General features: G+C 44.9%; 1 protein-coding gene and 1 long non-coding RNA gene across 3 annotated transcripts; one reads left to right on the forward strand and one right to left on the reverse strand.

Annotated features, from left to right (window-relative positions):
- Positions 1–29,235: 29,235 nt before the first annotated feature.
- On the reverse strand, positions 29,236–37,358 carry LOC117360636. Its single transcript, XR_004539472.1, has 4 exons — positions 37,178–37,358; positions 32,810–32,983; positions 31,495–31,545; positions 29,236–29,620 (listed from the first exon to the last, which is right to left on the reverse strand). It is a non-coding gene; the product is annotated as an uncharacterized LOC117360636 (long non-coding RNA).
- Positions 35,868–96,216, forward strand: NFE2L2 (nuclear factor, erythroid 2 like 2). Of its 2 annotated transcripts, none has more exons than XM_033944713.1 (5): positions 35,868–36,102; positions 81,123–81,392; positions 82,725–82,820; positions 92,599–92,772; positions 94,759–96,216. In XM_033944713.1, the coding sequence occupies exons 1-5, from the start codon at positions 36,061–36,063 to the stop codon at positions 95,950–95,952; spliced, it is 1,776 nt and encodes a 591-aa protein (XP_033800604.1). In that variant the 5' UTR covers positions 35,868–36,060; the 3' UTR covers positions 95,953–96,216. The 2 variants fall into 2 exon arrangements, with proteins under 2 accessions (XP_033800604.1, XP_033800605.1); XM_033944714.1 differs by having other exon boundaries at positions 92,641–92,772.
- Positions 96,217–144,179: the final 47,963 nt, after the last annotated feature.

Here is a 144,179-nt window from a genome sequence, read left to right on the forward strand (position 1 = left end):
GTTGAATATGCTGCACTTCTAACAGATGGGGGAGGGGGATAAGGGGGCTTTGGGGTAGGTGAAGGCCATACTCTATTTTGTTGATTATTATTTTGTATATAATGTTTGTTCCTTTATTGTCTTGGAATTTATGGAAAAATTACACAAAAATTATTTTCAATAAAAATGCATTGATAAAAAAAATTAACCATGTTGCAGCATCTTCTGTCTCCTTCAAATATCTCTTCTGCTCTCTTCTTCCACTCCCTTGACATGACCCAGTTTCCCCCCTCCTCCCCCCCCCCCCCCACACACATATATTTCAACATCATCAAATTTAAACAAGAAGAAGAACTGCAGGAAACCACTTGGCCAATCCCCTGCCCATTTTTTTATGGCACGCCTCCTCTCTCTTCTGATGTGCAAGACCTAAGAGGATCTACTCATGCAAAGGTACTGGACAAAATTACTTTTCAATATACCTCCTTATCAGATTCTTCTTCCTTTCTAGACTCAGTTTAATTGAAAGATGTTGACACTGCAAATCTTAAAACAGACAAAAATCTGAAAGATAATCTTCAATTTAGTAAATTTTCAGAGGAAGTTGTTGAATCATAAAATGGTCATGATGTTAGACTTTTAAAGGTTGAAAAAGATCTGGAGAAGTCAATGCTAATTTACAACTATGCCAATGCAGTAGCTGCGGCTTCCAAGGATAGCTTATTGACTCATCTCAAGTTGGAGAATCAGAAAAATGCTAAGAGACCAGGTAATTTGTATTTCCGTAACTTCCCTGTTACTAATTATTTATCACCTCTTGAATTCAAAATGGATGTGAAGAATGTATAGTGTACAGTTCGGTACAGTGGGGTTTTGGTAGATTTTGGAGGGCTCACCATACAATATAAGGGGGCTATGTGAGATGTGTATGTGGAAATAGCAAGAAGAGGCACTGGAGACGTCACAACCAGCATGGGAAGTCAAGTCTTTTATTGAAGCAAAATAATTAAACACAAATGAAATCCCTTTAGATGTGTATGTGGGACATTTCATGTGAAGTTCACTACAGTGTCTCCTAGGATGTTTGTGTGTCCAATCTATTAAGAATGCTGGCCCCTCCTACATCCCAATGACTTGTTCTGAGTTTTTGTTTTGGATATGTTTTATTTCAAGTATGGTTCAAAAAGATAGATGCACTAAGCACAAACACATCTATTTTCAAAAGTCTTGCAATTTTGAAAATGGGCATTTTTGTAACTGGAGTTTTGTGTGTGTTCTGCAAAACGTCTAAACTCAGATTTAGATGTCATATTGTAAATGCCTATTTGACTCCTAATGAGATGGGGATAAATTTGTCCCCATCCCCGCGAGATCTATCTCCATCCCCGTCCCATCCCCATAAGTTCTACTGAGGCTTGTGCAGATGAGAACAGAGCTTGCAGGGATGGGACAGGGACAAAACGGGCAGGGATGGGATGCGGATGGAGATAAATTTGTCCCCGTGTCATTCTCTATACTCTAACTATCTACAAAATTGATATTGGTAAGTGCTCATGGGGTAATTTTTATTAATAATCACCCGCTAATGGTAGCTTTAGCTCATGGCCTTTAATAAATAAAAAAAATGTAAAATCAGCCATTTTAAAGCTGCTGCAAAAATGACCCTAGTGCATGGGAAAAACCCACACAAGGTTACACTAAGGCCATTTTTTTTTTTTTACCACAGCTTAGTAAAAGAGTTCTATGGAAATAGCTTTAAAAAGGGTTTTATTTATGTATATGCTAGTATCCACACAAAATGCCACTTATAAAATTACTCCCACATAAAAGTATATGCAAGGACAAGAGTGTGCACACTTTTACCAGACTTATGTGCACTTATGTTCAGGGGTAGACTTTAGGTTTACAGACTGAGTCATAATCTGTGTACCGTATTTTTCGCTCCATAAGACACACCTGACCATAAGCCGCACCCACCTGTAGAGGAGGAAAAACCAAGAAAAAAAATTCTAAACCAAATGGTGTGCCCTGTACCCTATCCCCCCTCTGGAGGTCTGGGACAGGGTACAGGGCATGTCTAATGGTGGGCACGTCTAATGGTAAGCACATGTAGTGGCTGCCAGCCAGCTCCCAGCCCCCAGCCAGTCCTAAGGGACGAGAACTGACAGGCAGCCATTCAGAGTGCAGCCTGGGACCAAGCAGGCACGTAAAAAGCATGCGCCTGCCTCGTACACCGCTGTGCCACTGCTGGAAGAGAGCAGGGGAACCGAGGCAGGAGTGCAGAAAGTATGCTGGATCACCGTGATGGAAAAAAAAGGTACAGGGGTTTTTTTGGGGGGGTTTACATTCGCTCCTTAAAACACACCCTTGTTTCCACCCCCTTTTTGGGTGTGTAAAAGTGTGTCTTATGGAGCAAAAAATACGGGTATATTGTTTATAAAATATGCACTTCCTGAGCAGGTACAGGTGTCTGTGGATTAATTTTAGCTATGAATTCTGTAGGATTTAGGATTGCATTTTATAATGACATGTACGGTAAGGGGCTCATAATCGAAAGAGAAATACGCCCAAAAACCGGCCTAAGTCGGCACTTGGACGAATATTTCTCAAATACGTCTAAGTGCCGATACTAAAAATAGGTTTTGGACGTATTTCTGAACAACCTAGGTCTTCATAGTGCCGCTGAACGACCAAAGCTAAACAGGGCGTTTCGGGAGGAGTGTCGAGGGCGGGAGTTGGGTGGGACATGGCCTGGCATAGACTTAGTTGTACAGCATGTATAAAAGTTATACAGCTCACGATCGACAGAACTTGTTTGTTGTGACTTAGACCATGTAAAACATGGTGTAAGTCACAAAAACCCACCTAAACTCACCAGATAAGCACTGAAAACACATAATATAGACCCCTACACACTACCCCAGTGATCACCGACCCCATCCACCCCATACAAATATTAATCACATCTTTACAATTCAGCCTCCAGACCATCATCACCTGGCCGCCTGGCATAGGAAAGCCTAGTCATCCAGCACAGAGGCAGCTTAAGTCTTCTTGGGGGTGGGTTAAGGTCCCATAGAGAGGAGGACCCATGCCCATAAGCCCCTGTAATCACTGCATTGATACTTAAACATGTGCACTCCCCTATACACCCACAAAACCCTTTTTTACTGGCATATAAGTGGCTCCTACAGTCATAAGGACTATTGGGGTGGTAGATAAGTGGGTCTAGGGGATTCTGGAGGTGATTTGGGGGGCTCACCGTAACCTAAAAGGGAGCTGTAGGGAGGAGAAGACATGGCACCCTTTTTGTGAAGTTCATAGCAGTGCCCTGTAAGGTACCCCACTATTTAGGTGGCATATCTGGGTGTGCAGTCCATCACTTTGCAGACCCCTCCCACTTCCAACAGGGCTTGTTCTAGATGTTTTGGACTTGGACGGAAAGTTGGATGAAAATGTGGTATAAAGATGGATGATTTAGTGGCTTGGACGATCAGATCGGCGGAACATATAATTAGACGATTTTCGAAACGAAAAAAAGTTGGACGTATTTTTCGAAAATGTGTCTTAAGCTGTTTTTTACTTTGGACGACTTGCGAGATGGACGTAAACGGACTTAGACGTCTCTTTCGATTATGCCCCTCTAAGTGTTTACTTATCCTCTTCACCTAGACTACCTGTTATACTATTACCCTCATTTTGTCAAAGCATTATTAGAATATTCTATTTTGGTGCTTTATGTAAGTTACTTGTTTCATGATGTCTGGCTCAGAAACAGCACAGTAGGGGGTAAAAGGTCATAGATTTGATATATGTACTGCCTTTCTGTGCAGCAACCAAAACAGTGTACATACGCAGTAACGTACTAAGGGAGGGCGGGGGGCGGTCCGCCCCGGGTACCAGCCCTGAGGGGGTGTTCCCGGCCTTGCCGTTCAGTCCCCCCCACCCCCGAAGGACCGCTTGCCCCCCTGGCCTCCCTGCACCACCTATGAAGCAGCCCGCAGCGGGATCGCGATGTCAGCAATCCCTGAGTTACTTCGGCGCTGCTTCCTGCGCCGCGGTCCCGCCCCTCCTCTGATGTCAGAGGAAGGGCGGGACCGCGGCGGAGGAAGCAGCTCCGAAGCAGCGCAGGGATCGCTGACATCGCAATCCCGCTGCAAGCTTCTTCATAGGTGGTGCAGGGAGGCCAGGGGGCGAGCGGTCCTTTGGGGTGGGGCGGGCAGGCAGGCAGGCCTTCAAGGGGGAGGGGGGAGTGACAGACAGGCAGGCAGGCCTTCAAGGGGGGGGACAGGCAGGCCTTCAAAGGGGAGACAGGCAGGCAGGCCTTCAAAGGGGGGACAGGCCTTCAAGGGGGGACAGACAGGCAGGCAGGCTTTCAAGGGAGGGACAGGCCTTCAAGGGGGGGGGACAGGCCTTCAAGGGGGGGATAGGCCTTCAAGGGGATCAGGCAGGCCTTCAAGGGGGGGACAGGCAGGCAGGCCTTCAAGGTGGGGTGTTCAGGCCTTCAGGGGTGGGATGCAGACCTATAAGGGGGGGGACAGGCCTTCAGGGAGGGGGGCCCTGGTGTAGAAATACACGGAGGGAATGGGGGGGCTCAAAGAGACGCGCATATGCCAGACTTTGGGTGGGAAGAAGTAATGGGTCTGAAAATAGAGAAGAGGGAGAGAGATGATGGACCATGGTTTTTAGAGAGGGAAGGAACAGAAAGGGAGAGAAGTTGGACACAAGGGATGGTGTGGAGGGGGGATAGAGATACTGGATAGGAGGGTAGTTGGGAAAAGAAAGGGAGAGATGGTGGACCCTGGGGTGGTGGGGAAGGAGGGAGAGATGCTGGATGAAAAGGTAGTTAAGAAAAGATGGATCTGTGGAGGCAGACGAAAAAAGGATAGATGCCAGACCTCCTGGGGAGGGAAGGGAAACGGAGGACAGAGATGGCAGATGGATGGTTAGCATGCAGAAAGAAGGAAGAAGGAGACCCTGGCAAGCAAGTTATCAGAAGACAACCAGAGCCTTGGACCAACAAGATTTGAAAAATAACCAGAAAACAAAAGGTAGAAAAACTAATTTTATTTTCTGTTTTGTGATTACAATATGTCAGATTTGAAATGTGTATCCTGCCAGAGCTGGTGTTAGACCGCAAACGTGAGCTAGGATTTAACAGAGAGGAAAAGTCCTTTTTGTTTCTTTATTTTATTTACACCACAGTGCCAGTGTGGTTAGGAGAAGCCAAAGGGGGGTAAAAAAGCTATAAAATAAACCCACAATGATGTTTGAAAAAAAACAAACAAACACCCAATTGGGCAGGAAAGTTGAATCGAAAAACCAATTCAATAGGCTGAATTGAATCGAAATTTTTTTTTTTCTTGAATCGGGCAGCACTAGCTTGCGCTACTCTCTTAGACTTTAGGACCTGGGATTGGAGAGAGATGGCATCCTCAGTACTTTATAATGCAAGTGAAACGAAGATTTGGTCAGACTTTTGAAGGGTCTGCAGAAGAAAAATAATGTATAGGCCGGGGACATGAGACAGCAGGAAAAGGGAACTTTTCTTCCTTCTATTTTTGTGAATGGCAAGGCTGAGGATGTCAGAGAGTTCAGTTCAAATATGTGCTTTATAAGAAAATATAATAATGTGTTTTATAAAGTTTATAAGCATTGCTGGCCTACCTGGTGAGGTGTTCCTAATGGTGGTGGTGGTGGTGGTGGTGGCGGCAGCGTGTCAATGTGTTGAGAGGAAGAGGTGGTCTGGGAAATCCTGCTGAGCAAACTCCGAGCCCATTTCCACCCCCCAGTTAGTCCACTCCACTCAACTGGTTCACACGCTGAGTGGGTCTTTGGGTGTTGTGCCTGGGTAGTTGTTTTGGGATCTCTTCCAGTGGTTTGTCAGTATCTCCTTGTGGTCCAAGGAAGGAAATTTTGTTAACCTTAGCATTGACCTTCAGAATATGTTTGTAACAGCGCTGCTTGTGTGGCATTAGGCTATGTAGTGCACTATATGGTGGTTGTATGAGGAGATTTCCTGCACAGCTAAGTCCTTGTAAAGTTACCTTGTTCTTTCTGTATTTGACATCTAGCAAGGTCTCTGTTTGGAAGGAAAGATCTAAGCTTAAAAATGAAGTGGCCAGAAATTATGGTAAAAGCAGATAGCATTGCTGATTTTAAGAAAGGTTTGGACAAATTCCTGGAGGAAAAGTCCATAGTCTGTTATTAAGACATGGGGGAAGTGTCTGCTTGCCCTGGATTGGTGGCATGGAATGTTGCTACTCTTTGGGTTTTGACCAGGTACTAGTGACCTGGATTGGTTACCATGAGAATGGGCTACTGGGCATGATGGATCATTGGTCTGACCCAGTTAGGCTATTCTTATGTTATGTTCTCATCTGTAGGGGCCTTTGTTTTCACTTCTTATTTTAATGTATTTTTTATCTGGGAACTTATCAGTGTTTTTTAGAATGGAAACAAAAATGGAAGAGAATTAATGTGTGTGGAATGGGAGGGGGGTTTACTAATTTCTTCAGCTAAATAATTAAATCCACTTCAACCAGACATAGGAGAACTCATGCACTATTCACACACCTTCCAACCAAAATCGTCAAAAGAAAAAAAACTGTTCGACAGCCTCCTAACACTCGACCCCCAACTCTACAACCTATTGGCCTCGACCGCAAACTACAAAACCTTCAAAAAAGAAACAAAAACCCTTCTATTCAAAAAACACATAAAACCGAACTAACACAATCAGAACTGTCCCAAGCATCACCTGCAACTACTCTATATGTACTTCTGATGTCATGACAATTCAGACATAATTTATGTTATGTTTGGATTAATGGTTACATATATGAGGTTCAATAAAAGAAAATTTTCAGTGCCTGTTTCTGTTATGACCATTTATTTTTCATGATTATTACAAAAAATATTTTTTTACATGGGGGGGGGGGTCAAAAAATGATGGTCCCCGGGTGCCACATACCCTAGGTACGCCACTGTACATACGTAAGGAAGTTCTTCACCCAGAGAGTGGTGGAAAACTGGAAAGCTCTTCCAGAGGATGTTATAGGGGAAAACATCTTCCAGGGATTCAAGACAAGGTTAGACAACTTCCTGCTGAACCAGAACGTACACAGGTAAGACTAGACTCAGGGCACTGGTTTTTGACCTAAGGGCCGCCACATGAGAGAACTGCTGGGCACAATGAACCACTGCTCTGACCCAGCAGCGGCAATTCTTATATTCTTATGTTCTTATATTTAGGTACTCTTTCTGTCCCTAATGGGCTCTCAATTTAAGTTTTTGTACCTGGGGCCAGTGACATAATGAGGAAAGCTTGCACCTGGGGTCGGGGGCACCCAGCACCCTCTAGCAGTGGAGAGTGTCTCTTAGATGTAATCTCTCCCCCCTCCGTACCTCATCAAGTCTTCTTTTTTATCACCAGCAGCGAGCAAGGTCTCCTACCTGCTATTTGCGTTGGCTGAGAATGCCCTCTGATGTAATTTCCTGGCCCCATGAATAGGAAGCAATGTCAGAGGGAGGGCAGGGGTCATCATGAGCAGTGAGCATGAAGTCCTGCTTACTTCCAGCGAAGACGAAGAGGAATTGGAAGGGGGAGTGTATTTAAGAGACCCCCAATTGCTCTAGGAAGACATATACCAGGGTCCCCTCTTTATTACACTCCTTACTGCCTGGGACAACAGATAAGTGATTTGTCTAGTCACAAGGAGCCGTAGTGGGAATCAAACTTAATTCCCTGGGTTTTCAGCTCACTGCACTATTAAGCAACACAATGAGAAACACCTATAGCAAAAAAAAATAACTATTTGGCAATGTATCTTTTTATGAGAAAGAACGTGAAATCAGTCTTTACCTGCTTATTTCCTTTCTTGGCAGGCATATGAGTACAACATGGATTCCAGCTTAGCTGTCATCGATAGGCCATACAGGGTGTAGATCCCTGAACAAAGAGCAGTAATCAGACAAGATATAATCAAGCCTGAGCTGTGTACAAAGATTTGCACGTTTGTCGCTGATATTTTGGAAATATATTTAGTAGGCTGCCTTGTTTCTCTGGCATGGTTCTACCTCTGTCCTCTGTAGAACCTTGGCACTGATTTGCACTGTAGTGAATGCCTTTGTTTGGAGGAGGCATAAACATGCAAGCTGAGCAAATGAAATTCTGTGTGAAAAATGAAATTTTTTCAGCCTCTGGGAATGCTTAAGACTTTAATTGCTGAAAAATGACTGCAATGCATATCAACAAAAAATTGTTTTAGAACAGAGCATTAGAACAATTGAGGAGACAAGTTATAAAAGGCCATCACATGTATAGTTATTTCTCAAACTACAGTTGGCTGGTCGGGAAACAAGGTCAAAAATAGGCCTACCAACTATATCAATATTTTAAAAAATGAGGTGAGATGATCAGTATGCCTACTTGCATTTCAACAAAAACACGTGCAGGGTAGAACCAAAACAGAGAAAATCAGAACATTAGAAGCATATGGGGAAAAGCTAGAACCTACCTCAGTCTGCGTTCTCTTAACACAATCACGAAACATGCCAAGAATGTTGACTAAAAACATTAAACAGATTGCCAAAATATAGCACAGAGAGAGAAGTAAAACAGCATGTTGCTATGCTTCTTCATAGCTGAAGCATGGACCTGGTTTTTCCTTACAAATATGCAGGGCCCGGCTTAATCTATAGACCAGGTGAGGCTCTGGTCCAGGGCGCTGACACTTAAGGGTGCCAAATGCCCAGGCCCATGACATCACAGGTCCATAGGATAGTGGAACTAGAGGTTAAATTTTTTTCTAACCTCAGGAGGGAGTCTGGGGTGATGTAGAAGGCATTGGAGGTCTCCAAAAGTGTCTGCAGTCGGGAGCCATGTGATTCGCAGTCCCAACACTTCAGATGTGGGTGCTAGCAATCCCGGGACAGGAAGCTCTGGTTCTGAGCCAAAAGAGGCTCATTTAGGCTGGGGAGCTGCTGGCAGGAAAGGCCCCATCTCTATTTGAGCTCAGGGCCGGGGCCGGGAGATGTCCATGCATGCTCGGCTGGTGATATCACTGCCACGCAAATGCGAAGATGTCACGCGCATGCATGAATATCTCCTGGCCCCGAGCTCAGATCCAGGGCTTTTACTGCCAGCAGCTCCCCAGACTAACTGAGCCTCCCTCAGCTCGGATCCAGAGCTTCCTGTCCCGGATCGCCAGCACCCGCGTTGCAAAGCATCAGAACTGTGAATCACGCTAGATAATGACATGGGGAAAAATTTGTCCCCGTCACTGCAACCACTGTCCATGTCACCGCCCAGTCCCCGTGACCACTGTCCTCACCCCGTCCTCATCCCTGCACCCACTGTCCCCGCCCCATCCCCACGACCACTGCCCTCGCCCCGTCCCCACGACTACTCCCCGCAGCATTCATACAAGCCTCAGTACTGCAATATTTAGCTTATTCCTTCCTTATAAATCAAAGTTCAGGTTGCTGAACTAGAGAAAGAGATGTTCAGCTGGCAGGGCTTTGTTTATAAATTTTTATCAACACAACTAATATACTACTTTATCCTAAAGCAAATAAAATAAATAGAAATTTTTTTTCTACCTTTGTTGTCTGGTTTCTGCTTTCCTCATCTTCTATTGAATTCCTTCCATCCACTATCTGTCTTCTCTCTGTATCTTCCATTTGCTCTTACTGTGCCTCTCCCTTCACCCCCACCCCAATTAGCCTGGCACCCATCTTCTTACTTCCGCTCCCCCCATAGTCTGGCATCTCTGTCTTCTTCCCTTCCAGCATCTTCTCCCCACTCTGTCTTCCCCGTTTCCCTTCAGCATCTTCTCCCCACTCTTTCTTCCCCATTTCCCTTCAGCATCTTCTCCCCACTCTGTCTTCTCCATTTCCCTTCAGCGTCTTCTCCCCACTCTCTCTTCTCCATTTCCCTTCAGCGTCTTCTCCCCACTCTCTGTTCCCCATTTCCTTTCAGCGTCCGTTCCTCTCCACCCCCCTTCAGCATCTGTTCCTTTTCTTTCTACCACCACCCTTCCCTCTCACCACCTTACCGCCCTTCATAACCTCTCACATGGTCTGAGCATCTCCCTCCCCCTTACCTTTGCGGCGCATTTTGTATAGAGAGCAACTTGCTCAAGTCACCGGAGTCTGCCTGCAGTCGCGTGCATCTGTGTGTGGAAGTTTCTCTGATGCAACTTCTGACTATCTGTGGGTAACAGCCACCGTGTCATTCTCTAAATCATGCTGATCCAAACTGTGATCACAAAGCTCAGAGGGGGAGAGTGTGGCACAGAGATTAAAGCTACAGTCTCAGCACCCTATGGGTTCAAAACCACAGCGCTCCTTGTGACCCTGGTCAAGTCACTTAATCCCCCCATTACCCCAGGTACATTAGATAGATTGTGAACCCGCTGGGATAGAAAGGGATAAATGCTTGAGCACCTGAATAAATTCATGTGAACTGGTCTAAACTCCCCTGGGAGAATGGTGTCGAAAAATTGAATGAATAAATAAAATGGCACATTTCTTCCTGACTCCTCTCTCCTCAAATGACATAGTCTTGATGAGGTTTTGATTCTTGAAGGGAATGGGCCTATGATGGAAGCCTTACTGGAACAGGCCAACAATAGGTGCTTAGAGCACCTTGGAATCCCCACTGGCCCTCCCTTCCTGGAAGGAACCTCATGCCAGGTGCAAGGCATTGCTTTACCATCTGCCATGGTCTCTTCTTTTTAGAAGTTTCCAAGTGCTTTCAATCAGTTCTTAATCCAGAATAGGATATTGCTTCCTGTGCTATGCTGAATTTTAAAGATAAATTACAAATTCATACTAACAATAGCTCTGCAAGTTCATTTGTCAATTCAATCAGCATTCTGGGATGTATACCATCTGGTCCAGGTGATTTGCTACTGTTCAGTTTGTCAAATTGACCTCTTCCTGTGTTACAGAGATTAGTTTCAGTTTTTCTGGCTCATCAGCTTTACAAACTATCCTGATTGAATTTTTTGTTGGGTGACCGGAGAACTGGATCGAGGACATATGCTAGATGTTGTTTACTTAGATTTCAGCAAAGCCTTTGACATGGTTCCTCATAGGAGGCTCTTGAACAAACTTGAAGGGCTGAAGTTAGGACCCAAAGTGGTGAAATGGATTAGAAACTGGTTGTCGGACAGATGCCAGAGGGTGGTGGTTAATGGAAGTCGCTCGGAGGAAGGAAAGGTGAGTAGTGGAGACCCTCAGGATTCGGTGCTGGGGCCAATTCTGTTCAATATATTTGTGAGTGGCATTGCTGAAGGGATAGAAGATAAGGTTTGCCTTTTTGCGGATGATACCAAGATTTGTAACAGAGTAGACACCGTGGAGGGAGTGGAAAACATGAAAAAGGATCTGCAAAAGTTATAGGAATGGTCTAATATCTGGCAACTAAAATTCAATGCAAAGAAATACAGAGTAATGCATTTAGGGATTAATAATCAGAAGGAACCGTATATGCTGAGAGGTGAGAGGCTGATATACACGGAGGGGGATAGGGACCTTGGGGTGATAGTGTCCGAAGATCTAAAGGTGAAAACACAGTGCGACAAGGTGGTGGCTGCTGCCAGAAGGTTGCTGGGCTGCATAAAGAGAGGCATAACCAGTAGAAGAAAGAAGGTGTTGTTGCCCCTGTACAGGTCATTGGTGAGGCCCCACTTGGAGTATTGTGTTCAGTTTTGGAGACCGTATCTGGTGAAGGACATAAAAAGATTTGAAGCAGTCCAGAGGGCAACAAAAATGATAGGATGTTTGTACCAAAAGACGTATGAGGAGAGACTGGAAGCCTTGAATATGTATACCTTAGAGCAGGGATCTCAAAGTCCTTGAGGGCCGCAATCCAGTCATGTTTTCAGGATTTCCCCAATGAATATGCATTGAAAGCAGTGCATGCACATAGATCTCATGCATATTCATTGGGGAAATCTTGAAAACACGACTGGATTGAGACCCCTGCCCTAGAGGAAAGGAGGGACAGGGGAGATATGATTCAGACGTTTAAGTATTTGAAAGGTATTAATGTAGAACAAAATTTTTTAAAGAGAAAGGAAAATGATAAAACCAGAGGGCATAATTTGAGGCTGAGGGGTGGGAGACTCAAGAGCAATGTAAGGAAATTCTTCTTTACGTAGAGGGTAGTGGATGCCTGGAATGTGCTCCCAAGAGAGGTGATAGAGAGAAAAATGTAGACAGAGAGTTCAAAAAAGCGTGGGATGAACACAGAGGATCTAGAATCAGAAAATAATAGTAAATATTGAAGAACTAAGGCCAGTACTTGCACAGTCTGTGTCTGTATATGGCCGTTTGGTTGAGGATGGGCTGGGGAGGGCTTCAATGGCTGGGAGGGTGTAGATGGGTTGGAGTGAGCTTTGACAGAGACTTCAGTAGTTGAACCTAAGCACAGTAACGGGCAGAGCTTTGGATCCTTGCCCGGATATAGCTAAGAAGAAGAAAAAAAATTATATTGAATCAGGTTGGGCAGACTGAATGGACCATTCAGTGCATCATCTGCCATCATCTACTATGTTACCGCTATAGAACTAATAATTAGTAGTAGCATTTTTTAATAACATCTGCGCCTGATGTAAATTTTTGACCTTTGTAGCTGCTCATCTAAATTTCTATTTTTACAATTCTCCTCATGTTATCCTCACTATCCTTTCAAAGTTAAATGCTATTGGATTGGATTTCCTGTGTGAACTTACTCCAGGGATTATATCAAATTTGATAATGTTATGATCACTGTTATCATGTGGCCCCAGCACCATTATCTCCTGTATCAATTCATGCACTCCACTATAGGTCTAGAGCAGGGGTGTCCAATGTCGGTCCTCGAGGGCCGCAGTCCAGTCAGGTTTTCAGGATTTCCCTAATGAATATGCATTGAAAGCAGTGCATGCACATAGATCTCATGCATATTCATTGGGGAAATCCTGAAAACCCGACTGGATTGCGGCCCTCGAGGACCGACATTGGACACCCCTGGTCTAGAGTTACTTTGCCTCATGGTTCCTGAACTAGCTGCTCCATAGAGCAGTCTTTGATTTCAAGTAATTTTATCTCCCTAGCATGCACTGATGTTACATTTATTCAGTCAATATTGGGGTAGTTGAAATCAGTCAATCAAAAGAACACTACTCCCTTCTAAAGACACAGGAATAGCACTGTTGCACAATGCTATAAAGATTGAATTGAACTGAACTGATTTGAATTGTTTGAACTTGCTGGGATTTACGCCAGGGACTTGGCAAAGCACGGGACACCCCTCTTGTTTTTGAACAGTTTTTGCCTCCCTTGTTTGAGGAAAACACCAACTGTGGGGTTATACAATCTGTTAGATTATTGAACTATTCCCATGTAAATGGATGTTATTGAGATTTGATTTTGCACCAGGATTATTAATTCCAAAAGTTTATGGGGATGGACTGTTGACAAAATTGGTGATGTGTGGAATTTTTTTCTGACCTGTGATTAGTGTGTGCCCTCTTGACTAATTGGCTGTTGCCTGAATTGAGGGATGTACTCTGTGCACTGAGGTCTTTTTTCTCCACATTATTAAGGTTGTGCAACAGTGCTATTACTGTGTTTTTTGAAGAGAATATTGCTCTTTTGATTGATTGCCTACTCTTGCCCCTTGGTGATTTTTCTAGTAGTTGAAATCACCCATTATTGTTGTGTTACCCAGTTTGTTAGTATCCCTAATTTCTGATAACATTTCAGCATCTGTCTGTTCATCCTGGTCAGGGAGATGGTAGTACACTCCTATCACTATCCTTTTCCCCTTTACGCATGAAATTTCTAGCCATAGGGATTCCAAGATGTTTTGGTTCCTGAAGTCGATTTGATTCAAGGTCCTCCTTAACATATAATGCTATGCCTACACCCATTCGATCTAACCTATCACCGCCTAGAACTGAAAGGTATTTGCGGGACATAAAACAGTAATGTAATGTAATATATTTTGTACCCTGGTATGGCATTGTCCCATTGGTTATCTTCCTTCCACCAGGTCTCAGAGATGCTTATTATATCTAACTTTTCATTTAGTGCAATATATTCTCTCTCTGCCATCTTGTTTCTTAGGCTTCTGGCATTTGCATCTAGACATTTCAAACAATGTTTGTCATATCTGCAGTATAAAATCAGACTGCTCTGTTATTACAGAAACCTGGTCTACCATGGCCTTTATTGTAACCTCACTATTGGGATGCTCTATCTTCCCTTTTAAAGACACTTTGTTCTGAACCAAGCTCTTTTGAGCGACTGTTGGTATTCCAGCCAGAAGTGGAGTCAAAAATTGCCTGGTTACCTGCCAGGTTGAGAACCATGGAAACTAGGATTCAAACCCCACTGATGCTCCTTGTGATCTTGGGCAGGTCAGTTTGCCCTTTTTGCCTTAAATTCATACTTGTGCTCTTATTTATTAACCTTCAATTAAACAGTCCACCCAGTATTCAAAATGATTCAATTCAAAATGATTCAAAATGAGAGACTCCTGACCACTTAGTTGTGGTCTAGTGCTGCTGATTATCAGCTCCGACCGGCCATTTAAAAAATGGGAAGGTCATAGGCAGAGTTGGGTATAGCTATTCTGTTGAATTTAGAACTGCTCAAAAGCTGTCCTAAATTAGGCCAATTAACTGTGCAGGTGCTGGTACTGAATATTGACCAGAACTTGTATAAGGATTGAAGTGCTTCTAAGCCTCTCCAATCTGCCTCCCCCTCCAAAGCAGCCTCCCTTCATTCAACCCCCCTCCTATCTTCCTGTGAAGCAACCCTCTCTTTCCAATTTTCCTCCCAACTCCCAATGCAGCCCCCCCCTCTTTCAAATTCCCCTCATCTTTCTGATGCTCTGACAAGATGCCCCTCCACACCCTCCACACCACACAGGACAGGTGAGTGGGCTTTACTGCTGCCTCCATTGCTCTCACTGGAGCACCAGGGATTTCCAGTAGGGCTGAGGGGTCCTATCTTGAGTAGCAGGGGGTAGTGGAAGGGTTGACTCATCAGGGGGTTGGAATGGGGGGTATAGCTCTTGTTGGGGGGGGAAGCAGATCAGAAGAAGAAGACTGCTTTGGGGGGTAGTTGTGGCTGAGGAGTATTTTCACCCTTATGTAGGTTCCAGCTGTTATTCAGCCAGGGTCTGAATAAGCTCTAGTGGCCAGCACAAGAATAGTTAGCCCCAGATATTCAATGCCAGTGCTCAAACAGGGTCTGGCACTGAATATCCAGAACTAATTTAGCCAGCGATGGTCAGTGCTTCAAAAGAATGCTGACCACCATTGGCTGAATATAGCTCAGATGGGTTTGCATGCTAATTTACCCTGGGTAGTTTGCTACTGACACCTAGTGGCAGTACCATAAGACTACTGCTAAGGGTTTTTCTGTGCTATTTAATTATGAAGAGGGCACCATTGGGGCAGAAGTAACCAGATATCACTCCATCCTCCAGGAATATCCTTGTAGTTGCTGTGGTTGGTGAGTCTGGGAGGGAAAAATCTTGAATGTGAAAAGGGATTAAGGACTGAAGGTGAGTTGGGAGAAATAATTCTTGAATTTGAAAAAGAATTGGTGGATGGGTTTAGGAGGATGTACATCTACTATGTCACAAGCCCGACATTGAGACCAGCCTTGTGCCAGTTAAAACATGCAGAAGCACTTCCATTAAGTTGATTAGGGCTGACCAATGTAACTCTGAAGGGTAAAAGCAAGAATATAGTAATCATGCTGAGCCCAGACAAAACTCATTACACAGAACACTGCCTTCACTGCATTCCAAACACAACAAGGAAAACAGGGCTCTGTCCCTTTAAGCTCTTCCATTTTGAAATTGCTGGCTAAACAGGCAGAAAGGCAGTCATAGCAAAGCTGTGACCATCCCCCGTGCAGGCCTGGGCATGGCTCCAGAGCTCTGGAAGATTTGGATGGCTGGAAGCCTCAGCTGAGAAGGCAGCCCAGAGAAACACATAGCCAGGAGGAGGCTCTCCTGCTCTCAGAGCCATAGGCCGTTGAAATGGTATTGCACTCAAACTGTATTAGAACACTTCAAGCACCCATCTGGTACAACACAGACATTAAGATAGGAAACAAGATCGTATCATGGTCCCATTGGAATAAATAAAGGTATATGGTCCTTGAATCAAATTATCAATAATACTGTTATAATTCTTTTTTCGGATCTACAACACACCTTCCAACTCCATTCCTCTGAATTTTACATGTGGATACAATTAAATTACTGCATTATCAAACTTAAATGGCCTCTTGACCCATTCACCCTAGTATCTTCTAAAACCACTTTAGCATACCAGATAGCACAAAACCCAGGGTCATATCACCTACAAAGTCTTTAGAGATCATTATTTTCCCCTACTCCAAAAATCTAGAAAGATTTGGTCAGACTTCTCCCCATGGAATGGTACAGACGCCCATTGGTTTGTTCTGTTTATGAATACTTTTAAAACCAATGGGAGAAAATTTTTTTCCATTCAGAGAATAGTTAAGCTCTGGAACGCATTCCCAGAGGTTGTGGTAAAAGCAGCTGGTATTAAGAAAGGTTTGGACAAGTTTCTTGAGGAAAAGTCCATAGTCTGTTATTGAGAAAAACATGGGGAAGCCATTGCTTGCCCTGTATCAGTAGCATGGAATATTGCTACTCCTTGGGTTTTGGCCAGGTACTAGTGACCTGGATTGGCCACTGTGAGAACAGGCTACTGGGCTTGATGGACCATTGGCCTGACCCAGTAAGGCTATTCTTATATTCAAACTGAGGAAGTACAGTTTTCAGACAACCATTTTATTTATTTAAAATGTATATACTATCTACAAATTAGGTGGTTTACAAAAATACATAATAGAAATAAACATCAACTACATTAGTTTTCAGGAATGGTAAAGATTAACAAACACACATGTTAATCTGTAGGACTGTGCATTTTTGTATTGTTTCATAACAGCACATACTATATCATTTATTGAGCATAAATATGTGCTCTATTACAAAATGATGCAGAATTAAAAACAATACAGTATGTTAAAATCTTAATGGAATACATTTTCATCCATACCCCGTTTAATGTGAATTAAAAAGCTAAATTATAACTAATCAAGTTCTACAGATCCAAGTGAATCATTAAAAGACAAATAAAGCCTTATCAATCTACTGTGCTTTGGCTCCAGCCCTCTGCCATAGTGTCAGATTTCAGCCAGTGTAACCTTAGTCAACCCTAAGGATTAGATTTCAATAATGCTACAAGTCTTGTACCCCTAATTTCTGCTTCCTCTGTTTTGTTGTCCATAATTAACTCAAGAACTTTAACAAGCTCCTAGGCTCTTGGAAACAACTCCTCTGCAAGAAAAGGCTATGAAGACCCAGAGCATAAAAACTTGGATTTTCTAAAGCATTTTCTAATCCTGCATTCACTCTCGGTGCAGTAAAAGGCAGAGTCTGCAGGACCTGTTCTGCCCCCCTCCCCCCCAATCACTTCCCTCCTCTCTCAAAGGGCCTACCATTAGTTTCCTTTGATGGTCTAGTGGTCTTTGGGCAATCCCCAGTCACTCCTTCCCTAGCCATTGCCATCTCCAAAATGGCATCCCTAGCGGTAGCCTCTCACAACTACTGCTAGATATCTGTAAGAAACATAATCCCTAGTGGTAGTAGTTTGAGACTACTGCCATTTTGGAGATAGCTCCAGCCAGGGCAGGTGCAACTGGGGATCAGTCCTGCCCAAAGACCATCTGACTACCAGAGAAATGAATGGTAAGACCCTTTTGGGGGTGGGGCTTCATTGGGTAGGGGAAGTGATGGGCACTGCAGGCTCCAGTCCAGGAATATCAGGCCATGGCTTTGAGGTCTGACACTTCTGGTATAGTCTCAACTTTTAGCTGAGATTATTTTACTGAGATTTTATGCATATAATTTTTACATATTAATGAGTTGCTTTACATGCAATTTGTACATTTTACATCTCATTTAAATGTAATCTGTGGTGACCTAAATATCACCATGGTAGAGAAAGACAAGCTATGTTAGAGCCTTTAGGTTGTGTTAAGAGGCAAATGATATAACTTAAAAGTCATAATGTATCTTGATAACTTCCCCTCTTAGTATGCTTAGTTTCTCATTTTATTTTAGACATGAATATTTTGTAAAATTACTGCTAAACCTTTTCCCGAGACTCAGTGGCGTACCAAGGGGGGGGGGGGGTGCAGTCCACCCTGGGTGCATGGCCCAAGGGTGTGTACAGCTGGCCACTCACCGGGGAATAGGCTGCCACCGGGGAAAGGCTGCCATTGCCGTCATCAGGAACAAGCCGGCGCCGAGTTCTCCCTCCCTGCATCTCTTCCCCGTGAGCCGACCAACTCTAGCCATCTGACGTCAATTCTGACGTCGGAGAGGACGTTCTGGGCCAGCCAATCGCTGCCTGGCTGGCCCGGAATGTCCTCTCCGACGTTAGAATTGATGTTGGGCAGCGAGAGTTGGTCGGCCCGCAGGGAAGAGAAGCAGGGAGGGCGAATTCGGCGCCGGCCTGTTTCCGATGGCGAGTGGCAGCCTTTCCCCGGCGGTGGTGGCAACAGCATGTTTCCCAATGGCGGTGGCATGGGGGAGGGCAGGGAGAAAGAAAGAAAGGGGGGGGTTGACAGGGAGCCAGAAAGAAAGAAAGGGGGCAGGGTGAAACAAAGAAAGAAATAAAAAATGGGGCATGGGGAGAGAGAGAGAAAGACAGACATAGAGAAAGAAAAGAGGCATGGAGAGAGAAAGAAAGAAGGGGGCAGGGTGAAAGAAAGAAAGAAATGGGGCATGGAGAGAGAGAGAAAGACAGACAGAGAAAGAAAGAGGGCATGGAGAGAGAAAGAAGGGGCAGGGTGAAAGAAAAAAAATGGGGCACGGAGAGAGAGAGAGAAAGACAAACATAGAGAAAGAAAGGGGGCATGGGGAGAGAGAAAGAAAGAAGGGGGCAGGGTGATAGAAAGAAATGGGGCACGGAGAGAGAGAGAGAAAGACAGACAAACATACAGAAAGAAAGGGGGCATGGAGAGAGAAAGAAAGAAGGGGACAGGATGAAACAAAGAAAAAGTTGGGGGAGGGAATGAGGTCTGGAGGAGAGGAAGTATACAGGAGGCTGAAAGAAGGGAAGAAATATTGGATGCACAGTCAGAAGAATAAAGTGCAACGAGAGACTGATGAAATTACCAAACAAAGGTAGAAAAAATGATTTTATTTTCAATTTAGTGATCAAAATGTGTCCGTTTTGAGAATTTAGATATGCTGTCTATATTTTGCACTATGGCCCCGTTTTACTAAACCGCAATAGCAGTTTTTAGCGCAGGGAGCCTATGAGCGTCGAGAGCAGCGTGGGGCATTCAGCGCAGCTCCCTGTGCTAAAAAAACGGTATCGCGGTTTAGTAAAAAGGGAGGGGGTATATTTGTCTATTTATGTATAGTTGTTACTGAGGTGACATTGCATAAAGTCATCTGCCTTGACCTCTTTGAAAACCCGTGGAATATAAATGATAATTACCATTTTCTTTGCGTACAGTGTGCTTTGTGTTTTTAAAATTTTATTGTTGGTAGATCATTTTGACTTGGCCACGAAGGTAAGGGGGAGGGAGGGAGGGGAGCTTCTGAAAGACATCTAGTAATCCTTGCAGGCTTGACTGTGTAGGGAATTATTTTTGTAAAATCATGTTTTGTTATGTGACTGGCATTATTTAGACTTTAATTTCTATGAATGAATAGAATGAAAATTATATAAAATTACTTGTGCTTGCGCTGAAGGAAAGTGGAGAGAGAGTGGGCTGAGGACGCTGAAGGGAAATGGGGAAGAGAGAGTGGGGAGAAGACACTGATTTATAAATTGACAATTGTACCAAATATTATTTCTTTTTATACTTTAATATAATAAGTTCAATATAAAACAATTCAAGGCTTGTGTGGATGGAATCAGGTGGTTTGTGGGGATGAGGACCGAGCTTACGGGGATTAGTCCAATAAAATGGTATTTTCTTATTTCTCATTATTTGTTTTATTTTTATTTGTTAATTTGTAAAGTGGTGATTGTTATGTATCAGTTTTTTCAAATTTACATCTACTGTCTTTATATTTTGCACAGTATTAGAGGACATGTATTACTGTTTTTGTGGTGTTGTAGTGTTGCATTGTATGCAGAGTCTGGTTTCTTGGCAGTTCAGTTTAACTTTTGTCTACATATTTCTATTTTTAGTTTGTGATTATTCCATATTGGGCGAGGGTGTATCTGTCTGTGTGTATGAAAGGGACATGGCTTTCTGATAGCATCAACTGTACAGGATCAATTGACTGTGCAGGATCTGGTTTGTTTCGTTTTACAATGTATGTGTTGGTGTTCTAGTGCTCACTGCAGTGTTTAAGATGCTGTCTTTTCCTAGGTACACTCTTGTTGTGCGATATGTAGATTGTTACTAAAAATCATATTTTTCATATAGATGGGGGGGTGTCAAAAAAATGATGGGCCCCAGGTGTCACATATGCTAGGTACGCCACTGCCGAGACTTTCTCCACACAGGTTGGATACACTGTGTATGCAGGCTGTTCCCATATATTTAGGTACATATTGTCTGGACTATTTTATAAAAGGCTATTTCAGAACTTAAAACACTATTTTCACTTGCAGAAATGTCTTAAGGCAGAATCCCACAATGACTCTATCCAGACCTGTGTTTTACAATTTTGCTCACAAGGGACTGAAGTATCCAATATTATCAAAAAATATTGGACAGTTGTTCAATCTAACCCAATTTTTGAGGTAAGTGACTTAAGAATATCATTTTCAAGGCAGCAGAATTTGAAAGACCTGTTGAGTCCGTCATCACCGAGAACATCAATAAGAACTCACCCCAATGCTGTATGTGGACATTTTAAATGCCTCTCCTGCAGTATCTGTGACCAAACTTTGAAAATCAAATCATTTATAAATCCAGTAGACGGCAAAGAATACCATTTAAGCCAGTTTACCAATTGCAAGATGACTTTTATTGTATATGTCATTCAATACCTATGCTCCAAACTATACATTAGCAAAACCACTCGATGCCTCCGTACAAGAATGATTGAGCACAAGTCAAATCACAAACTGGAAAAACTTTCAGAACCTTTAGTTTCCCATTGTGCTGACAGGGGACATAAATTTGCTGAATTAAAATGTTTTTGTGTAGATACTGAACCTTGTAAGGCGAGGGGAGGAAACAGAGAACAATGTCTCTTACAGAGGGAGTCTAAGTCGATCTTTAGATTGGGCAGTCTACATCCACAAAGCCTGAACAATACCCTGAATTGGAGCAGTTTCTTTTGATTTTGGGGGCATTTCCAGTTTTGAAAAACCAGGTTGCTGGTCAGCAGTTTGAATATTTTAGATTTAAATGTGCACGCGCCAGCATATTTTCAATCGCACAGATCTTACATCTAGAGAGTGTGCACGCCAGCGTCTCTGTGAGTTAAATTCCACACAGTAAGTCCAAAAGTACTTCTTTACAGTTTGCAGAGTGCATGTTATTAATGTGGGCTGTTGTACTTAGGTTTGTTTTCTCATTTGCAGATGTCCCCCGCTGAATAAATTTGACCCTTGAAAAAGCCCTTGTAAGGTGAAACGGCTCCTATTGGGGATTTAGGGCTAGATTCAGAAAGCAAACTGATCGTGTACCGATTGGTTTGCGACCCCTTTACTATCAAATTTCCCTCTGGCCTGATTTACTTACCTCTCCTGCAATCCGCTTCGAATCCATGTATGCAAATGAGGTAAAACGCATGCAAAGTAGGCTGGGACGTGATTCACAACACCAAATTTCAGATCCGACTGGGCTGGCTGATCACCTGAAGAAGCGAATGCTGGGGACCAGTCAAAAACGTCTTTCCAACTGGAAGCCCTGCTCTCTGCCCTGCAATCTCTCCTGACTGCTCGCCCCGAATGCCGCCCTGCTCTGCCTCAATACGAGATGTCACCGCCAGTCTGGATAGACTACTCATACCCCGAGACCACTTTCCTATGCTTCTTGTCCACATAGGAACCAACGACACTGCCAGGAACACACCGGAGACCATCACCAGAGACTTTGGAGCACTGGGTGAGAGGCTGAAGCAGACAGGAGCGCAGGTGGTTTTCTCATCGATCCTCCCAGTTAGAGGCAAGGGAAGAGCCAGAGATGAACGTATCCTGAGGACGAACGAGTGGCTACAGGGATGGTGCCGGGATATGAACTTCGGATTCCTAAACCATGGGGAAGGCTACAAGGACTTCAGGGACCAGACGGACTCCATCTGACCAGTAGGGGTAAGAACGTCTTCGGACACCGACTAGCCCGCCTGCTTCACAGGGCTTTAAACTAGGTAAGTCGAGGGAGGGTACCCATTCACATATTAGTGCAGAAAGGAATTATCCTGATGAGGTGAGTCGAAACTCCGCTTCCATGTCCAAGGTAAGTACCCACATTGCAAACAGTTCTTTGGGAGTCACACCGACTCGGGTAGGATACGCCTCACAGGGACTTAGCAAACACAAGATATGGAGAGCCATGTATTTCAATGCACACAGTTTAGGTAACAAAATTCTAGAATTGGAGGCTGAAATAAGGAATGCCGACCTAGATGTGGTGGCAATATCTGAAACTTGGTTCACGGACTCACATGGGTGGGATATGGCTATACCGGGCTACAATCTACTTCGTCAGGACAGAGAGGGCAGGTTAGGAGGGGGGGTAGCTCTATACATTAAAGAGGACATCAAAACCACCAGGATCACAGATGTCAAGTACACCGGGGAGTCCCTCTGGGTAAACCTGGCAAGAGGCAGAGAAAAATGCCTGTATCTAGGTGTGGTTTACAGACCCCCAAGACAAATGGAAGACATGGACGCAGAATTAATTGAAGACATAGAGAATATCACTCTACGAGGAGAAGCTGTACTGCTAGGGGACTTCAATATGCCTGATGCAGACTGGAACTCATTTTAAGCGACAACCAGCGGTAGCAGGAGGCTCTTAACCTCCATAAAGGGAGCACGTCTCAAACAAATGGTAATGGAGCCCACTAGGGCCCAGGCGATCCTCGACCTGGTACTCACCAACGGGAAAAGCGTTTCAGAGGTCTCAGTAGGAGATACGCTAGCCTCCAGCGACCACAATATAGTATGGTTCAACCTTAGGAAAGGCTTCCCTAGATCAAACACGAAAACAAAGGTACTCAATTTCCGGGGCACAGACTTCGCACACATGGGAGATTTCGTCCATCAGACGCTGCAGGACCAAGCGGAGGCCGATGATGTAGAAGCTAAGTGGTTAACACTGAAATCAACCATACATGAAGCAACTAGCCGCTTCATAAAATCAGTAAATAAACGACAAAGAAACAATAAACCCCAATGGTTCACCGCGGAGATCTCGCACCTCATTAAGGAGAAGAAAAAAGCATTTCTCTCCTACAAGCGCACGGAGAAAAGAGAGGCAAAAGTAGAATATAGGACCAGGTCTACAGCGGTCAAAATGGCAGTTAGGGAGGCAAAACTTTGAGTGGAAGAAATTCTGGCAAAAAACATTAAAAAGGGGGACAAATCCTTCTTCAGGTATATTAGTGACAGAAAAAGGAACACAGGCGGGATAGTACGCCTTAGAAGACTGGACGGAAGTTACGTGGAAGCAGATTCCGATAAAGCCGAACTACTGAATGAATACTTCTGCTCAGTCTTCACCTGTGAGGCACCGGGACACGGTCCCCAGTTGAAGGCAACACAAAGCACAGAAGACCCGTTTCAGAATTTTGAGTTCACACCAGGTGAAGTTTACAGTGAACTGGCAAGACTCAAGGTGAACAAAGCCATGGGACCAGACAATTTGCACCCAAGAATGCTCAGAGAATTGAGCGATGTCCTGGCGAAACCGTTGGCTGAGCTATTCAATCTCTCCCTAAGTAAGGGGAAAGTTCCCCTGGACTGGAAATTAGCTAATGTCGTTCCTCTGCATAAAAAGGGTTGCAGGGCAGAGGCTGCGAATTATAGACCGGTGAGTCTCACATCAATAGTGTGCAAACTCATGGAAACACTAATTAAAAGCAAATTGGACACGATCTTGAATGAAGGGAATCTTCGGGATCCCAGTCAGCATGGATTCACCAAGGGTAGGTCCTGCCAATCCAATCTCATCAGCTTCTTTGACTGGGTAACAAGAAAGTTGGACTTGGGAGAGTCTTTGGACGTCGTGTACCTGGACTTCAGGAAAGCTTTTGACAGTGTCCCACACCACAGGCTGCTAAGCAAGATGGAATCGATGGGGTTAGGAGAGACACTAACTGCATGGGTCAATGATTGGCTGAGTGGCAGACTTCAGAGGGTGGTGGTTAATGGTACCCTCTCTAAAACATCGGAGGTGACCAGTGGAGTGCCGCAGGGCTCGGTCCTGGGTCCACTCCTTTTCAACATATTCATAGGGGATCTGACTCAAGGGCTTCAAGATAAAATAACACTATTCGCCGATGACGCCAAACTATGTAATATAGTAAGTGAATGCAGTTTACAGAATTATATGGCGCAGGACCTGCTTACATTGGAAAGTTGGTCCTCAACCTGGCAGCTAGGCTTCAATGCTAAGAAATGTAAGGTCATGCACCTCGGAAGCGGAAATCCATGCAGGACGTACTTCTTGAACGGAGAAACTTTAACTAGGACTTCAGCAGAACGAGATTTAGGAGTAATCATCAGTGCAGACATGAAAACTGCCAATCAAGTGGAGAAGGCTTCATCTAAGGCAAGGCAGATATTGGGTTGTATCAATAGAAGTTTCGTCAGCCGAAAGCCTGAAGTCATAATGCCGTTGTACAGGGCCATGGTGAGACCTCATCTGGAGTACTGTGTGCAATTCTGGAGGCCACATTACAGTAAAGATGTGCGCAGAATTGAATCGGTTCAACGGACGGCCACCAGGATGATCTCGGGGCTCAAGGGTCTCTCATACGAAGAGAGACTGAACAAATTGCAGCTCTACACTCTTGAGGAACGTAGGAAGAGGGGAGACATGATCGAAACATTTAAGTACCTCACGGGACGTGTCGAAGTGGAAGATGATATTTTCTTTCTCAAGGGACCCTCGGCCACAAGAGGGCACCCGCTCAAACTCAGGGGCGGAAAATTTCATGGCGACACCAGAAAGTATTTCTTCACAGAGAGAGTGGTTGATCATTGGAACAAGCTTCCAGTGCAGGTGATCGAGGCAGACAGCGTGCCAGACTTTAAGAATAAATGGGATACCCATGTGGGATCCCTACGAGGGTCAAGATAAGGAAATTGGGTCATTAGGGCATAGACAGGGGGTGGGTAAGCAGAGTGGGCAGACTTGATGGGCTGTAGCCCTTTTCTGCCGTCATCTTCTATGTTTCTATGATCTTCCCTGAATCTCTCCTGTCGCATCGCCATTCTCCTGCCCTTCCCCGAATCTCTCCTGCCGCATCGCCGTTCTGCCCTTCCCTGAAGCTCTCCTGCCCTTCCCTGCCTTGCGAGCCCGTGGCTTTAACCTGCAGGTTTAAAGCAGGTTAAAATCATGGGCTCGCAGGGCTAAAAACTAACAAAAAAAGTTTTAAATTTAAAAAAAAAAAAAAAAAAGGCCACTTCTCAGACGGGCATGCGCAGACCATCTACATATGGTCTGCGCATGCGCGCGGATCACACAATAGCGATCCATGCAGGCAGATGGGTGCATTCCTCCGATCGCCCCCATCTGCATATTTTTCGTTCCTGAATTCATCGGACCTGCCCTGATCAGGCCCCAATCCAACAGGTTAGTGAACCTGGGCTTAAGTGAACTTTTATTTGGTTCACTAAGCTGTGAGAATTGGCTGCACTATACTCCTAAGATAAATCTATTTGAATTTGCTGCTCATGTTATGAGTTTTCATTGAGATTACAGTTGATTGATAAATTTCAGAAATTTGTAAAACAATTGATATATTTAAAAAATATAAAATAATTAAAAATAATCAAAAAATTGGAAAGTGAGAGGTGATGGATCAATGAAAGACACTGGAACCCAGTTACACAGACTTGTTTATCCATAATGGAGTGTCTGTGGGGTTGCTGTAACTCATCCCTCTCTGATACATTGGTACTTTTGGAATGTTTATATGAGATCATATCATTATATGTTATTCACTGTGCCAGCCCATGGGTCAACGGATTTGAGCATTCTTTGCAGGGGTGGAGGCATTCAACATATCGGTATTGGCACTGCATAGGGCCCTGACTCTGCTTGAGAATGGTAAAAATCTCCGACATGTGAAATGGGAATAGAAAAAGGAACTTGACCATTGGAAAATTTTAACTAACTTAAAGAGGCTACCCAAGCTTATTGTTGGTGCGGTACTGCAGGAGTACTATGCTTGGGTATTGTATAGAGCTTATTTCACTCAGGTGCAGTTGCTTTAAATAGGCGGTACTGATTCTCCCCTTTGTCTCAAATGTGATAGGGGGGAATCCAATATATTTGCTCATGCTTTCTGGGATTGTTGGTGGATCCAGAGAATCTGATCCACAATTGTACATTATTTGCTGCAACTATTAGGGCCTAACCTAGTGGAGCAGTTGGTGCTGGATGTGCTGGGAGCTTTTCGGGGATTATCCAAGAGAGGGATCATGATGGGTCATAAGGTGTGTCTTCTGGCCCGCAAATGCACATTGCAGACCTGGATCTCTTCGAACCCCCTATCTTTTTGACAGTGGCAGGCCCAACTTCATACTGTTATCACTTGGGAAGCACCTGGGAGGCTTACTTAACTTCTTTGCCTACCCATAGTAGAAGCCTCCTTCTGAATGACCTTAGCTAGCGAGATTTGTATGTGGAGCAGAGTTACCTTGTGGAGTTTAGCGTGGGAATTGCTAGTTGGGGGGGGGCAAAGATGGGTGTTGAGTTCTGGTGACTATAAGAGTCTAAGTCCCTGGGAGAATTATTAACTTGGTCTTAGTATAGGGCTTCCTTTCTCTGTTTCCTCAATAGGAGTTCTGGGCAGGGAGTTGGGAGGGAGGGGATATGGGATAATTCTTAGATACATAACATGTTGGGGGACACTGTTTTTATTGCTGGGAATTTGCCTTTTGTAATATTATCAGTGTTATATTGTTGCTGTTAATTGGTTACTTCTGATCATTGCTTGCCATCAATAAAAATTGATTACTGGTATACATAAATCTGTCTGTTCTTTATTTAGACACGTGGTCTAATATAGCAACCTCACTATCAGGGTGCACTTTTGATCAACTGTCGGGGGTCACGGCCAATTCAGCACAGCTGATTAATTGCTGAATAGGCCATAAAGAATCAACCGACCTCTTAGGGGGGGATATGTCCCCCCAAAGTACAAGTGCCCCACCACCCAAGAAGGAATGCCCCCCCTGCAACTCCCAAGGAAGGAGTGCCCCCCTAGCCCACATATCTGTTGAAAAATTTGATGGCTTAAACAGCATCTTTGACCCCCTGCTTGCACCGGCTTCATCTGCCCTCTCACATCACGTCCTGATCCCACAAATAGGATGTGACATCATAAAGGAGCCAAGGCCGGCTGAGCAAGGGGTGGAAGATGCGCTGGCAAACTTTTGAATAGATATGTGGTTGGGGGGGACAGAGGAGGGGCTGAGAGAAGAAGGGGGGCCAAGAGGAGAACAGGCATCTACAGGAAGTTAGGAACAGAGAATGAGACGGTAACCCACCGGAACGGGGGAGGGGGGGTGAAATCAACTGGTTGTCGTAAGTACAGGGACAAGACCATTCATCACCCTGTGGAGCAGTGAATGTCCTTGTTCCTGCAGTAAACGATCTACCACAAGTTGCCTCCCTTCCCTCTCCCTCAGGGCCCCTCCGCCAAAGCTGACCCAGAAGGCTTCCCTCCAATATCAGAGCTGACGTTGGAGGGAAGCTTTCCGGGTCAGCAGGGGATCCCAGTTACCTTAACAGTCCTCCTTCCATCTGGCCTGCTCCTTCCTTCCTGCCTTCAGTGGCACTTGTTTGCAGGGACATGTGCAGTGGCTCTTGAACGCTGCATCTGGTTGACCCAGAAGCTGTACCATGCCAACCAGCTCCTCCCCAGCACTGTCTAAAATCTCACTAGGTAACACATGAGATCTGCCTCCTTTGTACCAGGCAGGCAAGTGACCAAGTGGTCCTCATGTCCATCAGCCACCCAGCTATCTATTGTACATACCTAATGATTAAAACTCCAATTAAAACTGCGGTCCTAACCCTTCCTTCCTTCTTGATCAGAAGCCCATGAAAACACATCCTTAGTGTGAGAGGATACTACATCCCTTAAAGGACAGGTCCTGGCTACAGGATCACTTCTTGCCTCTCCATGGTGATGCTTTCCCTTCAGGTGACCTTTCTCCTCCATGGTGGCACAGAGTTTGCCAGACTGGAGATGGAACTTTTCTACAATGTGCCTATAGGTCTCCTCTAGAAATCTCTCTGTCTACCTCAGCACCTTCAAGTCTGCTACTCTAGCCTCCAGAGATTGGAACTGTTCCCCGAGTGTTAGGAGCTCTTTGCATCAAGTATATATATAAGACTAGTTTTACCAGATGTCCAGGAAAATCCAGACATGTCTCTTTTTAGATGGGTGCCTGGACGGACTTTCCAAAACCTGGTAGTTTGTCCAGGTTTTGGAAAGCCCCAACCTCCCGGCTGTGTCTGGAGGGCCTCTGAGCATCTGTGCATGCTTGGAGACTCTCCAGATGCAGCCCGGAGGATGAGGCTTTGTGGGGGTCAGGGCTGGAGGTGGAATGGGTCAGGGCTAGGGGTGGGGCCATGTGTCCAGATTGCTCCGGACAAAAATCTGGTAACCCTACATATAACCTTTCACCAAATGGGAGATAATCAAACATGTGACACTCAATGCACAAGACTAGATTGGTCCTCATCTCACTGTTGTCTGTAAATTATTGGAGAATTCTTAATTAAGTTTCTAATGGCGTAGGAGAATATAAAGTGAAGTCCCATTAGATTGCTAATTATAAGATAGGATCGTCTAATATTTAGTTTTTATTATTGTTATTATTATTCAGTCCTTCCAGATCTTTCACACCAAATCTCTAATCCTCTGTATCCTTATCCAGCAGTCTCATACTATCCATCCCATGTAACACACTCTTGCTGATGCCTTTCACCCAATTGCCTTATCTTTGGGTACCTGCTCCTTCTCCTAATCCTTGCTCTCCCAATCTAATCCCGAAGTCTGTCTGTCTTCCATTCTCTCACCTAATCCTATCCACTCTCCTGAGCACTCACCTAATCCCCAAGTCCCCCATGAAAAGGAATTGTTACTTTGCATAAATTATGACCTTTTTTATGACACTTTCTGGCCTAAATGGCCTTTAGATTTATTCACTATAGTCTGAAGAAGCCAGCTAGTAATTATAGCAAGACAGGGCAGAGCAGATGGTGATGCAAGTAAACAGAGGCAGTCAGTGATTATAACTCATCTTTCTTCTTGCAGCTGGAGATGATGCTCCCTGATCAGTTCAATATGCATACTCAGTCCTCCAGATTGCTCAAACACCAAATCATGCAGCACTAGGAGGATGACTCTGAAGCAAAGGTACAGCTGCAGACAAAAAGATAAAAGGGGTTAGAAGAGCAGTACGAGATAAAAGGAGTGAAAGTGGTCACACTCAGGGGTCTGATACCTTATACACAGCTCTAGCTATGTATTTCACCTTCCCATTCTTCCGTAGCCCAGCATCTTTCTCCTTTCCTACCTCTGCCCTGATTCCCCCCTCCCCCCAAATAATTTCCTGTACCTTTCTCCTTTCCTACTTAATCCCCCATTGTCCCATGTACATTAGACAGATTGTGAGCCCGACAGGACAGACAGGGAAAAATGCTTCAGTACCTGAATAAACTCATGTAAACCGTTCAGAGCTCTCCTGGGAGAACGATATAGAAAATTGAATGAATGAGTAAATACCTCTCCACCTGTTGTGTCCAATATCTCATTCCTTCTTTATTGCTCCCCTTTGTAGGATCCAGTGTTTCTCTTCTTCCTCCCCCTTCCCCCCCCCCCCAATGTTCAGCAGCTTCCATTGCCTTCCTTTTTCTACCTGAGATTCAGCGTCTCTCCTGGATCCCCACAAGTCGTTTATCTCTCTTCCCTACCCCCTCCAAGGTGGCACTGAAATGGCAGTCATAAAGGGCTCATTATAACTAGCAAAGGACCTTGTGGATCCACACATTATCTAGGCTTGCTGGCTCCACCTTTCGAGCTTTTGATTTTGGAGGGGTGGATGCTGGCAGGCCTTGATCATGTGCAGATGTTCAAGGCTGCATGCTATCTGTGCTGAGCCTATTCTAGACACTGTAATTGCTTTTCAGTGCATCCCCTACCACCCTCAATTATGCCCCTCTAGTTGTCAAAATGGCCCAGAGCATGGGTGGCAAAAGTATGGCATACTATTCTTTGGAGTGACACTTGCCACTCCTTGCTCCCCTGTAAGTTAGGCCGGGGATCAAAAAGATGTCACTTACAACTCATTTGATAACTTATTTTTACTTATTTATCCTAACTACAAGTTTTCAAGATTCTTATATACCATACTTCTGCCACCTCCAAGGCACAACCATAGAAAGAGAAATCCCCTTAGACCAGTGCCCAGGAGGTGGCAGTAAGCAGGCATCAATGCACCTTCCAATGAAGAGGGAGAGGGAACTCCCCCTCCCTTTTCTGGAGATGGATAATGGTTGCTGGGCTCTAGGATACCTTAGCAAAAGGAAGGTAAAGGGTGTGGTCAGATCTTTAGGAGGAGGTGTGATAGGTTGAGATTAAAAATACAGGCTGATTGAAACTACACTTTTCTGTTTTGGATGAAAACAAATCTGCGGCCAAAATTTGCTTGCCTATGTCAGCTGAAATTGAAGCCAAAACCATCATTTTGCATTGGTGCCCCCTCCCTCAATGCCATCTCTCTCCCCCCCTCCAACTATGACCCATTTTTTCCTCTTCTCTCTGAAGTCTCCCTCCTTCTGGACCAGGTGACGCACTGGCTCAAGGCTCTGGTAATAAAGGGCATCAAAATCCCAGTCTGGCATCTATCCCTCTAGAAGTTTTAAGGTAGACTGGACTGGGATTTTGGTACCCTTTATCACTAGGACTTCATCTGGTCCATAGGTTGAACCAGCCCTAGGGACAGACATACCTGAAACGAGGCTATATATAGATTTTGGGCCAGTTTTGGTGCCACAACCAAAATGTGGCAAGCTGGGTGCCTCAACCTCTTTCCCATTCCCCTCCCCCTCTGCAGATGTGCATGAGAACTAGGAAAGAGAAGCAAATAGGTTGCATCTTTAGGAAGACTGACACCAAGGTAGTAGCTCTACCCCAGGAAAAAATTAGGTAGGATAAATAGAGGGTAACAAAGAAAAGTGGTAAGACAAGTGCTGCTGGAGGCATAATGGGGAAGGTGCAGCCAGCTCTGTGGATACCTGTGCCAATCATTGCATCAGCTGAGCTGGCTCTGGACAGCAGGCTGAGAACTGGAAAAGAAAATTGAGGAAATGAACTGTGACTGGTTCAGGTTACAATGTAACTATATATTAAATAAAGCTGCAATTTTGTACACCAGCGATTAAGGTGTTTATTTTAGAAGTGCTAGTCACATTTAGACATGAATAAACCAATATTTAGACAAGTATATTAAATATATGACTAAATCTCAAACTTTAGAAAACTGAGATATACATGTTTGAAACTCAAACATGTATATGGTGAAGGGGTGTGATCTGGGCATGCTTTGGGAAGGACTAGGGCAGACTGAAAAAGTACATGTACTTTCCCATTTCAGAAAGGGAATGTATATTTATATCCACCGATGAGCTATTGAAGCAGAAGCCTTATTCAGAAGGTACTTTTTGTACTGAATGTTTGCTATATTTTTTTTATTAGTTTCTTTTTTTTTAAATTCTTCATTTTTTATATTCTATAGCATTTTCCCTGATGAAACAGTTTGCAAAACAGGGCCTTGTTGGGAACTCTATGAAGTGAGTCGGTATCTGGGAGCGAGCGAGCAGTGAAAAATATTATGAAGACTTAAAGACAGTGCTAAAGTGTGGCGCAGTGGTTAAAGCAACAGCCTCAGAACCCTGAGATTGTGGGTTCAAAACCACACTGATCCTTGTGACCCTGGGCAAGTCACTTAATCCCCCCATTGCCCCAGGTACATTAGATAGATTGTAAGCCCGCCGGGACAGACAGGGAAAAATACTTGAGTACCTAAATAAATTAATGTACATAAACTATTCTGAGCTCCCCTCGGAGAACGGTATAGAAAATTGAATAAATAAATAAAGTCCCCGAACTTGAATTTCTGCTATTCTCATATTTTGCGGCTGAGGAAATTAGACTATTTGCAGATAAATGACTGGTTATTTTTTCTTTTTGGTATATTTGAGTTGAAGAATTTTAAGAACTGATCTGATTTAAAGAATACAACTTGTAATGGAGTTTTTTTGACCTAGGATATGTTCTCTGCTTCAATTCAATTGTGAAGCAGGAGAGTCCTTCATTCTATATCCCTGGGGACACTGAGGTCTTTTTCTCCATTTACCTAGTCTGTCACTTAATTAAGTCATATTTATACATTGGGTCCTTTCTCGGGCACTCATTTTTTTGGATGAATGATTTTTGGTGATTGAGTTTATTTATATCCACCGACATGAATGTCAGAATTTACACCTGCTCCTAAGGATATTTAGGGCCCAATATTCAAAGTGGTTTAACAAGGCAAGAGAGGCTCTATACCTTTTGCCGGTGTCTTTTCTGGTACACAAGAGAGCCAGGCAAATCGAACAGCTGATATGAGCTGTGACCTGGGTGGGTAGAAGAGGTACTTGTAGAAGGAAAGGCAGATAGAGAAGCACTGGACCCACTACCCCATCAGTTGCATTGTCCTGCTGTCATCTGGAATTGGACTACCTTGGGAGGAAAAGAATAACAAAAGGTGATGTATGTTGGAGGGGCACTGGAGACCCACATTACACCACTGCAAAAATCCAAAGACATCAGGGACGTATTATCCAAAGCTGAAAGGGAAAATCAAAGACATCCCACAAAAGAACTGAATATTTCATGGGGTGTCCTAATTTTTGCATATGACTGTATATAAGGGCATCTGTAACTAAATTTAGGCACAGACATTTGCACCATGTTTTCATTGGTATAAATGATCATGCCGAAAGTTAATGCTTATGCATGGGAACTGCATCTATTCTATAAACTGTGCATAATTTTAAGTGGAGTTTATAGAATAACACTTATCTATGCCAATTTTCTAGGTCCTATATAGAGAATTTATCTGAGGGCAATTTTATAATAGACACCTTCATTTAGGTGTCCTGATGCCACACAGTGAGAGCCTATTCCATAACAGAAATGGGGCACCCAAAATCCATGATAAAATACTAGCATAATCCAGTATCAGCATGCCTTACATTTATGAGCTTGCCGTTACACCAGCCACAGACTCGGCATATGCATGGCTGTGTAAATGCAACAGTGACACATATAACTTGCAGAATTCAGTAAGTGGAAGCTCTACCCATGTCCCACCCCTGCTCTGCCCATTTACACCTCTTTGCAATTATGTGCTACGTCACATATGTGCGCCTTAACAGACTAGCTCTTAGATGCCTTATGCATGCAAGGTGTATACAAATGTGGGTGAAGTTACAGAATTTCCCTTCTTGAGATTGAATACTGATGGATAATTTTTGGTCTGCCCTCACCCCATCCTTGATTTGGCCCACTTTATTTAGATAGTTTTGAATATATTAGTGATATAAACTGCTCAATATTATCTATATAATTTTTTTTTTAATACACCAATAAATGAATGTGTTTATTAGCTGCCTGCAAATGGATAACGGACTTTGAACAGTGGCTCGACAGTCCTCATCCTTCATACGGTAACATTCCATAAATATAAAGTATTATACAACAGTCTAAAACTCTCTTGAGGACTGTATCCTACAAATTTCTAAGCCAGATCTCAAGAAACAGTTTCTTCACGCTCATTGCAAGATTATACCGACTTCACAAAAAAAGTCTATTAAAACATGAGTTATAAATTACATTGAACTTAGCACACCTTATTATGTCAACCTGTAGGCAAGTTAATATCACATTTTCCCTGGTTTGATCTCAATTGTGTAACTTTGATTCTGTCACACACTTTTTATCTATTCCAGTTTTATTGTTTTCACTCTTTGGCTCTTTACCAATCTAGGGAGATAAGCATGCACTTACCCTCCCCCATAAATGCATGCTCTTTGAGCCAAATTCTATAAACGGCATCCCAATTGTAGGCGGCGGTAAGCGTCCTACCACTGTCTAATCAGGCAATCTGGATGCACATTATAAAAACCCACCCTGAGGCAGGCCGCCTACAGAGTAGGCATCTGTCGCAGTTGAAGGAAATACGTGGGAACGCTTAAGCTCGGCCAGAGCTGGGAGTAGGCATGATTTCAACCAGAAGTGGTCTTGGGCGAGCTTATGCAAGCCTAGGCTTCTCCCTAGGGCTGTGATAGGCACCTGAAATGTAGGCTTTTGAAATGTTGACTCAGATTTCAATTAGACGCGGCCACTAAACTGATTGCGGCAAGGAAATCTCCTTGCTGTGATCAGCTGAGCAGCCGCGGCAGGGAACACACCTGTGAAGTTGGCTGGCAGGAGGGATGTGCAGTCCCTCCTGCTGCCATCCCCCAAAGCATCGCATCCCCTCAAAGCATCCCCCAGCAGGAGTGCCCAATTCCTAATGCCGCCACCCCCCCCCCCCCAGCATCATCCCCCTGAAGCATCCCTTGGCAGGACTGCCCAATTCCTCCTGTCTCCCCTGAAGCATTCCCCGGCCACCTGATTCCCCCCCTTTCTGGAGACCCCACCCAGCATCCCCCTAACGGGAAGATCACCCCCACCTTTTAAAATGAAGTTCTGGCTGGAGGGAGGTTATGTTGGCTGGCAGGCCCTTCCTTCCTGGTGCATTCTGGGATGCATCTGGGAGGAGCCTAAGGCCCTGACTGGTTCAAATGTGTAAGGGTCCTCCTATAATGGGGACTTAGGCAACTGGGCCAACCAGAGTCTTAGGCCTCAGTAGCAGCTCCTTGGATTTTACCCTGAAGTTTTGAGAATCTTACCCTCAGTGACTCTCCAAAGAATCTAGTGGCTCCTGCTCTGTAGGCAAAGGCATTCTTGGGGAAGGGGGATCACATTTCTATTGGATTAACAATAAATTATGCTTCCTTCATCAGATCAAAACAAAATGGGCAGGTTGAGATAAATTTGACCCTATGATGGCAGGGTAACTGCCCAAAAACTAATCAACGAAGAATACTGTATATTAAGTTTATGTGATAATTTTATTTTAGGCATTTAGATGGACTAGCACTGTAACTATAAGAAGGGCGCTGATGTGAAGCTAAAGGCTCTGAGTAAAAAAAAAAGGTTGCTTCCTCTGGATTCATCAAATTCAACTCCGGGCGTTTGCTTCTTGGCGGCTGGGGTGCACTAGATTACTTGTCGATGCATATTTTGTGTACATTTTGTTCAACAACTCTCCTTAATCACCGTCCAGACATGGAAATAAGGTCTTGGGCTTATCTACGAGAACCATCCCAAACACACATTCTGAGCCGTAAAACATCCTCCAAACTCTTCACTTGTTTGCCGTCTCTAGACACGCCCCCGCCAAAGCCGACCGAACTCTTTTGTCGTCATTTGAGAGTGCGAAGACAGTAAGCGCAGAGAAGCATGTGATTGGCTGCTCTGGCTCTGCTGGGCAAGGCTGGAGGAATGACCTTTTGGGGTTGGTTTTTTTTTTTCTCTCCAATTTCCTTTACCAGAAGACAGAGCCGGGAAGTGTGTTAGAAACCGGAGGTGGTGATTCAGCGGAGTATTTACAGGCACCTTGGACACAAAACTGATACATAGCTATTGGGGGGTTTGCTATCTGGATTTACGGGTTGTGCGGGGAGACGACGATCACACCGGGGTCCAACATGATGGAGATCGAGTTGCCTCCAGTACAGCAGACGCAACAGGTGACTGGGAAAGAGAGATAAAAGGGAATATTTTTTAGGGTGAAGGGGAGGCTGGAAATACGTCCGTAGCGGGTCCGGGAAATCATCATGTTCTTCTTCTCCACGGAACTATTGATTGTCACTTTTGTGTGTCTTTTTAAACCTGTGAATTGGGGAAGGGAAGCTGCTGATTCTCGGAGAGAACGGAATTAAGACAGAGTCTTCCTCATCTTCTTCACCCCCCCTCCCTCCTTCCTACATCTCACGGGATCCGTTGGCGAGGGCGCTTCAGCTCTCACCCCACTCGCAGCTACGGTCCCGCCTCTCCTTCTTTCCCCATCTATCCGCCCCTCATCCTGTGAGATCGCTGGGGTTCTCCGAGGGGGGCTCGGGCCGGCCCGATTTATGGATTAGGAGCGTCGCTTTAGATTTTTGCGGGTGTGGGTAAAGATCGGTATGTCTGCGGGGATTCCCCTTCTTTCTCTCCTGCCGGGGCAGCAAGTAATGTTAAAAAAAGGCCGGTTGTCAGTATTGCCTTTGGCGGAGCCCCTTAGCTGCGGTGGCGTGCGTGCGTGCGTGCATGCGTGCGAGCTGAAAGCTGCTTGCGCCATCCCAACCGGCTCTATGTGCCAGTGCCTTAGGTAAAATAAAGCGCTGGGAACGGAATAATCCCTCTTAACAGTCAGAACGACAGCTTTCTTTTTGCTGAAGATCATTGTGGCTTTTGGCCAGGAATGTAATTGTGTACATTTAAAAGTGGGCAAACATTACTCGCTTTCCTAGTTATGTAACTGTTTCTCCTTTTCACGCCTCCTCCCCGAAACTTTTGTTTTTCAAGGACAAATCTATTAGGCGATGGTTTGAACTGTAGGGAGGAAAAATAAAGATTTTAACTTGTGTGTGCATGCATGCGTTCTCTGAACATTTTATTGTTATAATAGATTTGATAAGGGTTGACCTGACGCACTAAGTGAACCTTTAGCATTGGGCCCCTTAGCAAGGGATGGTTCCGGGCTTCTCCCTTACTATATGCACGATCTCCCTTTCCCTACTTTTCTGTAGTTCAGCCTACCCCTTTCCTTGTCGAGCATCTTACCGGCAAAAGGTGTTCTGTGGCATCCCTTCCCAGTCCTCGTCAGAGATTTACTTCATGGTACTAAACCTTGTGGCACCTTTCTGAGACTAAGTTGCTGCTGTTGTCAGCTTGTTAAGTGGCCTTTGCTTGAGCTTGATAATCGCGCCTGCTCTAGGCCTGTCGGATCCTGCTTCATCCTGTGTGTAGAAGCTCAAGACCGCATTCAGGCTGTGATGGGTCTTCTTTACTACTATTTATTATTTGTAAAGACAAGTTGATAGTTACCTGGGTACTAGCCTGAAACTAACTATTTGTTCAGACAGGTGCCCAATAGTTAGTCTAGTGCAGTGGTCTTCCCTAATTTTTAAGTGAGGACCGTTTTGGGGCCAAATGGTTGAAAGAGAGCTGAGAAATATTAAGTTCGTTCCTACTTTGGGTCATGTAACCAATAATGCTTCTTAACATTCATTCCTACCAGAACACCCGGCCTTGATCACACATGCAGAACACAGATAAACCATATAGGCCTAGATTCTCAAAAAAGCTCTGTCGCAGCCATTCTGGTAGTGAATTTAAAAAGAGCTTGTCATTCTCCCAAAAACACTCATGTAGATGAGGTTGGCGGAGGATTATGAAGACTCGCTAAATTTGCATGTGTGATGGCGATGGGCACATTTGCAGAGTAAATATAAAGAGAAAACCCAAACCAAAAGCACAACAGCGGGAGAGATGTTCAATCTCTCCCACTGCCAACCAATGCCCCCCCCCCAGCAGCAGCAGGAGAGATGCCCATTCTCTCCTGCTGCCACACAGCACCACCCTGCCTCCGACCCCTCTCCCCCGTATCTTGAATTAGATGGCTGATTGGAGAGATGCCTACTGCCTCCAGCCAGCTGGCCTGCCTCTTCAAAATGGGCCTTCCCTTTCCCTATAATCGCCGAGTGATTCTCTAACCTCATTGTGCCACATTTGCGGTCAAAATTTGCCGACAGGTCTGAGCTGCTGTTGACTTACTTTCTGAGCAATGCCTGAGCACTGATCGGCTCAGGCATTGACAGGAAAGTAAGGTTTGACAGCTCAGACCTCCCTTTCCAAGCAAATTAAAATAATGAAAAAAACCACCCCAAATTTAAGATCAGCAGGAGATATGCCTTAATATAAGCCCTACCCCAAAAGTAAGCCCGAGTCCCCGGAAGCCTAACCAGAATGTCCCTAGATTCACCGGCAGCAGCGCTTCCCCCCCGCTGTGCAGCTGATCCTCCGCTGACTCTCATCTTTCCATCTCCCTCCCATCTGAATCCTGCCGACCCTCTGACTGCAAGACCTACAAAGAGCAGTATCAGCAGCATTCTAAACAGGCTGCTTCGCGGCCTTCTCCTGCCAGGGCATTGCCTCTGCTGCATCACTGATGATGTCATCAGTAACGCGGTGCACGGAAGGCCCTGGCAGGAGAAGGCCGCTAAGCAGCCTGTTTAGAGTGCTGCCGATGCTGCTCTGTGTAGGTATGTAGGTCTCACGGTCGGCGGGGTTCAGATGGGAGGGATGGAAGGAAGCGAGGGTCAGCGGGGTTCTGCTGTGCGGCAGGGGCGGGGGCTGCTCAAGGGTTCTGCTGCACATTGGATGGGAGGGAGGGATAGAAGCTATGCAAGGGTTCTGCTGCACAAGGGATTAGGGAGGGATAGAAAGATGCTGCACATGTGAGGAAAAGAAGAAGAATTAGGGTGAAGGAGAAGAAGGGAGAGATGATCATGTAAGTGAAAAAAATAAGACCTACCCTGAAAATAAGCCCTAGTGCATTTTTTGGGCCCAAAGTTAATATAAGACACTGTCTTATTTTTGGGGAAACATGGTAGGTGAACTACTAGTTGGTTGTATTGATCCTGCTTTGAACCTCTTCTTACATCTCTATTGTTCTGTTTTTATTTTTAATATGTTTGTATCTCTGACTGAAATGTGGTTATGGCCTAGTTGCTTTTTTCAAAACAGATTGCAAGCTTAATGTGCTGCCCACAACCACAAAAGCAATCAAATGCAATAAACACGGGCAGAACACAAAAATGTCTAAGCAAAATTAGACGTTTTGGTTATTGAAGCATGAGGAAAAGTACTTCAAACACCCAAACTGTGGGTCAAACCCTGAGTCTTACTGGGGTTGTGGATATTATCACTGGTCCTAAAAAACCTCGGGTAACAATTTTTTACTTTTATTATTTCAATAACTTTTTTGTTAAATTTTTAAAATAGAATTTTGTAATTAAGAAAGTAAATGAAATGGCAGAAACACTTACAGTATCTTCTTATTTTTAAAAATCTGTTTTTCTCTCTCGAGACTATGATGGGAGCAAGGCAGCAATTTCCTATGGGTGATCTACACGAGGCAGGAGCGTGGGAAGATTGCTCCTGCCCCGAAAACCCGCTAGACCATCAGATAAGGCTTAAGGGGGGGGGGGCTTACAGGGCTTAAAATAGCTGGGGGTAGTGGGGGTTAGGGACAGAACCAGCCTGAATATTATTTGTGTTTTTTTAATATTCGCGGGCCGGCTCTGTCCCTAACCCCCGTGGATACCGAGGGAGAACAATTTTTTATTTTTTTTTTAAACCTATCCTCTTTCCTACTGAGGTAGATAAATTATTGAATGCCCCTCATATATGGTCATTTAGACAGATTCTACAATCTTCATTTCTTGAGGAATTTCTGCAGAGAGTTTGAGGGTACCCCCAGTTTGGAAATCACTGCAATAACCTACTGAATATGTTCCTATTTGATATGACTTCTACTTTCGGTTTCGCCAAGCAAAGCACTGTTTTACACAGTTCCCTTTTTTTTTTTTTTTATCTCCAACGCTCAGTTTGGTTTGGAAAATACCAACAATCGAGTGTCCCCTGATGAAGGCATCATATATACCAAAACTTGGATCTTTGTTGGGACTTTTAATACAATAAAGTTCATATTTTGGTTGTTAAGGACATCTGTCTTGTCTTTTCCTTGGTTTTGGTCCTGTCTGGCTTCTACTTTACAATGTTCATGAGGTCAGTAACTAGCTGAATACTTGGATATATTCAGCCTGTGATAACTTTTTTCCTCTTTGTGCTCTGCATCCAGACATAAGGTGATGCATAACTTTGCATACCACTGAGCATGCAGCCTAGAAGCCTCTGAACATAAAATAGACAAACATCAACCTTGCCTGTTTCTGGCAGGAATCCAGTTCAGCAGCTTTTCTTCACCTTTACCCAAGACCTTTATACTAAACTAAACTAAACCTTGGGTTTATAAACCGCACCATCTCCGTAGACGCAGAGCTCGGCAAGGTTTACAGGGAATAGGATGAGAGAGGAACTCCAGTGGAGGGTTTAAAGATTAAGTGTAAAAGGGTGAGGATGGTGGGAGAGGCCTAAGAGGGGGGGAAGTGTTACAGTTTTGAGAATAGCCAGGTTTTTAGGTGTTTGCATGGCTGTTCACAGGAATGCCTATGCAGTGATGGAATAGCTTCAGTGAGTTAAACTTAGTAGTAAGAAAATAGTAGTTTGACATGGTATAATTTTTGTGATTTACGGTAACTGATCTAGTGACATGTAACAAAGAAGCGGTACCGTTTATGGACTTGAGACAAGATAGTAGAGATTTAGATTTATTATATATTTGTAAATCTGCCTTTATCCAAGGCAGATAACAGAACCTACATAATTAAAACAAAAGACACACGATAACAATATCGGAAATCTTAAACATAAACAAGTGCAAGATAAAAATGAAAGGAGTCCTTCCACATCTGTTTGGTTGTAAATATCTTGTTGTGAATCTTTTTGCTGAAATATTTTCCTTTTAGAATGATTTGTGAATCAAATCATTTTCCAGGCAAAGTTTGAGTTGATTTTTGCATTTTTTTTTTAAAGTTTCATTTTATTTTGAAATATAATTTTTAGGATTTGACATATATGTTTTAGATTGTTAAATAGTCAAACTCCTTGTGTAATGCAGCATTTTCTGTTCACGTCTCTAAATGAATGAAGGCCCTAGGATGAGAATGTAAGAAGGGTAGACTTGAGCGTAATGTAGGAAAATGGTTTTCAACTCAGTCCTTGGAGCATAGCCAGCCAATTGGGTTTTCAGGCTGGAATCGGTCCAGAGAATGGCCACCCGGATGGTCTCAGGACTGAAGGATCTCCCTTACGAAGAACGGTTAGATAAATTACAGCTATACTCGCTCGAGGAGCGCAGAGAGAGGGGAGACATGATCGAGACGTTCAAGTATCTCACGGGCCGCATCGATGCAGAGGAGGATATCTTCTTTTTCAAGGGTCCCACAGCAACAAGAGGACACCCGTGGAAAATCAGAGGCGGGAAACTGCACGGTGACACCAGGAAATTCTTTTTCACCGAAAGGGTGGTAGATCGCTGGAATGGTCTTCCACTTCAGGTGATTGAGGCCAGCAGCGTGCCTGATTTTAAGGCCAAATGGGATCGACATGTGGGTTCTATTCGCAAAGTAAAGGCAGGAGAGGGTCATTAGGGTGGGCAGACTGGATGGGCCATGGCCCTTATCTGCTGTCAATTTCTATGTTTCTATATTTCTAATATGCATGAAAGGGATTTTCATGTGCTGTCTCCATTGTATACATCTCATACATATTTATTGTGGGAATCCTTAAAAGCTGACTGGATAGGTGTATCACGGGTCTGGGGAAATATTTCCTTATGGAGATACCAGTGGAGATGGTGGAGATAAGAATGGTATCTAAAGGAGTGAAAGTAATTGATATAAAGGGAAAGCAGTGTAGAGCTTAGTAGTTGGTATATTGGAGATAGGCAGACTAGATAAGCTACATTTGGTCTTTACTATCATTTATTCTATGAGACAGTAATAGTTATAATTTCTGAATAGTTTGTACAGGCATAAGTTGAATTGACTCCCTTTTGCTTAGGTTCATTCTAATTAACATTTAATATCATGTTTCCTTTGCAGAATTCTTTTGGCATATGCTGTGAGGTTTTACCTATCTTCTGTGAGATAAAATTATGCAAACATGCATGGATAGGAATACTTTGAGCAATAGGGAGGAGTATAGTAGTGGGGATTTACTATTGTTTACCCAAGTAGATTAATGAAATATTGTGAAACAGTAACAGATCACATGGCTTGCTAAATAGGAGAGATAGAAATTGTTTAACAGTATCTTGGATGCTTATATAAAATGTATTTCACAAATTTTAAAAGGCAACATGATATGAAAGACTATTGCGTCCCAAAGTCATTTTTAAAAATGAAAAGCAAAACCTGGTGAGAAATAGGTAGGTGAATGAGCAGTGGAAAACTAGTTATAAAATACTGTATTAATAAAGCAGGCTAGGGGAGAATCTTATCAGAGAGGCAAAACCCAACTTTATCCCAATATATTTGTAAACAAACATAGAAACATAGAAACAGACGGCAGATAAGGGCCATGGCCCATCTAGTCTGCCCAACCTAATGAACCTCCCCTACCTTTTTCTGTGAATAGATCCCACGTGTCTATCCCATTTGGCACGCTGCTGGCCTCAATAACCTGAAGTGGAAGACTATTCCAGCGATCAACTACCCTTTCAGTGAAAAAGAATTTCCTGGTGTCCCCGTGCAGTTTCCTGCCCCTGATTTTCCACGGATGCCCCCTTGTTGCCGCGGGACCCTTGAAAAAGAAGATATCTTCTTCCACTTCGATGCGGCCTGTGAGATACTTGAATGTCTTGATCATGTCACCCCTCTCTCTGCGTTCCTCGAGTGAGTACAGCTGCAACTTATCCAGCCGTTCCTCGTACGGGAGATCCTTGAGTCCCGAGACATCCGGGTGGCCATTCTCTGGACCAACTCCAGTCTCAGCACATCCTTACGGTAATGCGGCCTCCAGAATTGCACACAAGGTCTATATCAGTCTGGGCTATTAGATGATTGGAGAGGTAAGGGAGATAAAAGGGCTCAGAGGATAAAGCCATATTTAACTACTGTATATGTCAAAAGATAGGGTTATAGGAGAACTTAAAACTGCAGCAATGCATACTAATAACAGTTCTCTCTAGAATTAGAAACATAAAATATTTGGATATCTAAAAAAAATGGAAGGAAAAAGCCTCAAAGAGAGCTCCAAGCTAATATTAGCCTAAAAAGCTAAAGTACTCTTTCATAATTGGCATAAAAAACTTCCAAGATACAAACATGTTACAGTGTTAAAAAAAACTGCAAAAAATATTCATGTAACTGACACTCTGTGGAATGTAGTCCCACAACATCAATCCTATTTTCTTTTCTTTTACATTCCAATATTTCAATGGTTGCTAAATAGTCAGCAGCCCACAGCCAACAATAGAAGCCTTGTGATAGCGGAGGATCCTTAAAGCAGTAAATTTTTTAAAAATATTTTTTTAAAGTTTATTATTTTATATTTTACAGATGAATTGATACAAGTAATAACACTTGGGGCTTTTTTTACTAAGGTGTGCTAGCGTTTTTAGCGCACGCAAGAAATTACCGTGCGCTTGCGCTTCTAGAACTAACGTCAGCTCAATGCTGGCGTTAAGGACTAGCGCGCGGGGCAATGTAGCGCACGCTGTTCCGCGCGTTAAAGCCCTAACGCAGCTTAGTAAAATGAGCCCTTGATGTAGAAACACAGACCATCATATTTTTCCCAAGAAATTAAATAATAAGAATTAGTAAACCTTCCTTAGACCACAGTGTTCAGAGGTGCATCTAACTAAGGGAGAATACAGAAGAAATATTTAATTAAAAGAGAAAAGGCTATCAATTGACAAACATTCTAATTATACTTAAACTTTCAATTCCGGAGAGATTTTTAAGGTCCCAAAAGGATCTCAGTTGATCTGGTAAGAAAACCATATATTTGTTGCTAATAAGAAAGTACCCCTCAATTTCTTTACTTAGGGCTCCTTTTACTAAGCTGCACCAGCATTTTTAATACACGCAGGATATTACCGCGTGCTACACGGCTAGAACTAACGCCAGCTCAATTCTGGCGTTAAGGTCTAGCGCGCGCTATTCTGCGCGTTAATGCCCTAACACACCTTAGTAAAAGGAGCCCTTAATCTCTCTTTATAAGAAATTCTTTTCTCCTATCCCAGGGGTAGGGAACTCCGGTCCTCGAGAGCCGTATTCCAGTCGGGTTTTCAGGATTTCCCCAATGAATATACATGAGATCTATTTGCATGCACTGTTTTCAATGCATATTCATTGGGGAAATCCTGAAAACCCCTACTGGAATACGGCTCTCAAGGACCGGAGTTCCCTACCCCTGTCCTATCCTGTGTCACCTTAGCAACATCAGGAAATATTCAAATTTTTTGACCACAACAATGTTTCTGAGAATTTTGAAAAAAATAATTTCATTACTGCATTCAAGTCTTGCGCAAATACAAAGGAAACTATCAAAGCTGCTCCTTCTGCCACTTCTGTAAGTGAAGTCTCTAATATGTGGGACACAAACATCCTCTTGAGCTTTTTCTTGATGTCGAACTAGATCACTGCTCAAATCCTGTCCAGCATTATTCACTCGTAATAGATGGAATAGCCTGAACAGGCATAGACAAGATTTCTATTAAATATTTTTAAAGAAATTCAAAGGGGAAAGAAGGACGAATTTGGGGAAATTCAACAATCTCAGGTTAAGCCTTCTGTTGTAATTTTCAAATTGTTCCATTTTCTGATGCATCACACTTTTATCCTTAACAATCTCAAACATAGTCTCTTTAAAACTTTTTTCACTTCAAACTGGACTTCTGTGACTTGAGTTAAAGATTCAGATTTTACCAATTCCAATTTACTGGATAAATTTAACAGCGGAACCTGAAATGGCCCGCTCCCCCCCCCCAAAAAAAAATCATCTCACCTGACCCCTCCTATACCTCAATAACACACTCCACTCCGTTGTTGGTGAAACCTGGCCGCAGCCCTGTTTATTGAAATAAACATATATAACTTAAATATATTATAACCTTATTTATAAACAATCATTATATAACAACAAACATCTTGATCCTGAACTACTTATAACAGTTAATTGGCCCCGACCCAGCTGTGCTAGCACATGCCCCATTGTCCAGGGTCATCTGACTCACCAGGCATGGCTCCCTGCTGGCCCACTGCTCATCCCTTGATGAGCCCAGCAGCTGGTAGCTTGGGATACCGCCCCTCTCTACCCCCCCCCCCCCCCCCGGAACTGTAATGCGGGCGGGTGGATGGGAAAGCTGTCTCGGAGGACCCAGTACCCATTTGGTCCTCCTAGCTCCATGTTAAAATTGCCCATCGAGACGGGCTCTCGGGTTTTCTGTTCAAAGTTCCCAGACAACTGTGATATCTCTTGCATAGATTTTTCAATCATACCTTCTAATTTATGGAGAACCTACCAAATCCCTTCCAGTGTAACCACCAGAGAAGGAGTTGGAAATCCAACAGCTTCTTTACTCACAGCATCAAAGATAGATTCCTCAGGCCTTTCCTCCTCTTTGCTCTCTGCTCTTGCATTGAACTCAGGGTGACCCCTATACTTGTGCTGGACACGGCGGCATGAAAGTTACCTGCAGGGGCAGAGAAACATTGTGTCCCAAAGAAGAGACTGGTTCTCCCTCACTGGTCTCAACAGCAGAACCCCTCTGGCTCGGTGTTTGCGGAGCGGGTCCAACGGCAAAATGATCGAGAGTGAGTTGGAGAGGAGTTGATGTACGGGCCAGAGATGGCACAGCCTGAACAGTTCCTTTTCTTTCCGTATGCAGCATCAACAGCATCAAAGAAAAGAGGCAAATAGCAAATAATTTCCAGCTCAAAACGCTCAGCGTCCAACACCATCAGCAGTCAATCTGTCTCCCCCCTTAAAACAGTAAATTTAACAGCAGTTTTTGTCCATCGGCCCTGAAAAAGTGAAGCGAAACGCTGGCCAATGTTAACTGTGGTCTGCTGACTGTTTGGCAATGATTGAAATTTTGGAATGTAAAAGAAAAAGTAGAATTGATTTGGGACTACGTTCCACAGAATGTCGGTTAACTGAATATTTTTTTGAACTTTTTTTTTGCACTGTAACATGATTTTGTATTTTGGAAGGATTTTTATGCCAACGATGAGTTTACTTTAGGGCTCCTTTTTACAAAGGTGCGCTAACCACGCGCTAAATGCTAACGTGTGCATGTTAATCTATGAACGCGTTAGCGGTTAGCATGCGTAGATTTAGCGCACGCTAAAACGCATAGCGCATCTTAGTAAAACAGGGGGTCAGTTTTTAAGGCTAATATTAGCTTGGAGCTCTTTGAGACTTTTTCCTTCCATTTTTTTTTTATTTTTGGATATCTGAATATTGAAAAGCGACTGCTTATGTTTCTAATTCTAGAGTGAATTATTAACTACAGTACATGACTAGTGATTTTGTTCTTAAAATTAGCTCTCAAGCATCTACTTCAAGCTCCCTGATCTATAGTTATTTGAGTTATCCCTGGTGTCCTGTTTGAAAACACTGCACAACAAAGTTTTTGCTTCCTGAACACTGCTGGGTGTTTCTTATAGAATTTTGGGTGCTGATCATGAATATTACATCAAAAATTACCCATCACGTACCATTTCAGAGAAATCTTCAATTTTGTCGTGATTTTTTCTTATATTTGGATGCAAACAATTTTTTCTCCCATAAGTGTCTTATCAACAACGGTTTGTGCCGCCTGGGTATGTCCATGCATAAAATCTAGCCAGGTTGGAAGCTGTTTTATGGAAGATGACATCCTGGGCATGTCTGGGCAGGTCTGAACGAGCTTGCGCTGTCTCACCATGCTATAATGGTGGCTTCCATACACCGATCCTGCTCATTTGGTTAATATAGATAGTCCGTGTGTGTATATAGTATCAGTATAGTAAAGTATAGTAGTATAGTAGCTGTAGCAATATAACAGTAAGTAAGCTTGATGCTATAGACGTTTTGGTGTCGGGCAATATGTCTCGTCGGTGTCGTAACAGCCGCGACACATTCTGCTATATCTGTGGGGAATATACACTTACGCCTCAGAGACGTTCGATGACTGCCCTTGTAAAGAAAGCCTATCATCTGTATTTTGGCTGCAAAATAGGTGATCAAGACAAGCAATGGGCGCCTCACATTTGCTGTGCGACATGTGCTGTTAGTCTGAGAGCCTGGCTCAGAGGTACTCGAAAGACGATGCCATTTGCTGTTCCGATGATATGGCGAGAACAGAAAGACCATGTGACGGACTGTTATTTCTGTTTGACTAATGTGTCTGGTTTCTCTGCCAAAAACAAGAAGTCAATTGAATATCCTAATCTGCCTTCAGCAATGAGACCCATGCCACATGATGACAGTCTTCCAGTTCCGAAACCACCAGAGGATTGGACCTTAGACGAACCAGATGAAGAAACTGCAGTGCAGGGTTCTAACAGTGACATTGACCCGGATTTTGAACCATCCTCATCAGGCGATCCACATCTGATAACACAGTCCGAATTGAACGATTTGGTCAGAGATTTGGGTCTGTCAAAAGCAAAAGCTGAGCTGCTAGGTTCGAGACTGCAGGAATGGTGTTTGCTATCACCAGGTACGAAAATTTCTGTGTTTCGAGACCGGCATCATGATATAACCAAATTTTTTGCACAAGTCGACAGTCTCTGTTTCTGTTGTGACATTGAAGGATTGTTCTCAGTCTTTGGTTGTGATCACAACCCGGAAGAGTGGCGTCTTTTCATTGATTCGTCAATGTTAAGCCTGAAAGCTGTTCTGTTGCACAATGGCAACGTTTATCCTTCAGTACCTGTTGGCTATGCAGCACATATGAAAGAAACATATGAGAATATGGAAATGTTACTAAAGTATGTCCAGTATACCAGGTATAACTGGAATATCTGTGGAGACCTCAAAGTCGTTGCTCTGTTACTAGGACTGCAGCTTGGCTATACAAAGTACTGCTGTTTCATCTGCGAATGGGACAGCCGAGACAGAGAGTCGCACTATTCTAGAAAGAACTGGCCACTCCGTAAAAAGTTAGTTCCAGGACAGAAAAATGTAGCACATGAATCGCTTGTTGACCCGACAAAGATATTTTTGCCTCCTCTTCACATTAAACTGGGACTCATGAAGAATTTTGTGAAAGCAATGAACAAGGAAGGGGAAGGTTTTCGTTATTTAAGACAGATGTTCCCAAGAATAACTGATGCCAAGATCAAAGAGGGTATTTTTGTTGGCCCCCAGATCAGACATGTTATGAGTGACAAGCGATTTGAAGATCTGTTAGTTGGGCCGGAAAAAATTGGCTGGAAAGCCTTGAAAGACGTTGTTGACAATTTTCTGGGCAATTACAGAGCCCCAAACTACATTCAGCTGGTAGACAAACTTCTCAAAGCATACAAGAGAATGAAGTGCAATATGTCACTCAAGATTCATTTCCTCCATTCACACTTGGACTTCTTCCCCGCAAATCTCGGTGCTGTGAGTGACGAGCACGGTGAAAGGTTTCATCAAGACATAGCTACGATGGAGAAACGATACCAGGGCAATTGGAATCCGTCAATGCTTGCCGACTATTGTTGGATGCTACAACGTGATGCACCAGACACTGAATATAAAAGAAACTCGGGAGCAAAACACTTTTAATTCTGTTTCATTTAGTCGCTTGTGCGAAACGTAAACTTGACTATATATTTTATTGTCAGTAAACATAAAAATGTCTATTTCTCATAGTTCTTACGTGATGCAGTAAAACCAAAACCATATTTGAGCATACCAAGTTGGTACCTGTCATAATCACCAAAAACTTTTCAGGAATCAAGACTTAACCAAAAAATTGTTGTGCAGTGAAATTGGTGTGCATTTGTATGTACTATTAAACCTTTTCACTGATCTAAAGTACAGTGACAAGGTAAATGAACAGAGGATTCAGGTGATGATGTAGACTAGGCAGGTGTAAGTCTTCATATGAATGCAAGGGACAGGATAGAGGAATAGAGTGAGCAGCAGAACATATCTGCAGCCCTGGAGAAGAAATTTAATTTTGAATGTACTCTCGCTTAATTTTTTTTGAGATTTGTTGAAGAAATTGTAGAAAGGAAAACCTTATGTCTCCTAAAAATTGAATCCTGTCATCTGGGATTCCATTTTCTTGAAGTGGCCTCATGCCATTCTATCTCAGCAAGTACCACTCATTAGATTTAAATTGCACTCCATTGTAGAAACTTCATTGTAGTTGTGAAGTCAAGCCTCACACACTTTTCAGCCTGAATTTGGCTCACGTGTACAGAACTCTGGTTCTGATCTTGTGCACAATTTGAGCCAAACTCAGACTTGCATTGGCATTTCTGCACAGTGCAGTTTAAATCTAATGAATGATGCATGCAGAGACAGAACAGTGCTGCTACTTTGGTGGCAGCAATGGGAAGTAACCCCTCAAAAATTTCTGTCTGGGTGGGTTGAGACGTGGCTATCTTGTTACAGGGCATGAGATTTAGGATTGCTAGGGAGAGTGCCTCTCTGGGTAAGGGCAGGGTGTGAGGTAGGGGAAATAAGATTTATGTGAGCCCGGGCTGTGGGATACATGAAACAGAAAAGATAGTTGTCTTGGGTGCAGCTATCAAGGTCATAGGGTCAATTTATCCAAATGGGTTAGTTTGTGCATCCTGTGACAGGAATGGACCTCACTCCTAAGGCCCAGGGTATATGGAGTATGATCTCAGTCTCTCAAATTTAGTGCTAATGCTCAACTTAAAACTTATATTATGTCAAAGAGAGCTTCTTTCTGGTGTTGGTAAGATGTTACATATGTAGGCAATTTATCTAAGTGTGTTTGGAAATTCTTTTTGATCAGGCCTATGGCACCCAAAACTGAGAAATACTTCTGTATTTTTCTGCCCTATTCCTGGCACCTTATGATTAATCTTAAAAATCCTCAAAAATATATGTGAAACACACAAAATCCTTATAAACTTGGCTACAATGCAAACCCAAGTGTCCAAACTGGAACTATTGGAGAATTATCATAGGGATCTCAAGCGCTCACAGCTAAAAGCTCGATTTGGTTTTCAAGCTAATAACCAAAGGTGAGCTATCATTGGTCCCATAAATTCTCCTATTTTAAATACTTCTTTTTTATTTTTTATTGTTTTTTATCAAAAAACTTTTTATATATGAATATATATTTTTTAAGGTGTGATATACCTCCTATTTTGCTTCATACAAATTGCATTGCAAAACATTCTTCAATATACTGGTTTTAATTAATAAATAGTACTCGCTCACTCAAGTATGTAACTTAAAGAGTACTTAGCTTCATGACAACTTCATGACGACGGAAGATCTCCGTTTCGCTCATTCTTTATTATATATAAGAGCTTCATCAGGAAAAGCACCAGTATTATTGCTGTAAATGAACAAAACAGCACTCAAACTCAAATGCATAGAATATTTTGCTATAAATACTAATATTAAATGCTTGCATTAAAGAAAGCTATATGGTGATCCTTCCGGTAACACTTTTAGAAGTTCTATTCATTTCCAAACATTCTAAGGAACTCTTTATCGTTTTAAAGCCCCTCCGAAACTTTTTTTATCCCTATTCATAATCAGCTACTATCAGCACACTAAACTTATGTTTTTTCTATCACTCTTATCTCTTTTACATCGTCTGTAGATTTTATTTCAATGCTTATTTCCAAACCCATAAAACATGGGTATATTATAATCAAAGGTTGAGCCTACTCACCATTTTTACTTAATAATAATAATAATAATAATTTTATTCTTATATACCGCCATGCCCATCGAGTTCTAGGCGGTTCACAACAATTACATTAGGATCCGCATTGACATGCCGATTTACTTAAGTCCACCGAATTATAAAGTTGACATGCAAAAAGACTGCAAATCGCAAAGGGACGAAGTACCTATCAGTATTTCTCGCCGTCTTCAAGAACACCCAATTCAACTCTGGTTTTTAAGAGATGTGAGGGCGTCTGATGTCACATCCGGTTCCGCCTACTCTATGGCTACACTAAGTCACTTCAGCCAATATGTCAATCGACATTATTAAAAAATGTTTTAAGATGGAAGTTTTTTAGAGTGTAGGTCACCTACCTTAGATGTTAACAAAAGATTTTACTTAAAGCAAACTCAAAGATTTTTAACGAGGATTATTTTTTTGTTATGTTTATTTTTATCTTTAAACACTGCACGGAACGTTCTTAAATTAGCTTTTAAAAGCGGTTTTAAATATTTTTCTCAGTTAACTTAAAACTAAGCCCACATCAGATCATTACTCAAAAAAAGACCTGCCAGTTAATAGCTATATTTAAACCTTGCGGATGTAAACAATGTAGGCGGTGAATCCATCTTTGTTCAGATTGTAGCAGTTCAATCTGAACAAAGATGGATTGACCGCCTACATTGTTTACATCCGCAAGGTTTAAATGTAGCTATTAACTGGCAGGTCTTTTTTTGAGTAAAGATTTTACTTAAAGCAAACTCAAAGATTTTTAACGAGGATTATTTTTTTGTGATGTTTATTTTTATCTTTAAACACTGCACGGAACGTTCTTAAATTAGCTTCTCAAAGCGGTTTTAAATATTTTTCTCAGTTAACTTAAAACTAAGCCCACATCAGATCATTACTCAAAAAAAGACCTGCCAGTTAATAGCTATATTTAAACCTTGCGGATGTAAACAATGTAGGCGGTGAATCCATCTTTGTTCAGATTGTAGCAGTTCAATCTGAACAAAGATGGATTGACCGCCTACATTGTTTACATCCGCAAGGTTTAAATGTAGCTATTAACTGGCAGGTCTTTTTTTGAGTAAAGATTTTACTTAAAGCAAACTCAAAGATTTTTAACGAGGATTATTTTTTTGTGATGTTTATTTTTATCTTTAAACACTGCACGGAACGTTCTTAAATTAGCTTCTCAAAGCGGTTTTAAATATTTTTCTCAGTTAACTTAAAACTAAGCCCACATCAGATCATTACTCAAAAAAAGACCTGCCAGTTAATAGCTATATTTAAACCTTGCGGATGTAAACAATGTAGGCAATCCATCTTTGTTCAGATTGTAGCAGTTCAATCTGAACAAAGATGGATTGACTGCCTACATTGTTTACATCCACAAGGTTTAAATATAGCTATTAACTGGCAGGTCTTTTTTTGAGTAATGATCTGATGTGGGCTTAGTTTTAAGTTAACTGAGAAAAATATTTAAAACCGCTTTGAGAAGCTAATTTAAGAACGTTCCGTGCAGTGTTTAAAGATAAAAATAAACATCACAAAAAAATAATCCTCGTTAAAAATCTTTGAGTTTGCTTTAAGTAAAATCTTTTGTTAACATCTAAGGTAGGTGACCTACACTCTAAAAAACTTCCATCTTAAAACATTTTTTAATAATGTCGATTGACATATTGGCTGAAGTGACATAGTGTAGCCATAGAGTAGGCGGAACCGGATGTGACATCAGACGCCCTCACATCTCTTAAAAACCAGAGTTGAATTGGGTGTTCTTGAAGACGGCGAGAAATACTGATAGGTACTTCGTGCCTTTGCGATTTGCAGTCTTTTTGCATGTCAACTTTATAACTCGGTGGACTTAAGTAAAAATGGTGAGTAGGCTCAACCTTTGATTATAATATACCCATGTTTTACGGGTTTGGAAATAAGCATTGAAATAAAATCTACAGACGATGTAAAAGAGATAAGAGTGATAGAAAAAACATAAGTTTAGTGTGCTGATAGTAGCTGATTATGAATAGGGATAAAAAAAGTTTCGGAGGGGCTTTAAAACGATAAAGAGTTCCTTAGAATGTTTGGAAAGGAATAGAACTTCTAAAAGTGTTACCGGAAGGATCACCATATAGCTTTCTTTAATGCAAGCATTTAATATTAGTATTTATAGCAAAATATTCTATGCATTTGAGTTTGAGTGCTGTTTTGTTCATTTACAGCAATAATACTGGTGCTTTTCCTGATGAAGCTCTTATATATAATAAAGAATGAGCGAAACGGAGATCTTCCGTCGTCATGAAGTTGTCATGAAGCTAAGTACTCTTTAAGTTACATACTTGAGTGAGAGAGTACTATTTATTAATTAAAACCAGTATATTGAAGAATGTTTTGCAATGCAATTTGTATGAAGCAAAATAGGAGGTATATCACACCTTAAAAAATATATATTCATATATAAAAAGTTTTTTGATAAAAAAAAATAAAAAAGAAGTATTTAAAATAGGAGAATTTATGGGACCAATGATAGCTCACCTTTGGTTATTAGCTTGAAAAACAAATCGAGCTTTTAGCTATGAGCGCTTGAGATCCCTATGATAATTCTCCAATAGTTCCAGTTTGGACACTTGGGTTTGCATTGTAGCCAAGTTTATAAGGATTTTGTGTGTTTCACCTTATGATTAATGCCATTCTGATGTTTTTCTCTCTTACAACTATGTCTAATTACATTGTGCTGCTCACAGTGTGTTTGTTGGTGATGGTGGAAGGGCTCATTGCCTTCTGCCAACATGTGCAGTGTCATGATAAGGGCCTGATCTCTTAAGGCCTATCTTAAGAAACCCCATTTGGAATATTATAATGACATTTTTGTAAGACAGGTAGGTGTCTGTGCAAATTGTAGCACCTTTGGTGAAGTCTTCTTAAATCCAAATACATTTATTACCTTTAAGGTAGGAAGGGAAACAAAAAGATGACATAATCAGATGTTATCCTGCTTTGTGGTATTGAAAGGAGTATGTCTGAACATGTCTGTCAATGTTTCAGCTTAGTAAATGCCCTTAAGTAATACTGTTCTTTTTTAAGAATTGACTTGTCTTCTTTGACCATAACTTTGGGGGTGGGCTTATACAATTACTACTTTAAATTCTCATATGTAATAAAAATTGTACCATCATGTTTACTGCGATGAAAATAGCAGGCAGGCTACTTTTTATCAGTGTAGAATTTTCTTCATGATTTTAATGAATGAGAAAATTTAACAACTGTCATTCCCAGATCTACCTGGCTAACAAGTATTAATAAAATTGTCTAAGGTTTACGAAGCTGTGGCAAGCAGTGGCTTCCCCATGTCTTTCTCAATAACAGACTATGGACTTTTCCTTAGCAACAGCAGCAGATGAATCCAGAGACCAATGGGATAGCACACATCTACCAGCAGGCGGAGATAGAGAAATTGATTAACAGATGGTCCTATTGGCTGGCACTCCTCCTGTATCTTCAGTATGCTCTATCTCCCAGCAGATGATGATCACTATTCAACTAGCTCTTGAATTCTGGCTGTGACTGGAAAATTATTTTCTCCTGTTGAGGTTTCTAATCAGTGAGACAAGTTATATTCTATTTCTCCTGTTGAGGTTTCTCTTCAGTGAGACAGGGGTGTCCGGCTGAACTATGCTGGCTTTAGGGGTTACACCTGGGCCCCCCCAGGTCCCTGCCTCGCCCTCCCTCCATTGCTAGAGGGTCTGACTGGGTCTCCATTTTTTCTTCTTTCCCTTCTCTGTTTAAAAAAAAAAAAAAAAAAGGAGACCACAGTTGCTACATTCTGCTCTGTTAGTGCTGCACATCCAGCTCTAACTGGCTTCAACCGGCCCTAACAACAAGCTTGTGAGTATGTATTTGTTTTTTACTGTTTAAACTTCAGGTTCTGTTTGGGAGTCTTAGTACTGTGGGTTCGGTCAACGTACGTTTAAGGAATGGATATTTTATTGAGGCTAAGTTTTTTTATGACTAGAAATCCGTTGAGGGAGCCGGGACTTTCCCGCCCTTTGTATGCACGCACTTGGTTTCCTTGTTGGTTACAGCGCGGCAATAGCGGTGCGATTTCATGCTCGCACTTGTTCTCCTCGTTGAGTTTCAGTGCAGCAGTAATAGTCCTGTTTATTCCGAGGCTCTCTTTCGTGTGTGTTTGTCGCGGCCATGTGCAGCTGATTGTGCAGGTGCCAGTTTATAGCAGTGCGCATGAGATGGGACATGTTTTTTCCGGCGCTGTGGGTAGCACCGCACCGTTCTTCTACTTATTCCCCGAGTCTGATTTCTTTCTATGCAGGCCGCGGCAGGGTAAATTTTGCAGGGCTTGAATCCGACTATGTTTCTAGGAGCGTTGATGCAGTGGCCCTGTGTCGGCGAGAATCAGGCGTGCGCTTGGGTCTCCAGCGATGGTGGGAGAGCTGCAGTGTTCCAGTAGTTTATTTCCAGATGACTTTGGTCAGGGTATGCTGCGGCTTCTCTCCTTTCCGGTTCAGACAAGTTGTGCGTGTTTCACCAGACTTGAGACAAGCTTGGGCAGATTTATATGTCTATGTCTGTGTTCCTGCTGTATTCACTTGAAGGAAGCTGCTAGTTTAATCGGACTCTGGGGTTAGCACTCAAGGGGATTACCAGAGAGACTCTGACCTATGCTAGATCACCCAGTCTTGGTTTGTCTCCAGACTGGGTCGACATATGGCAGATCACGGCACAGTGAGATCAGCAGTAAGATAGTGCCCTGTATTTCACACGGGTATCTTATTGTCTCTCTTGGGGTCCCTGCAGATTGAGCCTTTGTCTGTTGGTAACTGTCCTTCTTATTTGGGCCTCTGTGCTACGCTGCATGTGTCTAGTAGTGGCATAGGATATATATGCCTAAAGGTAGTACAAGCAGTTTCCAAGTTCGGGCTTTCTCTGTGGGCATAATGACACTTCGCATCTTCCTGCGGCCTGGACTTCAGATTTCCATGCTTATCACGCAGGTTTCTCCTGTTGCCATTTTCTCATGGTATATGATAGATGGACTCCCTGACTAGACAGGAAGGGCTGTACAGCGCCTTCTAACCAGGAGCCAGTTACCTATTCAATCAAACCCGTGGAGGAGCACACGCTATGTGGCTGTTAGCCTCATCCCTGAAGCACTCATTAGCGATGTGTGTCTGATACCTGTTAGGATGCTGTTGTTTTCCACGGGGTGGTAGATGCAGCATCTTGATTGCGTCTAGTACGTATTCACTTTAAAGGACATACGTATTTCGCTCACGTTGCATGGAGTTAGTACTGTTTTCATGGTTCCAGTATACTCCTCTTTACATTGTGAAACTTGATTTTCCTAGGATAATTTCTTTCTTCTTACAGATCCTACAGTTCTCATCCTGCCGTTCCCTGACCTTCTGCACTTCATTCTGAGGGGATCTTGACTTCTTCCAATGACTTTTCAGGCTTTCTCATGAGGGGGAAGACGCTATAATGTCAGGTCAGGTGGCAGTGAACATTTTTCAAGATGCTTGCAACTTTGCATCCTCCTCAGGTTTCTGGTTCGTTCTTGGAGTCTCTATGTTTTGTGTTTCCCTTTTAAGTGTTACTGGTCCTTAGGGCAGTTCTTGTAGTTCTTCAGGAACTAAGGGACGTTGTTCCACTTACTGCATGGTGCCCAAGAGAGGGGCATTGGGCAGGCTGGATCCCATTCTGCTGAATTAGTTTCTCAGGGTTACACATTTCTGCAGAAAAACTGGGAGAATATTTACATTTTCACTATGGACTCCGAATTGGTACTAGGTTTGCTTGCCTCTCTTGGAGAGCGCTTTTGGTTTTGGCACATGCCATTTTGCCTACCCAAGGCTTCACGAACATTTTAGAAAATATGGGCAGTGGTACCATTTTGGCCTTACCAGGCGATTCACCTACTTTCTTCTTGACTGACTGCTTGATTCGGACGTCTTCCAGTCGGGCCATTTGGTGTGGTTTCTTTTCCTCAGGTTTTTGGATGTGAATCTTCGAATTTGCACAGTGCTCTTTTCTCCTGTACTATTTATAGGTATATCGGGAAGATGTTTTTATTCATATAGGAGAGAAATGTGTTTCTTCCCAGACTAGGGCGATGGGTCACAGTCTCAGGTTTGCATTCTTCTTCGGCCACCATGACCAAGAGTATGGAATTCTGTACAGGTTCTAGGATCCATGTTGCTGATTCCACTGGGAGCTTTGGCTTGCTTTCCCATTATAATGCTACAGCAGTCGCTTTTGTTCCGGTGGTTCCCGGTATCTCAGGGCTCCAATTATTTGGTAGGCTCCTCAAGCATCACTCTGTATGATTTGTTGGCTCAGTGAGATTTCTCTTTTCAAAGGCATGCCTCGGTCTTTGCTGGAGTTGCGGGGCTCGGTGCCTTCCATCCTCAGCTCCAGGAGTCTGGTCTTAAGAGGCGACTCAGTACTTGTTCATTCTTCTACTCTGGAGCATGGTCAAGCTACCTTTCTGGAGCTTCAGACCATTCTTCCGGAATAACGCTGAAAGTCTTTTCAGTCAGTATTATGATGGGGGTATTTCTCTACAGCCTGGGCAATAGGTGATCTAGTCAGTTGATGGGTAAAGTTGTGGTTCTACTTCAATGGGTGGACTCTCATCTTTCTCTTCTGTTGGCAGACTGTTGAGTTTCCTGGTATCTCCGGATTTGCTCACCTAGGGTCCGATTAACATTGATATTCGTACTACTTTGGTATTACGACCTAACTTTTGAAAAGTCATGGCTGACGTGTAAGGGTTATGCGAAGCAGGTTGTTTCTTCTCTTATCCAGGCGATACAGACGTCTTCACTTGTGGCTTCTGCTTCCTTTTGGAGGTTTTTCCTTTCTTGGGTACTTCTCAACATTTGCACCCTTCCAGAGTTCTTTTTTGGCACAAGTGTATTGCCAAGGGCTTAGCGTTCAATTCCCTTCAGCTTCAGGTGCCATTCTTAGCTTGTTACAAGGGCTAGGTATATTGCTCTTCGCTTACTTCTCAGCTTCATGTAGTTCAGTTCCTAAACGGAGTACGGTATATTCGTACACCTCTTAGAAAGCCCTTTCCGGAATACAGTCTTAAGGTACTTCTTCGCAGTTTACCAAAGGCTTCATTTAATAATAATAATAATAATAATAACAGTTTATATACCTCAGGACCGTGAAGTTCTATGCAGTTTACAATGGTTAAAAGATGTTACAAATTAATTAGAATTAACAAGGTTAGAAGCTAGTTATTAACAGCGCTAGAGATCAGTTATTGTGGAGTAGGATTGTACAGATTAGTTGCCTAAATACTTCAGGAACAGATATGTTTTTAGGTGTTTCCTAAATTCCCCATAAGTAGTAGGCATGAGCAATTGTTCCAGATCTTTGCCCCTTAATGCCGCTTGATGTGATTTGAGACTCTAAAGGGCTGTGCCGTTGAACATGGGGTCTCTTGTGGCCATGGCTTCAGCTCGGCAGTTTTCTGAGTTGCAGGCCTTGTTCGGCGGGGATTCCTATTTCTGATTTACAAAATCTGGGGTGTCAGTTCGGACGGTACCACAGTTTATTTCTAAGGAGGTGTCATCCTTTCTTTTATGACACTCTCACTTTTCCTTCCTTCTTCCTGGGAGGAGAAATGGGGAGATGTGTTTTTATTCACTGCATTTTTTGAACGTGCGTAGCATTCTCCGCGAGCTAGGTTTCTAACGACTTTTAGTTGTTTAGACCACCTTTTTGTATTCTTCAAGGGATGCCTCAAACGTATGGCGGTGTCCAAAGCCTCCATCGCTTGATGGGTCCAGGAGGACATTATTTACGTTTGCTTGATGGCAGGGAAGCGGTTGGTGAAAGAACTTCATGACCATTCTGCCAGAGCGATGGCTACTTCTTGGACTCGGTCCAGAGGTTTTTTCCTTGGAGGAGTTTTGTCTCGCAGCTACTTGGTCTTCCGAGAGTGCTTTATCTCAGCATTACTGGTTGGATGTGGGGGCGCATGCCGTGGATGCGTTTAATGCTTCGGTTGTTGCGGAGGAGGCGTTTGCTTCCCACCCAGATTGAGGATTGCTTTGTTACATCCCATTGGTCTCTGGATTCATCTGCTGCTGTTGCTAAGGAAGGAAAAATTATGTTCTTACCTGTTAATTTTCTTTCCTTTAGACGCAGCAGATGAATCCAGAGCCCCATCCTTTCTGGATATTGTCTGTCGGTTTTTCTTTTGCAACTTTCAAAGTTTGTTATCATTGATGGTTGTATTCTGTATTATTGCCTTTTGAGATTTGTTGTGGGAAAGAAGTTTTTTACATGCTATGCCTATTGATGGTTACGGATGCTTGGGCAAGGAGCTATAGTGAAGACACAAGAGGAGTGCCAGCCAATAGGACCACCTGTTAATCATTTTCTCTATCTCCGCCTGCTGGTAGAAGTGTGCTATCCCATTGGTCTCTGGATTCATCTGCTGCGTCTAAAGGAAAGAAAATTAACAGGTAAGAACATAATTTTTCCTTCCTCTAGGAAATTGTCCAAACCTTTCTTAAAACCAGTTATGCTATCCGCTCTTACCACAACCTCTGGCAATGAGTGAAAAATCGATCCACTTGTACCTCCACTCAGGATTTTGTAGACTTCAATCATATCTCCCCTCAGCTGTCTCTTTTCCAGGCTGAAGAGACATAACCTTTATTATCTTTCCTCATACGAGAGGAGTTCCATCCCCTTTATAATCTTGGTCGCTCTTCTTTGAACCTTTTCTAGTGCAGCTATATCTTTCTTGAGATGATGAGACTAGAATTGAACACAATACTCCATGTGAGGTCGCACCATGGAGCGATACAGAGGCATTATAACATTCTTTGTCTTGTTCCTAGCATCTTGTTTGCTTTTTTGGCCGTTGGTAACTGTGACTTGGGTTATTCTTCCCAATATGCATTACTTTGCATTTGTCCACATTAAATTTCATCTTCCTCTTGGACACCCAGTCTTCCAATTTCTTACGGTCTGCCTGCAATTTTTCACAATCTGCATGCGTTTTAACAACTTTGAACAGTTTAGTGTCATCTGCAAATTTAATCACCTCACTCGTCTTTCCAATTTCCAGTTGTATTTGGAAATGGATGGGGAGCCTATGAAGTGACTTGAAAGGGGTAATGTGAGCATGGTGGCTCTCATGGAATGTAAGTTGTGTGGCACAATTTTGCATGGATTGAAGTAGAGAGAGATGGTTGAGCGGAAGACCTGAGAGAAGCAAGTAGCAGTAGTCTTAAGTGAGAAGTGAGAGTATGGATAAGGGTTTTGGTAGAGTGCTCGGAAAGGAGAGGTTAGATTTTGGTAGTATAGAAGAAGTGATGGGTTTTAGCAATTTGTTAGATCTGAGTGGAGGAGAAAGAAGAATCAAAGATAACCCTGAAGTTGTAATCCGATGAGACAGGGAGGAGTAGAGTGGTGTCAACAGAGATAGAGAATGGGGGGAGGAGGGAAATGGGTTTAGGCGGAAAGATGAATTCAGTTTTAGCCATATTCAATTTTAGATGGTGGTAAAACATCCAGGTAGCAATGTCGGACAAGCAGGCTAAGACTTGGGCCTGGATTCCTGTAGAGATATCTGGTGTAGAGAAGTAGAGGTGATTCTGAAAACCATGGGAGGAGATCAGTGCATCGAGGGAGCGAATAGCTTGCTTTCAGGGCACGGTAATCCTAGTAGCACCGGATTGGCCGCGCTGTCCGTGGTATGTGGATCTGATGGGTCTAGCGGTGGGTGAGCCATTGCAGTTCCCGGTGACCCCGGATTTGCTTGCCCAGGGTCCGATCAGCATGGAAAATCCGGCCCACTTTGGTCTTATGGCCTGGCTCTTGAAAGGTCATAGCTGAGGCATAAGGGATATTCGGAGCAGGTTATTTCTACTCTTCTCAAGGCAAAAAAAGAAGTCTACATCCGCGGCTTATGATACAGTCTGGCGGGTTTTTGATATTTGGTGTGGGTCTCAGGGTATCTCGCCATTCCAGGCTTCTCTTACTCACATTCTTTCTTTTTTGGCAGGATAGAGTGGCCAAGGGATTGGCATATAATTCCCTTAAAGTTCAAGTGGCAGCTATAGCTTGTTACAGGGGCAGGGTGTCTCACTCTTCTCTTGCTTCTCAACCTGATGTAGTTCATTTCCTGAAAGGAGTGCAACGTATTTGTCCACCTGTTAAGAGATCCTGTTTGGAGTGGAGTCTTAAGTTGGTTCTTGGGGGGGGGGGGGGGGGTTACAGAAGGGCCTGTTTGAGCCTTTATCTAATGTGATTCTAAAGGATGTGACGTTGAAAGCGGTGTTTCTAATGGCCATGGCTTTGGCCTGGCAGGTTTCCGAGTTGCAGGCATTGTTCTGTAGGGATCCTTTTTTGCGAATTACAGATTCTGGAGTGTCAGTTCGAACAGTTCCGTCTTTTCTTCCTAAGGTGGTATCATCCTTTCATGTCAACCAGTCTCTCTTTTTTTCTGCCTTCCGGGAGGAGGGTTGGGGGGGCTGCGTTTTCCTTCCCCCACGTTTGCTCGATGTCCGTAGGATGATTCTCCACTATCTGCAGATTACTATTGACTTTCGATGTTCAGATCACCTTTTTGTCTTATTTGCGCGATGCAACAAAGGTATGGCGTCGTCCAAAGCTTCTATCGTCCACTGGATTAGAGAGGCGGTTAATTCCGGTTACTTGATGGCAGGGAAGTGGTTGCTGGAGGATCTTCATGCCCAATCAACCAGAGCGATGGCTACTTCATGGGCTGAGTCCAGGGATTTTTCCTTGGAAGAAATTTGTCGTGCGGCTACTTGGTCTTCCAAGAATACTTTTTTTAAGAATTACCAATGAATGTGGCAGCACATGTAGAGACTGCCTTTGGCGCATTGGTCCCCACCCACAGTATGGATCGCTAGAGAGCGATCCTGGAGCATGCACAGACCCTGACAGTAGTGATAGGAGAAGGAGCCTCCTGTCACTGCTGTCAGGGCTTCTGACAGCTTTTTTTAAAAAAAATTTATTTTAATCGGGCAGATATTTTGCATGTATTACACATGCAAAATAACTGCTTGGTTAAAATAAAAAAAGGCCACACCCGAAGTGCCGCCTCCCTCCCCAAACCCCTAAAAAATGCCCTCCGCACCCCGATGCCCCCCCCCACGCCCAATGCTCTGCCAACACAAGGCAGGAGGGAAGCCAACTCCCTCCTGCCATCTTAAACGCCACCTGACCAGGCCCAGCACAGCCCATCTCCCTCCCTGTAGTAGGCCGACCAGCTGGCCTGGCCCAGCCCAGCCCACCCCCTCCCCGTACCTTTAGAACTGTTGGGAGCAGGAGGGGTGCCCAGTCCCTCCTGCTCCTGAGGCCTCTCGTGATCGTCTTCTTGAGCAGAAAGAAGCCCAAAGTCCTCCTGCTCCTGCCTCCGCCTCGATACTGGCCTTAGGCCATGCCACAATGCATCATCTGATGCATGGGGAGGGGGCCTAAGGCACTGATTGGCTGAGGCACCTCAGGCTCCTCCATTGGGAAGGGCCTGTGGCGCCTCAGCCAATCAGGGTCTTCCTTAGACTTCTCCCTAAGAAAGTCCCTGATTGGCTGTGGCACCACAGGCCCCTCCCAATGGAGGAGCCTGAAGTGCCTCAGCCAATCAGTGCCTTAGGCCCCTCCCCGTGCACCAGATGATGCATCAGGGCGTGGCCTTAGGCCAGTATCGCAGCAGAGGCAGGAACAGGAGGACTTTGGGCTTCCTCCTGCTCAAGAAGACTATCACGGGAGGCCTTAGGAGCAGGAGGGACTGGGCACCCCTCCTGCTCCCAACAATTCTAAAAGTACGGGGAGGGGGTGGGCTGGGCCCGGCCCCGCCAGCTGGACAGCCTACTACAGGGAGGGAGGAAGGCCAGGCCAGGTGGCATTTAAGATGGCAGGAGGGAGTTGGCTTCCCTCCTGCCTTGTGTTGTGAGCTGGGCGGGGGGTGCATCGGCGCAGGGGGGGACAGTTATCAGTGCGTGGGGCATCGGCAGTGCGGGGAGCATTGGCGCGGGGGGATGCAGCGCAAGACGCAATTTTTTTTTTATTTTAACTTTTTTACATAGGCCAGGGAGCCTGTGGTTTTAACCCGCTTTAACCTGTGGGTTAAAACCACGGGCTCGCAGTGCAGGGTAGGCAGGAGAGGTTCAGGGTGGCAGGCAGGAGAAATCCGGGGACGAGCAGGGCAGCGATTCGGGATAGAGCAGGCAGGAAAGATTGGGGAAGAACATCAGAGCGGCAGGCAGGAGAGATTCGTAGCAGCAGAGAGCAGGGCTGTGAGCTGGGCTTCTATGGAGCAGGAGAGTAGGAAAGAAGTTTGCGACTGGTCCCCAGTAGTCGCTTTTTCCAAACCCAGTCGGATTTGAAAAAATGGTTAGTGAATCGCGTCCATGCCTATTTTGCATGCAGTTCCCCTCATTTACATGCACGGATCAGAAGAGGGTCACTACACAGGTTAGTGAATCGTGTTGGGGAGAAATTGGGTCGCAAAGGACTCGCAGACCGATCGGTTTACGATCGGTTTGCTTAGTGAATTTGGGCCATTGACTCCTCCCTAGGGAAGTCCCTGATTAGCTGAGGTGCCACAGGCCCCTCCCAATGGAGGGGCCCGAGGTGCCTCAGCCAATCAGTGCCTTAGGCTCATCCCCGTGCATCAGATGATGCATAGGGGCGTGGCTTAAGGCCAGTATCAAGGCAGGAGCAGGAGGACTTTGGGCTTCCTCCTGCTCAAGAAGACGATCACGGGAGGCCTCAGGAGCAGGAGGGACTGGGCACCCCTCCTGCTCCCAACAATTCTAAAGGTATGGGAAGGGAAGGGGGTGGGCTGGGCCGGGCCGGGCCAGGTGGCATTTAAGATGGCAGGATGGAGTTGGCTTCCCTCCTGCCTTGTGTTGGTGGGGCATCGGGCGTGGGGGGGAGGGCTTTGGCACGCGGAGCATTTTTTAGGGGTTTGGGGAGGGAGACGGCACTTCGGGTGTGGGCTTTTTTATTTTTTATTTTAACCGAGCAGTTATTTTGTGTGTGTAATACATGCAAAATATCTGCCCAATTAAAATTTTTTAAAAAGCTGTCAGAAGCCCTGACAGCAGTGACAGGAGGCTCCTTGTCCTGTCACTACTGTCAAGGTCTGCGCATGCTCCAGGATCGCTCTCTAGCGATCCGTGCTGTGGGTGAGGGGGGGGACGTGTTAAAGATCGTCCCCATTTGCATGCAGGCCTTTTGTGAATTTGTCAGCCTGCATGCAATCGGGAATGGATTGGAACACAATCGGGGTTTAGTGAATCCAGGCCATTGTTTCTTAATAAGAGTTTGTGATCTGGCTGTATGTGTATGAGTCAAAAGGGCTACAATGCATGGCATTCGAGAGAACCACAATTCAACCTTCCATCCATTTTTCAAATGTTTTTTTGTCTAAAGGGGGTGGAGTTTTCTATAAGAACATCCAGCTTTCTTATGTGTTTAGCTGTTCCAGAAACTTGATAAGCAGTGGGATCAGACTGATCCTGGCTGTTCCAATGAACCAATGTTGAAATAAATGCAGCGAGTAATAGTTCCACCATTGTAATTGAAAAGTTGTCTTCTTCTGAGGAAGTACATTTATGGGACCATTGGAGTGTATCTCTGCTGTGATATTAAATAAATCTATTTTTGAAGCTTCAGGAGGCTTTTTTTTTAATGCTGTGTACTCTATACTTTACTTTTTTTTTTTTTTTTTTTGCATTATGGTAGCATTTGGTGACAGTGTGATGGTTTTCAGTCTGAATATTTTTATTCTTTTTGTGCTCTCAATATACCTTTTGTCTCATTGTGAAAGAAATAGGTTGGAAGAAAACTTACTCTGAAAATAGTGGGAAATTGAGTATGAACTAGTGCTCCCATTTAGTAGATTGTGACCCATTATGACAGAGATGTGAATGAGGGAAGTGAAGTGGTGGTTAGGAATGTGTACAAACATGTTTTGCTAGGTGGAGCCCAGATCTTCAGAACAGAGTTTTCAACAGGCTGATGTCTTAGGGGTCCTTTTACAAAGCCATTGATAGAAAGGGACCTTAGTTTAGTATATATACCCTTATGCGGATGTTTCCTGAGCGATCATGTGCTGACTGATTAGCTCAAACACTCACTCTTCGCCTCCCCAGACATGTCCCCCCAGCCAAAACAAAATTAGCACGTGAGTAGCATGTACACACATTTGAAATTTATAGCTGAATTGTACCCCCACTTACTGGAAGGAGAAATTCCAGGTGCTTAAAGTGGATTCCGTGGTGTTGGCAGTGACGAAGTGAACTACGCTTCTGATGGAAAGTGGTATTGTCCTAGCCTTTGAAGTGGCTGTTCTGGGTCTTCAAGCCACAATATGCTCTTCTATCAACTCAGATGGAGGCTGAACTGGATTATTTGGTGGACGGGGTCTATGACATGCTCCAAGCCTTTTCAAGTGTGATGTTCCTTGCTGTGGTGGCCCGCCGACAGTTCTGCTGTGGAACTGGGTGGCAGATTTGGCTTCTAAGTCTTGGCTTGTACTGCTCCCCTTTTGGAGTCATTCCCTCTTCGGCCAAGCCACAGCGTTTACCTGAGGACAAGCCGAAGGGCTCCTCCTGGGCAGCCTCAAGTTCTTGTGTGCACTTTAGGGTCGTCAGCAATTCGATCAGCAGAGGCACTTGGCTAACGAGCAGTTCTCCTTTCAGACAGACAAAAGGTCAGGGGAGCAGTCAGGTAAGCCCTCTGTTCTGTCCTCTATGGAGTGAGATGAGGCCGGCCCATTCTTTCCTCCTGACATGAGGTCGACCAGCTTTTTGCAGAGGTGTGGACTGCCATTATATCAGACCAGTGGGTCTTGGAAATCCTCAGAGACTGGTACAGACTAGAGTTCTCCTGCCCAGTTATTCCTCTCTGTCAGCATTACATTACTGTGTTCTGACTGTGTCCAGAGTGCAAGCAAAGGATTCTGGGATATTAAATAAATCTGACTGGGAATGTTAGTGCAAATAGACTGGTTCCTGCCCATTCAGTCTAATAAAAGACCTTAGAATGCCACTAAATGACTCCTAAAGACCACTACTTGAGAGTAACAAAGAACCGTTTGTATAGTACTGGTGAGTATTCTGCAAAGCCATCAATCTTACAAACCCAGGGGCAGTCTTGAGTCTGAGTCTGAGTATTTTTCCTCCTTCTTAAACTTTCTTAACAAGCAAATTTTTGTGATCCATGAACTCCAATATAGTGCATCTTTTGATTTTAATATCAAACAAGAGTCCTCTATACCCCCCCAAAATAGAAGCCCCGTTCAACTATATGCAGATGCCTCCGGCACACCTAGATCATGTCCACCTAACTCTCACCTGCCTAGCATCCAACTCACACTCAAAAGTAGACCTGCTTTTGCAATGCCTACATTTTAGGCATTAGGACGTTGAATGGCATGCAATTCTGTAAATGGACATTTATATCGAAGCCACACCCATGCCTATCCCATTAGGCGCAGCTTTTTCTGATGGGCGTCCATGAAATTGTGGACGCCTCTTTTGTGAATCACATCCAGCCTTTGAACATATAACTTTCAATTATTGCTTGTTAAAGTCGTTATTTGGGCTTATTATCAACTTAGACGCCTATGTCGGTGGACGTCCACATTGTGAATGTCTAAAGTTAGATGTCCTTTACAGAATCTTCCCCTTTGCGTCCATCTTCAAAAGAAACTGTGTATTTGTACATGTTTTGTACATAACTGGCTCATTTTCCCTCTTCCTGATGAAGGGAGCAAAACTCTGGAAAGCTGGGAACTACATCCAAATAATAAATCAAATGTATATTCTGCTTTATTTTTTTATAGATTTACAGTGTACAAAATACTTCAGAAAGTGTTATTTTAATATTTAAAATCAAAAGCTCAGGTATTTAAGGCGAAGTAAGAGTTAAAACCAGTCTTAAAGTATGCCTGATTGCACAGGTTACATGTAGACATTTGTAGAACATTAACATTCTTTGGCTTCATGGTGACTTGATTTTGAATTGCATAATGTTCATGTCTTGTGTACTGTTACTATTTTTTATTTAAATGTTTTGACTGCAAAGTTTTTAAAATGGAATAAAATTAAGTACACTTCTCCCTCGGTATTCACAGGGGATAGGGGCAGAGCCGGACTGCGAATTGAGAAAAACTATGAATAACTTCTCGTCCGGCTCTGACCCACCCCCGCCTCCCTCTCACCTTCCCCCCAGCATCCCGGTCTTATTTGGTGGTCTAGTGGGTTTCGGGGCAGGAGCGATCTTCCTATGCTCCTGCCCCGTGCAGATCGCCAATAGGAAATGACTGCCATGAGTTCCCGTAGTCTCTCGAGATGCCAGGAGGAAGACTGGAGAGAGGCGGGAACGTCCTAAACTATGGGGGGGGTTTATCCCCCCCCAAAAAAAAATCACGAATATGTGAAACCGTGAGTGTCGAAACCGCGAATAGGGAGGGGGAAGTGTATACTGTTTCTGTATCAGTATTATACTGTATAAGGTTTCATAGTTCAGTGTTTGCTCGAAGGCTGGTAAGACTCGATACAAATATATTAGTGTAATAACTCTAGTCCCGTATGCACTTGGGGCTTGACTTTAGAACTAGTTGCTGATGTCCTACTGAGTGGTTAAATATCTGAAAACAAAAAAAAATTTAAAAATATGAATTTTTTTTTTGTTCAAGAAAACTGTTTTAGTTTCTTAGGGCCTATTTTATGAAGCCCTTTAGCGTGGGCCGCTGCAGTAACGGCCCCAAAGCACATAGAGATTTAAAGGGCTTTGGGACTGTTGCCGTGCGGCAGCTGCTAGCACGGCTTTGTAAAAGAGGCCCTTAGTTTTGGACCTTGGCTAATAAATGCTATAGGCATGATTTCAAAACTAAGGAGTCCTTAGTATGGCCGTTTGCTGGTCTTTCCTGTGTACACTAAGACTGTTTTTACTTTGGTTGTAAAACCCCCAATTTTTATATTTTTTACATTAATGGCCATTAGTCTTTAACGATTTTATTTATTTATTTTTAGTTCAAAGATTTTATTGATTTTAACAGCAAGAGAAAAAGTACAGAAAAGGTACCAGAGTCATGATACAGCCTAGTTGTATTAATGAAAACAATCAAGCATAGTACAAATATTCCAAACGCTGTACAACAGGTTGATCAATGACCAACTTACAATGAGATAATTCAGCACAAGTCTCAACAAAGGGAAACACAATAAAGTGTATTGTGTATGCTTCAAGCAAGCCCATGAGAGAGTACCACAGATACTGAAATATCCTTATGCGATTTGACAGGACGTGCGCTGAGAGCTCCGTCCTAGTGCTTTACTTTGGAGAGATTTCTTACCTGATATGCTGAAACGGATTTCTTACCTGATATGCTGCCGCCTCGCAGTACTTTGGGGTGCCCGTTGTCGGCACAATTGATGACCTTCTACGACGGATGCAGCAGGCGTCGGTAGAGTCGGGAGGCAGCCTGTTGAGGATGCAGGGCATAGGCGAGGCCGTTGCGGTTTCTCCTGGGCTAGAAACAACTTTGAGCCCCGATGTTAGGGCTCCGCCCCTACAGCCTCAGAGTACTAGCTCTTCCAGGGGCGAGGAAACCCTAGAGCTTGGTGTTCTCTCTTCTCCAGAGGCGAGTGATATTCTTGTGGAGAGCTTGGAAGCTGGACCCCCAATCTTATTGACACCAGCTGGATTGTCTGAGGCAATTACAACATCGGTGCATGGAGTGGGCTAAGCGGGTGGACAACAGGAAGGTTTGCAGACTGGTGAGAGTGTTCTAACTATTAAATCTTTGATATTACCTGAGAAACCAGAAGTGGTAACCCTGGAGTCTTTATGGGATCTTATGGCTGGTTTTGTGAAGGCCATAAATCCCAATCTTCAGCAATTTGAAAGGAAACTTTTGGACTTTTCAAAAGAGTTAAAAGATATGAAAGCTGAAGTGACTGCGTCTAATCTTTTGCTTCAGAAACATGAACAGGACATAACAACTTTTAAGCAGTTGCACGAGAACTTGATAAAAGACAATGTTGATCTTAGAAGAAAAGTGGAAATGCTTGAAAATAATTCACGGTATAACAATTTAAGATTGATTAATTTCTCTAGGCTTACGTCTGTAACCCTTAGGGAAATGCTTAAAAGATATTTGCTAGAAATACTGGACATTTCAGAGACATGCGGTCTCTATTTTCTTCAGTATACTATCTTCCTGGAAAAAGTCAGGCTCAAAAATATTCATTAAATGTATCTGAAATGTTGGAAATATCTGATAAAGAGGCAGTAGTGCCATCTACTTTGATCATATCAGTAGCTCTTTCAATTGATAAAACATGGTTGTTAAAACTTTTCTTTAAAAATAGGCAAAAATAATTTATAGGTTTAAAAGTACAAATGTTTCCTGACTTAGTATGAGAGATGCAGCGTCGTCGACGAGAATTTTTGCTACTGAAGCCGGGGTGCCACTTTTTGGGTGCCACTTTTTATTTGCGGCACCCTTGTAAATGTATTGTTTTATATCAAGCTGTTAAATATGTCTTTTATGAACCATGCCCGTCTGGAAAAAGAACAACCTTGAGCCCTAATATGAAGGAATTTACGCCTAACTCAACGCTTTTGACCAGTCATAATCTTAATGGAATTTTTCTTTGTTTTTTCGCTAGATTATAACATTTTGGATCCAATTTGAGAACTTGAGCATAATTAGCCAAATTTACTTTTTGTTTTCTTGATTAGTATTATATGATGGAATTGATATGTCTAATTTTTGCTTTCTGTATAAGTTATGATTGAAAATCTAATAAAACTTTAAATATAAAAAAAGAAATATCCTTATATTCCATGAAATCATAAATCGATTACTGAATATCAGTGATCTAGTGTACAGTATAAAGTAACTGGGCTCCACACTTTAAGATATGCATGAACATATCTGTTTTTCAGCAATAACACTTTCATATTTAGCAGTTAAACACATTGTATTCCACCAAGAGATACGATATACTTTGGAGAGGTCTTTCCAATAGTGTAAGTATATTTTATATATATATATATATATATATATATATATATATATATATAAGAATAGTAGGCGGTAAGGGCTCCTAAACCAATTGGTGTGCAGTATTGTAGATGCACTAACTGGTTAGCACATGAGCATCCATTTTCCATCCCTGACATGCTCCCTCAGAAAAAATATTTTAAATTATTTAGCGTGCATGCATGTTCTAAAATAACTACAGTGGTACCTCGGTTTACGAGTGTACCGGTTTGCGAGTGTTTTGCAAGACGAGCAAAACATTTGCAAACTTGGTGCCTCGTAAACCGAGCTTGCCTCGCTGTACAAGCGCCCCCCCCCCCCCCCGCGATCCGGCATCCCCCCCGCTCGCGTCTGCCCCTCTCCCCCGCGATCATACATCCCCCCCCCAGCACGGCAATGACACTTCCTTTACCCCTACTTGGCACCAGTGCTGGTGCCCGAACATCCTCCCTCTTCTGGCGCGGCCTGGGCTGGGCGGTGCGTTGGAGATCCTCCCTCTTCTGGGCTGGGCTGGGCTGGACTGGCTTTGAGCATGCACAAATGCTCAAAGCCAGTCCAGGCCAACCCAGACCAGAAGAGGGAGGATCTCCAACGCACCGCCCAGCCCAGGCCGCGCCAGAAGAGGGAGGATCTTCGGGCACCAAGTCGGGGTAAAGGAAGTGTCATTGATGTGCTCGGGGGGAGGAAGTAGGATCGCGGTGGGGGGAGGATGCCGGTTTGCAGGGGGGGAAGCCGGATCGCAGGGAGGGGTTTGGAGCAGCGCCGGAAGCCTCAGGGGGGGGGGGAGGAGGCGGAACCAATCAAAGTGAGTTTCCCTTACTTCCTATGGGGAAACTTGCTTTGATATATGAGCACTTTGGTTTATGAACATGCTTCTGGAACGAATTATGCTCGTTAACCAAGGTTCCACTGTACATGATACTGTAACGCATCCTGCAGTACTCTTTTTTTTATTTTTTTTACTGTATAAAGCCCACTTTAGCCTCTTATTTTGTTTGCCTGAAGTAAATTAGAAATCTAGGCCCAGATGTTCTAAACTTACTGCACCTTAATGATCGACGCTAAACCAGATCTTACTGGTTTAGCAGGCAAAGTATTTTACCTATCGATGCACATAATGGCTCACTGCAGTCTTTTCGTACTTCCTAGCAGCCTCCGTCTCTGCTATGTAAACATAGTCAAATTAGGTCATTAATATTAAAACTAGCACTCCCAGCAATGCTCTGACATTGCTTGTTGATGCACAGAATGAAGTGTCAACTTTTAACACTCCAAAATTACTGGCTGGTCCAGAGGTGCCAGTAGTGTTAGAAATGTGGCTCAGGTGTGTGTGTTGAAGGTATGTCTGAGCCACATGCATACGTCAAAGCTTAGCTTGCCCATTGCATGTGAGGTAGTTCATATTCGGAGGGGGGCTGCTGATTTGCACAAGAGGAGAACTTGTCCTGCCGAGCAGGCTGCCAATTGCATGAGGGGAGCACATTGAAATATATTAATACAATACGATCTTGTATTTTTTCAGTAACAGCCCCTACACTTTGGAACGCTGCACCTAACCACCTAAGAGAGGATACATCCCTAAACACTTTCAAGATTAACTTAAAAACATTTTGGACTATAATTGTCCTTTTAAAGACAATTAAGATATTTTAAACTTGCATTACTATCAGCTGTTTTTGTTTTCCCTCCCCTTCGTTCTACCCTGCTCCGTCCTTTTTCTGTATATATTGTTTCTTCCCTTTTTCCTACCGTTTCAGTTCTGTTTTGTGATTAACTGTAGTCTATTATTACTCGTCTTTTGTTGTTTTGATTATGTATTATTTTATGTTCCCCTATTTTGTCATTGTAAACTGCCTTGAAGTCTGACCAAGCAGTATATCAAATTTTAATACAACTTGAAACTTTTAACAAAAGTTTTTACTTTTTGCTTCTCCCCTTCCCTCCCCTTATGACGTGCGCCTATGATGCACGCCTATGATTGATATGCATGCACACATTCATGCCTCTTTCTGTGGCCTGTTCTGCACATATGTCGGTCACTTTCTCCAATGACTGATTGGATGGGATTTCCAAGGGCCTCCACAAACTTCATTTGCTTGCAAAGCAGTTTGAACATCAATCGTCGTCTTTCAAATTGGACAATTTACCAGCACCTCAGTGACCTACTAGATTTTAACAGTGTTTTTAGAGCATCTGGGCCCTAGAGTCCTGTTCCACCAAAACTCTGCCTAAGCAGGTATAAAGCACAAACCTTTCCATCCTAGCAGCAAAACAGCCAGTTGCTGAAGCCAAACAGTCATGAAGAACATATGTTTCCCTTTACGTTTTTGTTTTTTTGGGGTTTTTTTTATCAAGCAGTAGTGGCACTCTTGACTAGGCTTCAGCAGAAACTGCATTTGAAAGTCTATTGAAAACCAAATTATTCAGCTGTTAACACCCCCCTAAAAAAAAAAAAGTATTTAGAGCAATGGACTCCATAGAAGGAGGGGGAGCATCTTTCAATTTTAATGCCTATTCTGTTTTTCTTTTTGAAAATGTTTAATCCATTTTATTTTTCGTACTTTCTTTTTCACAATTAAAAAAAAAAAAAAAATATTCATTTTTTGGCTTCTGCTATCTGTTCCCAATATTTGTTGCTCCAATGTCCATTGCTGCGATGTTAAATTGTACCTTAAACAGCTACGCAAACTGACAATTCCACTTCAGTCTGTTTATTTAGATGTGAATACCAAGTGGAACTAGCTGCTTCATTTGATTTGGGCATTGCTTGTGGCTGGGTCACATCTCATGATGGTGATCCTTAAGTTCAGTGTCCCTGTTAGCAATGAGTAGCACTTTGGTTCACTTTTAAAACTTCCTTGGGTATTCCCCTTCCCTTCCTCCACTCTTGTCACCATGTTATGGTTTCCTGTCAGATGAGGCTAGAGCTTACACAATCAAGGAATGCACAAATTGCAGCTGTGGGAGAAGTCGTCCTCTGATGAATCTACTACTACTACTACTACTACTTATTTCTACAGTGCTGCTAGATGTACGCAGCGCTGTACACTCCTCCCTCAATTTTCTCGGGGGTTAGGGGCAGAGCCAGCCCACGAATATTGAAAATTTGCGAATAACTTTTGGGCTGACTCTGACCCACCCCCCGCCTCCTTCCCCCCAGCATCCCGGACCTTATCTAGTGGTCTAAATGTCTTTCGGGGCAGGAGCGATCTTCCTATGCTCCTGCCCCATGCAGATCACTCATCCCAAATGGCTGCCGTGAGTTCCCATAGTCTCTTGAGACTATGACGGGAACTCATGGCAGCCATTTTATATAAGTGATCTGCATGTGGCAGGAGCATAGGAAGATCGTTCCTGCCCCAAAAGACAACTAGACCATGTGATTCCGGTTTTAGGAAATTGCAAATAATCGAAATTGCAAGTCCTAAAACCGCGAATCGGGAGGGGGAAGTGCACATTAAAACATTAAAGAGACAGTCCCTTCTCAGTAGAGCTTACAATTTAGTCAATGGACAAACAGGACAAGTAGGGGGTTTCTCAGGCAGGCATGAACTAGGCATGAGTGCTTTACAAGTGAGTGGGGTTAGGCATTAAAAACAACCTCAAAGAAGGCTCTTTGCCTGGATTTGAATACTGCCAAAAACATAGTTCTAACACTATATGCCCAAATAAATTTAAACATTTTCACGGTAAACACATTGAAACTGAGCTTCCCTCCAGATGATGATCTAAAAGCGATAATCTATCAGTTAAAGCAAGTAGAAATTATGTTCTTAGAAATAAATGGCCAGCTTGAGGCAACAACCTCCTATAGTTTTGCACTTCTGTCTCACCCTGATTAGCCATTTTATAATTTACCCAGTTTTAACGGAGACACACTCCCTTCTCTTTTTGGAAGCTGTCTCACATCAAAACTAGAAGCTTGATTTTTACTGTGCTGAGAAGCGACTGCAAATATGAAATTAGAAACTTGTGTTAAGTATTATTTCAGGAAGGCTGCTCTCCTTCTTTGATACAGAAATTTGAATATAGCCATAAATACTATCCCATGAAAGGATAGTGTTCAAAAGTGTGCCCATACACAGATTTCAAGTGAACTGACCCCTTTCCCTATGGAGAGGAGACTTATCAGGGATACTACTATTTATCACTTACTAGCTGATGCCCCGGCGTTGCACGGGTATTTAATTATAGCAATAACACTGTAAATGGATTCAAATAAAGATACTTTATAGTGGTGAATGAAATTATTTTTTTACAGCTTAATAAAAAGTACAATATTCAAATTATAATGTGAAATATTTGACAAAATGAATACAATACAACTAACGCAAAACGTGATTATAAACAACATTTTTAGTTTCACCTCCAGGAGCAAGAACATATAAATTGTTGGGTGAACCCACCCTTGAGCAAGCAACATAGAGTTGTGGGCCGAGAGACCCCCAGAACATATCACCCCAGGTAGTGAGGGACCTGCATACAAAGTTTCGTTCAAATCGGTCAAGCCGTTTTTGAATTACAGTGAGAATGGCAGCTTTTTACATTATTTCCATTGACATGAATGGGTGAAATCTGATTTTCTGTTTGTAGCTCCGCCCATGTGTGCAGGTGGGCCACGAGACCCCCAGAACATATCACCCCAGGTAGTGAGGGATCAGCATACCAAGTTTCGTTCAAATCGGTCAAGCCGTTTTTGAATTACTGTGAGAATGGCAGCTTTTTACATTTTTTCCATTGACATGAATGGGTGATATCTGATTTTCTGTTTGTAGCTCCGCCCACGTGTGCAGGTGGGCCGCGAGACCCCCAGAACATATCAGCCCAGGTAGTGAGGGATCTGCATACAAAGTTTCGGTCAAATCGGTCAAGCCGTTTTTGAATTACAGTGAGAATGGCAGCTTTTTACATTATTTCCATTGACATGAATGGGTGAAATCTGATTTTCTGTTTGTAGCTCCGCCCACGTGTGCAGGTGGGCCACGAGACCCCCAGAACATATCAGCCCAGGTAGTGAGGGATCTGCATACCAAGTTTCGTTCAAATCGGTCAAGCCGTTTTTGAATTACTGTGAGAATGGCAGCTTTTTACATTTTTTCCATTGACATGAATGGGTGAAATCTGATTTTATGTTTGTAGCTCCGCCCACGTGTGCAGGTGGGCCGCGAGACCCCCAGAACATATCATCCCAGGTAGAGAGGGATCTGCATACCAAGTTTCGTTCAAATCGGTCAAGCCGTTTTTGCATGATCGCGGCACATACACACATACATACACACATATATACACACATACATACCTCCGATTTTATATATATAGATATAGCTTTGAAAAGCGTACACAGTGCTGTACATTTTTACATTTAATAAAAGGCCCCTGCTCGGAAGAGCTTACAATCTAACTTGGACAGACAGAGATAACATATAGGGTTGGGGATGCAGAACCCAAGGTGAGAGGAGTTAGGATTTGAAAGCACTCTTGAAGAGGTGGGCTTTTACCTGGGCCTTGAACACTGCCAGAGACGGAGCCCGCCATAGGGATTCGGGAAGCTTGTTCCAAGCATATGGTGCAGCAAGGAAGAAGGGACAGAGTCGAGTTGGCAGAGGAAGAGGGGGGACACAGGGGGAGATAAGTGAAGAGAGATACTGAGGGCCACTGAGGGACAGCTGAGTGAATGCATTTGTAGGTCAGTAAGAGGAGTTTGAATTGTATTCGGAAATGGATGGGAAGCCAATGAATTGACTTTAGGAGAGGGGTAAAATGAATATAGCAGCTCTCCTGGAATATGAGTCGTGCAGCTGAATTCTGGATAGAATGGAGGGGAGCAAGATGGCTAAGGGAAGGCCTGAGAGTAGCGAGTTGCAGTAGTTTAAGTGCGAGGTGATGAGGGCGTGGATAAGTATTTTGGTAGTGTTCACAGAGAGGAAGGGTCTGATTTTGGTAATAGAGGAAAAAGCGGCAGGTTATAGCGATTTGTTTTACCTGGGCGGTGAAGGAGAGAGAGGAGTTAAAGATGACCCTGAGATTATGAGCAGACAAAACAGGAAGGATGAGAGTGTTGTCCACAGAAACGGAGAACGAGGGAATCGGGGAGGTGGGTTTAAGCAGGAAGATAAGATAGCCATATTCCATTTTAGATGGTAGTGAGACACCCATGTGGCAATGTCAGACAGGCTAAATACTAGCCTTTTTTTTAAAAAAAGGTTAATATCTTCATTATATGAATTTTTGTGGTTTGGTATCTAAATAAACCCACGCTTCTGTCTCCTATCATATCCATAACATGCTAGCTATGCCGGATTTCTCCATTGCAGTGTGTTGTGTGGAGGCTGATGTATGGAGTCTCACCCTGCAGGTCCGCTCTGAGTATGTAGGCAGTTCAACTTATCAAAGGCAGATGGTAATTAAGTACAATTTGGTGAGAACTGGATTAGAATTATGTGCTTTTTATAAGCACACTTTAGATATTAGTGAGACAGTTGCTTGCTGCCTATTAAAATGGATTTATGAAATTCTTTGCATAAGCTCTAGATAGGTTTAACGTGGATAAGTGTAAGGTGATGCATGTCAGTAACAAAAATCTTATACACGAATACAGGATGTCAGGTGCAGTACTTGGAGAGACCCCCCCAGGAAAGAGACTTGGGAGTACTGGTCGACAAGTCAATGAAGCCATCTGCGCAATGTGTGGCGGTGGTGGCGAAAAGGGCAAACAGAATGCTAGGAATGATTAAGAAGGGGATCACAAACAGATCAGAGAAGGTTATCATGCCGCTGTACCGGGCCATGGTACGCCCCCCCCCCCCCCATCTGGAATACTGCACCCAGCACTGGTTGCTGTACATGAAGAAGGACACGGTACTACTCGAGAGGGTCCAGAGAAGAGCAGCTAAAGTGGTTAATGGACTGGAGGAGTTGCCGTACAGTGAGAGATTAGAGAAACTGGGCCTCTTCTCCCTTAAAAAGAGGAGACTGAGAGGGGACACGATCGAAACATTCAAGATAATGAAGGTAATAGACTTAGTAGATAGACAAGTTGTTCACTCTCTCCAAGGTAGAGAGAACGAGAGGGCACTCTCTAAAGTTAAAAGGGGATAGATTCTGTACAAATGTAAGGAAGTTCTTCTTCACCCAGAGAGTGGTAGAAAACTGGAACGCTCTTCCGGAGGCTGTTATAGGGGAAATCACCCTCCAGGGATTCAAGACAGAGTTAAACAAGTTCTGTTGAACCAGAATGTACGCAGTTATGGTTAGACTCAGAGCACTGGTCTTTGACCTAAGAGCCACTGCATGGGCGGACTGCTGGGCACGATGGACCACTGGTCTGACCCAGCCGCAGCAATTCTTATGCTTTATAAGCAGAGCAGCCTGCTTCAGTTTTTGACATGTTGTTTTAAAGTGTGCAAAGTTCTCATGCTTCCCTGGGTCATATGCTTTGGAGCTTCCCCAAAATCTTCCAGTTTTGGAAACGACTGGGCCACTACACTACATTACTTTGGGGTAGACGATGGCTTCCGCAGTTGAGAGCATTATTTGGTTATTATAATATAGCCACGCTAAAACCTAGGGGGATGTCAACCTTCGTGACCAGAGTGCTCCTGATGGGGAAAAAGGTAATACTCATGTCCCAGATCCTTGATGATTATACATGCTACTGGTGGGAGACCTGGGGGTCATCAAAGGCGGTCCGGGCCGTCGATTCTCTCAGACCTGGGAACGTTTTTGGTTGGACCTTACACCTCAGGCCCGTAGTAGATTATTGAATATGTGAGAGTGACCCTATGCTTCTCGACATGGCACTGGACTCCTAGGGGTTGGGAATGGGTGGGGGATGGGGATGGAATTTCTGTTTTAGTGAATAACTCTGCTGATTGTTTTTGACTGTTGACATACTTTGTAGTTGGAAATTAATAAAACACATTTGAACATAAAGTGTGCAAAGTTTGCTCGTGGACGATTACTGAACTTGTGAAGGGGTCACATGCCACATGTCGGTTTGTTGGATGTTGGTACTATTGATGTTGGTGGGAAGGGGGTAGGGTGGGCGGAGGGATGGTAGGGGTTTGATTTGTGCACATGTGAGTTTTTGGATTCCACTGCTATGTAATTTTACTTGAACTTTTTTCTTGAAAGCTTCAATAAACATATTTAAACATAAAGTGTGCAAAGTTCATTCAAGATGCTGCTTTAACTAGAAAGTTTTATGATATGTGTAAATCTTTATTGAAAAGGTTTGAGGAGAAGTGCATGTGCACTTTTCTGTTTGTGCAATATTCTTAGGCGTGGTTCTATAAAAGGTGTCCAGTATTTAAATATGATGCTATTTGTTGACTATGCTGAAAAGCTCCGAAGAGGAAAAATCAGGACAGGAGTTCTCAACCCAGCCTTTGGGAAATACCTAGCCAATCAGGTTTTCAGAATGTCTATAATGAATATACATAAGAAACATTTGCATGCACTGCCTCCGTTTGTATGCAGATCTATCTCGTCCATATTCATTATGGGTATTCTGAAAAGCCAACTGGCTACCGGTGTCCTGAGAACTAAGTTGAAAACCTCTGCTGTAGATCTAGTGGAAGAATTGTGAACTAAAATGCATAAAGGGTAGGCAGTTTTACCTTTTGTGAGGGACAGCACCTTAGCAGTGTTTCCCAAACTGTCCTGGGGGATCTGCAGCCATTGAGTTTTCAGACTATCTACTATGAATATGTATAAACCGTCTTCTGCTAATAGAATTTGATAGTATATAAGGTTTTATTTTTTGTTTTGTTTTTTTGGAGGGTGGGGTTGTATGAAAGAATTGCATGGGCTGCCTCTGTTGTGTATAACTTATCCTCATGCATATTAATTGTGGATATTCTGAAAACCTAACTGATTGAGGATTCCCAGCATAGGTTTAAAAGCCACTATCCTGAAGGGAGCCATTTGTTTTTGGGCCCTATACTGCTTGGGCAATAGCAATACTGATGGATTCCAACATGTACCAGCCTTTATACCTGTGATGACACTGGAACAGAATCTCTATCTTTATCTGCTGGTCGAGAGGAATCACAATCCACTGGTGTGGACTGGTCTAGCAGAATTCAAGGAAAGGAAATTAACAAGCATAAATACATTTCTTTGTTTAATCAGAAACCCTCTTGAGCGTGCATCCGTTTTAGACACTCAGGGGAAGATTCTCAAATGTTTGTGGTAAAATCCGGCGGGCCACTGTTAGTTTCGCTACTGTAACAATTTTAAAAATGCGAGTCATTCTTAAAAAAAATGTGCAAGCAAATGAGGTTTGTGGAGGACCACTAAATTTGCATGTGCTCATTGCTAGTGACGACGATCAACACATGCACAGAATAAACACACAAATGGCAGTGAAGAGATTCCCACCCCCTCCCACTGCCAAGCAACACCCCTGACCCCCCTCCCGAAGCAAGAGAGATGCCCACTCTCTCCCATCACCAAGAAACACCCCCATCAGCAGTGGGAGGGGCCTTAGGCATCAAGGCCAAACAGAGCCTTAGGCCTCTCCCCAGTGCATCCCAGGGAGGGTTAAGGCCCATCATTTTGAAGAGGGCCTGCTGGCCAGAAGGGGTAGGCATCCTTCCGGCTGAACTTTGTAAACGAGGTAAGGGGGACGGGAGAGGGGTCATTGGAGGCACGGAGGGGGGTCATCAAAGGCATGGCAGTGTGTAGGCATCCTTCACGCTGCTGGGGGGAGGTGTTGGGCGATTGCATGGCAGTTTATAAATCTTTCTTTTAACTGTTAAAGGAAAGATTTAAAACTATAAAGAGTTTTACCTCATGCAAAATTGTCATTTCTTTAATAAGACATTAACTATTTTTTATGTGGTCCAAGTACCCTATTTTTTCTGCGGCCCTCACTGTTAAAGTTTAACATCTTTCCTTTATCAAAACTGCACATTTCAATCCCTGTATTATTGGTACTCCTTGTGTTTTGGCCAGGTACTAGTGACCTGGATTAGCCACTGTGAGAACGAACTCCTGGGCTTGATGGACCATTGGTCTGACCCAGTAATGCTATTTTTATGTTCTTATATTGAAAATAAAATCATTTTCCCTACCTTTGTTGTCTGGTGACTTTATTTTTCTGTGCTTTTAACTGTTTCCAGGGCATTCTTGTCCTTTGACTGGTTTTCTCTCCATCTTCACTTTTTGCCTTGCATTAATCTTTGGCATTAACTTAACATTCAATTTTTCCATTTTTCTGCTTTTCCATGTCTTCCCTCCCTCTCCTTCCCTCCCTGTTCCATGGTCTGACATCTCTGTCTCCTTTCTTCCTCCCTCCTTCCTTCCTTCCTTTCCCCTGGTCTGGCATCTGTCTCCTTCCCTCCCCCTATGGCCTGGCATCTCTCCCTCCCCCTCCATGGTCTGGTATCTCCTTTCCTTCTTTTCTTTCCTTTCCCTCCCTCCCATTGACTTGGCATTTCTCGTTCCTCTCCTCTTCCTTGTCTTCTTTCTCCCTCCTTCCCTCTCCCCAAGTGGGTGCAACAGCAGCATTTCTCTTCCCCCCTTCCCTGTGCATCAGCAGCATTTCTGTTCTCCCTTCCCTCCTCACCTTTCCTGTGCAGCAGTATTTCTCTTCCCCCCTTCTCCGTGCAACAGCTTCATTTCTCTTCCCCCCTTCCCCGTGCAGCAGCAGCGAGTTGTAGATCTCTCTCTTCTGTGCCTCCCTCCGGCGAGTGTTTAGTTTCTGGTCGGCTCCTGTGCTGCAGTGATCTGCAGGTGCAAGGAGCCACCGCCACCATCCACGGCTTTGAACAGAAAAGCGACTGCAGTAAGGGAGCACTCAATCATCGCATCCACTCTGCCAACCGCTAAATAGTACCTGGCGGGCTGCGAGTTTGAGACAGCTGTTCTAAGGTATTAGCCACAGTGGGATTTGAATTCTAGCTTCCCTAGTTCTCAGCTCACTGCTCTAACCATTAGTCTATTTCTCCATTCAGGCTATATGAGCAAGCTTTTCAGCTTTATGTGAAAGTGGCATTTTCTAGTTGGTCTTTATAAAATAACGCCAAGGATATGTTGTTTTGTGCTTTTTTTGAAGCTTATTTATTTTTGTTCCTATAACACTGAAAGAAATAGAGTAACCAAAACTGTACACTTATAGGTTATTCTTAGTGTTGTTCTTTTTTTTTTTTTTTTTTGCTCAGGACATGGACCTAATTGACATCCTTTGGAGACAAGACATTGACCTGGGAGCAGGACGTGAAGTATTTGATTATAGTCAACGGCAGAGAGAATATGAATTAGAGAAACAGAAGAAACTAGAAAAAGAGCGTTTGGAGCAGCTACAGAAAGAGCAAGAAAAGGCCTTCCTGGCTCAGCTGCAGTTAGATGAAGAAACAGGTGAATTTGTTCCAATTCAGCCAGCACAGCACATAGAATCAGAAGCCACAAGAATCTCCAATAGCTCCCTTGAGGTTAGTTTGCTTTATTTTCCTCCTTTTGACACAAATACAGTAGCTCAAATGAACTTTCTAAGGCTAAGATGCTCAAAAGATTTCCTTGCAAGTAAGTGTAGTTGAAATCAGGTTTACTTGCAAGGAAGCTCTACATCCTATGTTGAAAAGGGTCCACCAGGGCTTCTACCGATAGCAGTAGGAGCCACTGTGAACCCTATGCAAAAGCATTATAAGGAGCTCAGTAGTATTTAAATGAGCACTCCTTGTAATGCTGAGAAGGAAACATCCACCTCCTTAACAAGGAATTTTTTATGGCTGGTCTGTAGCTACCGTTAGCTGCTGAGAGGGTATTATATATGTCCTGTGCCTAACACACACAGGAAACATGCATAACACACGCACAACAGCAGAGGTTAAAAATAAAATTAACTGTCTGCTGCTGAGCTGGCAGCCCTGCTTGATCTGCTGGTTTTGCTGATCGAGCTCCACGGGAAGCTCCGATCGGCCCCGGAGAGTAGCAGGCAGGAAGGAAGGGAACGGCACCAGAGAGCAGAGCCAGCTCAGCTGATCAAAGCTTCCCCTACCAGTTCAGCTGATTGTGGCTCCGGAGCTGCAATCTACTTAACTGGTAGGGGAAGCTCTGATCAGCTGAACAGCACTGGGCGGAAGAGCAGGGGGCAGGAACGAAGGAAGGAGCAGAGAGGCAGAGGGAGCCTTTTGTGACAGGAGGGATGTGTGTGTGTTGGGGAACCTGTACCTACCACTTTGTTCTTCTGAGTAGGCGCCAGACACAGTTCTCCTCTCTTTTACCAGGCAGCTCTGTACACTTCCAACCCAGCTTTCATTGCAGGATTGCCTGGAAATTTATGCATCTTCCCCTAAATGTTAGTGAGGAGTACTAGTTTTAGCACTCTGCAAAACAGTGCATCTTGAACTTTTTGTCCAATATGACCTTGTCTTGACACTTGAAAATTGTAGCTGTTTATCGTAGGGTACCATTTCCCCCACCCCATCTATCACATAAAGCAGAAAAACGCCACTTCTCCCCCATCATAAAGCAGCAACAATGACAAGAGTCTGTGAGTAGATACAGGTTCCCACTGTAGGAAGAGAGGTCAGGGCCTGCAGTTGCACAGGGGTACTCAAACCCCATCAAACTGAAAGTACAGATACCCATGGAGACCCCAGGAAAAAGAAGATGTGACTCCAACTGGGAACTCCTATAAACATACTCTGTGGCCCTCACCTGGTCTGGGAAACACCCCCATCTCCAACGTAAATGTACAGTCCTGCAGCTAGCCAGTTAGGCTGGTCCAGTTTTGAATTCTGAATTATCTTTCTTCTCTCTAGAATAACAATCTTTTGGAGCAAGATGGAGAAGCCCTGTCCTTCGATGAATGCATACAGCTGTTAGAAGAAACATTCCCCTATGGAGCTGATGATGAAGTAAAATATTTGAATATAAGTGTATGGCATAAAGAAAACTAATTCAGTTTGTAGGCATCTGCCTTCCCCTCCCCCTATCTCTCTCATCCCCCCTGTCTCTTGTCATAAAGTCCTAGGGTTTATCATAAGCAACCACATGCATAGGAATGTATTGTGCTCTTTTGTGGGGAACATTAGAAGAGACCTGCAGGCTTTGAAGAATTGCTCTGGATATTTCTTTGCATGCTGCATTTGATCATTCCTCCTTCTTGCAGGGACTGGAAGGGCTACCTGCACATAGAGAATGACATGGGGAAAAATTTGTCCCCATCCCCGTGATCTCAGTCCCTGCCCCGTCCCCGCAAACTATCTGATCCCATCTGCACAAGCCTCGAATAATTATGATTTTATATTGAACTTATTTTATTAAAGTATAAAAATAAACAGTATTCTGTACAATTGTCATTTTATAAAAAACACAAATACAGAGCAAGGATCAACAAAACCTGTTTCCCCTCCCCTTCACAAATATCCCCTTCGCTATCAAGAAAACTGAATAAGCCAAATTATTACAGAATGCTACACAGAAATGTCATGCTAACAGAATACTGCAGTCACATATGACAGGAATAGTGTTAGGAGAGTGCAACTAGGGCAACTGCCCCCTGGTCAGAGACAGCCCTAAGTCAGCTGGAAGCTAAAGAAGCATGGCCTGGGCTTGGTGGTCCTCAGTTATGTCTAACACCAGCAGCTCTAGCAGGATACATATTTCAAATCTGATATATTCTAATCACAAAATAGAAAATAAAATTTATTTTTTTCTACCTTTTATTGTCTCATTATTTTATTCTTCAAATCATGTTGGTCTCAGGCACTGGACTTTGTTTTCTTTTGTCTTCTCTTAACTCACTTGCCAGGATCTCCTGACCATTTGACATTTCTTCTTTCTCCATGCTCACCATCCATCTTCTGTCTCTGTGTAATGTATTGTTCCCCATGTTCACTGTCTCCCTTCTCTGTCGCCTTATGTCCCTTTCTAGTATATCCATTGTGCCCATCTTTGCCCTCCCTGTCCAGCATCTTCCTTTTGCGTTCTTATTCTCCCTCATGTCTAGCCATCTTCTCTCTGTGTCCACACACCACCCCCATTGCAGCATTCCCCTTTTGTCCTTATTTCTAAGCTCCCATCCATGACCACCATCTCCCCTCTTTTTATATATATCCCTAAGTCCAGCTTCTCCCCTCTCTTACTCCCTTACACCAATGTGTGTCTCACACTCTCTTTTTCCTCCCTCTCTCCACTATGTTCAATATTTCATTCACTCTTCCTTCATCCCCTTGGTTCAGCTGTTCTCTTTCCCTGTCTTCCTACCTGTAGGCCCTGCACCTCTCTCCTTCCCTCTAGCCCCCTTCCCATGGGCCCAACACCTCTATCCCCTCCCTTCAGTGCCCGTGTGTGGGTCTTGCACCTCTCCCTTCCCTCCAGCTCCACTCCACCTCCACATGGGGCAGCACCCATGTCCCTTCTCCCCCAATCCCCAGACCAGATCCAATAACTGTCTCCCTTCCCTTCAGGTCCAGCATCCCAAGCAATCTCCTCCTCTCCTTCGCGGGTGCAGCAACAGCCCCCTCCTCACGATTCCAGCAGCCCCCTCCCTCCCTATCACATCTATCTGCTCCTCTTCCTTCACCAGTTTTTCTTCCTGCAAGAGGTGATCTGCTCTGCTCTGTTCGGTTTTTATTATTTTCAGGTCCTTTTACTCCATTTTCGGGAGGCTTTGGTGCCAGAGGACCCCATATTTGGGGCTATTCTGCTTGGGAGAGAATGCAGACTCCACAAAGGTGGACTGCAGCTTGCAGGACAACCCCCAGGTGTACTTGATGAACCAGCCCGCATTGTGTTACGTCAAAGTTTGGGGGTCCGTTCTCTTGGGAGCCTGCTCGAAGTGGGGTAGTGAGAGGGGGCTGCCTACCCTGGGCACCATGTTGGTGGGGGCACCGGCACCCCGCCTCCTGTCTAACCCCCCGCCTCTTCCCATTCCTCCCCTCCACCATACGCCCCCTTCCCTCATACCTTTAGTTGACGTGGCAGTCAACAACGTCCTTTTTACGACCCCTGTTGGCTCTCCCGCTGACATCACTTCCGGGTGCTGTGCATAGGAAGTTACATCAGAGAGAGAGCCAGTGGGGGTCACGAGGAGCATGTTGTTGACTGCCGTGAGCAACAACTTCAACTAGAGGTACAGGGGATGGGAAGGTAAGGGGGGAGGGGCACGTGCGGGATCGGGGAAGGAGCAGAAGAGGGGTGCCTCTCATCTTCGCTAAACCACTGCCTGCTCGCCTTCAGATTTATTAGAGATTTGAGTGCAGGCTGTGGGGCCCCTGTGTAAATCCCTTTGGGTTTCAGGGAGCCAGATGCATTTTATTCTCCCTCCATTATACCACAAGGATTTGTGGGAGTTGACCCTTCAACCGGTTCTGGTTTGACTGGTAGCCTGAAGATTTCAAGGTCTGGACTATTCCACAAGAATTTAAGGCAGAAAGTTCTCTCCACTTCAGTCAGGCTGAAGCATAGGTGACACAGGCAGGCAGCAGCACTGTTGAGTACAGCCCATTATTTTCTGTGGCAAAAATTGGGGGATGGGGAGAGTAAAAAGTTTAAGGGTTTTTGGGGCTAGAGATAGGGTCCTTCACATCCATAACCCATTTCCCTTTAAATTTTCAGGGGAGCTCCCAGGGGCCGCTTTTGATGCTATTTTTTGGCAGTGGCCATCTTGAATTTTAAATTATCTTCTTTTTCTAAAGCCTCCATCTGCCTCAAAAAACCTCGATTTGGCTCAGAATTGAATGGAATGGACTCCTCAGGCTGTTCTACCTCTATATCATGCCAGTTTTGCATTGGATGGTAGGCCAAGGAGTGTCCATGTGTTGTGTGCCACGGTGCACATGCGAGAGGGGCAGGAGCCTTGGCCTTAGCCTCCTCTACTATTTACTCTGCTGCTACTACTACTAATCATTTCTATAGCGCTACTAGGCATGTGCAACGCTTTACATCAAAACATAGAAAAGACAAATGGAGTTGGCCATGGAGGACAAGGGTACAGATAAGAGAGACTTATCTGATGAGCGGAGTGCCCAGGGAGGGGGGAGAGGGGAGTGAGAGGAGAGAGACTGAGGATCTGCGGAGCAAATACACTTGTAGGTCAGTATGCTATCCTGTAACCTGTTCTGAGCTCATTGGGGATAGAACACAAATAAATAAATTTAAACTGTATACAGAAACAGATAGGAATCCAATGAAGTGACTTGAGAGGGATAATGTGGGCATAGCAGCATTGATAGAATATAAGACTTGCAGCAGAGCTCTGAACATATTTAAGGGGAGAGATGGTTTAGCAGAAGGTCATTGAGAAGCAGTAGTCTAGGCAAGAAGTGATAAGGGTATGGAAGAGGTTCTTGGCAGTGCGTTCAGAAAGGAAGGGTCTGATTTTAGCGATACTGTATAGAAAGAAATGACAGGTTTTGGCAGTCTGTTGGATATATGGAGAGGAGAAGAGATATGAATCAAAGATTACCCCAAGGTTGCAAGCCAACAAGACAGGGAGGGTGTTGTTCACCGAAATAGAGAACGGGAGAAGACGAGTGATAGGTTTAGGTGGAAAGATAAGGAGCTCAGGCTTGGTCATGTTTACTTTTAGATTGCGGTGAGACATCCAGGTAGCTTGCTTTATTTATTTATTCATTCATTCAGTTTTCTACATTGTTCTCCCAAGAGCGTTCAGAATGGGTTACATGAATTTATTTAGCTACTCAAGCATATTTCCCTGTCTGTCTTGGTAGGCTCACAATCTAATCACTATCTAATGTACCTGGGGGAAGGGGGGATTAAGTGACTTGCCTAGGGTCACAAGGAGCAGTGTGGGTTTGAACTCACAACTTCAGGATGCTGAGGCTTTAGCTTTAACGACTGCACAGGTTGAGACCTGAGATTGAATGTCAAGACTTCAGGTGTAGAGAGAGAGAGCTGCAAGTCTTCGGCATAGAGGTGATACTGAAAGCACCAAGGGAAGAAGTATAGATGGAAAAAAGAAGTGGTCCCAGGATAGAGCCCTGAGGTACACCAACCGACAATGGGATGGCGGTGGAGAAGGATCAACCATAGTAAACGCTAAAGGTGTGATGGGAAAGATAGGAAGAAAACCATATGATAACAGAGTCTGAAATCCAAGCGAGGACAGTGTATCGATAGGTGGTGGTTTACCGTGTCAAATGCTGCAGATAGATCAAGAAGGATGAAGATAGAGTAGATGCCTTTGGATCTGGCAAGGAATAGGTCATTGGAGACTTTTGTAAGGGCAGTTTCTGTAGAATGAAAAGGGCGAAAGCCCGATTGAAGTAGGTCAAGGATAGTTTGAGATGAAAGAAAGTCAAGACAATGGTGGTGAACAGCACGTTCAAGTTAAGAAGGGGAGGAGGGAGACAGGACAATAGTTGGAAGGGCAAGTAGGGTCCAGGCAGGGTTTTTTGAGGTGTGGTGTAACAATGCAATGTTTGAAGGCATCAGGCATAGTTGTGGTGGAGAGTGATAGGTTGAGGATATAGAAGATAGAGGGGATGACAATAGGAGAGAGATGGGTGGTGATGGGATCAGAGAAACAGGTGTTGAGTTTGGAGGAGAAAAGAAAATGTGCAGTTTCCTCCTCAGTAATTTCAGGAAAGGATGAAAAGGTGGTAAGGGGAGGGGTAATAGAGTGGGCTGAGGTAGGCGATTTGGTTGAGAGTGCAAGGTTAATTTTGTGAACCTTGTTGTAGAAGTAATCATATCGTCTTTGGGGGTGAGGGGAATGTGACAGAGGGGTTGGTGGGGGGGGACTGTGAGTAAGGAATTCAGTGGGGCAAAGAGGCAGTGAGGGTTGAATTGTGAAAGTTATCAGATGATGGTTAGAGAGGGAAAAGACTGCCATGGAGAATTGTGACAGAGTAGTTAGGGAAGAAGACAAGATCAAGGCAGTGGTGATTCTCGTGGATAGGGGTGGTGGGGCACAGCTGAAGATCAGATTTGGATGTTAGCGCTAGAAGCCTAAGAGTCAGAGGGGTTGTTAGCATGAATAGTGCTGTACCTAGCATATGTGACACCCGGAGCCCATCATTTTTTGACCCCCCATCTATATGAAAAATATGATTTTTAGTAACAATCCACATATCGCACAAGAGTGTACCTAGGAAAAGGCAGCATCTTAAACACTGCAGTGAGCACTAGAACACCAACACATACATTGTAAAACTAAACAAGCCAGATTCTGCACCGTCAATTGATCCTGCAGCCAATGCCAACTGAAAACTATGTCCTTTTCATACACACAGAATAGAGATATACCCTCGCCCAATATGGAATAATCACAAATTAAAATAGAAATATGTAGACAAAACATAAGAAATGCCACTGCTGGGTCAGACCAGTGGTCCATCCTGCCCAGCAGTCCGCTCACGCAGCAACCCTAAGGTCAAAGACCAGTGCTCTAAATGAGTCCAGCCTCACCTGCGTACATTCCAGTTTAGTAGGAACTTGTCCAACTTTGTCTTGAAACCCTGGAGGGGTGTTTTCCCCTATAACAGATTCCGGAAGAGCATTCCAGCTTTTCACCACTTTCTGGGTGAAGAAGAATTTCCTTACGTTTGTATGGAATCTATCCCCTTTAAACTTTAGAGAGTGCCCTCTCGTTCTCCCTACCTTGGAGAGGGTAAACAGTCTGTCTTTCTCTACTAAGTCTATTCCCTTCAGTATTTTGAACGTTTCAATCAAGTCCCCTCTCAGTCTCCTCTTTTCAAGGGAGAAGAGGCCCAGTTTCTCCAATCTCTCACTGTACGGCAACTCCTCCAGCCCCTAAACCATTTTAGTCGCTCTTCTCTGGACCCTTTCGAGTAGTACTGTGTCCTTCTTCATATATGGCGACCAGTGCTGGACACAGTATTCCAGGTGAGGGCATACCATGGCCTGGTACAGTGGCATGATAACCCTCTCCAATCTGTTCGTGATCCCCCTTCTTAATCATTCTTAGCATTCTGTTTGCCCTTTTTGCCGCCGCTGCGCATTGTGCAGACGGCTTCCTTGACTTGTCGATCAGAACTCCCAAGTCTCTTTCCTGGGAGGTCTCTCCAAGCACTGCCAAGAAACCAGACTCTGCATACACCACAAAAACAGTGACACATGTCCTCTAATACTGTGTAAAATATAAAGACAGTAGATGTAAATTTGAAAAAACTGATACAATCACCACTTTACAAATTAACAAATAAAAATAAAACAAATAATGAGAAATAATAAAATACCATTTTATTGGACTAATCCATTTTTCAAATAGCTTTCAGAGGCCAAATCTTTCTTCAGAACAGTACAGTATACTGCTGTTATGGTATCCTATCCTGACATGAGGAAAGGGGTTTAGTCCAAAAAATTGCCTTATTTCCATTTCCTATTTATAAACTTTTATCAATACAGTTACAATACTACTTGATTCTAAGTAAAGTAACAAAAAATTTTTCTACCTTTTGTCATTTCTGCTTTAATCATCTTCTCTTTGCTCTCTTCTTTCTATACAGCGTTTGTCCTCTCTCCCTTCCATACAACATCTGCCCTCTCTTTGCCCCTTCCACCCAGCTTCTGCCCTCTCTCTCTACCCCTTCCATCTACTGCCCACAATCTCTCTGCTCCTTCCATCTACTGTCCACCCTCTCTCTCTTCCATATGGCATCTTCCCTCTTTCTATGTCCCTTCAATAAACTGTATATCCTGTGTCCCTTCTCTCCTTTGCACATGATTCATTTCAGGTTCACCCCCTCTCAATTTTCTGTCTCCACCCCCCCTCCCCTAAGCTTTGGCATCTCTCTCTCTCTTTTCTCCTTTCCTTCCTTCCCACTCCACACCATAGTCTGGTATCGCTATCTCCTTCCCTTCCCTCCCCCCATGCCATGGCATCTCTTCCTCCCCCTCCATGGCCTGGTATCTCCTTTCCTTTTTTCCTTTCCCTCTCTTCCATGGACTTGGCATCTCTGGTTCCCCTCCTCCCTCCTTCCCTCTCTCTCCCCAATTGGGTGCTGCAGCAGCAGCATTTCTTTCCCCCCTTTTGCCTGTGCAACAGTTCTCCCCCACCCCTTGCCTGTGCAGCATTTCTTCCCCCTTCACTGTGTAGCAGCAGCAGCAGCATGTCTTCCCCCCTTGCCTGTACAACATTTCTCCCCCCTCTTGCTTGTGCATTTATACCCTCCCCCCTTCCCTGTGCAGCAGCAACATTTCTACGCCCCCCCTCCCCTGTGCAGCAGCAACATTTCTACGCTCCCCCCTTCCCTGTGCAGCAACAACATTTCTCTTCCCTGCCCAGCATTTCTGGCCAGTTCCCCTGCTCAAAGCTGCGGGCATCTACACTTCACGCGATCTCGGCTGCATTGGAAGTCTTTTTTTCTGACATCGTGACGTCAGAGGGAATGCTTCTGATGCAGCCGTGGATCGCGCGAGGAGCCGACGTCTGCGGCTTTGAGCAGAGGAGCCCGCCAGAAGCTGAAGAACCGCCGGAGTGAACACCCGCGGACACCCCTGTTTACTGCCACTGCTGCTGGTTAAGGAAAGCAGCAGTGGCAGACTAGGGAGGGTGGCCAGCTGTGCACCCCCTTGGGGTTTGCACGTGGGGCGAACCGCCCCCTCACCCTTGGGGTGTGCATGTGGGGGCGAACCGCCCCCCCCCCCTTGGTATGCCACTGAGCATGAATATTGAAATCATCAAGAATGAGGGAGGGAGATGAATGTTCAAGAAAGAGGGAAAGCCAGGAGTCAAAGTCCATGAGGAATGATGAGAGGGACTTATTAGAGGGTTAGTAAATGACTGCTTTGCAGAGGGGTAGAGGTGCAGAAAGACAGAGTGGTCTTCAAAGGAAGAGAAGCAGTGAGACTGAGGTGGAAGGTTGAAATCTGCAAGAGGGTGAGAGCAGTAGCTCAGTGCCACCTCCATGACCAGCTCGGCAAGGCATGACCAGCTCGGGAAAACAGGTAGCCTCCATGACAAAGGGCAGCATCCAAAATAGTCATCCGGGCAGATTCAGGTCTCAGTCAGTGCAAGCAGATTGAAAGATCAAGAGATGAAGAGGTTGTGGACATAGGCAAGCTTATTGGAGACAGAGCATGCATTCCATAGGGCAGATTAGAAGGGCAGGGAAGGAGGGGGACAGGAATAAGATTGGTGACATTGCGGTATGATCTGCATGAGTAGGGTGAGAATTGGTTGGGAGGACCAGGATTGGGGTTGATACCCCCAGCAGAGAGCAAAAAGATATGGGTTAAAGAGGGGAAGCAAGGGAAGGCCTGCTACAATGCAGGCGAAATGCTTGCAGGGAAAATGGGGACAGCTGAATGAGAGAGAGAAAGTGTTGAAGTTTTAGGGCAGAGAAAAGGGTGATAAACAAAAGGGAGGGTGATGTAATGGGTTCAAAAAGTGAGTGATGTGGTGTTGAGGAGTTCATTGATTTTGGGTGAAGGGAGAGGTTGGGGAAAGTTAGCCTCAGGAGGAAGAAGAGTGTGTAGAAGCCATTGTTGGTGGAAGGGGAAACAGTCTATGAGCTAATCTTAGAACATGAAGGTGAGAAGACGCATAGGGAGGTAACTTACCAGGAAGAGTTCATGTGCAAAAGGCATGGTTATGTCGGTGTCATAGGAAAGCTACAGGGTTTAGAGATGTGTAAAAATAAATCTGCACGCCTTCCCCACTACCAGAAAGAGAATGATTAGGGCAGTGATGTGTTTCTTGTTTCTTTTTAAACACATCATATGATCACTTAAGTACAGAGCCCAGGAAAGGAGGAGGAAGAATCAAGCAATTCAGTTCTATTGAGCTTCTTAGAAGAGGGGAATAAATGCTTCAAATCCTAGAGATACAATAATACACACATTATAAGCTAAACTTACATAACAATGTATGCATTACATTTACAAACAGAGAATCCAAGCTTACACACAGCTTATACAGTACAGAACACAGAGTCCCCACTACTGGGAAGAGAATGAATTAGAGCAGGAATGTTTCTTTTTATATCACCTTGTCATTGTGCCCAAGAAAGTCTCCTTCTTCCCCATATATACCATCTCTTTCCCTCCCACTCCACACATACCTATGTCCAATAATTTTATTTTTTTCTTCCCTCTCACAGGCAACATCTCTTTCCTTCCCTTCCCAACCCCCTCCCAGCCCGTGCAGCATCTGTCCTTGTTTTCCCAATCCCCTCCCCTCTCAGCTGGATCCTACAGTACGACAGTCCCCATTTCCTGACTCCCCCACCTACCACCACCCCGCCATTGAAATTTAAAATCTTTGGGCAGCTGACGCGAAGCCAGCCTCCCTCCGTCGCCCTGCCCCGGAAGTGTTCTTTCTGCAGCACTTCCTCTTCCCACATAGGCAGGATGCTGCAGAAAGAACACTTCCAGGGCAGGGCGACGGACGAAGGCTGGTTTCACGTCAGCTGCCCAAAGATTTTAAATTTCAATGGCGGGGTTGTGGTAGGTGGGGGAGTCGGGACTCAAGGAGGTTCCTGGAGAGTGTAGTGTCGGGCGCATAGTCACCCCAAGACGCATAAAACGGTCAGGCAAGCCAGATTCAGCCCGCAGGCCTTGTGTTTGGCACATGTGATCTAAATGTTAAAATTTAGATTGAGTAAGGAGAAAGTGGGTTCATTAATAGTAATTGTGGTGCAGATAATTAAACATATAGGAGCCCTGTTTTTCAGAAGTAATCCTTAATTTTATTTGTAATTTCAGGCTTCCTCTTCAGCCATATTTCATTGTTTGGTTCCTATCCAGAATGATTGCAGCCCTGATCTCATTCCTGTTGTAACTACAGCATCTGAACCACATACTACAGTGACCGACCCAGACAGAGTGGATGATTTAGAACAAACATGGGAGGAGTTGCTATCCATTCCTGAGCTGCAGGTATGTACAGGGCTGGTTTTGTTGTCATCTGGATAGGATGTAAAATATATTGACCGTAAATGTAAGGTGTGTGATGTTTTTTGTTTTCCATTCTGAATAGTGAAATATAGGAAACTGTTTTTGTAGGGAAGAATTCCAGCCAAAGTCAACATATAAGAAAATAAGAATTGCTATACTGTACTTTGCCTGACACTATGTTGCCCCCTTCTGGCACATTGGGCATGCCCCTCATTTTAAACATTTTTTATGTGTTCCCACAGTTTGTATGGCCCCTTGTCCCCATTTGTTTAATCAAGACCAGCTCCTTTATGCCTTCTCTTGTCAACATATAATATGTCCCATTCATTTCATCCTCACCTGCTGTATATGTTTGTTTATCAGTCATTTTCTCTTTTATTTTTAAGAATTTTAATGATTTTATACAACAACATTGTTCTCCAAATGACTCTATATGTGACACATTGGATATCCCGGTAGGTATCCATTTTACCATCCCTTCATAAGGTCCCACGGGTCTTTCCTCACATCTCCATAGTGTCATTGCTCACTTAGCTTTATATTCACAGTTTTTCACACTTCCAATGCCCCCTCATTGGCCATGAGAGGCATCTACCTTAGTTCGCTCTCTTACTGCCTCCATAATCATTTTTAAATTATTCACATCCACGTTTTATATAAGCTAGATTTTTTAACACCTTTTCTGGCTCCATCTTCTTACACATTTTTGTCATGTCATCACCATTGGGTACTCTTTACTTTTCAAACGTCTCACTCATTTCTGGCGGCGTCACACTCTCAGCTACCATACTTCATACATCTCTCCCTTTGTTCTTCATAGGACCCCTGAGGAAGGAGTGTTTCTCTGAAACATGATCCGTGTTGGGTTCAAACTCCATGTATATGATAGCCATTTTTATGGATTACAATTTTGTATAGATTTTTAATAAAGATTCCTGTACCTTGCACATTCTACTCTGCAGTTCTTTCTGTGGTTTTGGTAAACACATTCAATAGCAGTTTCAGTCTCGGTCAAAACTGAAAAAAGCATTTTTGGTCAGCCTCTAATTTGGGGAAGGGTAATGCAAAAGTGATAAAAGGTTGAGACACAGTTATGAAGAAAGGCTGTACAAGTTAGGACAACAGTTTGGAAAAGAGATCAGAGGGATATAATAGAAGTTCTTAAAAATATGAGTTGGTTGGATTAGATAAATCCAAATGGGTTAAACTTTTCCTTTTCATACAGCACTAAAACAAGAGGCCACATATAAGAAAATAACCTAGCAGTCTGCAAGCAAATCATAGAAAGTATTTTGCAGAGCACAGTTAAGCTGTGGAATTTGTTGGTAGAGGAAGTGGACAAGGTGACTAGCGTACTGGCGCTCAAAAAAAGCTTGAACAAATTCTTGCAGGAAAATAATAAAATTATTGCTAGGTAAACTTGGGAAAGCAATTGTTTATCCCTTAACATGTGTTGTATGAAAGTTTGATAGATATCCACCAGAACAGTTTATAACAAATGGAGGTTATTTTAATAAATAAATTGAACTTTTAATGTGCTGTGTTTTTGTAACTTTTATTAATACATATACAATTTTAAAGAAGAAAAACAATACATAAATTGTTCATGGTGTCAATATATTAAGAAACCAAGCACTGTCTTTTCAAACTTTCAGCCAGTAAAACAAGTAGCAGAGGTATCCTAATTCTTGGGATCTGCCAAATATTTGTGATCTGGCCTGGCTAAGACAGGATGCTGAGCTCAGTGAACCTTGGTCTGAATCAACATGGCTCATCTTAAATGTTGTGATTCATTTAAGACCCTGTTAATGTAAGACTCTTACTGGCAAAATGTTTGAAATGGTGTCATTTGTCTATTTGTTACTCTTAATTCTGTCTTCAGAAATATAAAGAGCTCTGTCAAAATAGTGATTTTTTTTTTATGTGATGTGACCCTCTTTATAATTTTTTTTTTTAATCTTTATGTAGTGTCTCAACATTGAGAATGATAGTTTGGAGCAAGTAACAGTCATCCCTGAAACTAGACCAGCACTGCCTGAAAGCTTCTATAGTTCCATCACAATGGAGAAACAAATTATAAACTCAGCATCCACGTATATGGATGCTTTTGAGGATTCCTTTAATACGACTGTGCATTCAGAAGACCTTGGCCAGATGAATATAAATTCTTTAGAAACAAGTACATCTTTCAGTGCTGATTTTTGTGGAGGTTTATATCCTGCCCTGAACAGCAGCATGACAATATCAGGCACCACCAGTCAGGCAGCCTCTAAACTTTTGGATGAACCTCTTGATATTTCAGATTTATCAAAGTGTAAAGCTTTTAGTGGTGACAATCAAGGACCAGCACCAGAATTCAATGATTCTGATTCAGGCATTTCATTGAACTCAAGTCCCAGTGCCACATCTCCAGCCCATTCTGCAGGATCTTCCATTCTCAACGATGCTTCCTTTGGCTACAGTGATTCTGAAATGGAAGATATGGACAGTACACCTAGCAGTGTGCAGTCACAGCATGTTGAAATGTATTCATTGCAGCCCTGTGAAGATACAGCCTATCAACCCTCATCCTCTGTTCTATTGGAACGTCAGACTACTGGTCTGAAACCTAATGGCAGCCTGAAAAAAGAGCCTCCAGCCAGTCCAGGTCACAGCAAAGCTTTGTTTGCAAAAGACAAACTTTCAAACCGCCTGGAAGCTCGTCTCACAAGAGACGAGCAAAGAGCTAAAGCTCTACAGATCCCCTTCAAGGTCAAAGAAATTATCAATCTTCCTGTGGATGACTTCAACGAAATGATGTCAAAGCACCTGTTCAGCGAAACACAGCTTGCGCTAATTCGTGACATACGTAGACGAGGCAAGAATAAAGTAGCTGCTCAAAACTGCCGCAAACGGAAACTGGAGAACATTGTGGAGCTGGAGCATGATCTAGATCACCTGAAAGATGAGAGAGAGAAATTACTGGTTGAAAAAGGAGAGTATGACAAAAGCCTTCGGACACTGAAACAACAGCTCAGCACGCTATACCTTGAGGTTTTCAGCAAGTTGCATGATGAAGAGGGGAAACCTTATTCTCCCAGCGAGTACTCTTTGCAGCAGACTCAAGATGGCAATGTATTTCTCGTCCCCAAGAACAAGAAACCTGGAATTCAGAGAAAGTAAAGTTTTTAATTATTTTTTTTAGTATTTTAGTGTGCATGGGTTGGTTGGGTGACTATGTAAGAAAGGGATGGGGAACAACAGCAGGACTGGCTCTCTCAGAATTAGTGTTCTGCCTTGTAAGCTGATAGCTTTTATTGTGATGTGAAATATAGAATTATATCATGGTTTAAGTGATTCTATGCAAAAAAAAAAAAAAAATATATATATATATATATATAATTCTGAGCTAGTGTAGACTGCACTGATAAAATTACAATAGTGATATGCAATATCCGTAACCTTACTTTTTGTAACAGTTACTGTACTTTTATCTTTTAGCATCATTTTGACTAGCTTCTGTATAAGTGTAAATAGCTTATGACACTTTTTATTTATGTACAGCAATCTTTGTTCATAGATTTATATAAAAGTTCTGATTTTAGTGTGCTCTGAATATCAATTTTTGCCAGATATTAATTGCTTCTTTTTTATAAATATAATTTTAAAGAAAACCACTTCAGCTTTTCTTATAAACTTTTTTCTCTAAGTTTTTAACTTAGAGCCGTAATAAAGTGTAAAACACACTGCTGGTGTAATGTGTTTTTTGCTAGAACTGTATGCTTGTATAAGTATTTGGCAGAAGAGATAATACCCAGAAACTATTGTAAAATTTTAATTTGGCAAAATTAAGAATATGTAGGACTATTCATTGCTGATCTAATCATAATTCATAAAGCAAGAAACTGTATAAAAAAGGACTCAAATTAGAAACCATATATGTTCTTCCTCCAGTTAATATTTAGGCTTTAAGTCATCCATTTCTCCTTTGAGATTTTGATAATTACATTGAACATCTAAGCATGACACCTTCCAGAATAATCCTGTTGGACGGTTAACCTTCACTGAGGGCTCCTTTTACAAAGATGCGCTAGAGTTTTTAGCATACGCACCGGATTAGTGCACGCTAGCTGAAAAACTACCACCTGCTCAAGAGAAGGCAGTAGTGGCTAATGTGCGTTAAGGCCCTAACGCACCTTTGTAAAAGGAGCCCTTAGACACACACCCCCTCCCTCTGGGTAAAAGCAAACATTGATAGTTCTCTGAGTTTCTGTTGCTGCTGGGACCTGTGGTTTTGCTTTGATTTTTCAGCAACTATAAGAAAACAGGTCAAAAATTCAACATTTTAGTAACAAATGCTGTTTATTAATAAGATTATCTTTTAGTATTTTGTAGATTGTCCCTCTGCTGTCACACAGTCAGTAATTCTGTGAGGGAAGCTTACTACTAATGCATAAATATCTTCATGCATGACTGAATCCCATTCTTTGCTGACACGTTGGATCAAATCATCCTTGATTCTGGGTCGTAGATTACATAGGACACTGCTTTTTTGCATTGTGGAAACTAAGAACCATACAAAAATATGCTGATCCTTTATTGTTTAGACCACAGGTGTCAGTCGGTCCTCGAGGGCCGCAATCCAGTCGGGTTTTCAGGATTTCCCCAATGAATATGCATGAGATCTATTAGCATACAATGAAAGCAGTGCTTGCAAATAGATCTCATGCATATTCATTGGGGAAATCCTGAAAACCCGACTGGATTGCGGCCCTCGAGGAGGGACTTTGACACCCCTGGTTTAGACTATTGGTGCAGGCATTAATTTTATCTATTTTAGACTATTGTAACATCATCTATTTAGGAGTGCCCCAAAAAATTTTAAGGAAATTAAGGATAATTCAGAATACGGCTGTCCGACTGATTTTTGGTTTAAAAAAGAATGACCATATGAGCCCATACTATCATTTACTTCATTGGCTGCCTTTGGAGACAAGAGTACTATTCAAATTCTCCTGCATCTGCTTTAAGCTGATATCGGGATTGTCTCCAGTTTACCTTTTTTCCTCATTTTGTGTTGTATAGACCATCAAGGGAAACCAGAAATTTTTACTTATCCAAAAATTAATGGGTGTAGATATAAGACCTTCTTAGATAGGACCCTAGCATTTCAAGCAGGTAGGCAGCAATCTTAGCTAGGCAAATGTATTCAGCAAGCTATGTCATATTATTGCTCTTTTCGGAATTTAATTAAGACCGTTCTGTTCGATAAGTTTATTACTTAATGAGAGTTTTATTATTGAAACTGTATTTTACAAACATCTGTATTTTTACTGCATTATTGTATTTCACTGATGTCCAGCTCTTTTTAATGTAAACCGCCTAGAACTTTTGGTTATGGAGGTATAAAAGAATAATTATTATTATTATCCTGGAGCCTTGTCCACAGATGATTGAGATCAGGAAAATTCCCAGTCCAGTCAGTCCATACAGCAGGAAACAGTTCCTTGATCTTTGTCATTGTGATCCTGGCAGTGTATACTGGTGCTCCATCCTGCATCGGAACAAGGTTTTGAGAGGAAATATTCTTGGATTTTTTTTGTGGTTGCAGCATAAACTGGTAGTATTTTCCCCTGTAATAGATTCCATTGACTGTTTTGTCCTTTTCAACTCTTACTAAATCTGTCTTTCTGTAGCGTGATATGCCACCAGCAACCATGATTTTTATTCCAGACTTGGTTGGTTGTCCACTGTGAGAAGCATCAGAAACATTTCCATCTTCTTTTCTTACCCAGCTTCTCAGTGTGTTCCTTGATACATTCAGATTTTCACAAATTTTCTTTGTACTAATCCCAGCATTAGACAAGGCTTGAATTTTACTGTGCTGATGCTGTCTTTCACTAGACTTTTTCTGTAACAAATTAGAGAAAAAAAAGCTACAAATAAGTTAAAAAATAGTGTAACCAGAGTATTACAAATTATACTTGGGGGTGGCTCAGTCAGGCTCCCATCACGGGCCTAGGTATTGAATCTGGTGCAATCGCTGGATCTGGAACAAGATGGCCGATTCCGGCCTGTTTGAAGGCAGGACAGGACTGGAGGGGAGAGTTGGGCCCACTAGGAAGGGCCTAAAGTGTTGCTGTGCTCGCATACCTAGTGACATCATGAGTGATGTCACGCACATGTACAATAGGGGAGGCAGGCCCGAAGCTCCAGGGAAAGTTCCCAGAGCTAAAATAACTGTCACCAACTTTTAAATAATTTAAAGGTGGGGAATGGGTCAGGGAGGTCCAGAAGGAGGGGGCAAAGGTAGCCCATGTTAAAGATGCAAATTGCACGATCGAACATTTCATGATATTGAAGCCCCAGGGGGGTGCTTTGGGGGCAGGAAAGTGGCATTTAGTGCCAAAAGTTGGAGCATACCCAATTGAGACAAGCAAGGAGACCAGCTCCTTAATAAACTAATATAATAAAAATGTTAAAATTTTAAACTAATTTAAGTGGCCAGCTCAAGTGCTATAGTTGTCCTGAGCACTGCTATGTGTTTGTGGCATTGCAAAAATGTTGCTGTCTCTTTAAAAAGACACAAGTTGCTCAGTGATGAAAATAGAGTTTCTGTAAGTTAAATGTTGATATATTTTGTCAGAATATTAATTCATGTTATTAGCACAGGTGAATCCTGTGGTTTGTTTCCAAAAACAAAAGTTTTAAGATTTAAAATTAAAACTGCAGCTGGAATGTAATGAGGTTCTGTACTTTTTGTAAGGACTCTCCTGATTGGCTCCAGTAGTCTGAAAGGTTTTTGCTGTTGTGTGGCAGTTGGTGGAGAACTGAAGTCTTCAAAAGATAAGGAACCATTTACATGTGGTCTGAATGCTGTGAGAGAATATTTGTGGTTGAAAGACTTTTTGAATGAGAAAACAAATAAACATTGAGCATTTGCTGAAAGAAAGCTTGAGTACCACTTTTAAAGATTTGTTTAGAATTTAGTAAAGTCTTCAGAAGAACTAAAGATAAAGCTGAGTAAAAGGTTTGGGATATTTGATAATAATCCTTTATATCAGACTTTATAAGAAAATTAAATATTTCAAAAGGGAAATTTAATTTTTCAGAGAAATTTTGCTGGGGGCAGTGAAAAAAAGAGGAGAAAAGACGAGAAGGGAGATGGATGGTAGAGTTACGAGGATAAAGAGGCAAAGGGCTATGAACAGGGAGATACAAAAGAAGGCAGGGAGGGAAGAGAAGGTGGAATGAGAATCTAAATCACTGTTTTTCAACCTTTTTACACCTATGGACGGCAGAAATAAAAGAATTATTCTGTGGACCGGCATCGGTCCGTGGACCAGCGGTTGAAGAACACTGGGCTAAGTTGTGGGCCAGACCCTGCCCATCTCTAACCAATCTCTACCCCAGACACCGCCCCCATAATAGTATTAATTGCACCTTGCACGTCCCATGCCTCATCTGGAAGTCTTCCCTCTAATGTTGCATAAAGCAAGAAACTATAAAAAATGACTCAAATTAGAAACCATCTATGTTCTTCCTCTTCAGTTAATATTTAGGCTTTAAGTCATCCATTTCTCCTTTGAGATTTTGATAATTATATTGAACATCTAAGCATGACACCTTCCAGAATAATCCTGTTGGATGGTTAACCTTCACTTAGGGCTCCTTTTACAAAGATGCGCTAGCGTTTTTTAGCGCACGCACCGGATTAGTGCACAATAGCTGAAAAACTACCGCCTGCTCAAGAGAAGGCGGTAGCGGCTAATGTGCGTTAAGGCCCTAACGCACCTTTGTAAAAGGAGCCCTTAGACACACACCCCCTCTCTCTGGGTAAAAGCAACCATTGATAGTTCTCTGAGTTTCTGTTGCTGCTGGGACCTGTGATTTTGCTTTGATTTTTCAGCAACTTTAGTTAATCCTATAGTTCAAATGAAGTTATGGGAACAGGATACAAAAACGGTTTTTGTATTGGAGGAAGTGTGTAGGCGCAGGATGCCCGTAGGAGCCACTGCCCATGGCTTTGTGCACTGAATCAGTTAGGAAGAGGGAGCTGGCTCGAAGATAACGCCGCATCGATCGCACCGTGGACCGGCGGTTGAAGAACACTGTTTTAGGCCTGATGCACGTGCTGGCCCTGTGGACCGGCACTGGTCCTTGGACCGGTGGTTGAAGAACACTGGTCTAGATAAGACAGCAGGAGACTGGTAGTGGGAATGAGGGAATGAGAGACAAGAGGTATTGTAGATGATCCCAAGCACAAAGCAAAAACAATAATGGAGTGATTTGGAAGCAAGAAAGCAAATACCCTTGAGTGGCCTAGACCTGAATCTACTAGAAAATAAGTAGCAATTCTTGAATACCTATCTTATTTGGTTACCTTTTGTGTCTTAGACATTAAGGGGCTCATAATCAAAACTTTTAAACGTCAAAAATCCAGACTAAGTCAGCACTTAGAAGTCATAATAGCAAGGACATCCAAGTACCGATAATCAAAACCAATTTTCCAGATGTGCAGCAGCACTTCTCAGCTGCTGTGCATCCAGAGAGCAAAGGGGTGTATTGGGAGGTGTGTTATGTGCAGGAATCGGGCTTCAACCTGGACGTACCCCAGCAATAATCAAAGCTTTCCACAAAGGTGCCCAAACTGACAAGACCACTGGAGAATTTAAGGCTTGACCCCCCTCACACCACCCAAAGAGTGAAAAAAAAAAAACCCGATAGGCTTCCCATCAGCTGATCCTTGCAGGGGGAATCCCCATTAGCTGAGCCAGTTTTGGGGATTCCTGGCAGCTCAACTGATGGGGATTCCACCTGCAAGGATCAGCTGAGCTGCAGAGCCCTACACTCCTTCCCCTGATATCCCATACCGCCCAGATATTTCTGCCCCTCCCCCCATTCCTGGAACACCCTCGGAAAATTAAATAGCAGGAAGGAAGCTCACTCCCTCTTGCCTAAAAGGCCTCTTGCTGCAAATGACAGGGCTTCTCCCTCCCAGTGCATTTTGGGATTCAGTGGGAGGGTCCAAAGGCTCTGATTGGCTCAAAATCACCATGCTGAGTCAATCAGAGTCTTTGGCCCCTCCCACTGCATCACAAAATGCATCAGGAGAGGGAAACCCTGTCATTTGCAGCACGAGGCCTTTTAGGCAGGAGGGAGTGAGCTTCCCTCCTGCAGTTTACTCTTCCAAAGGTAAAGGGGGGGGTTCAGGAATAGTGGCGGAGGGATGTTGGGGAAGGGGCAGAGATAGGGGATGTCGGGGGGAGGAATGTAGGGCTCCACAGCATCAGCTGAGCCAGCAGGAATCCCCAAAACTGGCTCAGCTGATGGGGATTCTTTCTGCCGCAATCAGACAAGGTAGTTAGTGGGTACATCTACAAAACTTGCTTTTATACGTTTTTTTGCATGGACGTTTTTAATTTTGAAAATGGGCAAAAAAGGTATACGCCCCAAAGACCAAGCTTATTTTCAAAAATAAAAGATAAACGTTTGGCAGCTTTGAAAAAGGACATTTCTCCTGCTGGTTTGTGGACATCTTGCACAAAAAGCACAGTTACTTACCGTAACAGGTGTTATCCAGGGACAGCAGGCATATATTCTCACATGTGGGTGACGTCATCTACGGAGCCCCAGCGCGGACAGCTTTTCAAGCAAACTTGTTTGAAGTTTCAAGTTTGCACACTGCACCACGCATGTGCTAGCCTTCTTGCCCACTAGAGGGCGCATCTCCACCTCGTGGTCCTCAGTTCCATATCATAGCAAAGAAGCCATCCCCGGGGAGGTGGGCGGGTTGTGAGAATATATGCCTGCTGTCCCTGGATAACACCTGTTACGGTAAGTAACTGTGCTTTATCCCAGGACAAGCAGGCATGATATTCTCACATGTGGGTGACCTCCAAGCCAACCAAAAAAGGGTAGGTGGGAGGATGGCAAATTATGAAAACAGGTTACGTAACACCGACTGGCCAAACCGGCCGTCGCTTCTGGACAAAGTGTCTAGACAGTAGTGGGAGGTGAACGTATGAACCGAAGACCAAGTGGCAGCTTTACAAATGTCCTCCATAGGCGTGGATCGGAGGAAAGCCACGGAAGCTGCCATCGCTCGGACTTTATGACCCGTAACTCGACCCGAAAGCGGGAGATCAGCCTGAGCGTAGCAAAAGGAAATACAAGCAGCTAACCAGTTTGACAAGGTGCGCTTCGAAACCGGGTGTCCTAAACGATTAGGATCAAAGGACAAAAACAATTGAGGAACCTTCCGATAAGACTTGGAGCATTGAAGATAAAAAGCCAACGCCCTCTTACAGTCAAGCGTATGAAGCGCCGCCTCACCAGGATGAGAATGGGGCTTCGGAAAAAACACCGGAAGGACAATAGACTGATTGAGGTGGAAATCAGACACAACTTTAGGTAAGAATTTTGGATGGGTGCGAAGAACCACCTTATCATGATGAAACACCGTGAAAGGAGGATCCGCCACCAAGGATTGCAGTTCACTAATCCGACGAGCAGACGTGAGCGCAATCAAAAATACCACTTTCCAGGTGAGAAACTTAAGATGCGACTTGTCGATGGGCTCAAAGGGAGGCTTCATCAGCTGAGCCAAGACCACATTAAGATCCCACACCACCGGAGGAGGTTTCAGAGGAGGATGGACATTCACTAAACCCTTCATGAAACGAGTCACCAGAGGATGAAGAGAGAGAGAACGACCCTCAAGGTGCCGATGGAATGCAGCAATGGCACTGAGATGTACCCGAATAGAAGTCGTCTTCAGACCAGATTCAGATAAATGCAATAGATAATCCAGAACCGAAGCCACAGGCACCGAACTCGGTTCCAGACGATTCAAAGAACACCAGGATGTAAACCTGGTCCACTTCTGGGCATAACAAAGCCGAGTCGAGACCTTGCGCGAGGCCTCCAAAATGTCCCTCACGGCCCGAGACACCGGAATCGAAGTCAAGGGGAGAGAAACCAAGCAGTCAGATGTAAAGACTGAAGATTGGGATGTAACAGCGAACCCCGACTCTGAGACAGCAGAGAGGGAAACACCGGCAGAAGCAGAGGTTCCCTGGCACTGAGTTGAAGAAGCAGGGAGAACCAGGGCTGCCTGGGCCAACGAGGCGCAATGAGGATCATGGAGGCTCCGGTCGATCTGAGATGAACCAGCGTTCTCAAAATTAGAGGAAACGGCGGAAACGCATAAAGGAACCTCCCCTCCCATTCGAGGAGGAAGGCATCCGCCTCGAGACGATCCTGGGAGTAAATCCGAGAGCAATAGAGGGGCAGTTTGCGAGTCTCCGGAGAGGCAAACAGATCCACCTGAGGAGTTCCCCAGCGGTCGAAGACCTCGCGAAGTACTCGGGAGTTCAAAGACCATTCGTGCGGCTGGAGAAGACGACTGAGTTTGTCTGCCAGCTGGTTCTGCTCTCCCTGAATGTACACCGCCCGCAGGAATATGTTCTGGGAGATCGCCCATTCCCAAAGGCGAAGAGACTCCTGACACAGAGGCCAAGAGCCCGTACCCCCTTGTTTGTTGACATAGTACATCGCCACTTGGTTGTCGGTCCGCACGAGCACCACCTGGTCGTGCAGCAGGTGGACAAAAGCTCGTGCGGCCAGAAAAATGGCGCGAAGCTCCAGCACATTGATGTGACATCGGCGGTCCTCTGCCGACCACAGACCCTGCGTCCTCAGGCCGTCCAGATGAGCTCCCCACGCGTACTCGGAGGAGTCCGTGGTCAGGACCTTGCTGTGAGGTGGAACGAGAAACAGCAAACCCCCGGACAGATTGGAAGAGCCGGTCCACCAACGGAGCGATCGACGTAAACAAGGAGTCACTGATATCCGGGAAGACACCGGATCGCGATCCTGCCGCCACTGCGACGCCAGAGTCCACTGCGCGAGCCGCAGGTGCAAGCGAGCGAAAGGCGTGACGTGAACCGTCGACGCCATGTGACCCAGCAAAATCATCATGCTCTGGGCCGACACCTCCGACTGCCCTTGACAGTGGCGGCTCCACCGAAGCAGAGCCTCCCGCCGAAGCGGGGGGAGAAAAGCGCGGAGGCGAACCGTGTCCAGCACGGCTCCAATGAATTGGAGAGACTGCGCCGGGCACAACTGAGACTTGGGAAAGTTCACTTCGAACCCCAGGTCCTGCAGAAGACTGATAGTCTGTTGGGTCGCTAAGATAACCCCCTCCCTGGACGAGGCCTTGATCAGCCAATCGTCCAGGTAGGGAAAGACCTGTAGACCCCGCGAGCGCAGGGCCGCCGCAACCACTACCATACACTTGGTGAATACCCGAGGGGACGACGCCAAACCGAAGGGAAGAACCCGATACTGCAGGTGCAAATCCCCGACTTGAAAACGCAAGAACCTGCGGCAAGCGGGATGCACCGGAACATGGGTGTACGCTTCCTTCAAGTCCAGGGAGCACATCCAATCCCCCTCCTCCAATAGCGGATAGAGAACCGGAAGCGATAACATACGGAACTTCTCCCGGACCAGGAACTTGTAAAGCTTCCGGAGGTCCAAGATGGGGCGCAAGTCCCCGGTCTTTTTTGGGACTAAAAAGTAACGGGAGTAAAACCCCTGGCCCATCTGCTCGCGAGGTACCACCTCGACCGCCCGGAGGCTCAACAGGGCCCTGGCTTCTTCCATGAGAAGGGCCAACTGGTTCCGATTGGGAGGACAAGCTCCGGGAGGCAAGTCCGGAGGCGGACTGGAGAAGTTGAGCAAATAGCCCTCTGAGATTGTCCGGAGCACCCATGCGTCTGACGTAATCGCAGACCAGGCCCCGGCAAAAGCCGTCAGCCGACCCCCGATGGGGAGGGGGTGGCACGATGTCGCGGTGGGGGCCCGCCCCCGACCGCCCACCCCGTCAAAAGGACGGCGCGGCCTTGGCCGCCCCCTGCGCAACGGGCTTAGAGGGGCCACCTCTATTCTGTTGGGGTGGACGCCGTGGCGGCGGTCTGGAAAAGGCCGGCGTAGACTTCTGAGGGTACCTTCTCGGTGGCTGCCGGAAGGGACGCTGGGCAGGGGCCTTAGGCTTCGGGCGCACCAGAGATGCCAGAGAGCGCTCCTGTTCGGAAAGCCGCTTGGTCGCCGCATCCAAAGATTCGTCGAACAATTCCGACCCAACGCAAGGCAAGTTAGCCAGGCGTTCCTGCAAATGCGCCTCCATCTCGAGGGTACGGAGCCACGCCAGCCGGCGCATGGCCACCGCACAGGCCGATACCCTCGAGGCAAGTTCAAACGCATCGTAAACTGCGTGGAACAAATATAGGCGCAGCTGGGCCAGATTAGAGCTGAAGGTGGCAAACCTGTCCCTATGCGACTCTGGTATCACCTCACGAAAAGAGGGGAGGTCCTGCACCATCGTACGTAGGAAGGACGAATACGAAAAGGCGTAGTTCAGGACCCTCGTTGCCATGAGAGAGTTCGCATAGAGACGACGCCCGAATTTGTCTAAGGTCCGGCCCTCCCTACTCGGCGGGACCGCGGCCGAGACCCTGGAGGGCTGCGATTTCTTAACCGCCGATTCCACTAGGAGCGAATTGTGAGAAAGTTGGCCCTTCTCGAACCCCTTGATAGGGAGGGTGCGATACTTCGACTCCATTTTTGAGGGGACCACAGCGACCGTCAAGGGAGCCTCAAGATTCCTCAGGAAGGTCTGGCAGAGGACCTTGTTAACCGGAAGGCGCGGGGATTCCCGAGGTGGGGCAGGAAGATCCTGCTCCTCTAAAAACTCCTTGGTGTAAGTGGACCCTTCAGACAAGTCTACACCCAAAGCCGCCGCCATATCCTGCCCGAACCTCGTAAAAGAGGAAGGTTTAGCAGGAGGAGAGGGAGACCGAGACTTGCCGGCGGAGCCGAAGGGAGAGGCCTCGTGAGAATATCTGGGCTCCCTACCGGACCCCGACCCCAACGAGGCACAATCCTGCGACCTCGACGGAGTCGGAGACCGGGTGCGTCTAAAGGAACCCCTCGGGGATCCCCCCGGGGTCCGAGGCACCGAAGCCCGACCCTTCGGTCCCGGCGAGGAGGCCCGGGAGCTCTCCCTGGCCGGAGACCGGAACAAGACGGGATTATCTACCCGCAGGTCCCTCACCTGCAAGGCCTCGGCCCCGGCCGGCGACGAGCAACCGCGCCGCCGAGGCGAGGCCCGAGACCGCTTGGCCTTCCTCGGCCGGCGCCTCGCCCGAGACCTGCCCGAGGGCGATGAACCCCGCGAGGACTCCGAGGACGAAGACGAGATCCTCCGCACCCGGCGCACCTTGTCCTTTGGGCGCGCGCTACGCTCCGGCGGATCCCGCGAAGCCGGGTCCGAGGGTACTGCCGAGGTCGAGGCCGTGGGCGCCTCGGGAGCCGAAGCCCCGGTACCCGAGGCCGAGGTCGTCAACTGCGGGGCCACCGAGGCCGGAGCAGCCGAGGCCGAAGCCTGCTGCAGATGTTCAATGGCCCCGGTGAGCTCCGAGGCGATTAACGCCCGGAGCAAGTCTTGGAACACGGGGATTGACATTCCCTGTGGCAAGACCTGCCGCTGCTCCTCAGAGGGCGACCTCGGTCTCGAGTATTCCCTCGGGGCGGCGGACGCGGGCATCTTGGGTTTAACAGAGGTGGACCCTCCCGCCGAAGAGCCCGAGGATGGCTTTCTGGACGATCCTGGAGCTGAGGAGGGAAGTGGAGACTTACCCGAGGCCTTGGATGAGGCCGGCTGCTTCGATGGCAACGAGGCCCGAGGCGAAGCCGATGGTCCCGAAGCTGAGGTCGAGGCCGATGTCGAGGCCGAGGTCAAGGCCGGGGCCGAAGCCGAGGCCGAACTCGAGGCCTTCCCGGGCGGGGACTCGACCGAGAAAAGTTCTGCCATGCGGGCTTTGCGGCGTTTGAGTGCCCGCTTCTGGAAGGTGGCACACTTCTCGCAGGACGCTGTCGGGTGTTGGGGCCCCAAGCACCTCAAACAGCACCTGTGTGGATCAGTGATCGATAGCAGCCGTTCACAGCGCCCGCACTTTTTAAAGCCCGTTACGGGCCGGGACATGGGCCCAAAAGAGGCCGGGAACAAGCGAGGTTCCTCGGCCACGGCTACCGGGAGCCCCCGGTAGCGATGAAATTCGAATTTTTTTTTTTTTTTGAAAAGACAGGAAAAAAAGAATAAACAAGACAAAAAAACGCAGCGACCGCGCGAAATACCCTACACAGCCGCGGCGACAGAAGGCACAAGAGCACAATTTTTTCCACAGGGCTTCTGGCTCCGCGGATGAAATTGAACTGAGGACCACGAGGTGGAGATGCGCCCTCTAGTGGGCAAGAAGGCTAGCACATGCGTGGTGCAGTGTGCAAACTTGAAACTTCAATCAAGTTTGCTTGAAAAGCTGTCCGCGCTGGGGCTCCGTAGATGACGTCACCCACAAGTGAGAATATCATGCCTGCTTGTCCTGGGATAACGTCCAACCTCAGACTTGGGCACATTTTTGATTATGCCCCTCCATTTGCGGTAAATTGAATTCTTTAACTTAAGTTTCCTTTTGTGGATGCTTTTGTTTGTTGTTTTTTCCCTAAATCTCCTTTTTCTATTGTAAACCACTTAGGCCAGGCCTTCAGTGACTACCCTGCTGTACTGTACTTTTTTTCTTTAATTTTTTTTTTTGTATACTTTTTACTTAGTATAGTTTGATTGGTTGAGCAGGCTGTCTGCTCAACCAAACTGCATCAAGAATAAAGTAAACAAACAAACAAAAAAAGCATAGCTTCATTGAGAACCCCCAAAGACCCTGACAGCACTACTCTGAATTTGATTGTTTGAGCTGGCAATAGTTTTCTGCCTGCTCAAAAAATCAAATTGCAGTAAGCAAGAGAGAGACACCCTCAGGGCCTTCGGGAAAGTCATAGAATTCCCAGCCTACAGCCAGAGCCAGCTCAAGATGATTATGACACCCTGTGTCAGGCCAGTTCCCTCCTCTGATGAGAGGGAGGACGACGAGAGAAGCAGGGCATAGGCCCACCCAGGATCAACATTTAGGGAGGGAAGAGGCAAACATGGCAGTACTACATACAGACTGCCTCTTGTCAGCCCAGGGCTATTTTCTCCCGTCCCTCTCCTGGTGGTTCTTAATTTTGCAGTAGCAGCACTACATGCATTGCCTGTTGTCAGCCAGGGGCCTTTCCTTAGACTAGGGGTGTCAAATTCAATCAAGGGGCCGAAATCTAAAACATAGGCTAAGTCAAGGGCCAAATTTTTTATTAAGATACTTAGGGGGTCCTTTCATTAAGGTACGCTAAATGTGCACCTTAATAAAAGGACCCCTTAGTCTTAATAGAAGTACAGTGGTGCCTCACACAACGAACTTAATTCGTTCCAGGAGCAAGTTTGTTATGCGAAAAGTTCGTTATGTGAAACGCGTTTTCCCATAACAATACATGTTAAAAAAAATAATTCGTTCTGTAGCATAAAATATGCTAAGATGACATAAAAAAAGATAAATTTTTGGTTATTATTTTTATTTAGATACATCTAAAAACATAATTGTTTTTTAAAACAACACACATTTTTTAAATTTAAAGACAGACTAAGTAGAGTCTAATTTTACAGTGAGAGAGGGCAGAGTCTCAGCGGCAAAAACTGGGACTTAACTGTTCATTTTTTTTTTTTTTCTACCGTGTTTCCCCGATGATAAGGCAGGGCCATCAAATAAGACAGCCCCCCCTTTTTAGAAAAAAATGTAAAATAAGGCACCCCCCCGCAAATAAGCCACCCACCGATACCTGCGCTTACCCGAATCGGGTGGTACGGTGGGTGACTCCGTGTGGTCCCTGGCACCCCCGACACGATCGGGGCAAGAGGGAGCTCAAGCCCTCTTGCCCCCCCGACTCCCCGACACGATCGGGGCAAGAGGGAGCTCAAGCCCTCTTGCCCCCCCGACTCCCCGACACGATCGGGGCAAAAGGGAGCCCAAGCCCTCTTGCCCCGCCGATTCCCCAACTCCCCGACAATATCGGGCCAGGAGGGAGCCCAAGTCCTCCTGGCCACGGCGACCCCCTAACCCCACCCTGCACTACATTACGGGCAGGAGGGATCCCAGGCCCTCCTGCCCTCGACGCAAACCCCCCCTCCCCCCAACGACCGCCCCCCCCAAGAACCTCCGACCGCCCCCCCAGCCGACCCGCGACCCCCCTGGCCGACCCCCACGACACCCCAACCCCCTTCCCCGTACCTTTCTGTAGTTGGCCGGACAGACGGGAGCCAAACCCGCCTGTCCGGCAGGCAGCCAACGACGGAATGAGGCCGGATTGGCCCATCCGTCCCAAAGCTCCGCCTACTGGTGGGGCCTAAGGCGCCTGGGCCAATCAGAATAGGCCCGGGAGCCTTAGGTCCCTCCTGGGGGCAGGGCCTGAGGCACATGGTCGGGTTGGGCCCATGTGCCTCAGGCCCCGCCCCCAGGAGGGACCTAAGGCTCCCGGGCCTATTCTGACTGGCCCAGGCGCCTTAGGCCCCACCAGTAGGCGGAGCTTTGGGACGGATGGGCCAATCCCGCCTCATTCCGTCGTTGGCTGCCTGCCGGACAGGCGGGTTTGGCTCCCGTCTGTCCGGCCAACTACAGAAAGGTACGGGGAAGGGGGTTGGGGGTGTCGTGGGGGTCGGCCAGGGGGGTCGCGGGTCGGCTGGGGGGGCGGTCGGAGGTTCTTGGGGGGGGCGGTCGTTGGGGGGAGGGGGGGTTTGCGTCGAGGGCAGGAGGGCCTGGGATCCCTCCTGCCCGTAATGTAGTGCAGGGTGGGGTTAGGGGGTCGCCGTGGCCAGGAGGACTTGGGCTCCCTCCTGGCCCGATATTGTCGGGGAATTGGGGAATCGGCGGGGCAAGAGGGCTTGGGCTCCTTTTTGCCCCGATCGTGTCGGGGAGTCGGGGGGGCAAGAGGGAGCCAGGCGGAGAGAGGGCAGTTAAGCGCAGTGCCTGCGCAGAAGGATGCAGCTCGGGCGACTTCGTTGTGTGAAACGAAGTTCGTTGTACGAATCAAGACATAAAGTTCGTTGTGCGCAGCGTGCGCTGTGCGAGGCATCCGTTGTGTGAGGCACCACTGTATAGGGTTACAACCTCTCCAACCCCACGCCGGCTCTGTGATGCAAACAAAATAAATTTTAAAAAAAACTTTTCTCTCTCTTAGGTCCTAGTTCACGCTTGCTGTCTTAACACCAGCTCTGGCAGGATACACATTTCAAATCTGACATAATCACAAAAAAGAAAATTATTTTTTCTACCTTTTGTTGTCTGGTCATTATTCAAATCATGTTGGTCCCAGGCTCTGGTTGTCTTCTGATAACTCGCTTGCCAGGGTCTCCTTCCCATTTGTTGTTTTCTTCTTTCTGTGTGTTAACCATCCATCTTCCATTTCTGTCCTCCCCTTTTGTTTCTCTTCCCTCCCCCCCCCCCGGAGGTCTGGCATCTTTCTCTCTTTTTTTCATCTCCATCCCTGCAGTGAGACTCCACCATCTCTCCTTTTTTCAACTACCCTTTCATCCAGCATCTCTCCCTCCTTCCCCACCACCCCAGGATCCACGATCTCTCCTTTTCTCTTCACCTTCCTATCCAGTATCTCTATCCCCTCCACACCATCCCTCGTGTCCAACTTCTCTCCCTTTCTGTTCTTCTCTCCCGTGGCTCTGGTTTTAGACCCATTATTTCTTTCCCCCCTCCCCCTCAGTCCAGCATATGCACATCTGTTTGGACCCCTCCTTCCCTCCCTCTTTGTACTTCCACACCAGGGCCTGCTCCCTCCCTCTCTATACTTCTACATCAGGGCCCGCACCCTCCAGGGATTCGAAACCAAGTTAGACAAGCTCCTGCTGAACCGGAATGTATGCAGGTAGGGCTAGTCTCAGGGCACTGGTCTTTGACCAGAGGGCCGCCATGTGAGTGGACTGCTGGACACGATGGACCAGTGGCGTACCTAGGGTATGTGGCACCCGGGGCCCATCATTTTTTGACACCCCCCCCCCATGTAAAAAAATATTTTTTGTAATGACCATGAAACAGAATAAATGGTCAGAATAGAAACAGGCAGTGAAAATTTTCTTATATTCCAAACATAACATAAATTATGTCTGAATTGTCATGACATCAGAAGTACATATGGAGTAGTTGCAGGTGATGCTTGGGACAGTTCTGATTGTGTTAGTTCGGTTTTATGTGTTTTTTGAATAGAAGGGTTTTTATTTCTTTTTTGAAGGTTTTGTAGTTTGTGGTCGAGGTCAATAGGTTGTAGAGTTGGGGGTCGAGTGTTGCAGCTGGAATGGCTAGGAGGTTGTCGAACTGTTTTTTTCTTTTGACGTTTTTGGTTGGAGGGTGTGTGAATGGTGCGTGAGTTCTCCTATGTCTGGTTGAGGTGGATTGAATTATTTAGCTGAAGAAATTAGTTACCCCCTCATCCCAAACACATTAATTCTCTTCCATTATAAAAAAACATTGATAAGTTCCCAGAAAAAAAATACATTAAAATAAAAAGTGAAGACAAAGTCCCCTACAGATGAGAACATAACATAAGAATAGCCTAACTGGGTCAGACCAATGGTCCATCATGCCCGGTAGCCCATTCTCATGGTAGCCAATCCAGGACACTAATACCTGGTCAAAACCCAAAGAGTAGCAACATTCCATGCTACCGATCCAGGGCAAGCAGACACGTCCCCCATGTCTTAATAACAGATTATGGACTTTTCCTCCAGGAATTTGTCCAAATCTTTCTTAAAACCAGCTACACTATCTGCTTTTACCATAACTTCTGGCCACTTCATTTTTAAGTTTAGATCTTTCCTTTCAAACAGAGACCTTGCTAGATGTCAAATACAGCACAAGGTAACTTCACATGGACTTAGCTGTGCAGGAAATGTGAATCTCCTCATACACCCACCATATAGTGCAAAAATGTGCAAAGGTCTTTTTTTTTCTTTCGATCACTACATAGCCTAATGCCACACAAGCAGCGCTGTTACAAACATATTCTGTAGGTCAATGCTAAGGATAACAAAGTTTCCTTCCTTGAACCAGAAGGAGATACTGATAAACCACTGGAAGAGATCCCAAAACAACACCCAAAGACCCACTCAGTGTGTGAACCAGTTGAGTGGAGTGGACTAACTGAGGGGTGGAAATGGGCCCGGAGTTTGCTCAGCAGAATTTCCCAGACCACCACTTCCTCTCAACACATTGACATGCTGTCACCACCACCACTAGGAACACCTCACTGGGTAGGCCAGCTATGCTATAAACTTTATAAAACACATTATTATATTTTCTTATAAAGCACATATTTTAACTGAACTCTCTGACATCCTCAGCCTTTCCATTCACAAAAATAGAAGGAAGAAAAGTTCCCATTTCCTGCTGTCTCATGTCCCCGGCCGATACAATATTTTTTTTCTGCAGACCCTTCAAAAGTCTGACCAAATCCTCGTTTCACTTGCATTATAAAGTACTGAGGATGCCATCTCTCCCCAATCCCAGGTCCTAAAGTCTAAGACAGTAGCGCAAACTAATGCTGCCAGATTCAGGAAAAAAAATTTTGATTCGATTCAGCCTATTGAATTGGTTTTTCAATTTGATTTTCCTGCCCAGTTGGGTGATTTTTTTCAAAACTCCTGGTGGGTTTTATAGCTTTTTCACCCCCTTTGGCTTCTCCTAACCACACTGGCGCTGTGGTGTAAATAAAATAAAGAAACAAAAAGGACTTTTCCTCTCTCTGTTAAATCCTAGCTCACGTTTGCAGTCCAACACCAGCTCTGGCAGGATACACATTTCAAATCTGACATATTATAATCACAAAACAGAAAATAAAATTAATTTTTCTACCTTTTGTTGTCTGGTTATATTTCAAATCTTGTTGGTCCAAGGCTCTGGTTTTCTTCTGATAACTTGCTTGCCAGGGTCTCCTTCTTTCTTCTTGCTAACCATCCATCTGCCAACTCTGTCCTCCCTTTCCATTTCCCTTCCCTCCCCAGGAAGTCTGGTATCTTTCCTTTTTTTCATCTCCCTCCACAGATCCACCTTTTCTTAACTACCCTTTCATCCGGCATCTCTCCCTCTTTTCCCAATTACCCTCCTATCCAGTATCTCTATCCCTCCTCCATACCATCCCTTGTGTCCAATTTCTCTCCCTTTCTGTTTCTTCCCTCCCTAAATCCCATGGTCCATCATCTCTCTCCCTCTCCTCTATTTTCAGACCTATTTCTTCCCCCCCCCAAAGTTTGGCATATGCACGTCTCTTTGAACACCCCCTTCACTCTGTGTACTTCTAAACCAGGGTCCCCCCCAAAGGCCTGTCCCCCCCTTAAAGGTCTGCCTGTCCCCCCTTGAAGGTCTGCCTGTCCCCCCTTGAAGGTCTGCCTGTCCCCCCTTGAAGGCCTGTCTGTCCCCCCTTGAAGGCCTGCCCCCCCTTGAAGGCCTGCCCCCCCTTGAAGGCCTGCCCCCCCTTGAAGGCCTGCACCCCCTTGAAGGCCTGTCCCCCCTTGAAGGCCTGTCCCCCCCTTAAGGCCTGCCTGCCTGTCCCCCCCTTGAAGGTCTGCACCCCCCCGAAGGCCTGCACCCCCGAAGGCCTGTCCCCCCCTGAAGGCCTGCACCCCCTTGAAGGTTGGCACCCCCCCCGAAGGCCTGCACCTCCCCCGAAGGCCTGCACCTCCCCCTTGTAGGCCTGTCCCCCCAGAAGGCCTGCACCCCCGACGGCCTGCTTGTCCCTTGAAGGCCTGCCTGCCTGCCTGTCACCCCCCTCCCCCTTGAAAGCCTGCCTGCCTGCCCCACCCTGAAGGCCTGATACCCCGACCCACCCCGAAGGACCGTTCGCCCCCCTGGCCTCCCCGCACCACCTATGAAGCAGCCGCAGCAAGATCGCGACGTCAGTGATCCCTGCGCTGCTTAGGCGCTGCTTCCTGCGCCGCTGTCCCGCCCCTCCTCTGACGTGAGAGGAGGGGCGGGACCGCGGCGCAGGAAGCAGCGCCCAAGCAGCTCAGGGATCGCTGACCTCGCAATCCTGCTGCGGGCTGCTTCATAGGTGGTGCTGGAAGGTCAGTGGGGCGAGCGGTCCTTCGGGGGTGGAGGACGGGGACTGAACGGCAAGGCCGGGAGCACCCCCTCAGGGCTGGCACCCGGGGCGCACCGCCCCCCCCCCCTTGGTATGCCACTGCGATGGACCACTGGTCTGACCTAGCAGCGGCAATCCTTATGTTCTTTCTAGCGTGGTCTCATCTTCACACAGCCTGCAGAGGATCGCAGGTGCTGTAGCAATTCTAAGCAGGCTGCCATCGACCTCTGCAGCATGTTCCCTCTGCCGCGGTCCTGCCCCTCTTCTGATGTACTAGATCACGGCAGCGAGAACGTGCTGTGGAGGTTGACAGCAGCCTGCTTAGGATTGCTACATCACTGGCGATCTTCTGCAGGCTGTTTGAAGGTGAGACCAGGAGGGAAGGACAGAGGGCCAAATCTAATTACCCTGCAGGCCAAATTTGACACCCCTGCCTTAGACACTTAGTTGCATCTGCATCAAAGGAAATACCCCAGACTGACAAGAGGTAGCATGTAGGTAGCACTGCTGAAGCAAAATTAAGTGTAAGAAACCACAGGGGCAAGGGAGATGAATGAGAAAATTTGACACTGGACAATAGAGAGAGGGAGGCAAGAAATGTTGGACCAGGTGCTTCTTGGACAAGAAGTGGAGAGGTGCTGAATAGGGCAAGAATAGGGACACAGATGGGGGAGATGATAGAGTGAATAGATACACCGTGGGAAGATGGACATTGGATGTGGAGATAGAAGACATGCCTGATGAATAGGGAGAACCTGGCAAGAGAATTAAGAAAAGACAGGAAATCAGAGAAAAAATGACCAGACAGCAAAGGTAGGAAAAATTATTTTATTTTCAGTTTAGTGATTGACTTGTGTCAGTTTTAAGAAATTACAGCTTGTAACCCGCACGCTCCAGGCAGAGGGCCTGGGAATACTGGCCACAATTAAACTCTTGTGAGTTGCTGCATGTCTCACAAGGATGACTTGTTTTCACGTTCAGAAAAAGGGACAGCTTTCAAACAATAATTCAGGTTTGTATTTAATTGTTCAAAACAAAGAAAAAAACAATAATTTGCTTGTCAGGATTTACAAAATTCTCATATCATCCAGCACAAAGTTCCCAAAAATAGTCTTTGGTTGAGAACTCAAAAAGAGTTCAATTTAAACAAACTCTCATTTAAATTATAGTCCTCATATAGTTCGAAAGCAAAGAAGGAAAAACTTTTCCTCCCAAAACTCAAAATAACCAGACAATATAGAAGTACTGGCTTCTTCAGCCACTTGAGGCTGGAAGGACAGTGTGCGCCGTGTGATCTTATTTTTGTCCGAACTTAGGCCCGCTATCCCACCACGTAACATGGGGCTTACCCCACTGTCTCAGCATAGCAAGAAGGCTTCATTTCAAAAAGAAAAAAAAAACACCATTTTACTTTCAAGAAAGAAAAACTCCAAACTTCCAAAAGAAAAGTCCTTGCTTAACTCAGCATAGTCCAATCCACTCTTTAACTTGAGTAAGATTAATTCAGACAGCAAAACCCAAAGAAAAGTCCAAAACAAACTCCAGCAAAATTCAAATAGTACTTGCTTTTGTTGTGCAAACTTCCATGGGAGTATAATCAGGAGTCATTTCAACACAGGCTTCTGGGCTTGTTTCTAATTCCATAGCCAACGGTTCCTCACTCAGGCTGGTAGGCAATTCTCCTTCAGCCTCAGTAATCTCCATGTCCTCTGGAGCTGGTCTGCCATCAGGAGCTCTCAACCCTGAGCCTTGCGACCTTCCCTGTTGCTGTCCCTCTCCCTTCTGTCTCTCTAGGAGCCTGGCCTTCAGGGAAAATAGCTTGCAGCCCCGCCCCCAACCCTCAGGTGAAAAGGATTTCCTGAGATTCATCTTGTGATACAGAGGGGGATGGGAATTCAGCACTGCTGCTTTCTTACTCCCTCTACTGGCCCTAGCAGGAAATTCAGACAGAGTGGCAGAATATGGGGGAAAAGGCAGATTCTGGACTGTGTCAGGACTTAACCTAGAATCTGAGCTAGGGACACTCCTAGCAGGCATAGTCCGCTTATCACAAGCTGTTGGCTTTATTTTGTACTATATGGGAGGAAATGCATTTCTTCTTAGTTCTCTGGTGCTGCACAACATGCAGAGGCTCTGGTTATCTCTGCTTTCAGTTTTTATCTCCATGTTTTTTGAGGTTCCCTGTTTTGTATCAGGTGAGAGTGATGTTCTGTAGCTGAGGTGAAGGATTCTGCTGGCAATGTGGTGTCTTGTGTAGGAACCTAAGATATCATCTTATTCATGTTTCCTAGTAACAGGCATATTAGTGCTCTAAGGCCTGTCTTCATAAAGGCTATTATGGTTTGGTAAGTTTCACATGAACATAAGAATTGCCCTACTAGGACAGAACAAAGGTCCATCAAGCCCAGGTTCCTGTTTCCAACAGTGGCCATCCCAGGTCCCAAGTAATAAAACAAATGTTATGCTGCTTATCTTAAGAATAAACAGTGGATTTCCTCAAGCCATCTCAATAATGGCCTATGGACTTCCCCTTTAGGAATTTATCCAAACCTTTTTTAAACCCCACTAAGCTGATTTCACCACATTCTCCGGCAATGAATTCCAGAGTTTAATTACACTTTGTGTGAAGAAATATTTTCTCTGGTTTGTTTAAATCTTCTACTTAGTAGCTTCATCGCATGTCCCCTAATCCTAGTATTTTTGGAAAGAGTAAACAAGCAATTAATATCTACCCTTAATACTCCACTCAGTATGTTATAAAACTCTATCATAGCACCCCGGAACTGTCACTTCTCCAAGCTGAAGAGCCCTAGCTGCTTTAGTCTTTCCTCATTGGAAAGTCATCCCATCCCTTTTATCATTTGTGTTGCCCTTTTCTAAATCTATATCTTTTTTGAGATACAGCGACCAAAACTGCACACAATATTCAAAGTATGGCTGTACCATAGAGCAGTGTTTCTCAACCTGTGGGCCGCCTGTTGGAGGTACCTGGGCTGGCCGCCATCTGGGATCTCTCCCTGCTTGCCCCCGCCGATTCCTCACTGTCACACGATACACTACATTCACCCCCCTCCCCCGCCACCACCCTCCATCCAATCATCCCCTGCTGCAACTCCAGCCAAGGAAGGGCCAGGCGCATGCAGTGATTGCCCGCCATCAATTCTGATGTCGGAGAGAAGGTTCCAGGCCAGCCAAGCAGTGATTGGCTGGCCCAGAACCTTCTCTCCCATGTCAGAATTGACTGATGGAAGGCTTTGTGGGATCACTGCACATGCCTGGTCCTTCCTTGGCTGGAGTTGTGACGGCGGCAGGGGATGATTGGATGGAGCATGTCAGGTAGCAGGGAGGAATTGGTGGCGGCTTCAGCAGGGGGCAGGCAGACTTCAGCGCAGGTCAACTTCAGGGGAGGGAGGAAGGGGGAGGGACAAAAGCTGAAAAGCAGTAAGGGGGAAGGCATAAACTCGGGACAAGATAGAAAGGGACAATTGTTGAACCTGAATGTGTGAGTGAAAGGGAAAGAGATGGTGCACATGGGAAAAGGAAGAAGAAAATTGGGCATAGAGACAGAGAGAGGAGTGAGGTAGAGATTCATGGGGAATAGGATGAGAGGGAGAATTGTTAGATATGGTGGTGGAGAGGGAACAGATAGATAGATTGAAGGGGATGCAAGGGGGAGGAATGTTGGGCATAGTGATGGAGGGAGAGATCTGGCAAGGTGTTGGAGAGGGATGATAGGAGAAATGGGCATGGGGCTGGTGGGCAGTGGTGAAAAATGCTGTACTTGATCTAGGGGATGAGAGAGGAAGAAAAGTTGGCCGCAAGGACAGAGATGTTGGTTGGGGAATAGATTGAGGTCTGGAGAGGAAGCATGCAGGAGGCAGAAAGAAATATTGGATGCACAGTCAGAAGGAAGTGCAACCAGACACTCATGAAATCACCAGACAAGATAGGAAAATGATTTTATTTTCAATTTAGTGATCAAAATGTGTCAGTTTTGAGAATTTATATCTGCTGTCTATATTTTGCACTATGTTTGTCTTTTTCTGTAGTTACTGAGGTGACATTGCATACTTTAAAGTCATCTGCCTTGGCCTCTTTGAAACCCCCCCTATAAATAATTAATACAGTGTGCTTTGCATTTTTATAATTTTGTGGTTACCATTATGTACTAAGATTATATTGTGTATATGAAAAATGGATGGACGAAATTGCATTACAAGTAGAACTATTATTATAGGGGTGGAGTCAGGGACGGAGCTCAGGTGGGGGTACTCAGTTGGTATTTGTTAGGCTTAGGGGGTACTTGGCTTGAAAAGGTTGAGAAACACTGCCATAGAATAATATAAGAGCAATTTAACAGTTTGATCTTTGTTTCCTTTCCTGATAATTCCTAATGTTCTATTTTCTTTCTTAGCCGCCACTGCACCTTGAGCTGAGGGTTTCAACATATCCTCAATGATGACACCTAGATCCTTTTCCTGGGCATTGCCTCCTAACACAGAACCCAACATCAGGTAGCTATAGTTCAGGTTCCTCTTTCCCACATGCATCATTTTGCGCTTGCTCACATTAAACGTCATCTGCCATTTTGATGCCCACTCTCCCAGTTTCAGAAGGTCCTCTTGCAATTTTTCACAATCCTCTTGCGATTTAAGTTTCAAGTTTATTTTATTTTGATATACCCACCTATTGTAAGATCTAGCGGTTTACATAAAAGTTTTACAAAATACAAAGGTAGACTAACACAGGGCCTTGAAAGAGGACTTTGGGGACCATATGTTGGAAACCACTGCCCTATACATATGCGCAGAGAGAATGATGAAGCACTGATTTGACATCAGAATGTATATTAAAAGCAGTTTAATATACCACTATTCTCTCTTAAAGAAGTTACTGTTTATCACTATGTACACTATTGCATATAAACAATTACCAACCATTTATGTTTCTATGTATGATCATGTTACTCTCCTTTGGAAGGACTCCCTGTACTTTTATTGCATGGTTGGTTTTAATTATTGTATTTTTTTTTTTGATTCTGGTTTTAATAATCTGATGAAGCCATGTTGGGTTTTTGTATAAATAAATTGTGCCTTTCTTTTTGTATATCTATTTGGTTGTTGGACAGCTACTGTTACCACTAGGTCACTATTTTTCTGTTCCTTTCTAAATAAACTATAAAATATATAGCATTGAGTTTTACTTACCTTTAAAATAGACATGTGACCATGTGTTATTCATGATTTAATCCAAACATGGATCAAAAGCTCCTAGAGCTTACCTGCATAGCAGAGCTTTAGTTCTCTCCTTTATCCCTTGCTTGATCAGAGTGCGCCTTGGCCACTCTATGCTGCAAGTCCCTTAGCTGGCACCTGTTATGAGGACCAGACACTTCCTTTTTGCAACCCGACTGTGGGTTAGCTGTTTTAAGTGCTTTTTGAAAATGCTTTAAAAAAATATGTATGGGGGTCAATGATTGGAGTTGGAGCGATTGTACTACGCTGACTTTTTCCAGTTTGTGAGTGTCACTGCTGTGCGTAGGCTCCGTTTCTGAGACCCAAGCCCTTCTAGTTGTCTGGGCTTATATGTAGAAGTGTAGTGCTGGGTAATAGCAGTATTTGCATTGGTTCTCTACTATATATTTATATATACTGCTGGGGTATTGTGTTGTAGTTTATACACTAGTACTTTTCCCTTGTGTTAAGATGGCACAACAATCTTGGGCTACTGGCCTAAGTTTCAGTGCAGACTTTATAAGTTCTGTACTTGATTCCTCCTCGAGTATGAATTGGGAGCAATCAACTCTCAATAATTCGATCCTTTGGGATGAAATGAATGTTCTCTCAAAAAGATATATTAGAGCTGAGCTTCATGGAGCGACACTAACGGAATATTGCAAGAAGGAATATATTCCCAGAGGTTTAAGAGTACAGAAGGAACCGAGGATGTTTGTGGATGATGTTGAGTTTAATCAAAAATGGGTAGCGATCCTGAATAAATGTGCTTTGGACCTGATGGTTCTTATCATTGATCGCACGAAGAAAGCGATGACTAAAACTAAAGAAGAAATTGAAGATAAATTAAAATTGTTAAAACAAAACTCTAATGAAAATGAGTTTAAACAACATCAGGATGATTTGAAACTGAAAGTGGACATATTTAGAGCCGAGATCCAGAAGGATAAATTTCAAAAGTTCAAACGAGATGAACAGGATTATCTCCAGAATAGAGTTTATCCTTGGGTAAAAACATCTGACTCTGGAAATCAGACTGCTGAAAGGAAAGTAGCGTTTGACCAGACCTCTGAATCATCTAATTCTGATGAGGATTTTTTAGATCCCAAACCTCGACCTCCACGACGAGGCAGATGGCGAAGAGGGAATGGTCGCGGCCAGGCTCAATATTTTCAGCAGAACCAGGCTCAATATCAACATCAACGCCCACAGACGAGATCTCAAAGAGGTCACAGGTTTCCATGAACTTAAGGGAGAATGGTATGAACATTAGGATTGTAAATCTCTCTAAGCATATTCTGACTGCTGATGAACATGACCTATTAGCTAAAGGCTTATCATTCGTGCCTACTACCCCGGTTGATATTTTCCAGAACAGGATTGATTTAGAGAAATTTTTTCGAACATTGAGAATTAAATCATTTTTCTCCACTGTGGCTACATCTGAACAAATGGATTTTGATTCACGAATAAACCCAAAATCTATTTGGGTTCCACCTGGCCCGGTTGACCCATTGATTTCTGCCTTTCACAAACTAGTTGAATCTGATATTTTGGACACTAAGAACAGATTTAATGATAAACAGTATTATAATATAAGTAAGCGTGAAAGGGAGGCCATTAAAACCCTTACTGAGGATACTGAATTGATCATCAGAAAGGCTGATAAAGGTGGCTCAATTGTTCTGTTAAGTAAAGAAATGTACCTACAGGAAGCTGAACGACAGCTGTTCAGTTCAGATTATGTCATCCTTCCGCAGGATCCAACTGAATATTTGCAATTGAAAATTAATGGTTTAACTAAGAAGGCCTTGGATGATGGATTTCTTACCAGTAGAGAATTTCGGTTTCTCAATGTACGTCATCCGAAGATACCTATTTTCTATCTACTCCCTAAAATCCACAAATCCTCCACACTACCTCCTGGTCATCCAATTGTGTCAAACCGTGGGGCTCTTCTGGAAGCCTCCTCTATATACATTGATAGATTTCTGCAGCAGTTCGTGCGTCAGACTCTTGCATTTACTCAAGACACGACTCAGTTTTTACAAAAATTGGATACTATTAGACCTGGGCCAGATTCGATCCTGGTGACCATAGATGTATGTTCATTGTACACTATTATACCCCAGTCTGAAGCTCTTCAAATAATTCATGACACCTTAGAAAAAAGGCTTAATCCCACAGTTCCAACTGAGTTCATCTGCTCTCTTGCGAAGATTGTATTGAGTGACAGTTTTTTTATGTTTAAGGACCATTTGTTTCAACAGAAATCAGGGATAGCGATGGGGATTACGATGGCCCCTGCCGTTGCTAATTTGTTTATGGACAAGTTTGAACGTGACTGGGTATATGAGTGTGAATTTTTTCAACAGGTGGCCTTCTGGACCAGATATATTGATGATATTTTTCTGGTCTGGAATGGGAGTATGAATGATTTGGAAAAATTTTTTGTGTACTTAGATGCTTGTCATCCTAAAGTGCGCTTTACTCATGTTTGTAACATCAATCAGATCTCTTTTCTTGATGTTTCTGTTGAAATTAGGGAAGGGGCTTTTCATACGTCTGTGTTCACCAAACCCACTGACTGTAATTCTACCCTGCATTATTCCAGTGCCCATTCAAGTTCTCTGAAAAAAAGTCTCCCGTATTCTCAGTTTTTGCGGATCCGGAGAATTTGCTCCTCTAAAATAGAATTTAAAAAACAAGCTGTTGGTTTAAAGAAAAAATTTTTGACTCGGGGTTACCCTGCAAAAGTTGTTTCTGCAGCATACAAAAGAGCGCTATACTGTAATAGGGAGGGCCTTTTCACGCCTAGGAGATCTGAGGCTTTGAAATTAGGTGAACAACACATGACATGTGTAGTAACCTATTCGAGCCAATGCCATCGTTTGGTTAGCTCCCTTAAAAAACACTGGGCGATTTTACGTACCTCAGGTACGTTTAAAACCTATAATTTGAGGATTGCTTTCCGGAGAACCAGGAACTTGAAGGAGATTCTTTGTCCTTCTGTACTTCCTAACATCAGGTTAGGGTCTGATTATGCTTGGATAGGACATAAAGCATGTGGGGCGTGTCAAATGTGTAGTATTATGCTTTGCTCTAACTGCTTTTGTAATCCTAGAGACAAGAAAAAATACATGTTACGTCACAATTCTGACTGTAAGTCCTGGGGGGTGATTTATGTTATACAATGCCCTTGTGATTTGGTGTATGTGGGTCAGACCTCCCGGAAATTTACTACACGTCTTACAGAACATAAGAGTAACATCAAAAATAAAATAATGGGGGCTCCTCTAGCTAAACATTGCCTTGAAGAATCTCACGATTTTGGGTCCTTAAAAGCCCTGATTCTAGAGGTAGTACAGCCCAATATGAGAGGAGGTGATTTCAGGAGGTTTTTAGCTCAAAGAGAACAACGTTGGATAAATAGACTGAATACCCTGTGGCCGTCTGGCTTGAACAGATGCTTTGAGTGGCAACATTTTTATTAGTGAGGTGTGATGTCATCACGTTCCGATTTCGGAAGGGCTATAAAATGTAGCCGGTGGCCATCTTAACTTTTGCTTTGAAATTCTGTGACCGAGTGCTGGAATGTAAGTGCTGTTGTTGTATGTGTGTTGTTTGATAGGTTTTTGGGAGCTAATTGCTTTCTTTTTATTTTTTTGTTCAATTTTGCAGTGAAGCTTTGACTTCTTGAATGTCCTGGTGGCCCTGACGCAGCGGATACTTTTGATTAATGATTCCGCGAAACGCTGGCCGCGTCGGCAAATCTACACTAGTGACTGCACTCCTTTATAAAGTTAAATCAGCAAAGTCAGCAAAGTCAACCACTAAAAAGCTAAGTAATTTGGTTGCTGTTTTTCTCAGTGTCTAGCTTACACTTCCTTTTTTCAACCCGACTGTGGGTTAGCTGTTTTAAGTGCTTTTTGAAAATGCTTTAAAAAAATATGTATGGGGGTCAATGATTGGAGTTGGAGCGATTGTACTACGCTGACTTTTTCCAGTTTGTGAGTGTCACTGCTGTGCGTAGGCTCCGTTTCTGAGACCCAAGCCCTTCTAGTTGTCTGGGCTTATATGTAGAAGTGTAGTGCTGGGTAATAGCAGTATTTGCATTGGTTCTCTACTACCTGTTATGAGGACAGCATGGGAGCCAAGCAGCATCATGAAATACCTACACAATACTATTTTATTTCAAATTTTTATATACCACTTATGAACCTGGTTCACACAAGTTAAAACCAAACATAATTATGACAAACAGAAATCTTAAAATCAACAGGGGTGAACTATTTTTTCTGACTATTAAGGCATACGAATACGGTGACAAACAATTGGGGTTTTAGCTGTTTCTTGAATTGAAACCAATCAATACACTTAAGACTAATGCTGCATTTCCTCCCATCCCTACAGAAGGACTGTGGTGGAAATGTGTGCTGGAGCCACAGCTTTGAACCCCCCCCCCCCCACACACACACACACTAGTTTATATGCTTATAAGTAAGAGCAACTGATTTAAGAACTGTTCAATGCCTGGAAGGAGATAAGATCTAACAAAAACGTTCTAATCTCAAATACTGTGGTGATGAAGGGAATGAGGCCCAGCTACAGTTAAGGTGCAAATCAGGTCCCCCAACTCATATCCTGACCGGCACACATTAACATGCCTGAAAAAGGAGTTATTGTGATTTTTTTACTATAGTAGTTCTACTGTATCTGAGCTTCTAAAACCACTTAGATATCATCCATCAAAATTCACAAATAAGACAAGTTCAAGATTTAAGTTTAAAATGTTCACTTTATTATGAATGCATGTGGGAAGTTACATTTTAAAATATAATACTGAATTCAGAGTTTAAAAATCAAAACTTCAGGCCCACTGATCTTCATGTTAGAGAATGACACAGGGACAATTTTTCCCCATCCCTGCAAGTTCTTTTCCTGCCCCATTCTGCAAGCTCCGTTCTCATTGGCACAAGCCTCAAACACTAAAATCATAAGTGTTCGAGGCATGTGCGGGTAAGGCAGAGCTTACAGGAATGGATAGGGATACCGACAAGTCTCATGGGGGACGAGACAGGGAAATTGAGTTCCTGTGTGGACAAATTTGACCCAATGTCATTTTCTACATCATGTAAGTAATATTAAAAGCTAAAAAATACATGCACTAAAGCATTTATTCAAAAAGGTACATTTCACTAAGGGGCCCTCAGGTGTCCCACAGTAAGGTTAAAATTTGCACATGTAAACTACACAAAAAAGTATTTTTTTACTTTGAAAGAGGTGGGTCAGGGTCCAGAGTAAGTGTTTCTGAACTGATCAGTTAGCTCAGGGGTGTCCAATGTCGGTCCTCGAGGGCAGCAATCCAGTCGGGTTTTCAGGATTTCCCCAATGAATATGCATGAGATCTATGTGCATGCACTGCTTTCAATGCATATTCATTGGGGAAATCCTGAAAACCCGACTGGATTGCGGCCCTCGAGGACCGTTAGCTCATCTACATTATCACATGTTAAACTATTGATACAGGATTAGTGTGAGAGCTCTTACTGCCTAGAAAATGGATGGCAGTAAGAACTCGTATGCTATTTTTTATTTTTTGTTAAAGGCCATACACATTAGCCCATGGCCATTAATTGAATCAAATGTAAAAGCATCTATTTTACTATGGCAGAAATGGTATTAGGGCACAGGAAAACCCCATGTAAAGGTTTGCTAAAGACACTCCCACAGCCTAATAAAAGGGCCCCTAAGAGGGAATAGGGAATAGGACCACATGTTGTTTGAGGGGTGCTGAAAAGTTCTCAGTCCAACCAACTTCCTATATTCTGAGCATTATTTTGCCACTGTAGCTGAAAAGTGTTATTTTATTTTACAAAGTGGCAATTTGCAGAATTATAATGCTATGTTTTGACATTGTTTCAGATCATTGATTGATTATGTCAATGAAAAAGTATGTATGATGCAAACACAGAGACAAATGCTCATCGTGCTCCACCGTGAAAAAGTGGTGTGCAAACTTCTAGTATGGAGATTGAGACCAATGCAGCAAGGGCTGGAAGGCCTCAAATGGTGTCAACTCCTGAAATGGTTGACCCTTTCCACGAGCTGATTTTGACAGATCAGCTAAAATAACTGCTGAGATATTACAGCTATGTAGGATGTTAGGTGTATAATCCGCAAGCTGTCGGCCAAGTGAGTGCCCAAATGCTTGAAAGCTGATGAGAAACAGTGTTGAGTGGACATTTCCAAGTTGATTTCACAACATTTTCAGCGAGCTGGGGCCAACTTTTTGGAACTAGTTACTGTTAATGAAACATGGTTACACCACTATGATCCTGAGGAAAAAAAACAACAGTTCATGCAATGGTCACCAAGGAAATTCAAGATTCAAGTCAGTATTTTGGGCAGGAAGATGTTGTAATGGTTATCTTCCAAGGGCCCAAACAGTTAATGCAGAATACTACTCTAAATTGCTGTGAGGCACTGAAAGAAAAAAAAAATAATAAAAGGAGAGGGAAGCTGTGGAAAAGAATTCTCTTTTTGCAAGACAACACACCTGCTTACAAGGCTGGCAAAACGATGGATGTTTTGAATCAGTTTGGATTGCAGTGCATAGAATATCCACTCTATTCACCAGATCTTGCTCCATCTATTTTCTGTTTCCAAACCTTAAAAATAGTTTGAAAGGGTGACAATTTTTGAGTGATTCAGAGATGATTGCAGCAGTGGAGCAGTTTTTAAGTTACCAGACATCAGAATATTTTTTGGAAGGGTTACAGAAACTTCAGACACGATGTGCAAAGTGTGTTGAACTTAGGGGTAAATATGTGGAATAACTTGTAAGCTTAATTCCCTTCTTGGTTAGGCCGAGAATGTTTCAGCACCTCCCCTTGTGGAAGGGGATATACAAAAATGCAAGTGGAATGTATGGGGACATCTATGGCCAAGTATGCACACAGATGTGGGAATATATGCACAGTAGGTGCTTGTGGGGACCTATGCCAACATGGGAGTTAATCTCTTTTCTTTCATCTCCTATTTTCTTGCCTTCCTCCGATTGTTGATTTGAGATTAGGTACAGTAAATTAGAAGTCAAGAGAACTGCATTTACATGTGTCAGCTCTACAGACGTTTAAATACTTGAAAGGTATTAATATAGAACCAAATCTTTTCCAAAGAGAAAATTGTAAAACTAGAGGGCATAATTTGAGGTTGCAGGGAGGAAGACCCAGGAGCAATGTTAGGAAATTCTTTTTCATGGAGAAGGTGGTAAATGCCTGGAATGCCCTCCTGATGGAAGTAGTGGAGAGGAAAACAGTGATGGAATTCAAAAAAGTGTGGGATAAAGCACAGTTACTTACCGTAACAGGTGTTATCCAGGGACAGCAGGCAGATATTCTCACATGTGGGTGACGTCATCTACGGAGCCCCAGCGCGGACAGCTTTTCAAGCAAACTTGATTGAAGTTTCAAGTTTGCTACACTGCACCACGCATGTGCATGCCTTCTTGCCCACTAGAGGGCGCATCCCACCTCGTGGTCCTCAGTTCCATAACTAGCAAAGAAGCCATCCCCGGGGAGGTGGGCGGGTTGTGAGAATATCTGCCTGCTGTCCCTGGATAACACCTGTTACGGTAAGTAACTGTGCTTTATCCCAGGACAAGCAGGCAGCATATTCTCACATGTGGGTGACCTCCAAGCCAACCAAAAAAGGGCAGGTGGGAGGATGGCAATTTAGGAAAACAGATTACGCAACACCGACTGGCCAAACCGGCCGTCGTTTCTGGACAAAGTGTCCAGACAATAGTGGGAGGTGAACGTATGAACCGAAGACCAAGTGGCAGCTTTACATATGTCCTCCATAGGAGTGGATCGGAGGAAAGCAACCGAAGCTGCCATCGCCCGGACCTTATGCCCCGTGACTCGACCCGAGAGCGGGAGACCAGCCTGAGCGTAGCAAAAAGAAATACAAGCAGCCAACCAGTTGGACAAGGTGCGCTTAGAAACAGGGTGTCCTAAACGATTAGGATCAAAGGACAAAAACAATTGAGGAACCTTCCGATGCGACCGGGTCCGTTGGAGATAAAAAGCCAACGCCCTCTTACAGTCAAGCGTGTGAAGTGCCGTCTCTCCAGGATGGGAGTGGGGCTTCGGGAAGAACACCGGAAGGACAATGGACTGATTGAGGTGGAAATCAGACACGACCTTAGGTAAAAATTTAGGATGGGTGCGGAGAACCACCTTGTCATGATGAAACACCGTGAAAAGCGGATCCGCCACCAAAGCCTGCAACTCACTAATCCGTCGAGCAGATGTGAGAGCAATCAGAAATACCACCTTCCAAGTAAGGAATTTCAGAAGAGACTTGTCGATAGGCTCAAAGGGAGGTTTCATTAGTTGAGCTAAGACAACATTCAAATCCCAAACGACAGGAGGGGGCTTCAGAGGGGGACAAACATTGATAAGACCCTTCATGAAGCGCGTCACCAGAGGGTGAAGCGAAAGAGAACGTCCATCCAAGTGCCGATGAAAAGCCGAAATGGCACTGAGATGTACCCGGACAGATGTAGTCTTCAGGCCGGAATTAGACAAATGCAACAAATAGTCTAATACCGAAGATACCGGGACCGAATCCGGATCCAGATGACGCGAGGAACACCAGGAGGAAAACCTGGTCCACTTCTGGGAATAACAAAGCCTGGTTGAGACCTTGCACGAGGCTTCCAAAACTTCCCGCACCGAGCGTGACACCTGGACTGAAGTCAAGGAGAAAGGAACCAAGCGGTCAGGTGCAACGACTGCAGATTGGGATGCAACAGCGAACCCCGACTCTGAGATAGCAGAGAGGGAAACACAGGCAGAAGCAGAGGCTCCCTGACACTGAGTTGAAGAAGCAGGGAGAACCAATGTTGACGAGGCCACCGAGGCGCAATGAGAATCATAGTGGCTCTGGACGATTTGAGACGGACCAACGTCCTCAAGATTAGGGGAAAAGGAGGAAACGCGTAAAGGAACCTCCCTCCCCAGTCGAGAAGGAAGGCGTCCGCTTCCAGACGATCCGGGGAGTACATCCGAGAACAATACAGGGGTAGTTTGCGAGTCTCCGGGGAGGCAAACAGGTCCACTTGCGGAGTCCCCCAGCGTTCGAAGACCTCGCGCAGGACTCTGGAGTTGAGTGACCACTCGTGCGGCTGGAGAAGCCGACTGAGTTTGTCTGCCAAGCAGTTCTGATCCCCCTGAATATAGACCGCCTGTAGGAAGATGTTCTGGGAGATCGCCCAATCCCAAAGACGCAGAGCTTCCCGACAAAGGGACCAAGAGCCTGTCCCACCCTGCTTGTTCACATAATACATGGCCACCTGGTTGTCCGTTCACACGAGGACTACCTGGTCGCGGAGCAGGTGGCAAAAAGCACGAGCCGCCAAAAAGATGGCGCGAAGCTCCAATACATTGATGTGACAGCGCCGGTCCTCCATCGACCACAGGCCTTGCGTCCGCAGACCATCGAGATGGGCCCCCCACGCGTACTCCGAGGAGTCCGTGGTCAGGACCTTGCGAGGCGGAGGGACAAGAAAGAGCAAACCCCCGGAAAGATTCGAAGAGACGGTCCACCAACGGAGCGAGCGTCTCAAAGAAGGAGTCACCGTTATGCGAGACGAGACCGGATCGCACTCCTGGTGCCACTGAGAGGCCAGAGTCCACTAAGGAATTCTCATGTGCAACCTGGCGAACGGCGTGACGTGGACCGTCGAAGCCATGTGGCCCAGAAGCATCATCATGCGCTGGGCTGACACCATCGGCAGCTGAAGGATCAGCCGGCCCAACCGAACCAAAGCCTCCAATCGCGGAGGCAGAAGGAAGGAACAGAGGCGAACAGTGTCCAGCACTGCGCCTATAAATTGAAGTGATTGGGTCGGCCATAATTGGGACTTGGGAAAGTTGACTTCGAACCCCAACCGTTGGAGGAAGACGATAGACTGTAGGGTCGCTGAGATAACCCCTTCCCTGGTCGGGGCCTTGATCAGCCAATCGTCCAGGTAAGGGAAGACCTGAAACCCCCGAGACCTGAGTGAGGCAGCAACTACCACCATGCACTTCGTGAAGACTCGAGGGGACGAGGCCAGGCCGAAGGGGAGGACTCTGTACTGTAGGTGCAGCTCGCCCACCTGGAACCGTAAGAATTTGCGGAAAGCGGGATGCACCGGAACATGGGTGTACGCTTCCTTCAGGTCCAGGGAGCACATCCAGTCCCCTTCCTCCAAGAGAGAATATAGTACCGGAAGTGACAGCATCCGGAAATTCTCCCGTACCAGAAATTTGTTGAGCTTCCTGAGGTCCAGAATGGGGCGCAAGTCCCCGGTCTTCTTTGGGACCAGAAAATAACAGGAGTAAAACCCCCGCCCCCGTTGGTCGGAGGGCACAGGTTCCACCGCCCGAAGCCTCAACAAGGACCTGGCCTCGACCAAGAGGACGGGGAGCTGGAGCCGGTTGCATGGGCAAGCCCCCGGTGGATGTTCCGGCGGTGTAGCCCAAAAGTTGAGCGAGTAGCCCTCTGAGACGGTGCGGAGCACCCAAGCGGCTGATGTTATCTCGGTCCAGGCCGTGTAAAAGGACCGGAGTCGACCCCCGATGGGGAGGGGGTCCGGCGCGCTGGCGGAGGGGGTCCGGCCCCATCCGCCCATCCCGTCAAAAGGACGGCGCGGGCTTGGCAGGACCCTGCGGTGGAGTTTTTGCTTGTCCCCCTCTGCCCTGCCTAGGAGGGCGCCGAGGCGGTGGCCTCGAAAAAGCCGGAGTCGACTTTTGAGGGTACCTCCTCGGGGGAGGCCGGAAAGGTTTCTGAGGCGCGGCTCAAGGTTTCGGATGGACCAGGGAGGCTAACGAGCGCTCCTGTTCCGAGAGCCGTTTGGTCGCCGCCTCCAGGGATTCGTCGAATAACTCGGACCCCACGCAAGGCAAGTCCGCAAGGCGTTCTTGCAAGTTTGGGTCCATGTCGAGGGTGCGGAGCCACGCCAACCGGCGCATGGCTACGGCAAAGGCCGCCACCCTCGATACCAACTCAAATGTGTCATATACTGAATGAAAGAGGTATAACCTGAGTTGAGACAGGTTTGACACAAACTTGTCGAACCCTTCCTTGCGGGAGTCCGGTAGAGCCTCCCGATATTGAGGCAAATCCTTAATCATGCCACGTAAATAAGAGGAGTAGGTAAAGGCATAATTTAACGCCCTGGATGCCATGAAGGAATTGGCATAGAGGCGGCGACCAAACTTGTCAAGGGTCCGTCCCTCCCTGCCGGGCGGAACCGCCGCAGAAACCCGGGAGGGCTGTGTCTTTTTGAGGGCAGACTCGACCAGCAGAGACTGGTGGGAAAGTTGAGCCTTCTCAAACCCCTTGGGTGGTATCGACCTGTACTTGGACTCCATCTTAGACGGCACCGCTGCAACTGTAAGAGGGGAAGTCAAGTTTCGAAGCAAGGTCTGAAGAAGGACCTTGTTTAGGGGAAGCTGAGGGGATTCCCTTGGGGGAGCAGGGAGGTCCTGCTCCTCGAGGTACTCCTTGGTATATTGCGACCCCGCCATGAGGTCAAGACCCAAAGCACACGCCATGTCCTGTACAAAGCCAGAAAAGGAGGACTGTCTGGCAGGCGGGGAGGGGGTTCTCGACCTCTCCGCTGAACAAAAGGGGGAGGGCTCGTGAGAATACCGGGGCTCCCTCCCGGAACCCGAGCCCCACGAAGCCACGTCCAAGGGTCTCGAGGGGGTCGGAGAACGTCTCCGCCTCGAAGAGCCTCTTGGAGACGTCCCAGGCGTGAAAAATTGATCCACTTGTATCCGTTCTACTCCACTCATATCTCCCCTCAGCCATCTCTTTTCCAAGCTGAAGAGCCCTAACCATTTTAGTCTTTTCTTATCCATCCCCTTTAACATCTTGGTCGCTCTTCTTTGAAACCTTCTCTATATCTTTCTTGAGATACGAGACTGGAATTGAGTGCAATACTCCAGATGAGATCACACCATGGAGTGATATAGGAGCATTATAGCATTCTTAGTCTTGTTGACCATCCCTTTTTTAATAATTCCTAGCATCCTATTTGCTTTTTTGGCCACTGCCACACATTGGACATATTGTTTTAAAAATTATTTATATATATATAGCAATGTTACTTACCGTAACAGTTGTTATCCAGGGACAGCAGGCAGCTATTCTCACTAGTGGGTGATGTCATCCGACAGAGCCCCGACACGGACATCTTGAAAGCATGTCTTGCTTGAAGAAACTTAGAAGTTTCGAGATGCCCGCACCGCGCATGCGCCAGTGCCTTCCCGCCCGATGTACCGGGCGTGTCTCCTCAGTTCAGGTAGCTAGCCTGAGAAGCCAACCCAGGGGAGGTGGGTGGGACGTGAGAATAGCTGCCTGCTGTCCCTGGATAACAACTGTTACGGTAAGTAACATTGCTTTATCCCAGGACAAGCAGGCAGGTATTCTCACTAGTGGGTGACCTCCAAGCTAACCCCAATGGGATGGTGGGAGAGTTGGCAATTTCAAGAGAATAAATTTTGTAACACTGTTTGGCCAAACTGTCCATCCCGTCTGGAAAAAGTGTCCAGACAATAATGAGAGGTGAATGTATGAACCGAGGACCAAGTGGCAGCCTTACAAATCTCCTCAATCGGTGTCGATCTGAGGAAGGCTACAGAGGCTGCCATTGCTCTGACCTTATGGGCTGTGACCTTACAGGGAAGGGATAATCCAGCCTGGGCATAGCAGGAAGAGATACAAGCCGCCATCCAGTTAGAGATGGTGCGCTTCGATACAGGTCGTCCCAACTTGTTTGGATCAAAGGAGACGAAAAGTTGAGGAGCAGTTCTGTGAGGCTTTGTGCGATCCAAGTAGAAAGCTAAAGCACGTTTACAGTCCAGAGTGTGCAAAGCAGCTTCCCCAGGATGAGAATGAGGCTTTGGAAAGAACACTGGAAGCACGATGGATTGGTTGATGTGAAATTCAGAGAACACTTTAGGCAGGAATTTCGGATGAGTACGAAGAACCACCTTGTCATGATGGAATACAGTGAACGGTGGATCCGCCACTAGGGCCTGAAGCTCACTGACGCAGCGAGCAGACGTGAGGGCCACCAGAAAAACCACCTTCCAGGTGAGATACTTAAGTGGAGCCTTGTTGAGAGGTTCAAACGGAGGCTTCATGAGATGAGACAGGACAACATTGAGATCCCAAACCACAGGAGGAGGTTTGATAGGAGGGTGGACATGAAAAAGACCTTTCATAAATCTGGAAACCACAGGATGAGCAGACAAAGGTTTCCCCTGTAGAGGCTGATGGAAAGCCGCAATAGCACTCAGGTGGACTCGTATGGAGGTAGACTTGAGACCAGACTGAGATAGGTGTAGAAGGTAGTCCAATACAAGCTCGCTGAGGTTCCGTGGCATTGGAAATACACCAGGAGGAGAATCTAGTCCATTTTTGGGAGTAGCATTGTCGAGTAGCAGGCTTCCTGGAAGCCTCCAAGACCTCCCTCACTGCTTGAGAAAACTGGTGAGGAGTTATGTTGAAAGGAACCAAGCTGTCAGGTGGAGGGACTGCAGATTGGGATGAAGTAGTGAACCTTGATGTTGAGTGAGTAGTGAAGGAAACACTGGAAGAAGTATGGGCTCCCTGCTGCTGAGTTGAAGTAGAAGGGAGAACCAGGGTTGTCTGGGCCACCGAGGAGCAATCAGAATCATGGTGGCATGGTCCGATCTCAACTTGACCAGAGTCTTCTGAATGAGAGGAAAAGGAGGAAACGCATATAGGAAGCGATTCCCCCAACCCAGCAGAAAAGCGTCTGCCTCGAGGCGGAGAGGAGTGTAGATCCTGGAGCAAAACTGAGGCAGCTTGAAGTTGTGGGGGGCTGCAAAGAGGTCTATCTGAGGTGTCCCCCACTGTGCAAATATCTGATGAAGGGGTTTGGAATTGAGCGTCCATTCGTGAGGTTGGAGAAGACGACTCAATTTGTCTGCCAAGACATTGTCCTTCCCCTGAATGTAGACAGCCCTGAGGAAGGTGTTGTGGCGGACCGCCCAATCCCAGACTCGAAGAGCTTCCTGGCAGAGGGAGGCCGAGCCCGTGCCCCCTTGCTTGTTTACATAATACATGGCGACCTGATTGTCGGTGCGAATCAGGACCACCATGTCGTGAAGCAGATGTTGAAAAGCCTGAAGAGCATTGAAGATGGCTCTGAGCTCCAGAAGATTGATTTGATGGAGTCGTTCCGCACTGGTCCAGAACCCCTGAGTGCGAAGACCATCCAGATGAGCTCCCCATGCATAGTTCGATGAATCGGTCGCGAGAACTTTCTGGTGGGGAGGAGAATGAAACAGCAAACCTCTGGATAGATTCGAAGAGGTCATCCACCAGAGAAGAGACTGCCGTAGAGCAGGAGTGACTACAATGTGGCGGGACAACGGGTCGGACACCTGAGTCCACTGAGATGCCAAGGTCCATTGAGGAATTCTGAGATGTAGTCTGGCAAAAGGCGTCACATGAACTGTGGATGCCATGTGACCCAAGAGGACCATCATGTGTCTCGCTGAGATGGACGGGCGAGAAGACACCGATTGGCAGAGTAGAAGAAGAGCATCCATGCGCTGAGGAGGAAGGAACGCTCGAAGTTGGATGGTATCCAGGACCGCCCCGATGAAGGGGAGAGTCTGGGTGGGCTGAAGATGTGACTTGGGAAAGTTGATCTCGAAGCCCAAGTTCTGCAGAAAACAAATTGTAGTCAAGGTCGCCGAAATGACCTCTGGGGCCGACGGGGCCTTGATGAGCCAGTCGTCGAGGTATGGAAACACCTGGAGACCCATGTTCCGGAGTGCAGCGGCCACCACCACCAGACACTTCGTGAAGACTCTGGGCGAAGAGGAAAGGCCAAATGGAAGCACTCGATACTGCAGATGCAGATGTCCCACCCGAAATCTGAGGAACTTGCGGGAGGCCGGATGAATCGGGATGTGAGTGTAGGCCTCCTTGAGGTCCAGAGAGCATAACCAATCGTTCTGCTCGAGGAGGGGATAGAGAGAGGCAAGAGTCAGCATACGGAACCGCTCCTTGACCAAAAACTTGTTGAGGACTCGAAGGTCCAAAATGGGCCGCAGATCGCCCGTCTTCTTCGGAACCAGGAAATATCGGGAGTAAAACCCTTGGTTCTGCTGATCTAACGGGACTGGCTCGACGGCCCGAAGCCGAAGCAAGGCCTGAGCCTCCTGGAGAAGAAGGGCGGTCTGCGTTAAGTTGGAAGGATACTCTCTTGGAGGGTGGTCCGGGGGGACCCGGTGGAAATGAAGAGAGTATCCCTCTCTTACGATGGTAAGGACCCAAAGGTCTGTGGTGATTGACTCCCATCGATGACAAAAATGATGGAGACGACCCCCTATGGGAAAAACAGGGGAAGACAGAACGTTGGTTATGCTCCCTGGAAGAGAGTCAAAAAGGCTGAGTAGCCTTGGGTGCAGCCGGCATCTGAGGCTTCTGCTGAGTCTTCTGCGGAGGCTGTCTCTTCGCAGGCTGTCTCGCAGGAGGAGTCTGCCTCGGTTGATAACGCCGCTGGTAAATCTGAGGCGGTCTAGATGGACGAGACTGCTGAGGTTTCGGTTTAGGACGTAGAATAGACTGAAAAGACTTTTCATGGTCCGACAGCTTTTTAGTAACAGTTTCGATAGACTCATCAAATAGATCCGCTCCTGCACAAGGTACATTTGCAAGTCTGTCTTGGAGGTTCGGATCCATATCGATGGTTCGAAGCCATGCCAGGCGACGCATGGCAACCGAACATGCCGCAGCTCGAGCCGAGAGCTCAAAGGCATCGTAGGAGGATTGCATCAGTTGAAGGCGTAATTGGGACAGGGTCGCCACCACCTCTTCAAACTGGAAACGAGCCTGAGCATCGATGAAAGGAATGAACTTGCGGAGCACCGGCAAGAAAAAATCCAAGTATGAAAAGAAGAAAAAGTTGTAGTTGAGTACTCGAGTCGCCATCATCGAGTTCTGATAGATACGTCTACCAAACTTATCCATCGTTCTCCCCTCTCTGCCCGGAGGCACGGAAGCATAGACTTGGGAGGGATGAGAACGTTTGAGAGAGGACTCAACTAGAAGGGACTGATGAGAAAGTTGAGCTCTCTCAAACCCCTTGTGGTGAACGATGCGGTATCGAGCATCCAGTTTACTGGGAACTGCCGGTAAGGAATACGGTGTCTCAAAACAGCGCATGAAAGTCTGGTCCAGCAGCTTGTGTAGAGGAAGCCGAAGTGTCTCCGCCGGAGGGTGAGGTAAATGCATGGTGTCCAAATACTCTTTAGAATATTTGGACCCAGTGTCCAAAGTCACATCCAAGTCATCCGCCATCTGTCGGAGAAAGGATGAGAAAGACAATTGGTCTGCCAAGGCCGGCCGACGAGACGGGCTAGAAGACGTGGAAGCCTCCGGGTCCAGGGAGAGCTGAGATCGGCAGGGAGAATAGGAGGTAGATGGTTCCTCATACTCCGGTCCTTCCGGCTGGGACACATCCGACGAGGAGTATCCCAAACGCTGCATCTTCTTCTGCGGAGACACCTCCGAATGACGTGAGGAGTGCCGAGAAGAGTGCCGAGATCGATGCCCCTCCCGGTGACGGGACGGAGAACGAGATCTTCTATGCATCGATTGGTCCTTTGAAGCCTCAAAGGAATGGATAGGGCTCGATGCAGTGGATCGTAGAGGTGGCAGAGATGCGGATTCACCCAGCGCCACCCAGGTCTGGTATGGAGTGCGGAAGAACTCCTCCTGCGATGCAGTATGCCCAGGACTACGATTATCATGAGCCGCCCTAGCACCCTGTTGGCGTGGAGGTGTGATGGGCTCCAAAGGTGGCATCTCAGGAAGGGAAGCCCTCCTGGAGGATTCCGCCGCCCTCCGCCGATCCCCCTCGTCGAGCAGAGAGATCGAACGACGAGGAGGAGGGGGAGGGGGCGGACCGCCCTCTGAAACCGGGGTCGGAAGCTCACCATGAATGTTGGCGATAAGCCGGGGTCCCATAGTGCGCATAAGCTCGACAAACTGAGCTTCTAGCAGGGAACGAAGCGAAGCCGATATGGAGGGATCCGCACCGAAAGGGGGTCCTCCTGTATGGTCTTCGCGTTCCTTCGTGGCCAAGTGCTTCTGCTTGTTAGCTTTAGGCACTTTGATGACCACAGGAGGGACAGTGGAAGGCGGTACCTGAACCGAGGAGACGGAAGCAGGCGCCGATGCTGAACTTGATGCTGAAGCCGGTGCGAATGATGCGGGCTTCACGATGCTCGATGCAGGAGTCGTCGATGCAGGTTTCGAACGGACCGGCGAAACCTCAACAGCCGCAGTAGCAGAGATGTCCTTGGCAGTCTCCATCTTGAACATCGACTCCCAGAGCAAGCAGCGCCGCTTAAACGAGCGCGCAGTGAGCGTGGAACAAGGCCGGCACGATTTCGGAATGTGTTCCGGACCAAGACACTGAAGGCAGCGTTGGTGAGGGTCCATCAGCGAAATCGCACGCTGGCACTTGCTGCACTTTTTAAAACCGGTGATTGGTCGGGACATAGGCCGGAAAATCGACGCTGCAAGGTCGAAGCCGCTAGGCCGCAGCCACGAGGCCGGCCCGGCCGAACCGCCGGAAGAAATAATTTTAAGTTTTTTTTTTTTTTTTTTTTTAAATAAAGTAAAATTGAAATAAAATCAAAGAAATAAACAGAAACGCGGGTTAATTAGAAGGCAAAAACTGAATTTCAGTCAGCGCAGAATGAAGTACAAACTTCTCAGCTCCGCGGAAAGAAAAGAACTGAGGAGACACGCCCGGTACATCGGGCGGGAAGGCACTGGCGCATGCGCGGTGCGGGCATCTCGAAACTTCTAAGTTTCTTCAAGCAAGACATGCTTTCTAGATGTCCGTGTCGGGGCTCTGTCGGATGACATCACCCACTAGTGAGAATACCTGCCTGCTTGTCCTGGGATAAATATATATATATATATATATATATATATGTATAAATGTATATGTATAAATAATTTTTTAAAAAATATGCCCAATGTGTAGCGGCGGCCAAAAAAGCAAATAGGATGCTAGGAATTATTAAAAAAGGGATGGTCAACAAAACTAAGAATGCTATAATGCCCCTATATCGCTCCATGGTGCGATCTCATCTGGAGTATTGCACTCAATTCTGGTCTCCTTATCTCAAGAAAGATATAGACAAGGTTCAAAGAAGAGCGACCAAGATGTTAAAGGGGATGGATGAGAAAAGACTAAAATGGTTAGGGCTCTTCAGCTTGGAAAAGAGACGGCTGAGGGGAGATATGAGTGGAGTAGAACGGGTACAAGTGGATCAATTTTTCACTCCGTCAAAAATTACAAAGACTAGGGGGACACTCGATGAAGTTACAGGGAAATACTTTTAAAACCAATTGGAGGAAATTTTTTTTCACTCAAAGAATAGTTAAGCTCTGGAATGCGTTGCCAGAGGATGTGGTAAGAGCAGATAGCGTAGCTGGTTTTAAGAAAGGTTTGGACAAATTCCTGGATGAAAAGTCCATAGTCTGTTATTGAGAAAGACATGGGGGAAGCCACTGCTTGCCCTGTATCGGTAGCATGGAATATTGCTACACCTTGGGTTTTAGTCAGGTACTAGTAACCTGGATTGGCCACTATGAGAACGGGCTACTGGTCTTGATGGACCATTGGTCTGACCCAGTAAGACTACTCTTATGTTCTTAGATGTGGATGGAAAGAAGAAAAAAAAGTGTTAAGATATAGTTCAACGATTAATAAAAACATACTGAATAGTGTTTTAGAGACAAATACTCCTGTAGTATGCTTAAAGATACAGTAGAATCCTGTATAATTATATTAAGATCTTTGGTATGCTATTGTCCTGTGAAATGTAAAGTCCTATTTAGTAAGATTTCTAAAAATAGAATAGTTTCAGCATAAAGCTTTGCCACTATTGATTTAAGATGGGGTCAAATTGATAATTTTGCAGTGAAATTCTGCATCCTAAAGCTATCTAGTTCCTTTTAATGTTTATACTATAACCCTTAGGGCAATTTATTTTATTTTAAAATTTTATTTTCCGCATATCCTGCAATTCTATGCAGAATACAATAAAACGCCAAATAAACACAAATTACAGCCTTCTCATACAACACATTTTAAAAACAACAGAACATCATAATACAATAGACAAATTACAATATGACAAACAAACATACACAATGCAACTGACAACAAACAGACAACCACAAAACATATGACTAACATCTCATTGCTTATACTTGACTGAAGCTTGACTGCTGGCTCATTACTCACTGCTACAGGTTGAAAAAGCACGCAGAAATAGACAAGTTTTCAACTGTTTTCTAAACTGTAATACTGATGATGCTTATCTAAGATCCATAGACAGCCTGTTCCAACAAATAGGTCCCTGAACAGAAAACATTACTGTCCGGTACTCAGAAGTTTAACTACAGACAGGGAGGACACATCAAGACAAAGTTTATCTGTAGAATGTAAATTCTGTGATGGCACGTAAAAGTACACCGACAACCGCAGCAACTCAGGACCACCGACATTCAAAAGTTTAAAAATCAAGCACAGTGTCTTAAATTCGATACAAACACTGATTGGCAGTCAATGCAGGTTTTTCAAAACAGGTGCAATGTGCTCAAACTGTGAAACAGTAGCATTTTGATTAAGTTGCATGGCCTTAAGAACACATTGTGAAAAAATCCCAGATACAAAACACAGAATTGATCATCAGGACAGTGGCGTACCTAGGGTATGTGGCACCCGGGGCCCATCATTTTTTGACACCCCCCCATCTATATGAAAAATATGATTTTTAGTACCAATCTACATATCGCACCACAAGAGTGTACCTAGGAAAAGGCTGCATCTTAAACACTGCAGTGAGCTCTAGAACACCAACACATACATTGTAAAACTAAACAAGCCAGATCCCGCACAGTCAATTGGTCCTGTAGTCAATGCCAACTGAAAACTATGTTTTTTTCATACACACAGAACAGAGATACACCCTCGCCCAAAATGGAATAATCAAACTAAAAATAGAAATATGTAGACAAAAGTTAAACTGATCCGCCAAGAAACCAGACCCTGGATACAATGCAACACCACAAAAAACAGTAACACATGTCCTCTAATACAGTGCAAAATATAGACAGTAGATGTAAATTTGAAAAAACTGATACATAACAATCACCACTTTATAAATTAACAAATAAAAATAAAACAAATAATGAGAAATAAAAAAATACCATTTTATTGGACTAAACCCCGTAAGCTCGGTCCCCATCCCCGCAAACCACCTGATTCCATCCACACAAGCCTTGAACTGTTTATATTAAAGTATAAAAAGAAATATTCTGTACAATTGTCAATTTATAAATCAGCGTCTTCTCCCCACTCTCTTCCCCATTTCCCTTCAGCATCCTCAGCCCACTCTCTCTCCACTTTCCTTCAGCGCAAGCACATAAAAACAAGCAAGTAATTTTATATCATTTTCATTCTATTCATTCATAGAAATTAAAGTCTAGATAATGCCAGTCACATAACAAAACATGATTTTACAAAAATAATTCCCTGCAGTCAAGCCTGCAAGGATTACTAGATGTCTTTCAGCAGCTCCCCTCCCTCCCTCCCCCTTACCTTTGTGGCCAAGTCAAAATGATCTACCAACAATAAAATTTTAAAAACACAAAGCACGCTGTACGCAGAGAAAATGTTAATTATCATTTATATTCCGCGGATTTTCAAAGAGGTCAAGGCAGATGACTTTATGCAATGTCACCTCAGTAACAACTATACAAAAATAGACAAATATTCCCCCTCCCTTTTTACTAAACTGCGATAGCGGTTTTTAGCGTAGGGAGCTGCGCTGAATGCCCCACGCTGCTCTTGACGCTCATAGGCTCCCTGCGCTAAAAAACTCTATTGCGGTTTAGTAAAAGGGGGCCATAGTGCAAAATATAGACAGCAGATATAAATTTTCAAAACGGACACATTTTGATCACTAAGTTGAAAATAAAATCATTTTTCTTACTTTTTTTCTGGTGATTTCATGAGTCTCTGGTCCTTCTTCTGGTCCTTCTTCTTTCTCTCTCCCCCTGGCTCCCCTCTTTATTTCTGCCTTTCTTTCTCTCTCCTCCTGGCCCCCCTCTTTATTTCTGCCTTTCTTTCTCTCTCCCCCTGGCCTCCCTCTTTATTTCTCTCTCCCCCTGGCCCTCCTCTTTCTTTCTGCCTTTCTTTCTCTCTCCCCCTGGTCCTCCTCTTTCTTTCTGCCTTTCTTTCTCTCCCCTTGGTCCCCCTCTTTCTTTCTGCCTTTCTTTCTCTCTCCCCCTGACCCCTCTTTATTTCTGCCTTTCTTTCTCTCTCCCCCGGCCCCCTCTTTATTTTTTCCTTTCTTTCTCTCTCCCCCTAGCCCGCACAAAGCCATCGTGCCAATTTCTCCACTTCCACGATTCTTTCCCTACCCTCACCCCCAAGCCAGCAGCCGATTTCTCCCTGCTCCTTCCCCGATGTCCTGATGTCCTGAACTTCATCGGGCAGCAGCAGCATTCACAATTCACTGCTGTTGCCCGCTTCAGGCCTTCCTCTCTGTCGGGTCCTGTCTTCATGAAAACAGGAAGTAGGCAGGACCCGGCAGAGAACAAGGCCTGAAGCCGGCAACAGCAGCGAATTGTAAACGCTGCTGCTGCCCGAAGAAGGTAATGGAGCACCGAGGCAGTCCGCTTCTCCCCCCTCCCAGCCGAACCCCCACTGACCCTCCTATCTCCCCCCCCCGTGAACCTTTCCGACCTTCCCAGCGAGAGCAGCAAACCTCCTTCGCGGCTTTCTGCTCCCTCTACCGCGTTACTGATGACATCATCAGTGATGCGGCAGAGGGAGGATAAAGCCGACACTACTGGAGGGAGGTTTGCTGTTTTCGCTGGGCGGATCGGAAAGGTTCACTTGGGGGGGGGAGAGATAGGATGGTCAGCGGGGTTTCGGCTGGGAGGGGGGAGAAGCGGTCTGCCTTGGTGCTCCAAGGCCTGGCGCCATTACCTTTTTCGGTAATGGCGCCGATGCTGCTTTCGCTGGGAGGGTAGGAGCGCGATAGGGACCGGGTCCAGCTGTGCACCCCCCCCTAAGGCGGCACCCGGGACGGACCTCCCCCCCGCCCCCCTTGGTACGCTACTGCCCTGGGGAAACAGCCAGCGATCTTTGCTTGCTTCGGCTGTTTCCTCCGCTGCGGTCCCGCCCCTCCTCTGACGTCAGAGGAGGGGGCAGGACCGTGGCGGAGGAAACAGTCGAAGCAGGCAAAGATCTCTGGCATCGCGATCTTGCTGCAGGCTGTTTCCAGACGCGACACCCGGCGCAGGGGGGGGGGAACTGGACCGGACCGGGAGCACCCCCTCAGGGCTTGGCACCCGGGGCGGACCGCCCCCCCGCCCCCCCTTGGTACGCCACTGCATCAGGACTATAGTAGTTTTAAAATTATCTGCAGACAGATAATCTCTTAATCTGCGTAAAATGCGTATCCAATAGAATAAACCTGAGACTACTCTTTTATTTGTGCTTTAAAGGATAAAGTGGAATCCAGTGTGACACCCAATTATCTGCATTGCTACAACACAGGTACAGATACATTGCCTAATATAACCTCGGAAGGAAATACTTTGTATCGGTCGACCACATCAGTTACCAGCATCTCTGTTTTAGAGACATTCAGCTTTAACTGATTAAACTAAACTAAACTAAACCTTAAGTTTGTATACCGCATCATCTCCATAAAGATAGAGCTCGGCACAGTTTATAGGTAAATTCAATAAGTGAGGGAAGAAGGTAAATTCAATAAGTGAGGGAAGAAATTAGAGGTTATGAAGAGGATAGCTAGCTTTACATTTTAAATAGATAGCTTTACGTTTTGGAGAAAAGCCAGGTTTTCAGATGCTTTTGGAATAATTGGAATGAGCCTAGGTTTAGCAGCGGGGTAGGGAGGTTATTCCAAATCTCAGTGAATTTGAAGAAAATGGATTTCCCTAATTTACCTGCATACATGACGTCTTTTAACGAGGGAAAAGATAGTTTGAGTTTGTGGGCAGATCTGGTAGTATCAGGTCTCAAAGAATTCCAGGATAGTGGAATTAGGGGAGGAAGAATGCCATGCAGGATCTTGAATATTAGGCAGGTACATGGTCAAATTTGCTTTTTGCGAAGATGAACCTAGCTGCAGTGTTCTGGATCTGCTGAAGTCTTTGAAGATTTTTATTGGTTAGACTTAGATAGATGGAATTGCAATAGTCCAGTCTGGAAAGAATGATTGATTGTACAAGGAAAGCAAAATGTTGTTGGTGGAAGCAGGATCTCACTTTCCTCAACATGTGAAGACTAAAAAAACTTTTTTTTTTTTAAAAACCAGAGAGTTGAGATGATCATTAAAATAAAGTGTAGAGTCAATAATGATGCCCAAAACTTTGCTTGAGAATTCGATCTGCAGTGTGGGACCAGAAGGTAGTGGCATGAGCGTGGGTAACTGATCTAATTTTGGGCCAATCCAGAGTAGTTTTGTTTACTACACATCCACCCTTGAATCACCTGAAATGTTCTATAAAGCACTCCCAGGGCTTCAGACACAGAATGCCAAATCAGAATCAAAAACTGTATATCGTTCACATAACGATAGAAATTCAGGCCCAGGTCTTTTAACGTTTTGCAGAGTGGTAACAAATATATATTAAACAACAATGTGGACAAAGCTGATCCCTGAAGAACTCCACAGCACAATACCTAGAGCATGTAATCTAACAAGATAGCATGATTGACAGTATCGAATGCTGCTGACACATCCAGCATCACCATTAAACAAGAAATTTCATGATCCAAACCTTGATGCACAGTATCCACCACTAATAACAGCAAAAGTTCTGTTGAGTGCAATGCTCATTACCTCAACCCTCGGGGCACACTGAGCCAGTCAGATTTTCAAGATATCCACAAGAAATTTGCAAACCCCTCCCTTCAGGATTGGTTTGAGAAACACT

This window comes from Geotrypetes seraphini, chromosome 5 (genome assembly GCF_902459505.1).
Source record: "Geotrypetes seraphini chromosome 5, aGeoSer1.1, whole genome shotgun sequence".
NCBI lineage: Eukaryota > Metazoa > Chordata > Amphibia > Gymnophiona > Dermophiidae > Geotrypetes > Geotrypetes seraphini.

Excerpts from the sequence above, each read along its gene's own strand:
- NFE2L2 (XM_033944713.1), top strand. The coding sequence starts at position 36,061 with ATGATGGAGATCGAGTTGCCTCCAGTACAGCAGACGCAACAG. Across the intron at positions 36,103-81,122 it reads CAGTACAGCAGACGCAACAG|GACATGGACCTAATTGACAT; the intron begins GTGACTGGGAAA and ends TTTTTTGCTCAG. Across the intron at positions 81,393-82,724 it reads TCTCCAATAGCTCCCTTGAG|AATAACAATCTTTTGGAGCA; the intron begins GTTAGTTTGCTT and ends TCTTCTCTCTAG.